The sequence below is a fragment of the Pithys albifrons genome, chromosome Z (genome assembly GCF_047495875.1).
Source record: "Pithys albifrons albifrons isolate INPA30051 chromosome Z, PitAlb_v1, whole genome shotgun sequence".
Classification (NCBI taxonomy): Eukaryota; Metazoa; Chordata; class Aves; order Passeriformes; family Thamnophilidae; genus Pithys; species Pithys albifrons.
The window spans coordinates 79,797,616-79,941,794 of NC_092497.1; the positions used below are offsets into that span (position 1 = coordinate 79,797,616).

Genomic DNA, 144,179 nt, shown 5'->3' on the forward strand with positions numbered 1-144,179 from the left:
CAACTCCTGAAAGGTGACTTTTGGCTTTGGGTTTGCCTGACCAGTAGAGTGTGTAGCCAGCACCATTTTCTTTAAGGCTGCCTTCCTCATGAAGATGAACTTCACTGAGAGCAGCAATGTCAATGTTGAGCCGTGACAGTTCTTGGGAATTAGAGCAGAACAGTGCTCAGTATGTCCACTATCCCCAGTATCAAGCATGGTTCTGATGTTCCAACATGCAAGTGTTAATTTGAACACACCTTTGCAGGCAGGTGTCTGCCTTTGAATTCTGTCTTTGTTTTTGTCTGACCCCATTGGAAGATGTCCGTTGTTCGTGGTTATCCAACCAGGTGAGTGGTGGAGATAAGCTTTGGTTAGGCCACCTTTGCTAGGCCTCTCTCCGTGTGGAGCAAGCAGTGCTGTCCTTAGAAAAGGCTGCTTGGTCATTCAGGATGCTGCCAAACCAGACTCTCTTCTCTGGGGTCACTCTCAAGCAACCAATATCCTTAACCACCTGCATGCAGGGTTGGGGCTGCGGCTTCCAGCTGCTTCCTATCACCTGCTGTTTTCGACCCTCACCTGTCGCTACAGGGCTTTGCAATGTGGGTGAACCCTTCGAGCTTGTGCAATGGATTTTTAGGTGAGGCACAGCATGCACAGTACTGGCCCCACCCTTTACTCCTAAGGTTCATCTGCCACGGCCTAGCGAGCTTGGACAGTGACAGCGAATACCTCAGGATATTGGTTAGAGTATCTTTCTCTTAGATGGATAGCCTTGCAGGGCTAAGCGAGCTCCATCTGCCTGGATTTGGAGCTGTCCTTTTCCTAGAATGGTTGCTGGGGGGGCTAGTGAGCCCATCCTGCCCATGGACACACTTTGTCTGACCCTTCGGCTGAGATCTGTCTGGCATGGGAGACCCTACCAGTGGCACAAACCACTGCCAGCATAGCACACAACCTCATGAGGGCACACAACCTTCTACCCCATGACAAGGGGTTGTCCACAGAAAAGCCTCTCTCAGTACACTTTTCTTATTAATATTGTTGCTGTTACTGATAATTTTCTTTTTGCATTGTGGTTTCCAGTAAATTTTTCTTATGTCAAACTGTAATCTCTGCATTTTCTCTCTCACCAGAGAACGGAGGGGAGCAACTAGTGGTTTTCTTTCTAGTGGTAGTTCTAAATTTGGGAATACCATTCCTAAACCATGACAACCTTTAACTGGTGCCCAATATCAGGCAAAAAGTGTTGAGAGAACAACAGATCTGCCCAGAGGATTGGAAAGATCTTTGATGTAAGCATTTGTGCATTAGGCATCGAGCCCTTGGTTACAGTGGTGTTTGTCTGCTCATGCAGTGTGCTACCTAACCCTGTATATGTTCCCATGTGTGCTCCTCAGGGTGCTCTTTTTCAGAGCAGGGACAGGGATCAGGATTGCTTTGTTGCTGTACTGTGTGCTATCAGCTTATGACATGATAACATGAAGGGCAAGGAGGGTCATTTGGGATGTGTATTCATGTTGCCCACCTGCCCTGGCCTTGGGTGCTGCCTTTGGGAATTAATTAATAATCATACTCTACCTGTGGAAGGAACAGAGGAGTATGATTTTTTCCCAGTTTATCACCCTCTTTTCCTCCTTCAGGCCTGTTACAACAGCTTTTGAGAATTTTTAATTCCCTTTAGGTGTGAAGGAAAGTCTGATCTTGTCGCTTGGTCTGTCAGATTTCCTCAGTGTGGTCCACTCCATGTTTAGAGTTACAAAAGAGATTTTTAGAAAGGTTTTTCAGAAATCTGCCCCAAGACCAGATAGTCAAGAGCAGGTGTGGAGTGTGGGAGAAAATGGACCCTGTCCCCCCAGTTCTGGGGGAAATTATCTGCTCTAATAGTTTGGAAGTTCACCCCTGAACAATTACAGGACTCTGTTGATGTGGTAAAATATGCAAAGAAAAAATGCTGTGGCAGTTCCAGAGACACAAGAAGTTACACAGTGTGCTGGGCCCTAGTTACACTTTGTGGGACACTTCTCACTGCTAAACAGGACCCTCAGCAGGAGACAGAGGAAAGCACTGTGGCCACTCAAACTGGAGCTGAGCCAGAGGAACAACCTGTGCCATTAGGAGTTGTCCCTACACAAAAGAAGAAATCCAAGACCAAATCAGTTCAGTTAGTGAGGAGTGAAGAGAAAGCAGGGCCTTCACAAGAGTAGGAAGAAGTGGGGCCAGGGATAATCACCTTGTGCCTATCATGGATGAGCTACAAGATAGGATAAAACATTTCAGCTACCAGTTGAATGAGCCCCATGTGCCCTGGCTACTCTGATGCTGGGATGTCATGGCCCATAAGATGAAACTAAATGGTAGTGAAGCCAAGCAGCTGGGATCCCTGTCCTGAGGTGTGGGCATTGACAAGAGAATTAGGAAGAGTACAGAAACTGTTGGTCTCTGAAGGTGATTCCTGTTGAGCACGAGGGAAAGGTATTCTCTCAAGGATGATCTAACAGTGCAGCTAAGCAGCTGGAGCTCCATGGAGCAAGGTATCCAGTACCTGAGAGAATTATCTATGCTGGAGGTAATCTATAAAGATTCAAATAACGAGCAGTCCCTTGTACACAGTCCATGTGGCACAAGTTTGTACAGAGCATGCAAAATCACTGGCATTGATGTCAATGAAAGAAGAACAGTTCTTCAGGTGACCAGCTGACTCTGGCAGTATGAAGATCATCTTTTTTCCTCCCTATCAGCCTTGTGCTCAGCTGCAGTAAGACTGTCCAAGATTATGGACAGAATTGAAGGATTCAAGCAAGTTAAGAGGGGAAATGTCCCATGCCCCTCCAGTATCCAGCGGAAACATAGCCCCACTCTTTGCCATGGACTGAATTGGGAAACATGATGAGTGCTTCAAGGGGACTTGATTTTTGTATGAGAACATTCTGCAATGTTGAATTGTATAATATTGATTTCTGAATGACACTGACACTCTATGCCATAACTGCCATGGACAATGAGTATGGACTGCTCCAGATACACCAGTATCTCCTCATGCAGCTGGCAAACACCCAACCAGCCCTCTTGCCTTGGAAGACATCTAGGAAGGATAGAACCCACAGTTATGGACTAAATGAACTCAACAGACATCTTGGAGGGATGGTCATTGACTATGGAAATTGTACCTGTATTTATGTATATTTATATATATATATATATATTTGTGTGTATCTATGTATGTAGTTGGAAGGTGCAGCATCTGAACATGATGTAGATGCTACAGAATAAGGGGAGGATAAAGTCCTCCATTTGGTCAGGATACAGTTAATTTTTCACAATAGCCATGGGGACAGAGCCTGGAGCAGTGTGGTCATGTCCAGGCTGTTATTCTGTACCACCTCGCATGGTCTCTGGGGGTAGAACTAAAGAACTCTTGCTTCTGGCAAAATGGTGGGTATGGCCTGCAGTTGGGAAAAAAGCATGACGACTGGAAGGTCTGTCCACCATTGCTGTCTGTTGTTCAAGCTTTGGTGACCATTTTGCTTGTAAATCACCCTCTCTTTGTATGCTTTTGTTATTAATATTGTTGCTGTTACTGATTTTCTAATTGCTGTTTCCAGTAAATTGTTCTTATCTCAATCTGTAATTTCTGCCCTTTTTCTCTGTCACCAGAGCAGGGAGAGCAGCAGTTCATGGTTTTCTCTCAAGTGGGAGTTCTAAATTTTAGAATATCTTTCCTAAACCATGACACCTAGGACCCTCAGGAGAGTAGCAGAGCTTGCCATGGTTATTCAGCAGATTACAGCCTTTGTATTACCCACTGGCTCTCTTTTTAAGAGCAGATGAGATATAATGGGTGGCAAGGAAGATTTGATTCTCAGGAAGTATTGACTCCTCTGGGGTTCTCCCATCTCCCCTCAAGCAGTCTATGAATTCATTCCGGTGAAATGTCACTGCCTGCACCCTCATCTCATGTCAAGAATGCACATAGATACAAAACAGCAATTTCTCCCACTTTGTTCTATGCTGCAATTATGTTTGTGTATCATCTGCCTGCTTCTCTGACCTTGTGGGTCTGAGTTCAGGGCACAGTCAACAGTAGCAAATCATATTTTATTTCCTACATGACCTTTCTGTAAAACCTATTTTCTTTGTTGGCAGTTAGCAAACAAGATATTGAGGGTCACAGCTTCATCCTGTTTATTCCTTGCTCTGTGTAGCCACAAGCATATTTATCTAGCAAGAGTGTTACTCTTAAACTGTTTCACTCTGGCAGCAAAGTGCTGCCTATGGAGAATGGCTCATTCTATTGTTTCTCTATCAAAAATAATTTGGGGGAGGGGCAAAAAGAAGTGGAACAGTTACCAGATGAAACAGCCACAGTTGTAATTATGTGGTAATTACTGCTGCAATATTTCAAGTAGCTTGCTCTTGCTACCAAACTGGTTGGAAAGCATTACCAAGGAATATATAAACTGCCATTTACACCTCCTGCCTAATAGGATGGATGAATGAAGAAGGGACAAGACTAAGAACACAGTTACAGACAGAGGGAATTTCTTCATATCAACCAAAATATTTATAAAAATTTTAGTTTATACCTCTACTATACTTTTTATGGCTTTATTTCTTTTAAGATTGGATGAGAAATTAAATTAGCAATTGTCCCATATTTATAAAAATGCACGTAAGTGTATTAGTGGTTTGGCATGGTCAAAAATATCTTTCAGCATAATTCTAAAGCAGTTTACCTGTCTTTTTTGTCATGTTAGACTGGATAAGTGTATTGGTAGTAGATTCACAATTTCCCCATGTTGTCACAGTAGAAGTTTTTCCAGATCACTGAAAACCTGCCACAACATGTCCATCTGCCATTAAAGTAGTAGAAGGAGCTGCATACTATGTGCTTATCTTGTTGGACTGGGAAAGGACTGCAAACTATGAAAAATCCCATTTTATCCATGATATGTGATGTTCAAGGAGTCTCAAGAACCTTTGCAAAATATAACCCTGAGACTCAGTGAGGTAACTGTGCATAGAAGCAGGAGAGCAGCCTTTTGTAGAAAGGGTTTTGTGCTCTGCTGGTTTCCCATTTTGTGACTGAGAGAGGGATGGCTTGAGAGTCAACAACTGACAACTGTTCCAAAGTTGAAGCTTAAACTAAAATTAATCATAGAACCACAAACTGTTTCGTAACATCTTTCATAATAACAGCAATTTATTGCCTTGTGATGTTAAGTCCTTCCCTGTTTCTTCACTCTGTAAAACCTCTATTGTACTGGCTTCTTCCTGTTTCATTAAGGGAACAGCTTGTATGAATCAGTGATGAAGCACTCTCTGGAGCTATGAATACCCAGTTATCACTCCCTGTCTTGACTGTTCAGAAAACCAGTGCTGCATCCTCAAATATCTTTCCATTCTGCCACTCTTTTCCCTCTGTGTAAGGGATACATGGCTGAAACCAGGGTATTAGCCAAGCTAGTACACAATGGAGATTCAGGCCTCCTAATGGCATCAGAACCATATAGCTGTCAGTTTGTGTTCTATATTCTGTGAAAAGCCATTTCTGCTTGTAATTTTCTTGCATTCTTTTAAAAGAAAATTTAATTCCTCATTGAAGAAGGGACGTAGTGTGTATTAAATTGAGACACCCTACCTGACCAGGGCGTCTTTCACTGAAAGTTTAAGGATCATCTGAATATACTGTGAAGTCTTACAATACACAAACATCATCTGAACTTAACATCTCAAGAAACAAATGGATAAGCAAGCTGATAACAAAAATTGGTATTACTTATGAGTACTTCTAAGAGATTATTCAGTCTCTTTGAGATTTCCTGGCTCATAAGTACTCAGGAAAATTTTGCCTAGCTTAGTATTGTTCTTAAACTCTTCAGTTCCTTCTTTGGTGGTGCAAAACCTCCTGTTAGCTCTCTTAGGCTCTTCTCATGACCAGCGTTTTCACAACCAAAGAGCTCATGAGTGAATTGTTATAGCTTAGTACAAATATGTGACTTAGAGTACATATATAAAAATGTAAATCATTAATAACTCCACTTTTCCTCCCAAACCAAAATAAAACAATTAATGTTAAAGAGTGGACATGACAAGCTTATCTACAGAGCTTTCATAGTCAGTTACAGCATAATACCAAGAGTAAAGCATTTATTACTTGCAGTGCTGGACACTCGCATTTCATTGTGAATCTGCAAGAGAATAACTGTTCAGGATTTGGATGGAGTATGCAGCCAACTGAGATTACCACAGAAAACATGGGACATGAGAATATTGTTTTCTGACCATGAAAAGACCACACACAGAATCCATGTGGAATGCACACTGGACCATCTTCAAAAACATAGAAGTTGCATTCTCTGTAATGCTCACAGACTGGTTTAATTAAATATAGGCATTAGGCAGTAAATGTGTTGGCAGTTTCACACTGAAATGCTGCTGTTCTACAAGTAACTTCTTGACTGTCGTTTATTATTTTAAAATGCTACCATATTTTTTCATTCTGCTTAAGAATGTAGAGGCTTGCAAGGAAACATCTTTTCATAAATCAGAACCTTGAAAAAGACAACATGAAAAACAATTAATTAATTAAAGTTTCTAAATTAATTAGTTAAAAACATAGGTGTTTACAAGATTTAAGCTTCAAAAAATAGTTACAGATCATATTATAAATTCAAGTGTTTATTGGTTTACATTTCAACATTTAATTTTTCTGAGGGCAGTATTTACTCTTTAATATTATTACTTTTTAATATATTTATATATTTATCTATATATTTACATAAATGCCATCTATAGTTCATTCAGTTTACAGTGTCAAAGCTAGACTGTGGATGAATAACTTAGGTTAAAGTATCTGTGACCACAAATGTAGTTTAATAAACCTTATACTATACGGACTTTATAAATTTTAGGAACATAAACCTGAGCTACTTCATAGTACACGCATGTTTTAGTCTTGAAAATTCAAAATGTTTAAAGATAACATTGATTTACTTCTCTCAAAAACATTTTTCGATGGATAAAAGGAATCATTGCTGAAAGTTTTTTCTTTCTAAGGCTTTTTTTTCTAATTGCAAATTAGATATTTGCCTAGCACACTGCTACAAAATCACAAACTACACAGTTTGCTGACTTCTATGGCTGCAAGCTTACAAGTATGTAATGCCTCTGTTTTGCATAAGCAGGTACAAGAGGATTATGAAGGTCATCTTTTCCACTTTTTCCCCATTAAAAATGGGAGATGCAAAACTTGACTGATAGGTGTGCGCAGATTAAAAGGGTCATACCCACTCGGTGGTTGGACTGTTGAGAGGATGCCTTGCCTTGAAAAACTGTTTATTGAAGCTGCAGTTAAGTATGCACACACACCTTTATTGGCTAAGCTCACAGATTCCAGTAAGACCAATGAAGTTACGTCTGTTTCATGAAATCGGGAAGCAGCAGACTTAGGGCTGGAAAATATACTGATTGTTATTGAAGAAAACCTCTTCTGTTACTGTTTTTACCTGTCAGCAAACTTTCAATGGGCTTTAGACAGTGCTAAAGCAAAATAGGTACCAGGAAAGTGATCACAGACAAGAAAATATTAGATGTCAGCAGGGCTGGAAGAATTGCAAGCCCCAGAACCAACTTATAATTGCTGTAGTGTAGGTAGCTCCTGCTCGACTGCATAGTAGGAGCAATGGCCATTTCTTCTACTCTTTCTTCTATCACTCTCAGCATTTGTAGCCAAGAAGTTTATCTATGGGATGAGATAGTGACAGAAGAGCTCTTCCCAAGTTTTATGTTATTCTGATAGCAAATTGCATTATGTCTTCTCTTTTGATCTTTACATTTGGAGACTTAACCTCTGCATTTGGATTGGGTCTTCCTAACAGTTTGGCCAACAGTTAGCAACACTCAACAAAGCAGCTTTTCCAGGTGTTTTTTCTATCATTAAGCTTGCAAGCACTTTTTAAGGCATATATCTTGGAAGAGCAAGAACATGACACAGTTTGGTTTTGTGTTATTTGTGTTGTCCTGAATTTACTAGCTCTACTATTGTTTTAGAAGTTAGAGTAAAATTCTCCTAAACTCATTCTTTTGAAGCTACTTTTTTGAGACAAATAATTTGAAATCCATATGGTTGTCAAATCACATCCAATGTCCATGTGCCTTCACTTGGGATACTTCTCTAAGACTTCCCACTAGCATTAGTGTACATATGAGGTGCCACTCTGGGGACTGGGAAAGGTTTGCTATACCCTAAACTGACTTACTGTATACCAGATATCTTGAAAGACACCAATGTGCTTAATAACCTACTTCCAGGATACACTGGCATGATAAACATATTGAGCAGTGCAGTTTGTGTGTAAGAGGCTCTGTAGCTAAAGTACCCGTGCTGGTCTGAATGAGACATTCACCTTCCCTGGTAACTATGGATACACATCACTGTGTAAATAAGTGATCCTTAGGAGTCACTGGATTGGTTGCTCCTGCTTTGAGGAAAAAGGTTATTTAAACAGATGGCATAGATGGAGCCAAAATATTTTGCAAAATGGAGTGATTATTCCAATCTTTACTACTGAGGTTGCACCTCTCCTGCAGCTCCCCAGTCCTAGTTTGCATAGTCCATGGGGATTTGTGTCTCCTGATTTTTGTGATGTATAGCGAGAGGGCTGTTGAACAAGCAGCCTCCTTCCCAAACTGACAGCAATATATTTTTCCTTTTTTGAGCCTGCATCCATGTATATCTCAAGTCAGAGTTTATTATGGAAAACATATGTTGTTTTAATCTGTTTTATGTCTCGTATCAGTAATAACAGCAGCAATATAACCCATTTATTTTGCCTGAATGAAAGAAGCCAAAAGCCCCTCTTCTAATGATTTTTCCATTCCTACTGTTTATATTTTTATAGTGCCTATTAATTGGGGACTATTAGTAAAACAATACTGGGTACACTGTTTAGGAGCCATGTTTAAAAAGAGCTCATTAGCTGACAAGTTGTTATAGAGAAATACTTTGGTGTTTAAAAATAAATAAATAAAAAAGCACATGCACTCCAACTCAGTCTTCATTGGTTGGCACTGAAAGGATTTCCCCCCATTTTCTGAAAGCCCTTCCATGGGGGAGAGTGAGCTTACTTCCTAAGGAAATTACTCTAAAGGTGTCTGTAAGAGAAAACCAGGCACCACTTTGCAGCTCTACAGTTGCAATGAGAGTAGTCGTGAATGAATGCTGAGCCAAAAGAGTGATGCATGTTTACATTATGCTTACTATATTAAGCCTGCAAATGCATAAAAATGTAGCTGCCATGAACAACTGCCGTGGGTAGCACTTAGTATTCAGGGAAATATTTTGTTCTGGGTATAGGGTTCTGTGTTGAACTTCTGTTTTAAAAAATGCTCCTTCAGTCAGTTGCAGGCTTGGAGAGGTGAATGCTCTGGAATGCAGCACACCCTGCAGCAAATGAGCAGTGTTTGTGAGTACGTTTTACTTGAAGGACCCCACTGGCCCTTACAATGTTCTGGGAGTTTTGGAACCTCTGGGCAGGGCCAGAGGAGGAGCTGATGGATTGAATGCATATTTCCCTTGGCACTTGCAAAGGCTTCTTCCCCTCCCTCCTACCTGGCACAGGTTATGCCGGTACTACTTTTTGTTGGACTCTGTGAATGAACTGAGTCAACGAATGACGAAAGTTGGAAACTACCCTTAAAGAAAATCCTAAACCCAAACCCAGTATTTTTGACCTGGATATATTCCCTGATTACTTCATCTTGTGGCTTCAGGAGGACTTGTGCTGATAGCACTGAGAAAACAAAAAAATTGAGCAGGTGAAAACTTTTATGTGATGCCAGCATTGAAAAAGCACCATGTGTAAACTGTGCCCAGAGTGCAGAAAAGGCAATCAACCCAGGGATATTTGTTGTGTGACTTCTTTGTGATCAGTTAATGGTATTTTCTTTTTATATTGTGAATTCTCTTATTCCTTCTGGCCAAGAAGTTCCCAGAGTGATATGTTTAGAGGGGCTAAAGGAACTTTAGAAGTTATTTTAGATGATGGCTAAAGAAACAAATACCTCTATAATTCCTTTCAAGGTAACAAATCAGTCTTGTAAGGTTGAAACTCTGTTATCAAGCCTGTAATACAGAGGAATATTAAAGACTATCAGCAGAAGATGAGTTTTGAAGGTGGTTTTTAAAATTTCATTTCTTTTTTGTGTATGTCTCAAAAAAATTAGTGTCTTCACTAAGTTATCATGGACAAAAATTGTTTTCATAATCAATTCTTGAATTCTCTTTTGTGCATTAACTTCATAATTCATGTATTGATGTTTTAACATGGAAAGTATGCTGGCTGAGTGGCTCCCTAAATAGGACCAGAAATTCTTTCAAATCCCTTGACAAGACAGTTAGTATTGTGGAAGTGTGCTGAAATTAGGTGATGCAAGTAGTGCTACATTCACAATCTAATTGCTTGAGCATGAATATTTCCTCAGGACTTACTTTTAAAACCCTTGCATTCCCCATGTAGGCTGATAGAAAACACATTATCCCAAGTCTGAAACAAGCTGACATTCAAGCACACCTGCTAATCCTGGCACAGGTAGTACACCTACTGTGAAATTCTGTGGTCAACAAAATAGGACTCTGCAGGCAAGTTCTGTGCCTAATTTCTGTAGCCATTCTACAACTTGAATAGCCAAGCCTCACAGTGTCCTGTACTACTGCACATGCACAAAGCGCTCCATACCCTGATGGTGTGGTGGTGGAGGGAAGGGGAAAGTAAAGGAAACAGCAGCTTCTGCCTGCCAAAACCTAACTAAATTCCTGGTACATGCAGCTGGGTTATGTTATACCATACTGCCAAGATAATTTTTTGTTCTCAGGTACTCTAAATCTGCATTTGCATCTTGTAGCTAATTGTAGGCTGAGTACATGTATCAAGGGGTTTTAAAGTACTAGTATTTTGCACCTAGCTGGTGTGTATGATTTTAGCAAATCTCACTGATGAACCTCCTCTGTGTAGAAATTGAGAGAAATAATTGCAAACTCTTTGCTGTCAGTTCTCATCTTTTTGAACAATTAGTGCTGAAGAGTTTCTTTGACTGTACATGAAAAGCTCCTTTACCTCATAGTCAGTCTTGCATACATTATTTTATACTGCACTGTCCATGCTGACATATCAGTGAGCATGTTGTGCTTCCAGCAAGCACCACAGAAAGCCTCGTGGCACCAAGCTCTCTGTTCCCTTAGTCATGTTTGGTGTATTTATGTGACAAAGCAATGAGTGAATGGATGACAAGCTGATGTTCTTCACCAGAATCCTTAGGTATCCTTCATTAGAGATGTTTTAGGAGCAGATAATCTTTCCTTTTAAAAGACTCATTTTGATGTGACAGGCAGAAAGAAATTAGTTTCTAGATGTAAAGTTAGAGACAGAAAAGGGTTAGCAAAGGTTTAGACAGCCTCAGGTAGTGAAGTTAGCAGGCTAAATCAATTACAAAAGGTGAGACAGAGAGGGGAGGCTGAAATACATTTTTCTTATATCTATATTCCGCAATGTTCCTTGAAAAGAAGGTAGGTTAGAGATTTTCCTTCCCAACATTCAAAACTGGATAGTTTTACATCCACATGATGTGAAGCATCAAGTCTAGGACTTGAGGTTTTGAGTCGGTGTTCCCTCTCAGCCTTCACTGGGACAGTAGTTTTAGATGACACCAGCTCTGAAGACCAAGCACATGGAAGCAAGGAACACTGACGCAATTTTCAGTTCAGAGTAGGTTAATTCACTTTAATCTAGTCAAAGACTTACACTTGAGAGACTTACTACTGAGGATTTACTTAAAAACCAAATCAGTCCCAATTTGGATTTTCAGTGATGAGTGTATGAGTTTTAACAGAGAGGCAGCTTGGAAGCATTCTAAATATCACTCCTGTGTTATCTTTCTGTTTGGTTAATTTTTTATCCATATCTTCCATATTTACTTCACAACAACAAATTGTCTTGCTCCTGAAGTCTGCCCACAAAATTTTCTATCCCCTAGTTAGATTTTTTTTCAGCTCACATTATGTAGAAAACATCATGGGAAAAAAAAATAAGCTAGCAAGTTGGGGCTATTTTTGGCCCATTCCATTATTTGGATGAGCAGTCATCAACTCAGCCTTAGCTGTCTGGAAGACACTTGGAGGCTTCTGCATTAGGACAGCTTGTAAGGCAGAGAGCCATTTATAAATAGAATTAACCATCATCTGGGAAGACCTGCGCTTGAGAGTTGTTTGTGTGCTTACCTAAAATGTAGTTCTGTCCATTGAACCATTCTTAGACCTGTAATTACCATACAATATATATGCCAGTCTTATTTGCCACCTGTGGCTTGCTACCTGAATACACTGTGGTATTTGGGAAAGTAACTACTCCAAAATCAGGGGATTGAGAAAAAATATCCAGAGGCCTTTGGTACTGACACATAGCAGTTCCAACACCTGCAAAATTGCCATTGGCAGCAGCAGTCACACATAAAATCTTTGACTTTTCAGCATGCATAACTTCTTTTTTTCATCTGGTTGTTATTGACTAAAATACCAGTAGTCTACAGCTCAGGTTCTTGGAAAGGTGGTATCAGTGAGTAACAGTACTTTTGACTGTAGAGATTGATTGCAAAAACAGATATAGGAAGTCTCATGCATTCTCCATGTTGAAAAACATGGAGTTAGGCTCTTGCAGATAAGAGCAAGTCAATGCAACAAGGATAAACACAATTGTGCTCAAAAAATAGATCTACCAATTAGTCTTCCTTGTCAGAGACCAAACTGTGCAAAACTAATACTATACTTGCAGAACATTCTTCAATCCTATGGCTTAGATAACTGCATGATTTTAACTTGGTTTTCTGAGGAAATGGGAAGTGCCGAATTATGTAGTTCAGCTGTCCAATGATTTTAACTAGGCTTGAGGTAAGTTTCACAAAGTGTTGCAAAGGGATGAAAGCATGTCTGGAAAACCAAGAAAGATTCACTAGTGCTTGACTGAATAAAACAGCTCTTTTGCTTGTTTCCCTTTTCAAAGGTACTGTTTTTGTCATCCTAACTGATATGGGTCAGAAATGAGACATGGAGAAGTTTTGCTTCTCAACTGTAGAGAGAGTGAGACACTGAAAACATATAGGGAAGGCAACAGAGCTTTTACGCAGGCTACACTACCCTCTCTGTGGATGGCAAATAAATAGATGGTATCTAATTTCATTTTTTAAAGGGAATAAAAATAAGTATGTAAGTGATTGTTCTGATCAAGGACTCAGAAGCATCTGAAAAGTTTGTTGATTTACTACATTAAGCTGCTTGCATCATTTTTCTCTTCTATCAGCTATGATAGCAACTGTGATTTTTCTGCACTTTTTCTACAGGATGATTCTCCTCACTATGCTCTACCTACTTGCTCTGCTGTCTTCTGGGATCATAGTTGACTTTCACATTCATTGCCTGCTTCTCTTAGCTCATGAAAAAATGCTCTGAGAAGAGCAAGCAGAATGCAAGAGCAGAATAGTGTGTTAACTTTTGGGTGACCTTTGAAATGCAGTAACTGATATGAATGACTAATTCATAAATCTCAGAAAAGGAATTATTCAATTCTGAACTAGAAGTAATATTAGGGCATACCAATATTTTTAAGAATTATTGACCTAAGAATGAATCCTTAGTGAAAAGCAGCAGTTTGTTTATGCAACTCTGATGTTTAAAAGAGCAGAGTATTATGCAGCTCTTTTCCCATTTCTGGAACAGTTCACATGATCAGTTGGTCTACACTGAAAAATAGCAAGAGTATTTTAAGGACAACAGGAATTTGTTTATGGTAGATGATGAAGGCCACATTTCTTTCTCCTCTGTCTTCATATCAGCTTTCCAAATATTTAGGTTCTCATCTGCAGCCGTTCATCACCAAGCAGGCTCCTGGTATGGGCTGTTGTCTATGGGCCATTCTAGACTAGTTTCTTCTTTGCTCTGGACCATTTGTTGTGCCAGCTCTGGTGCCTATATGGCCACATAGTGAAACAGATTAGGAAACTGATCTGGCTGAGAGGTAATCATAACAAAGAACTCATAAGTCCTCAAGAACTTTGCTTTGGCTTTACTATCATCAGTTCTCAGACTGAGTCTGGCTCAAATGCTAAGCAGTTATATCACAAGAACACATTCCTGCTTACTTTGCTTTAAGCATTGCACAGTGGTCAGACAGTGACCTCAGACTGACTTGAATACTATAGGACTGCAAGAGCTGCAATGGTTAGTCACATAAACATTTATTATTTTCCTAACATTTCTTGTTCAGCATTTCCTTTTGAACATAACTGCTTGCACTTGTGATTTTCTTAAGTATACTAGTGAAATGATTTTTCTACCAATGCCTTTTGAAAGGAAGAAGCCAATTGTAGAGATGTGGATACACACTTCATTGCCTCTGCTTAGCTTTATTTTATGAGGGAGAATATTCTCTACAGCACAGGGCTGGTAGGATACAAACCTCTTGTTGTAGCTGTATTGCACCAAACACTGTATGTGTTCAATTTTAGAATTTAGATCTCATACAGGAAAATAAGATGCCCGAGCCACTGTGAGAATATAAAAAGAAATACCATTTTGAAACTATATTAAAACATTCCACTGTAAAATCAGGAAATGGCAAAATTAAGTGTAAATTTTTAACCTTCATTCTTGAATTCAGGTATGATTTAAACTATGATTTAAATCTGCTCTCACTTTTCATGTGATGTTATGAGTTCAGTTAAGCCTAAATTTAAACTTTAGTTTTAGAGTAGGCCTTAGATTATCAGCAGACTCAGTTTGGTCAGACCAGCTGACAGTTGACTTTACTGGCCCATGGTGTTCCATACCATACTCTGATGTCAACTCAAATGTAAATATAGTAGAATAGGAGGAGTTTGGTCTTTCTGATCATGGTTGAAGTAGAGACAGGATGCTGTTGCTGGTCTGCTGAGTTAAGCCCAGCCCCACCTCACTACTGTGTTGTCTGCAGGGAAGTAAATGTTTATTCTTAGTTTTCTGTGTTTGAGTCTGTCCCTCGGGAGATTGAGTTCTCTTGAGTGATTTGTAGTTAGAATGGTGGGATTTGTGTTTGATGAGGAGTGGGGAATTATTATTTGTTATTTCTAACTTTTGTAGGTGTGTGTTATTTTGTACTCTTAATTTTCCCTTTTCTTTTGTGTAAATATATAACTAGTTAAGTTCAAGAGCCCAGCTTTTGGGTGTTTGGTTTTTTTTTTTCTTTTTCTCCCTTCCTCGGTGGGCTGGGAACAGAGCTTTGTTTGTCCTTTGGTTTATACTTGGCATTTTGCCAAAGTATTCAAACCAAAACATTTGATACAGCAAAATATTTCCCAACATTTTCAAGTAAAATTAATGTACTATAACATTATGAATAGTGTTAGAATTGTATTTAGTATACATCACAATCACTACTGTAGTTTTAAGAGGGCAGAGCGTGACAGATACTATTTCACATAGTTCTGAATTATGGTCACTATTGATAAAAGCTTGTCTGAGGTTTCACCCTTAAATGTGCTATCTAAAGCCTTGCAAAGGATAGTCAGCCGTATATTATTAGGGCTTAGGTGGACGACCAGAATAGTCAGAGGCTTTTTGTGGGTCCCAAGGTCTGGCCCACATATTTCTGATGTTTCTATATAGACAAAGCTTTCTTCTTTGAAAGAACATTGTCATAAACTTTAGTAAAGTGCCTGTTTGATTATATAAGAGGAAATCTCAGCAGGAATTAGAAAGATAAAACTGAATGAGCTAGAAATTTCAACATTTAGAATTTTGCATTTTGTTTTAGATTCAGAAGAAATTTGTCAGATTAAATACATTCTGCATGCTGACAGCCTAACTGAATAAGTTCTAATTTAACTTTTTTTTTTCTTAGAGCTATAAAAGATGAACTTGGAGGCCATGTTTTTAGTCAAAGATAAATTAGAGTTAAATATCTGGATTCCTCCATGATTATACATCCCTTTATGTTTAACAGTCTTAGCTGGAAGTGGCCTCCCAGAGTTTAAAAGTGCTAACCACCCGGTGGGTGCTGCCTGCATAAGGTTCAATGATGAGGCAGAAGGAATAGCAGAAAGATCAAATCTATGCAAACACAGAATTTGGTCTAACTGCGTAGATATAGATTTATGTACAAGGACTAAAGACATACCAGTCTGACCTCTACGTAATAGAGAGTCTTAAAAGCACATTTAATAAGTAAAAGACATGTAATGACTTGCTGTGCAATGAAAGACCTTTCCAAAATGGAACTTAGTATCGACTTTTACTAAGACAACAGTTTTTTGTTGTTAAAGAGTTAGAAAACCCATTAATTGCTACACTGTACATCATGCCCACTGTTTCTATATGACTGACTGCAGTTGAAGAACCAGTATTCCTGTACATGAAATGGTTCAATGTACTAAAAAATATTTGTTCCTTTACAAAGACAAGCTTTTTTTAAGAAAAGTCTTAGAGCAATTTAAAAAATGTTCCATGAGTCCTAAATTCTTTGCAAAGAACACTTCCTTCTGCAGTACTTTCTGTTTACTGGTTGCTATTTTAAATGAAGCCTTTCAATCACTAAGCTACAGCTTAGCCATGTGCTAGCCAAATATATCCATTGGTCAGCACTATATGCCTCTTAAATTTAGTATTTAATCCCCAATGTGATGCCTAAGAAGCCTCTATTTTAGCAGGTTTTGCCCTTGAAATCTATTGCCTTCTTCACCAGAGAAAACACGTGATGTTCCTCGCCCAGTCCCTCAGTTTTGTCACGCCCAAAAACTGGAAAACTCCAGCAAAACTGGAGATCAGAACAAACACAAGCTTAAACCAGGCATTGCTAGCAGTTTGAAACACTGTAGTTGCTTTCTTCCACTGTTTTTGTCCTTTCTTTGTTTTGGTTTTGGTTTTGGGGTTTTTTTGGCCTAGTGCTGTATGTTCTGATTCCTGCAGGGACTGTAAGTGGAAATGGAGAAAGAACATAAGAAAACGTGTTTATGGAGGACTGTTTGCCTACTCAGAAGCACTAGAAATCTCATGAGGATCCTGGCATACATGAGTTTTTCAGCCCAATGGTACAAACTGAAGAGCATTGTGAAAGTTTCAGATCAATATCCAGACATCAATTCATTATTATTTTTATTTATTTTTGCCTTGGCAAGATGAAGAGGTCCCATAAAATTAAGTAAATTGTAAAAGAGTTTTTTTCAACCTTCAGATTAGCAATGGACTTCAGTCAAGATGTAAAGTGACATTTCTATTGAAATAGTTTTGAAAAGGTATTAGGCAGGACCATCACCCTTTTAAAGCAGATACAAGAAAAAAGCTTGATTAGAGGTAGAGTAGGAAAGCTATCCCTGAATAGCTTCCAGCTCATTGTCAAGCTGTGTTCTACAACATCTTAATTCATCCTGAAAAGGTGTAAACTAAAAGAGCAAGGTCCAATGAGATTGTGCACAACTGCAATAAGCCAGAAAGATCTGAAATGCCATAAATTTGGACCCTTTCATCTGAATTCACTTTCAAGTGTTATCAAACACCTAAAAGACAATTCCTATCCTACACTTCAATTTAGTACCTAAACACAAAGATGTTTGTTCAAAGTAATCTTCTGAAATACACCAAACCTAAACATTTTTCACTTAACCACCCTTTGCCCATCAGATTACCACAGAAGATGCCACTGTCTTAAATTCCTTCCCCATAGTATAGATCTATATAATGGCCTCTAAAGACTTATATCCACACTGAACTCAGCCTTAGTCAAACCCCATGCAATGTCACTGGCTTTAATGGAACTGAGTTTGTAAGAGACTTCTGTTCTTTATATGATCCAAAAACTTCAATTTATGAAAGTTATTTTTAGCTAATCTAACCTTGTATGTTGATTTAGATGAGGGGATTGAGTCCTTCATCAGCAAATTTGCTGATGACACCAAGTTGGGAAGGAGTGTCAACCTGCTGGAAGGCAGGAGGGCTCTGCAGAGGGATCTGGATAGACTTGAGAGATGGGCTGATTCCAATGGGATGAAGTTCAATAAGGCCAAGTGCAGGTCCTGCCCTTTGGCCACAACAACCCCCTGCAGCGCTCCAGGCTGGGCACAGAGTGGCTGGAGAGCAGCCAGGCAGAGGGACCTTGGAGTACTAATTGACAGGAAGCTCAACATGAGCCAACAGTGTGCCCAGGTGGCCAAGAAGGCCAATGGGATCCTGTCCTGTATCAAAAATAGCGTGGCCAGCAGGCCCAGGGCAGTGACCCTTCCCCTGTACTCTGCGTTGGTGAGGCCACACCTTGAGTGTTGTGTTCAGTTCTGGGCCCCTCAGTTCAGAAAGGATATTGAGGTGCTGGAGCGGGTCCACAGAAGAGCAACAAGGCTGGTGAAGGGACTGGAGCACAAGTCCTATGGGGAGAGGCTGAGGGAGCTGGGGGTGTTTAGCCTGGAGAAGAGGAGGCTCAGAGGTGACCTCATCACTGTCTGGAACTACCTGAAGGGAAGTTCTGGCCAGGTGGGGGCTGGTCTCTTCTCCCAGGCACTCAGCAATAGGACAAGGGGGCACGATGGGCTTAAGCTCTGCCAGGGGAAATTTAAGTTCGATATCAGAAAAAAATTCTTTCCAGAAAGAGTAATCAGGCATTGGAATGGGCTGCCCAGAGAGGTGGTGGATTCACCATCCCTAGAGATTTTTAAATGCAGATTGGACGTGGTGCTGGGTGCCATGATCTGGTAAATGAACTGGAGTTGGACCAAGGGTTGGACTCGACGATCTTGGAGGTCTTTTCCAACCCAATCGATTCTATGATTCTACAATTCTGTGATTCTATGTTCTATTGCAGAAGCTAATTTTCATTAATATCCCTCCTCCTGAGAAATTTCTTCGTGCAAGGAAAATAGATGGGGGTCAGGCTTCAAACTGAAGCTCAGCAAAACTTGAAATAACTAAAATGAGAAACTTCTTTGGAGAGTTTGAGAAGGTTCAGGAATATTACTGGATATTTTTGTAATTCTTCCTCCCTCTCCTCATTTTTTTCCTAGTACCAAACTGAACAAAACATGTCAGGAAGAGGCATAGAAAGAAATGTAAAAAGGAATCACTTGTAAGTTTAGGGGGCCTGGAGGCTACTTGTGATCATTCCATAAGGTGCTGGCTTCAAAGAAAAAAATGTTTTAAAAATTCTTATCTCCTACCTGTGTCTGCCAGTTCAACTCAAAGTATTGTTACCCTGAGCATTCAAGCACAAAACTGCAGCAACCCAAGTAGCCCTTGACTTTTAAATTTCAGTTTTCACTGTGGGCTAAAGAATCACCCTGTTCTGCAAGTTTGTCCTATGAATTCAGTATTTCCGTGGTTTTGTGTGATAAATGATGGCATCCTGTCCTGGACCTGATTATACTTTGCAGAAGAAGGGATGGAGTAACTTCAGCTCTACAGGTTGGGTTACAAGTAGTGATTGCTAAATTTTTCTTCATATGAGTGGATCTACATATTATAATATCCATGTTTCCTGGGTATTGTAGAAGAAAAATAAGGAGTGTCATATATTTGTGGGGCTTTTTTTTTCCTTTATAACCAACTAACATTAGAAAACACAAGTTCAGAACAGCTTCCTTTGGGTGTCATAAAAATATCAGGGTGATTCAACCAGCCAAGTGGGTTTCTACCTACCATAGCAGCTAAAAATTAAATACTAGGAATTCCAGATTTCAATGCATTTTAGCTGCTTATTTCCTACTATTCATAGAAGAAAAGCCTGCCCCAAAAAGACATTTATGACATAGCAAGAGTTAACAATTACTCCCTAGTGATACATATATAACTTCCATGACACCTTTGCTCGGTTTGTAGGTCAACAGCCTATTCTTAATGAAAGAATTAAAAAGCAGAGTTGCTGTTATGACGCTGGTGCTGAAATTTCAGTAACAGTTCCAGAGCAATGTAAAACCCCTGTAAATCATTACTCCTTCACAAGGCAACCAAGGCAAAGAATTTCTCAAACTACTCTTATTTAGCTAAGTGTGTCATCTTGTGGAATTCTTGGAACATTCTTTGGCTCTGATTGGCAGCTGAAGAGGAGGATTAGTTTTCTTCCTGGTGGAGTAATCCATTATAGCTGAAGGTGATTACTTTTAAGAAAGCAATGTGTCAACAAAGCCAAAGAAAATGTGGTTCCCTGACATCTACCACTAATGAGACATCATTCTTTTGTTTGCTCTCCAGTGGTATTTCCTAATGACAAAGTTGGAGATTGGGGGAGAATGGGGGGAATGTTTGGGGGGTTTTAAGCTACAGTAACTCACAGATTTTGATATCAAGTTTTTGTAATCTCAACTCAGAAGACACTTAGCACTCACAGGACTGTATAGGGTTCATTATACCTGATGAGTCTGATTCCCCCATTCCTACTATTGCAGTTATTCTCATCTACAAAGTTCCATAGTGCTGATAGCCTAACCTTAACCCAAGCATATGTTTTCCTCTTAATGGTGCACTGCAAGAGGGGTTTCCTCAGATTATCTAATTTTGTCAACTTTCTCTGATGATCCTCTAATACTCTAGCCCATGGTGCTGTTAAATCAATGGCAGAATTAAAAAAAAAAAAAGGTAAGTCAATTCTGAGAATGAAATTTATTTCCTACTGAAGCTATACTCTGTGGCAGTATGCCAAAAGACATTTACATTTTTCTTTAATTATCTAAAGCAATTCATGTTTTAAAGCATTCTTTTGAAGTAACATGCCAAGAAAATATGGGTTAGAAGCTTTAATGATGTTATGTAAGTCAGCAGACAAGGACAGTTTTCAAAGTAGAGTTCAGCTCAATTCACTCTATAGTGGTTTAAAATTTAACCTGGTGTCATTCAGCCCACACAGCTTTTGTATAGGATATCCAAATTAAAGGGCCAGAATGGCAGCTGGCTGGAGAACTGAAAATATTGCTCTCCTTTATTTGGTATGTGTCATGAATCTTCATTCTAAGCAGATACCTTCCTTTGATAGCATACAGGCATGTTCCTTACAAAAAAATATTTTTATTAAAAAAATCCAAACACACAAAGCCCCACACAAATAAACCAAAAATAAGAAAAATAAGAGGGAAAAAGAGACAATATTTTGGATTGTGACTCTTGTAGGATCCATAAGAAGGTTAAAATGTGCAGCTTTACCACTTTTGAAAACATCAATGAACTCTTTAACTAGCTCATAATACTATGATTCACACAGATGGAAGAGTTCTGTTGAATAACTCAACAGCACTACTTTATTCAAGAGCAATTAATTCTCAGTAAAGTCAGTGCAGCTGGAAATAAGCCCATGATTCTAACAGGCTGTGTTTTTCTAAGCTCTTCCATCCAGTATCATGTAGTCTCAGTTTGCAACTGAATTATTGCACTAAAAAATACCTCCACAGGTATTTTGGAAGCATGAATTCTAGCAGGATATAAATGCTCAATTTTGTTGTGTGAGGTCCCAGGGTTTTAAAGTGGATTCTTTTTTGTTTATTTGCAGAGGGCCTCCTAGCAGCCTGAAGTGGAGAAAATCAAGCACTTCCCAAAATCAAGAGAACTGTATGTGAAAAGAGAATAAAAGTCATAGGTCATCAAAGAACCAGAAAAGCCACTATCCGTACTGCCAGTGCAAGATGGAAATAGCCATTTGCAAAGTGGCAGAAGCTCCAGCCACATGTCCAGAGGAGAAAGTATCTGAGGTTATTTTCAAAGTAAAGCCCAATGGCGTTAGCAGCAATAAAGATGATATACAGAAAGATGAGCAAGCTTTAAACATAGACTCATAAATGTTCATGAGTGTGTCTTTGAGATTTGAATGCTAGGCTGTTTGCCCAAACAATTTTTTACAGATGAGTACAGAATTCTCAATAACATGTCATTGAACATCACTAATACAGATGCTTTCCTAAGTTCCTCACTGAGAAACATTTAGCTAAAATAATAGCCTAGTGAGTGCTAAGACTTCATTTTCTCATTTGCTTTGCAGTAAATTAAATACCATCATTAATAAGGAGAATAAAACTCATAAATATATGAAGTGTGTTGTGATACACAATTTTTGGAGGTAGAAGGAAATAACTGCCCTAGGCATTCCTTCCCTGCTACATCAAATAAAAGGCAAAATTTTGCCATTGTTATTTAAGAGGAAATAATCTACCATGAGAGTGTCTGGGGTTACAATTTATAATGCAATATTTTTACCCAGACTTATTAAATACAGTAGAAAAGACTAACTGGCTGCTCTTCTCCCAGTGGAACATGAAAGTACTTGACTGTTCTAGTTCAGCAGGAGGGACCAGCTAACCCTTTGTGGGGGTGAGCAAAGCTGTGTATTCTACCCCCTCTATTCATTCCCCAAGGTCAATGGGCCATTAGCAGCAGCTGCCCAGGGAGCCATTATCACCTTCACACCCAGCCTGAGGGGGCAGAGCTGCTAATGGGCCATCAACAGTTCAACACCCCCTGGCTCCAGAGTTAATCACCCATTGTGTGAGTCCCCGCCCAGGGGGAGGGACTGGGTGCTCCCTGAGCGTACATAAGTGGTGGGTAAGAAGACCTCAGGAACTTCTTGTCGGATCCAGAGGAGCAGCAGGACCTTGACAGGAGGAGATCCCCGCTCTCTACCAGAGCACAGCCCTTGCCTGCACCAACAGGTTTTTCTTTTCCTTTTGCTCTGGACTTGGGGGAACCACAGGGGTCTCAGCACAAGGGCAAACAAACCCCCTTGGGTTTGTGCCCCAGGACACTGGGTTATACTGCTGGGGTTTTGTGAGTTGAAAGCAATTTCCCTTGTGTGTCAGTGTTGTTATTGTAATATTATTATTAAATTTTAGCTCTGACTTATAATCTCTCTTGTGGTGAGTTCATTTCCCCTGCTGGTTCACCTTTAAACCAGCACATTGACAAAAAGAAAAGGCAAAGAAACCATACAAAACACAGCTTCATCATGATTCTGAGCCACATAGCTGGCATTTTTCTTGGGAGAAAAACTCTAGAGACAACTTAGCTGACATAAAATGCCAAAAGCAGTCTTTCACTTCTTATGCTTTAGGGTCTAAACACATCAGCTAAGCATATGGCAGATTTCTGTTCTGACATCTATAGATGAGCAACTGGAAATCTGAAGAGCAAAAGAAAGTTAGGCTTCCCTAACAACAGTTTGGCATTCAGAAACACCGGACTACCCTGTAGCTGAGAAGTAGTTTGTTAAAATGAGAAGATGCGAAGGCAGAGATAGTATCTTTTATTTGTCCGGCTTGTACAGCTGGAGGAAAAACAACAGCTTTTGGGTGCACAAACCCTTCTGTTATTAAAAACTCCCTTCAAAATATGCACCTGGGAACTGAAATTCATAAACAGGGCAGACACTAGAAATTCTGGATTCTTTAGCAGTTTTAGGGCAAACTTAAGCATGTATATAAGGCACATACAAATAAATATTTCTCCGTTTTCTCTTCCAGCTCCTTCCAAAAACCTCTGGCTGTTCCCTAGGCAATAAATTCCTGTTTCTCAGCTATCTTAGGAGATAACACCTCCTAACTCCTCTCTATTCCAGAGGCTCAAATGCCTTTCCTCCCTTTTCTAATTAAATTCAACATAATTTAATTCACAGGCGCTGTTCCTAACTAGCATATAACTCTGAAGTTCACTGCTTCTCTTTCAGAGCTGAAGAAAGACTATTGTGCCCATGACTTTGTCTAGATTCACAACTATGCCACTTTTTTTCAATTTATTTAAAAAAAAATCAACTTACAAAAGCACCCTTGGGTATATTTTTAGCACAACATCCCAACACTACTATGACAATGTTTTGAAAGCAGAGTCAAGTACAGTTAATAGCAAATGATTGCCAAGGAAATCACCTCAGTCCTGGTCGCTGTCAGTGTACTAGGAAGCACTACGTGGAGAAGGGCAGATTGTTTAGCCCTTCTGTTACAATCCTTCATTTGGCAGATAGGTAGGGATTACCTATCAGCAAAACCCCAGCAGAGTCCCATGACTTACCAAGGCTGTTACTGCTCATGTTCCCAGGGAATTGTTCACCAAATTCCAAGTCTCTCTTGGATGGCATGTCTCTCTCTCTCTCTCTCATGGAGAGGTAGGGATATGGGAAATGCTGCAGTAGGAACAGGATATTTACAGGCAGGTATGTTCTTCAGCACATTCTTCTAACCACGAATCCCAAGTCCTCATTTATCACCATGGTTTCAACAGGTACAAGGTGTGACTGTTTCTTAGATCTAGATAAATTTGCAACAAACAGTTAAATACATAGTGCTGCTTTTGTTATTTTCCTGCACTTCATGAAATCTTTGGTCCCATGGGGATTGTTTGCACCATTTTAGGATGATATGTAGGCTTAAAAAAAGGCCACATACAGTGACACACACATATGAAACTTCAGAGCTCTAGCTTTTGGGAGTGATGGAGAAAAAGAGTTCATATAGGAGATCTGCCTCTCTTTTGCCTTCTGGCTCTTGCATTCGGTCTGTATTTACTGCATAAACACACCAGAAACCTTATATACCATGTTAATTACCTAAATAAATCTCAGAAACCTCTTAGGCCAGGGATGGCCATTAGCCCAGGGGTGACCTAAGAGGTTTCTCAGGTTTATTAAGCTCATACCAAGTCAGGGATGGCCTGAGAGTGCAGCCTAGAGACCACCTGTTTATTTTCTGAAGAGTTTACTTCAGTTCTATATTTCTGTTGCCATGGTGGAAATCCTTGGTATGACATTGAGTCTTCTAAGCTTGATGGGACATTCTGAACTAAACCATCAGTCTTAGTTGGTCAATAAATTAGCCATGTAAATCATATACTGTTGAAGTCTTAGGAAAGATGGGCTAATTTCTGACAGCAGAACTCTATACTTATTAACATTTAAACTACTCTTCATCAAAACCTTTTTGGCAATATCTTTTAATTAAGTCAGTGAATTTTGAGTTGACTTGCAAGATTAACAGGCATACTTTTTTTCCTAAAAAGGCCCAACAGAGGTGTGGTGGAAACATTTAATGTGTTCATTAATGATGACCAAATTTTTACTGGAATGCTTACTGTATTGCACAATGGTACCAAAGAAAAGCAGGTAAGAAAATAACGATATTTCATAAAAGCTGAGTATCATACATAAGGGTGTAATAGAAATGTTTCCCAGTGACATACAGGCGTGCTTAAAGGGAAGATATCAAGTAATGATTATGTAGAAAGGGATCTGGGACGTAGAGTGGATTCTATCCTGAGCACAAGCAAAAAAAAAAAAAGCCACATCTGCAAATAAAGCAAACTCCACACTAGGATATGTTGGGAAAGGTAGTGTGTGAGCCTTGATACCACAACATTTGAAACAGCTGTGGAGCATCACAGAGAGTCAGCTAACACTCATTGGAGATTTAGGAAATATGCCACTGGAGAAAGGTGGAATGAATTGCCTGGAGACTAAATACAAAGGAAATACATGGATAATTTTTTTAAGGTAATGAGAAAGGTATCAAATTTTATATTCTCTGTTGAAAAGGATAAGAAGTAATATGTCTCAACTACAGAAATGGAAATTTGGGTTAGATATTGAGAAAAGCCTTTCCAACAGCCAGAACCAGCAGGTTTGTCTCAAACCTACTGTTTGAGAAGAAAAATCAAGCAACAAGTTTTAAAAGGCCAGACTGGGTAACCACCTTCCAGGAATATCATGTGAACCAATCCTGTCTTCAGAAAGAGAGTGGAGGAAGTGATCTGAGACTTCTGCTAGTGGGGTTTTTTTGAGAACTTTTTTGGCATTTGAATTTCTCTTTTCATAGCGTTTCTTGTATCACCAGCCATCTGCAACATACTCATGATACAAGTAGCAAAGGACTACCAGACTTAGACCCACAGCTGTGCTTGCTCTCTATAACAAAAGCAAAGCAGTCAGTGCCTCTTCCTTTCGCCTCTCTCCTTTCTCCTTTTTCTGCTCCAGAGATGAACACACTCATAGCTGGAAACCACATCACTTTTAAAATTCTGGGTGATGAGGACTTAGCATTCAGTATCTTGACAGTGAGGGTCAGCGTCAGACTCAAACAGTGGTGCAACACAGGGTCATTGGCATGATGGCCTTGTCGCACATTCAGAATGGTTTTCTTGTCAGAACTACCTATAGTTACATTCAAAATAGTTGAGCTGAAGTCCTTCAACAGTGGCTTGAGTAGGAAAACGCAGAAATTGATTGATGTATAGTCTGTATCAGTATAGGACCAAAGCAGAATAAAATAGGATAGAAGTGAAACACTGAAACATAGTGCTACTTAGAGAGAGGATGTCTAGTTTTCAGAAGCCAAGTCAGATTTGTCTTAGTTTTCTGTTTCCCTCCCTCCCATGTTTTTCATAAATTCTTTAAAAATCCTGTAAAATATCTTTTCCTGTGCTCTACCAACACTTTATCATTGACATAAGTCCCTCTGCCATGTAAACATAGTAAGTTTTATAGGTAAAATGTCCTTCTTACTCATTATTTTGATGCCTAGCCTGGTTTTATACAGGTAAAATGTATGGAGTTAGGCTGGCTTAATGCAGTCTGATTGTGAGATGTATCCTAACAGTTTTTCTTATACAATGTTTTTACATTCTTGATAGTGAATATATGACTGAAATATGCACACTATTTTCAATTAGTAGAATTCTTTAACAGGAGCAAAATAGATAAAATATGGCTAAAGAGTATCCAAAAAAGTCATGTGAAATCACAGAACCCAATCATGAAGCACATTTTCTAAACATACCACAAACAGAAATGTCTGGGCAAGTTGGACATAGGGGTACAGCAATATGGGATATATTTTCTTCTCAAAATATGTTGTGGAGATTCCAAATCTAATAGCAAATCAAGTGTAACTGACTAGAGGTAAAGGATCATCCATAAACAATGAGTGACAAGTCTTCCAAGACAGGTAATTTATTCCTTGCAATGTGCCCTAATTCAGGAGCAACACTTGACATGACTTCTCTCCAATCCTGTCATGGTATCAGCCACCACAAGCTTCTAAAAAGGTAGTAATCCATTTCTTCTTTTATATCCTGTTTGTAAATATTCAAGAAAATGGTGCTTTCAAAAAGAAAGCTGTGCTCTTCTCCAGTAACATTCAAGAATCATTCAGTGGAGCTAATTTTCTTGCATTGTGCTGCTTCACCTGAAAGCTGACTTTCTAGTGACTTCTAGCTAAAACAAGCAGGACGGGCACAAACCTTTCAGAACCAAACTGAACCAGGTGCAGCCTGGGGTGCTCAGCAGCTAGAGGAAAGCTCTGCTTCTTTCTCCTCTCTGTACACATCCAACTCTACCTTTCTCTTGACAAGGAAACTGCATTCCACCACCTGGCACCTTGCACACTCTTCCTTCTCTCAGCAGCCAAGGTGAGAGAACGGAGCGAGGATGGAGATTGGAGGAGACCCGTTTGCTCTGGTGTGCTGTGCTCCGGGGGGAGCAGTCAGGCGGGGCCGCGGCAGGGGGGGGAGGTACTCTTCCTTCCTCTCTTCCTTCGCTTTTTTTTCTTAAAGTTTATTGTAAAGGGGCAACGTTCTCGGGTCCGTCACGTGACCCTGACAGGTCCTGCCTATTGAGAGCCAGACCACCCACATAGAGGACGATGGAGCTGCTTAATAGAAACAGGCATGTAATTGTAAGGCTTTCCAGCACTCTGCAGAATGCCTGCAACCTAGGAGGGTTATTTTTTTACATTTTCAGTTCCTTTGGGGTAAAAAAAAAAAGGAGCAGAGAGGAAAGAAAGGAAAGGAGAGGAAGGAAAGAAGGAAGGAATAAAGGAAGGAAGGAAGAAAAGAAAATATGAACTAAAAGAAAGAAAAAAGAAAAAGAGCGAGAAAAAAGAAATATAAACAAGAAAGAAAAGAAAAGAAAAGAAAAGAAAAGAAAAGAAAAGAAAAGAAAAGAAAAGAAAAGAAAAGAAAAGAAAAGAAAAGAAAAGAAAAGAAAAGAAAAGAAAAGAAAAGAAAAGAAAGTGATGTTTCACTTAAGGCGGCAGTACCAGTGAATGAGTGCACATCCAGACCTCCAGCCCAGCTACCCCCGAGCGGCTCCGGCAAGGGCAGTGATGGTAGGTGCCTCCCCGGGGTGCCCCTACCGGGGCGACAGTGTGACGGGGGCCGCGGAACTCGGCGAACAGGGCCTAGGTGAAGGGGCTGCGCGACCCCTCGCCGGGGCCCAGGACTGATGGAGGACATTGGGGTAGCCCCACTACAGCCGACGGGGCCCGGGGCCTCTGCCGTGCCGGGGGACAAGGGACCGGGTGCGGCCCGAGTGGGGACCGCAGCGCGGGCATGGCGAGGTGGGGCGGGGCCTCGGCGTGGGGCAGGGGGCGATGGGCTTTCCCGGGGTGAGGCGCTGCTCTCCCTCGCCCGGCTTGGCGGTGCGGGCGCTCAGAGCTCCGGCAGGGATGCGCGGGTGGCACTTGCCACTGATGGGAACTGGGTCCGCCGTGACTGTGTGCAGTCCCGCTACAGGACTGGAAACGGGTTCCTGGTTTCAGGATCGCGGTATCGGTGTGAGCTCTGGTCCGAACAAGATGCCATTCGGGGAGCAGAAACCTCTCTGAGGCCAGTCTCTGTAGGACAGGGGCCGCCTTAGGTTAAGGTGAACAGTGGCTTCAGCCTCCGGCTTCAGGGTCGGACTCTGCGTGTGGCTGGTACCGGACACTGTCGGGACCGGTACACCACTGCTGTCATCTCGTGTGTTTTACCCCACTGCTTTCAGGGGTTGGAGGTCGGGGGATGTTCAGTGACAGATCTCCTCCTGGCTGCTGCCTTAGCCCCACTATGGGAGGTAGAACTGGGGGAGGCAAAAGATGGGAGGGGATTGAGGGAGACATGCGTAATGTCGTTGGATAGTTTTAAAAGAGGTGTTGGAACGAAGGTAGGTATCTGCCAGCTGCGAACCAGGTAGCATTTACCAGCTTTGGTTAGAGCGTCTCACCTTGTTTCAGCACCATTCTGATAGGTGTATCTAATTTCTGCTTAGGGCTCCTAGGGCCATTTGTGTCTGGATTATAGTATCATACTGTATCTGGGCAGTAGGTAGTATTGTTTAAAAACGTTAGGGCTGAGGAGGGGGTGGGAGGGGAAGGAATCCTTTAAAAATCTATTTGCTTTCAAAATCCCATAGATGTAAAACTGACAGCCCATTCTGAATTAAAATGTCTTGGGCTTCTCTGTTTTTATTTCACACACACATGCACACACATTCACACACCTTTTATTTTGTTCTGCCTTTGCCACAGTGTATAAAGCCCTATTGAGAGATGTAGGCGTGATGTGTAAACCGGATTAGCAGTATGAAAGAAAGACATACAATGAGCCTGAATTGTTTTACTCCCTTTTCATTTCTCACGCCTATATCTCTAATAAATTTGTTGCTCCAGCAGTGGGTCAAAGAGATTGTGTCGCTCAGCTTTTTTTTTTTTTTCAGCAAGGCCCCATGGCAGAGATCATGAAAATGAACGCCCTGCCTTCTGGCACATGCAAGATTCGAGCTCTATCTTTGCACAGACTCAGTGTTGTCCAGACTGTCTAAAAAGGGTTCAGTGTAACTTTCCACTCTCAATGCACATTAATGTCGTGCAAGTGGCAGGGCATTTTGCCAGGAAAATAATCTGTTTTGAAGACGACTTGGGTTTATTGAGCTAAAGCCCCTTGCGGAATATGACAAGGTCTGCTAGGACTGGGATGTCCTCCAGGTTTTGAAGGGATTGGGCTTTGTTCCTGCCACTGTCCTTCACAGCTACCCGTGCGCTCTCGTCCTCTCCTGGGGGAGTCCGCTGCTGCGCGGGAGGAGCACAGGAACTTCGGAGTTTCCTCTGGAGGCACATTTCCCCGCAATCCTCCGCAGAAGAAAATCCCAGCGTTCCTGGGTTGGTGCTGTAGATCCCTCATTTGCTCCTTTGTGGCGTGCAGAGCAGCTTTCCATTAAAGGAGATCAGGGGTAATTAGCCGCATTATTTTGACAAGTTGGCTCGAGCAGTTCCCTTTCTTCTAGGGCTGAGGAGGGGGAGAGGCCGCCCGCCTCCTCGTCCAGGCGCGGGCGCTACGCGGCGGCGCTGCCCTGCGGAGCGGCTCCCCGCCGAGCGCCGCCGCCCCCCGACGGCAACCCCCGCCGGCCCGGTGGCCAGCAGGGCACCGCGAGTGGAAACGGAGACGGAGGCTCAGGCTGCTCTGCAAAACCCAGTGATCTGTGAACTCATGTCAAAGCCAGTGTCAGGTGTGCACGTGGAGTACAGGGGTGAAGCAGACCTGTGCCCTTGTGCAATGCAAACCTGTGTGAGGCAAAAATTTGAGGGAATAGAAAAAATCGAGTTTTCACAAGTCTGTCTTCTCCCATGGTCAGTTATCCTGTAGCCCTAAAAAAAGAAAGCCAAAGTGCCTGCACTTCATTTTTGTGTGGTTTTTTATTAATCAGGTGCTCCCAAAGTGCTAATGCTTTTGGTAGTGTGACTGCAGGTGATAAGCAACATGGAAAATAACGTTAAAGTAGAATCACTGTAAATACCTGTTAGCCACTGTTACCTTCAGTTGTTTTTAATCCCTCACCTGGCTAGAGGAAGTGTGAAGCTCTGCAGTACTGGGGGTTATGAACCAAAGGTGACCTAAAAACCAGAGCATTAAAAATGAAACCACTATGACAAAAGTCAGCACTGAGAGTCTTGTACACCAGCCCAGGCTGCCCAGTCATTGAAAGAAAGAGATCTAAATGGTTAGAGACTACAGCCACTCTGCATAAGGAGACACCTTCCCAGGCCTTCACCACAGAGCAAGTCCTAGTTAAGAAATCTGTGAGTTGCTGAAGATGTAAAAAGCCTTTGGCGTGGAGGAGCAGTTGCACACAGAGGGCATGCATATCACAGCCAGCAGTGCTTACAAATGTAAATAAGGGCAGATTGATTAGGAACATTATTGCCAGGAATGTAGCACGAAGGCATCAGCTATGAGGCAGACTGGGGGCAGTCACTGCTCTGACCACCCAAGTGGAGACTTGTACACTGACACTTCTTCCCTAAGGGAAAAAAACCCAACCCCCCAAAAAACCTACACACACACACACACACACACACACACACACACACACACACACACGTATCCCAGAAACAAGACCAGTTAGATGTCTGCAGTAATTAATCTCTTGTGTATGCTTTAAAAAAAAAAAAAAAGAAAAAAAAACCAAACATCCCTCTAGGCTACAGAGAGAGAAGGGAGATTAAGATACTGCTTGTTAAATTTGAGTGTTCAGATAGAGTTTTGGAGTCAAGAGTGAGAACGGACGCTAGGCTGCTGTCTGAAGCCTAGCGGGCAGGAGGCACACAGGGCAGCTCTGGGGGCTCGAGGCGCTTGAAAGGACACCCTTTCCCGTTTTGGAGCCTGCTAGGAGGCTGAACCAAAATGCTTCTCCACTCATCCCTTCTTTCTCCACCGGCTTTGCTACCCCATCAGACATGGTGAGGTTGAGAGGGTGAAAAAGCAGTGTCACATCACTTAGCGAGATGGTCGCTTTCCTAAGTTGAAACTTAGAGCTGACTGGCTGCACCCTAGGTGCAGGTTTAAGCCTCCCAGAGAAAACCGCTTCCAGCTCCATCCACTTCAGGTTTTCTTCTTCTATCTGTATGCACTCTACGTGTGCGTGCATGACAGCTTGCTGGTCCCAGCAGCGATCCTGGAGACAGTGCTGTGTGGAGCACAAGGCAGCGGCTTAAAGGAGGCAGGTTTCCCAGTGTGGGATAAAGGAAGGTGGGAAACAGTGAAAAGGAAAAGGGACTCCGTAACCGGTGGGTATGACCCTGTAAAAGCCCTGCCCCGTAGGTGCCCCTAGGCGGTCTCATGGAGAGAGCGGTGCCGTATGCACCCCGCTCCCGCCGGCGGCCGCGGCCTCCGGGTCGCTGCCCGCCCCCGTTGCCGGCGCCGGGGAGGCCTCGCAGCTGGCGTACGCCAGCCCCGCCGACAGGAGAGGACGCTAGCAGTGGCCAGGGGCTCAGGGGTTTTGCCCAGGACCGCTGCCCTAAGTACACGTGCGGCGGGGCTGAAAGGAGAGGTGCGCGATGCCGGCGGGTTTGGCGAGCTGGGCACCGCACCGGGCAGCGGCTGCCCGGGCTGTTCCTCGCACCTTGGGTCCTCATGCCCCCTTTTTTCTCTACATTTCTCTCACCCCACCCCCGCTGCTCCGATTTTCCGAACTCCTGAGAGCCGCGCTTCTCCGCGGGCAGGCAGCAGCCGTCTCTGTGCAGAGCAGCCCCGCAGAGCGCCCCCCGGGGCCGGGCCGCCCGCCTGCCCCCCTCCCTGGTGCGCACGGGGGTCCGCCACGGTCCGTAGATGCCTCCGCGGGGAAGCCGCGCTGGGGGCAATGCGCGTAGCTCTAAAAGCAGCAAATTAATGGCTAATTCTCAATGAACCGAGACGAAGAGAAACGGTGCCAAAAAAAGTAAACAATCGCGTGTAGCTCAAGAAATGTTTAGTGCGGCCAGGCAGGCTGCATTTCATGGACTTTTACACTAAAAACATATTAAAATTGGCTTTTCTCAGGTTTCGGTTTAAGAATGAGCCCTAAGTTGAAACAGGCTAGCTACCGCGACTTTAAAATCCCTCAAGTGTTAAGTTTTCATTGTGTTTTTCTAACTGGACGGAGTGGTTTTCTTGCAAGGAACTAAGTCTCCTCTTCAGCTAAAGAGAGAGGGAGAAAAATCTGGCACTTTCTACCGCAGTATCCACCACGCTGTCATTATTCCTGCAAGCCTGGGAATTCAGCTCGGACCTCCCAGTATTTGTTGCAGCTCTAGGCCAAGATGCCTCTAAAAAGATTTTCTTTTAAGGCTCTTAGAAATGGCTTAATGCTGCTTTCCCCCCGTTTCCCTGTCTTTATTTTAAAAAGGGAAAAATGTATTTCTGTATGTCAATCGCGAGAAAATTCCACGCGTGTATTTGTCTGCAAGCATCACGGACGGGGAAAGAAAAAAAAACAAAACCAAACCCCTCAAAACCCCACCAACGTTCTTGAAAAGAAAACGAAAAAGAAAGGGGGAGAAGGCATTCCTTAATGGAAGTATTGCATGCAAAGAAGACTGGATCTCTTTAAGGCTCCCCCTGAAGCTGGAGATGCACACACAAGAGTTGCCGGCCTGGGTGGTCTCTCTACTTTGGTGAGCTGTTGCTAAGCAGCTAATAATAGTCATGTTTGCTGAGTAATTTCTGCCCTCCCCGAGCCAATCGCCTCGCAGAAACCGAAGCCATCTGACAGCCCCGGGGGCGGGCTCTCAGCCCCCTTTTTTTTTTTCCCCTCCCTCTCCCTCTCTCGCTCTCTCTCCACTCACACTCCCCCACCCCCACCCCCCCCTTCCTCCTCTTTATCCAAATGGAGAGAGTCCTTTTTTTCTTCTTCATCTCATCTCTGGAGCAGAGGGGCTGCAGCTTGGTGCTGCCGTGCACACACCGGGGGAGAGCGCCAGGCAGCCACCCGCCCGCCGCCGCGGCGGGGCCGACTGCGGAACCCCGCCGGCCCCGCGGCCCTCGGGAAGCACCCCGGCGCTGAAGCAGGATGGTGCAGCGCGGCGAGGCAGCCCAGCAGCAGCAGCAGCCGCGGCCCGCCGCGCCGCCGCCCCGCCGTCGTCGCTGAGCGCCGCCGCGGACAGCGGCTTCCCGGAGGCAGCGGCGGCCGGCCGGAGAAGGAGATTTCAACGGGAGCGGAGGATAGAGCGGCGGCGGCCGGGGGGGCCCGGGAATCGTGCCCGCCCGTCCGCCCGCCCTCGCCGGGCGCGGGGAGCGGCCGCCTGCAGCTCGGGGTCCGCGCGCGATGTGGCAATGGGAGGCGCGGGGAGCGACTCGGCCGGAGCGGCCGCGGCGGCAGCCGCCGCCCCACGCCCCGCATGAGGCGGCCGCGCCGCAGCAGCCCCAGCAGCAGCCCCGGCGGCGGCGGCGGCGGCAGCAGCCCCCGCAGCAGCAGCAGCAGCCCGCGGCCCGCAGCGCCGCCAGCCCCCCGCGGCCTCTCCGCGCCCCCGGGGCCCCGGGCCCCGCTGCGCCAGCGGCAGCTCTCCCATCCCGCCGGCGGCGGCAACATGGCCTCGGCCGGTAACGCGTCGGAGCCAGAGACCAGCAGCAGCGCGGGCGGCGGAGGCCACCCCGGCCGGGCGGCCAGGAGCGGCGGCGAGAGGCGGCGAAGAACCGGAGGGAATCGGCGCGCCGTGGCGCCCGACCGGGAATATCTGCAGCGGCCAAGCTACTGCGACGCGGCTTTCGCCTTGGAGCAGATTTCAAAGGTGCATTCAATCTCTTTTTTCCAGAGATACAGGCTAGTGCTGATTTTTCGGCGGGGGAGGAGGAGGAGGAGGGTGGTGTGTTTTTTCGCGGGGGTGGAAGGAGGAGATGGAAACGAAACGGCCACCAATAAAATGCTGGGAAAAAGAGAGGGACGTCTGTGACTCTTCAGTGCGGGAGAGAGTGCCCTCCTTCTCTCCCTGCTCGCCTGTGCCTGCCCTGGTGCGTGCCTGCGCTGCGGACCACTCCTACTGTTAAACTTCCCGAACAGCCTCGGCTCGCTCTCGGCCTCCCAATGGCTAGCTCCAGGCTTGCTCTCCTGCTTCCCCTCTCCCTCTGCTTCCTTTCCGCCTCTGCATCTCGTAGCTCGCTGCGACCTCGGCAACGCTCGCTCCCCGCCGGTCGGTTTCTTGGCAGAAGTTGGGCTTTTGTGAAGTTTTCCGCCGAGCGCTGACACGGTGACTGCCTTCGGAGAGGGGGGTCGCCCAAGCAGAGAAGGCAGTGGTTTTCTCCCTTGCCCGGCGGTCAAGGGCGAGCGGGGGCTGTAAACGAATTGCCACCTTACGCCTGCCGCGCCGGTCCGCGCAGAGGGCTGCAGATGCCGGCCCGGGCGGGGCGAGGGGACAGCCTCGTCCGCCAATCTCTAGCGGCCAAAAAATGTTCAAAGTAAACAACCTCCAAAAGCTGCCTTGCTGCAGGGATGGTTTCACTTCAGGGAGCGGATTTCTAGGCTTTGTAAGAAGAAGGGAAGGAGAAAGAAAAAAAGTCCATGTGGCTGCCCTCTTCCGTTCACAAATATTCTCGTAACTTACAGATGGCTGCTCTACTTCCTAATTCAGATCACACAGCGTCTCCAAACTCTATGGAAATGAATTACTGCAGATCTTACAGCGCTGCTTTCCACGTGGGTCCTGCCTCAGCACCGAGTCTCTGCTAGGCATGGGGGAAACGGCCACTGCTACCCAGTAGCATTCTGTCACACAGTTCCCCCCCTCACCCTCCCCCGCAGCCATTGTGGGGTCCAGGGAGAATGGAAAAGGGACTTTTCTTTCTCGTGCCTGTAGAATTTCACTGGAAGTGGTTGCTTCTGCCCTGGAGCCACGGGTCTTGCCAGGGAGAATGCTTAGCAGCCTGAGCTGCTGGCGGTGCCTCGGGCGGGAGAGGAGCGTGGTGGTGGGCAGCACAGGCTAGGGCCCGGGCGTGTGACACAGTGTTGTCACCCCCAAACCCCCATGTTCGTGTGGGGCAAGGATGGCTGCCAGCAGGTACACACCTTTGTCCCCTGTATATGTGGCCGAGGGTGCCGGAGGCAGAGGGCTCTGCTGGAAGGATGCCTGAGCTGTTCCCTATGCTCCATCCTTCCCTGCTGGGGACCGCCCGGAGGGGCACGAGCTGTCCCGCTCGTCGGAGGGCCGGGGGGCTCCCCCAGTTCGGCGGCTGCCGCAGCCCCCCAACTACTGACCTCTTCTTGCCTTGCAGGGGAAGGCGACGGGACGGAAAGCGCCACTGTGGCTGCGAGCAAAGTTTCAGAGACTGTTGTTTAAACTGGGCTGTTACATTCAGAAAAACTGCGGAAAGTTTTTGGTTGTCGGCCTCCTGATATTTGGGGCCTTCGCTGTAGGATTAAGGGCAGCTAATCTCGAGACCAACGTGGAGGAGCTGTGGGTGGAAGGTAAGTCGGAGGGTGCCCCGGGTTGCTGCCGCGTCCCTCCCGGCCGGGCAGAGTCCGTGCCGGCGCTGCGGAGGGCGGGCGGTGGCGGGCGGGAGGCGGCGCTGCGCTGGGCGCGCAGCCCCGGGCGGTCCGTACCACTTCCCTACCCGCGGGGGGTCGCGGCGGCCACGTCGGGCGGGAGGCGGAGGGGCACCGGGACAGCCGGCCTCATCCGACTGTGCCGTCGGTTCTGTCCCGCGTCGCAGTGCGGGAGAGCTGCGGGCGACGGGTCTCCGCGTCCCCACCGGCGGCGGGAAGGGGCCGCCCTGCCGGGAGGCGCCCCCCCTCGCCATTTCGGGAGTGCGCGCGGCCGCGCCGCGGAGGGGGCGGGCGCCTGTGTGTGGTCCTGGTGTTGGACAGCTTTCAGCTGGGGGGAGCGCGGGGCTCGGCGCTGGAAAAAGCAGAAAGGAAAATAAAAAGGAGGAGGGAGAGGACGAGGTAAAAATCCACAAAACCGGAAGACAGGCAGCGGAGGCGAAGCGGAGCCCGGAGCGGGGCAGCCAGCCCGGGCGGGGCGCCCCGCGCTGAGAGCCATGGCTCCAGGCTGCCGGGCTGGGGTTTAGGTGTGTTTTTGGTGCCTTTTCCCTCCTTTCTTCCCCCCTCCCCAGGAGGGGGAAATACTGTTTACTTAGCGTCGCATTCCTCCGTTAGCTGCTGGGTCGACGTGAGAACAGAGTTCCTTGACTGCAACACTTACTGACTGCTCTGGGTTTGTGTCAAAGTCGCTTGCAGCAGAGTTTGGCTTATAAAAGTTAATATGGAAGGCTGTATAAATAATCATTACTAAATAGCTCTCTGTATGTGCATATGTGAAAAGCTGGTGCTGAGTGCGGACACAGTCGGTGATTGTTCAGAAGGTGGTCTGTCCTGCCCCAGGTGAATCACAGCGTGTATGACCAGAGTTCGTCCGCCCTTGCAGATGCAACCGTATTGGAGTCAGGATGATGGTCACGGGTCGTTTAGCGAGTGTTAGCGTTTCTGTTGTGGAAAATAGTGTTTTACCAACTGAACTTCTTTGATCCGTGTACTGTAGTCCAGGAGCTCACAATGTGATCAGATCTGTCTGAGAAACAGCAGGCAGTGCAGGGTCCCGTCTGTAGGCAGAGATATGCAGTCAGAGTTTCTAATGGTCAGTAAGTCCCGTGTACTTTAAATACCAATGAAAATGATTGTGAACCTTGTTCTTCTCCACTTTATTTTTTTTCCTTGCAGAGTTCTTGTAAGGTTGTTGTGGTGAAGCTTTTTCTGCCAGTTCTTGCTCTTAGATGTTTTGTCTCTAGTTTTCTGTGTCGAGTAGATTAATATCTGATTGGAGTTCCATCCAACATGTTTCTCTGTCATTTATTATCCTATTATTACCGGCATTCACTTAGTTGGAATGACGATCCTATCCCATTAATGCCACCTGCTTTTTGTAGACTTATGATGTCAAGAAACTACTTGCTGCTGATGCCTCTATGACTGGCCTGGCAGTAAAAATGCAATTCCAAGGAAAAAAATACGATTTGTGAAACAGTTGCTTGGTTCAGTTGCTGCACTGGTTTCTTCTTGTGTGATTATTGTTTTGGGGAGGGGGTGGGGGAGAAGTCTTTAGGATAAAATCTGGTTTAAATGGGTCTCTGATGTTTTTATGGCCAAGATGAATGGATAATGCAGCTGGTTGGACAGAGCTGACCTGTGTAGTAATTCCACATCTATTGAGTTTAGATTTAATGTAAAAATTAAAATTATATTAAAATGTATTAAAACTCTGCTTTTAGAAACCCTTGTGTTTCTGTACTGGGAAAAAAAAAAACTCAAAAAAAAAAAGACCCAAAACAAAGGGTAGCAGATGAAGGTGAAATAAAATATTCTGGATTTGATTTAAATGAACTTTTAATTTTACCATTCTAGCTCTACATGAGCAACTTTAAAAAAATACCTTGCTAAAAATGGGAGAGATTCTGTGAAAGTTCCTCTCATGAGCCAGGGTGTTACTCAAATAAACCTAACAAGTAGCAATTGCATGTTTATGTTGCTAAAGTACAAACAGCAGTACAGAGTGAGAGTTTGAGATGGAACAGATAGAGAAAGAAATAGTATGGAAAATGCTGTTCTTCCTATGTAGAAATGCAAAGCAGTGGCCAAAGTTGCTTTTCTGCACTTGTGTGCAACTAGTCCTAGCAGCTTTAAAGTAGTCTCCATGGAGGTTATTATACTAAGTGATTCTTTAGATTAAGGTTTCTTAGCATAGAAGCAGTGGCTAAATTGTTCTGTTTATTAAAATATTCTTACTTTAGCATTTACCCTTTGTTTACTGAGAGTTTGAACGAACCAGGCAATGTTGGGCCAGTGCAGAATGACAGAATTGTTTAAGTTGGGTATCATCACCTCTAACTGGTAACCAAGCACCACTGTGTTCACCACTGAACCATGTCCCCAAGTGCCACTCGTACACATCTTTTAGATACCTCTAGGGTGATGATTGGGTCACTTCCCTGGGCAGCCTCTTCCAGTGCTTGGCAGCCTTTTCTGTGAAGAAATTTTTCTTACTATCCAATCAAAACCTCCCCTGGAGCAACTTCAAGCCATTTCTGTCATTTCTGTCATTTGTTGCCCACAAACTCTTTTCAGGCAGCTGTAGAGAGTGATAAGGTTATCCTGAGTCTCCTCCAAGCCTAACAACCCCAGCTCCCTCAACTGCTCCTCTTAAGACCTGTGATTCGTTGCTCTTCTCTGCACACGGTCCAGCACCTCAATGTCCTTCTTGAAGTGAGAGGCCCAAAACTGAGAGCAAGAATTGCAGTGTGGCCTCACCAGTGCCAAGTACAGGGAGACAATCACTGTCCTAGTACTTGTGGCCACACTATTGCTGATACAAGTCAAGATGTCATTGGTCTTTTTGGCCACCTGAGCACGCTGCTGACTCATGTTCAGCCTGCTGTTGACCAGCATCCTGAGGTCCTTTTCTACCAGGCAGCTTTCCAGCCTCTTTTCCAGAACCCTATAGTGCTGTGTGGAGCTGTTGCGATCTGAGGGCAGGATCAGGCGCTTTGCCTTGTTGAACCTTGCATCACTGAACTCACACCGTTGCTCCAGTCTGTCCAGATCCTTATGCAGAGCCCTCCTACCCTCCAGCAAATCAACACTCCCACCCAACTTGGTTTCTTCTGCAAACTGACTGAAGGTGCACTCAATACCCTCGTCCATGTAGTCAGTAAAGATATTAAACAGGACTGGCCCCAACACTGAGCCCTGGAGAACCCTGCTAGTGACTGGCCACCACTTTGATGTAACTCCATTAACCAGCACTCTCTGGGCCCAGTCTCCAGACGGTTTTTAAACCAGTGAGCAATGCCTCCATCAAAGCCATGAGCAGCCACTTTCTCCAGGATGATACTGTAGGAAACGGTGTCAAAGGCATTATTAAAAGTCCAGGGAGACAATATCCACAGCCCTCCTCTCATCCACTAAGTGAGTTGTTCTGTCATAGGGGCAGACTAAGTTAGTTAAGCAGAACCTGCCTTTCATAAGCCTGTACTGGCTGTGCCTGATACCCTGACTGTCCTGTGTAGATTCATAGGTTACTTGAAATACATTTAAAGTAACAGTTCTGATTTGCTAGTGAAGCCTTTCACAGTTACTACTACTGAATAAATTGGCAGCATTTACTTGAAGAGACTGAGTTTATATTGTGTATTTTTTGAATACCATGAAGGATGGAAGGTAATACAGCACTGAAATTTGGTGGAAGTAAGTGCTTTCTTTAAAATAGCACAGTTAATTAACAAATAGTGAAGTCAACTTTGAATGAGTTTTATGATCAAGATAAATGATTAGTAGTCTGGACCTGCAGAGAGAGGGAAAATTCTCCCAGATCTCTACCATCCTTTCAGATTTTCTGTCATTTTCCTCTTTCAGAATTTGTGCCAGCATTCTTGGTCTTCTCTGAGGCTTCTGATAACAAAGTGGCTTTCCTGTCAGCTTGTTTCTTTAGAGTAACTTTTTGGGTTTGGGGGGTGTCTTTTAAACAGTCCTCCTCTGGCTACTGTTCAGAATATCTAAGTTATTATTGTGTGTCCCACAGTATGTTCTTCATCCATGGACCTTTCTTTCAGACTTGCTCTTGGCTGTCTTTGACTGGAACATGTAACTGTTACCCCTCAACACTTGAACAGATCTGTCATCCCCATGTGCATACCTTGCTTGTGGAGGGGATTGCTTTAGTTTCTTGGGTAGACAAATTCTGGACTGGCATTTTAATGGCAGTTCTGTTATTCACAGCCATTCAGCTTTAGTTGAACTGCTGTATGTGGGTGTCCATGCATCCTGGAGTTCTGGAGACTGTTTAGCATCTTTATACATCATACATCCCAGAGAGATAAAAAAACTTTGCATTGATTTCCTCAGTGACTGAATTTTGTTGGACACAGATGTGCTTTTACAGTTATCCATTCATAACTAGAGAGTAGTCTGGGTGGAAAAGAAATCATGCTCCTAACTGGTCATGTTCTTTTGCTGCCACTCTTACTAGGCACTCTAAGACCCAGTGTGTCAACAGCAGCCAGATAGATAAGTCAGATATATAAATTCAAGCCTCTGCTTCTGAAAGAAGGTAGTTCTGCCAATCTAGAAAACGTTCTGTTAAGTGGAGCTTGAAATTTGGCTACTGCAGAGCCTTAAATGATGTTAGTTGGAGCAGCCTATAACAAGAGAAATGGTCTTGTCTCGTTCTGTGATAATTCATTTCATGTTACTACTGTCTTGGGATTTTTGTTTCTCCTAATTTTTTGCATTACTTTTTCTTCTTAAAGAGTTCAAGGATCATGCTGTTCTTTCCTTCTTTCGTGCTTTTTGCATTTTTTGCACTAGCAATAGCTCAGTCAAACCTGCTCTCTATAAGCAGTCCTTTTCACAAAGCTGTGTGAAGCTTGTGAGCTTGAACCAAGCCCTAACATGCAGTTCGAAGGAAGAGGGTGAGTGATGCAAACAGGTGGGGCATCCTGCAGGGAAAAAAATGCCTCAGTAGCTGAATATTCAGTTCAGGTACATGGAATAAAGTGTGTTCTAATTGTAAGTGAATCAGGATTGAGGGCACACCACAGAAACACTTTCTAAGTCATGATTTGAGCTGTGTGTAATATTGTTTCCTTGAAGGAGGCAAAAATCAGGTTACTCTACTGTGGTATTTATGGCTGACCTGTCTTAAAAGATGTTAATCTACCCATGCAACATAAGAATGAGGTGAAAATGAAGAAAGTGTGTGAGTGATGCAGGAACCAGTATTATTTCCATAGATTTTCAGTTTTCTTAACCCAGCAAGATTAAGTGCAGGTGGAGAGGAAAGTTGTTCTTAAGTTCTGCCTAAGGCATCAGTTAACTTTACACTAATATTCTTTGGAGAAACAAAAAGGTAAAGGAGCAGATCTGTGTGAATTTGTTGTTTCAAGGAGACAAATTTATGTGAATGGGCTGAAGTAACACATTTGGTTTGAATACAGTTAGCAGGAATTAACTTAGTCAGGTATCGTTCCATTCTCCCACAAACATGCACTTTTGTGGACAGTGAGGAGTACTACAGCTTTAGATGTGCATGTTCCTGTATCACATCAGTGTGGCATAGGTGGCAGAAGAGCAGAAGTAGCTGCTCTTGCATCTGTGGCAGGCTGCCGGCAGGCTGTGTGGCAGTCAGGAACATTGTCTCAGATCACATCAGCAAATTCATTAGTTTCTCATTAATCAGGTGGCATAAGAGCTTACTTGTCCCTGAATACTGTGTTGCATTCCTCAGTGTGTATTGAAAGTTCATTGAAAGGTGGAAACCTGGAAAATTTCCAAGCTACTGCTTTGTTTGACTTAAGTGTGATTATTTATTATGTGGTTTGGTTTCTTTTCAAATGGGAAAGTAGCAATAGTGTTTCCAAATGATAGCTGAAGGATGGTCATCTGGGAAACATGCTCTTTTTAATCTTTACTGATGAAGGTGTGAAAGTATTTTAAGTTCCCCCAGCTTCAGATTGTAAAAATCCTGGTTTATCTCTAAGATTTTTAATGAAGGTGTTGCCTGTGACCATATTTTGGTCATTGAAAAGGTAGAGAGTGAAATCCTGAACTCACTGAATGTAGTGGCAAAACTCAGAATGAGTTTAGAGTGGCCAGGCCTTATCCGTTTATGAAGTCACAGCAGACTGATGGTGTGCCCATGTGTTACCCCTTCAGGGAAGCGAAAGAGAAGCTCCTTCAGTAGAACTAGCACTGCCCTAAGCTGTGGCATGGTTGCTTCTGCTTTTCAGACTTTAGAGGCATTTAATTTACTCAAGAATGGAGAAAATTAATCTTCATTATTATTTCCAAACTTAACACACTGTTGCCAATATTCCTGACAGAATGTACCCTACAGATCCTTGTTTGGATCTCTCTTTAAATGTGTATTTAAACAGGGTGGGACCTTGGCTGTGCCATTGCGCTCTTCCTCTCTTTTGAGCTTTGGGTGTTGTCTTGCACTTTGAGGGTTTTGCTGCATATGAACAGGGTGCGAAGGCATTTCTGTAGTTCTGAAGAGCTTGCAGATTTTGGTACAGAAGTCCTGGAGTGAAATAAAATAGTTGAAAGCAACATTGCTTTATTGTTGTTCCCCATGCCACTGTTGCTGAGCAGGAACAGGGGAAATGTAGGTAAGCAGAAGAGCAAATTCAGCTGTAGGCCTGACTGCTGCTTAAGTCGTGGTGCTCTGTGGAGGTGGTGGTGACTGGTTTGAGGTCTACTACCAGCTTCTGCCACCTGCTAAGTGGACTGGTTTTTATTTGTTTGTTTTGTAGAGAATGGGCCTTCCTTTCTCATTATGCCTCAGCTACTTCAGCTTGCGTTTAGCATACAATACATTAACAAACACCTGAGCTCTTCTCCCTCACTCCGTTTTCCTGATTCTTTTTTTCTATTGGAAGAGATGGTCCAGACCCTGTAACTAAATAATATTTGTGGTAGTTTCCCAGAAAGTTGTAATACTATGTAGCATGTGCATGTAACAGTTCTTGATCACTGGACAGGTTTAGTGGCTGTTGCATGCACGTGGATGTTTCACTTACACATAACTATGACAGCTTCCAGATGTATGAACCGACCGATCCATTTGTTTAGATTATGTACCACAGCTGACGCCTAGATTAGTGCTGGCTGGACAAAGCTATGGAAGATTTGTCTGGTTTCCACAATGCCATGTTTATATTTCATTTGGATCTTTCCTTAAAAGCTGACCTCCCTATGACCTATCGGAGCTGTGTCCACTAGGATGCTAGTTTTAATGTGTCTGTAACTGCTTTCCTTTTGGTGTCTGATGGAACGTGCTCTCATTTTCACACTCATGGACTTTCATGCACAACCTTTTTAACAGTGAATTGCCTACTTCAGCCTATAAGCACACAGGTAAAACCATGCTTGTAAAGTTTCCTGCCCCACAGCTAGCTTTTAAAGAATATTCTAATTGTTTAAAGCAGCATTTTGATTTTAGATTTTGTGGGGCTGTTACTTGTCAAGTGTCTTCTCCTGTATATAGAATAAAGTTCAGTCTCTGAGCATTTGCACAGTGCTTTTTCTGTCTACAGATGATGGTGTGAGTACACATGGTTCTAGCTGTTCTTTTTTTGAAGTTCAGCAGGATCAGGAGTGTAGGATTTTTCCAAGAAGTTAATTCTTCTTTGTGTCTACTGTACAGTTATATATATTTTCTCAGTCATCCTTATTTATCTTCAGTATGCCTTTGGTTCTTTTAACTTCTCTAACGTTTCCTGCCGTGTAGGATGCAGGAGGTCTTTCCCCATTTACATTTATGAGGTACTCTTCCTAGAAAAACCTGAAGAAATCAGTAAAATTTCTTAAGAGCTAAGTGACAGTTTTACAATAAAAAGTGTAGTCACCTATCAGAGTTCAGAAAGATAAAGATGCACAGCTTTCATTAATACCTAGAGATACCATATAATCTTTTACTGTTTACTGGGGTGTCAGATTCCTGAGATGGTGCCTCATGACAGAAAGCTTCTTGCTTTAAAGTATGATTTCTGTGCTGAGAATGCATGCCATCTTATTATGGCCTCTTCATTTCTGTGCCCATGAACTTAAGAAGAACAGGAAGATACTTTGGTTCTGTTTTGCATAATCTGTGCTATTTTATTATTCACTCAGATTGTGCTGAATATGACCCATGAATACTGTATACCATAAATTATGTTCATCCTTGCTGTTAAGTGACTTCTGACACTTTTAACTTGGAATAATTTTTCATTTTACATTGCACTGGAAATAGATGAAATAGAGTTGTAAGGAGTAGGAGAGCCACAGATATTTCACAGAATATTCCAAGTTGGAAGGGACCCACAAAGATCACCAAGCTCAACCCTTAAGTGAATGGCCTGTATGGGAATCAAACCCATGACCTTGCTGTTATTAATACTGTGTTTTAACCAACTGAGCTTTTAATCCAGAATTTAAAAATACAATATTTTTCTTATTTCATTTCTTGCTGTGTAAACTTAGTTTAATATCTGTAAATAAAATTTACTTTTTCTTGGTTTTGCTCTGTTATTTTCATTCAATATCACCTCAGTTGCTATAAAGATCCTGATTTGGCAGAAGTAGTAGTTCCATGAGGTAAAAAGTCCTTCATGGAAACTGCTGACCATATAGATATTTTGATATATGGAGAATTTTAATTTTGGTTTTTAAAATGAATGTCTTGGCTTTAACTTCTGCTTGGTTTTGGAAAACTTAGTTATTTCATTACTTGAGCAAAATACATAAGAGTCGAGGGAATGAACAGAATCATCACCTGACTCTTTCTACAAAGGTGCTACATCTTCAGAGCATTGTAGAATTGTAGAATTCCAGCTTCAAATATACTAGTAATCATTGTGCATTTGAAACATCTGTATTTTGCTCATGTGCAAGCGCATGTGCAGTGTTGTACACCCACATACCCAAAACTGGAACTGAGCCTTTGAACTGTAGTACAGTCTTCTTTTACTAACAGTTAGATAAATTAAAAGAAACAGTCTTCTCTTGTTTACCAGTATGATGCATTTCTGCTTTTCAGTCAGTAATCAAAAGTTAAGTGCAGCAAACTAGAAATGAGCACTGTTGAGTCAAGTTGTATGATTTTTTTTTCCCTATTAAATCATTGCTTAAGGGCTTCTGGGCCCCAGCTCAGGAATCCTGCCCAAAAATGCCAGATGTATTACACAGTCAAGTATTGCAGTGTAAATAGTGTTCTGTGCCATGACACCAGGGTGGTCCATCTCCTAGTCAAAAAAAAAAAAAAAAAAAAGGGGGGGGGGGAAATCCACACACTCTGAAATAAACAGTAATCGTAGTGTTATTTGTGTTTTTGGCTGCACAACCATAGTTTTGGAGCTGAAAGAACACAGATAAATTAGTGCTCTGGGCCTGGCAGAGAACTGAAACTGAGATGCTAGAAAGCAAGATGTGTCTTGGCTGAGGCTGCATAATTTAGTCAAACAGGCAATGTAATGTAGTGAGTAAAATATTAAAGGCCATTGTTGAGAGGCAAAATCTGTTACTTTACCTTATTATGATTGGCAATCTCATGTACATAGAAGCAGAGTGGACAAAGCATGGGAAGTAGGGAAAGCAAGGGCATGGGGTTCTTCTTGACCTCATGCTGTGACTATGTTACTGCACCTTCTGAGCATAAACATTGCTGAGCTCTTGTTTTTAGTAAAATATTCTTTGCTGTATACTAACAATTATTTACCTTTAAGCGTCCTTATTCAGATGCAGCAGTGAATATAGGAGGTTTATTTGCATATTTTTCCATTTATGTATGAACATATAATTTCATAACACTTAAAACTAATTGAAAGGAGATTTCCACAAATCTGACCTTATAGGAAATTGCCAAGGGTGATGTTGTAATCAGATTTACACTTTGGTTATGTGACAAATCTGTGAATTGCCATAGCTTCCTTTGGTGTGTGCAGAGGGGAAGGGGGCTATAGGAACTTACTTGTATGTGATAAACTGTATTTTAATAGCTACAGGAATGTAATCTCAATGTAGATCTCAGTGTAATCTCAGTGAGATACTCAGGGAAAGGTAATCTGTAGGATCTGCCTTAAATATCTCCTTTCCTGCTGACACTATGATAACATTAAAAAAATCCTTATCTATTACAACTTTTTTTTTCTAAGTTAACTGTTCTGTAATGGTGAATAAAAGCATACAGGTACTTACAGAATATGCTTTCTTGCACCAATTCTCCTGGGAAGTACTTTTCTGTGTTTTTCTTACTTGTCTCTCAACATGGGCCTCATTCTGATTTCATTTATGCCAGTCTTTACTGACTTCTTGAAGGGTTCCCATAGTAGGAAGAGAAGCCCTGTTCAGAAACTGATGCTGTTTAAGCAGTAGATAATAGAAAATATGATGTTCTAGTGCAAATTATTAAAAGCAAGAAACAAAAGCTGAAACGTTTAGTATGACTTCCAACCGTAGATAAAAAAATAGCAACTTGAGAGAATTGTGTTCAGGTGTAAATATCTATTAATGGGCCTTTCTAAAAATTTGGGGAAATTGGATGACTTTTTTTTTTTTTTAAATAGGCTACAGTTTCACATGGCTTGCAAAAGAAATCTTTCTCCCTTTTTGTTTCCCACACCAATTGATTTATCATTTTGCTTGCAAGCAGACTTAGAATGTTAGGGCAGGAACACACTCACTTTTTTCTCGTAACTTTTTTGTTGCGGACCGAAACCAGTTGACTTGAATAAATTTTTCTGTGGTCTGAATGAAGCCAGCAACGTGGAAAAATCTTGCTATTCAGAGCCTTCTGAATGTACATTTCAACCACACAGTAAGCTGTATTGGTAGGCAGTGGACTGCTAAATACAACCATTTTTCGCAGCAGAGAGTTAGACAGGTGATTAGCATAATTAGCACAGAGTAGGCTATAGATATGGTAATGTTAAGTGTGTAAATGCCAGCTGCGGTGTAAAATTTATGTCAGGGGTCGACAGGGCTGTGCGAAAGTATTGTGTTACAGCTGCAGGTCAAAGCCTCCGTTGCTTTACCCCCTTTTCTCTTGTTGGTGAATGCACTAAACAGAAGAGAAAGACAGAAATATAACAGATAAGGCTTTGATTGAACAGCCTGGTTCTGTGCAAGAGGGACTGCTCTTAAAAAAAAAAAAAACAACCAAAAAACCCACAACCAACCAAAACCCCCACAAACTCTCCAAAAACTACACATGAAAAAGTCTCCCCCTTTATTTTGCATAATTCCAGCTACAAAAGTGTTGCAGTCTCCGAGTGATGTCATTACGGTGGGATGAGGGGAACCTTCGGGGTGGGGGGAGGAGGGAGTACAAGGTGGGTAATTATGCTTTAAAGAGCAAAAACAAACACAAAACCTTTAATTCACCTTCTTCTTTCTGCATTGCAACCCATTCCCTCCCCGCCTTCGTCTCTGTTACTTAGGGGTGTAGGGATTAAATAGTCTTGTAGGTGACAGCGTTAAATGTCATAAAATCTCGACAGTGCAACAATCTTGGAGCTATGTGGCTGATTTTAGACTAAGTGGCAGAAGTTCCTTTTTGGTTTGTGTGTGGGTTGCTACCCTTATTCCCCAGGTACCTCCCACCTCCTAAACCACTAAATTCTTTATAAATTAAAATTTACTAATACAAGTTTCTTGTTTTAATGGAGCACAGCGTTGAAGGGTACACATCTTTTTGAGCATTTGAGGGGAAAATCGGTAAATCTCTTTTGTTGCTGTAAACTGTTCATTCATACATTTCACTTGCAATTTCCTCCCCCCCTCCCTTTTGTATTTTTTGTAGCCGGCTATAAGGAGTGGTGGTGTTGACAGAATATAGTTCACACCACACTGACCTTGTGATGAAACTTCCTCACAGCCGCAGGGGGTCCTTATGAATCGGCCCCTAATCCAGCTAATCCCGCTAGCAACAAAATCATGAAAGTGGCTCCCAGCGAAGTGTTTCCCTGCGCAGATGCGTCGGGAAGGAACGGCTCTGGAAACGCCTGAGCGCGGCGCCGTGCCGCGCCTCGGAGCCGGGGGGCACAGCCCTTGTGCCTGGCCTCCCTGCACCGGCAGGGAGGCAGGGAAGGGTGCCCGGGATGGCGGTGCCGGCTTCTGGCGAGGGCGGCCAGGTGAACCCCCCGGGACGGCGGGGCTCCTCGGTCTCCTCCTGCCCAAGAGCCAGAGGGAGCGCAGACCTGTGACGGGCTCAGTGGTGAACTGAAACTCTCAGCACGGTCAGAGTGGCCCAAAGTAAAATATAAAAGCCCTGCCGAGGGCTGTGTTTGGTCATTTGTTCGGCCGTTCCTGCTTCAGCATAAATGCAGCCGTGCGCTCAGAGGGTCTGATGGGAATCTCAGACTGCATCCCGCACAAAGCAAGATGCTCTCTGTCCTGCTCAGTGTGAACGGCAAGGGAGAGATGAAAAATAGGCCTCCTGACAGATGCAGCACGGCCTCGGGAGCTGGTGGCCAGTAAGAAATATCGAGGTAGGGGCAGTTGTGACAGGCAGCAGGTTCGGTGCTGGGGGGAGCGCTGACCTGACCTGATTGTGTCCAACAGTGAGAGCAGTTCTGCTTCAGTGCAAAGCCATTCAGAAGGAAGCTGCTTAGGGAACAACAGATGGTACAGCAAGCAGCTGGTAGGGAGTACTTGAAAGGAGCTGCACCCTGTTTCATAACATGTTCATTCCTTTCATTTTTCTGTATGTTAATTTTGCTGTCTCCTAAAAGAGTTATTTAGAAAATGGTATCCCCTAAAAGATTCTGGATGAAGAGTTTTTTCACTGCTGTTTGCAGCTCCTTTAAAAAAGAAATTGCATTCAAATGTTGTGCTATTCTATATACAGATGAACTCTGTGCTATGCCAGGAGTGCAGATAAAAAGACCTAAAAATGCTGCTTTTAACCACACAGGAAAATAATTACATATTTGAAGAAGGGGCACTGAGAGGTTAAATGAAAAGTTGGGGTGAGAGGAAAGCTGACTATTGTGGAACAACACAGCAAATCGTTTGTAACATATTACCCAGCAGAAGCTCTTATTCAACCTAAAGTAACTTGAAACAATTACATTCAGCTCATTTGAAATCCTTAAGTTTAGACCTTGAAACCCCCTTGCATACCTTTCTTACCAAAACTAGAAAGTTTGCCACTTTCATGTATGGTTGAGGATTTTGGCCTGTTATGAAGCATGCTGAGCTGTTAAATTACCAAAGAATGAAAATTCACTTGCTTCTTAGTGGATGTAAACTGCTACCTAACCAGAAACTGTTGGAGAGTTGCAATAGTCTGTATTAGCAGCCTGTCCTTACTGAAGACAGTTTTCTTAATATCTGGGGAAAAGCAGCGTCTAAGACTTTTATTCTTTTGCTGCTTCAGCCACAGAATTCCATAGCTGAGCTTCTCTGTTGAAAGCCATGGCTTAGTTGTGACTTAAAGGGCCCACATCTTTAGAAGAAAGGATAGTTTGCTCTTCTGTGGCCATTCATTCCTCAGTCTCTTTGTTGCATGATCAACGAGGATGCCAGTTGTGATGGTAGTTTTCTATAATATGGACACCTGCCTACTAGGAAATGTACTGAGATCACCAACTCATTTCACATAAGTTAGCAAACAGCTGTCAGATGGTAAACAACTTGTGGTCACTATTGTTTCTGGCTGGATTAGAAATAGTGACCCAGAGGTGAATAGCTCATATCCTGTTACCAAGGGCATATGTTCCAGCTCAGTAAGCAGTCAGTGCATTTTACATTTAATTGATAAATTTGAATTTTGTGTACGAGGTTGCAATTATCTTATGTTTTAAAGCTGGTTTTGTGTTCATTTTGGGTTTTTTCTTTCTGTTTGTACTGTTTAATTTGTTAGTTTTCATTTGTTGGCTTTTTTACTATATTTTTCCTCGCTCTTAATCCAGATGAACACCAAGAAAGAGATCAAAATGTCCCATTTTCTTAAGTAATCTATTTTACCCAGTGAGAACGAATATGTATCTGCCCATAGGCAATATAGATGCATACATGTAAAACCAGCTTTTGGTTGATTTTTAAAAAGAAAAAGTTTTAGCTCCTGAAGTTACAGGAAAGGTTTCCCACTACAAGCAGTGCCAGCTGTTGAGCTGTCTTCCTGAGCATGCAGACAGCTTTGTGTCCTTGTCACAGCTCTAAACTTTATCATACTGTGACAGGAGTAAAAAACAACTCTGATGTGTGTGGGTTTTTTGCTATTCATAGCCATGTCAGCATTAATGACATTTTTAATGACAACACGGGAGTCATCCCCAGCATGTGAGAGGAATAACTTACATCATATGATGGCCTGGGAGATAAAAATGCAGCTTTTTGAGTTTCTTTTTGTTGGATTTTTTTTGTTAGCTTTTTTGCATTTGTAGGCTGTTATCTTTTTTTCTTTTTTCTTTTTTTTTAAAGAAAAATTAAGAACTTGGTGTTACTGAATTCTCAGTGTGACAGAAATGGTTGAGATGGCCATATGGCTTCTATATTTTCCTAGAAGTCTGTGGTCCTAAAGAGATACTGAAATTGGTTAAATCTTCACACTGGGACATGATGATACTCTAGACAATGTTGTACATTATAACTAGGGAGAAGGATAAGGGTAGAGTGTCTGCCTCTACACTGGTGGACAACACTGGGTGTTGGGAAGGGAGGTGGTAGGTTGCAATCTATTTTGACCTGAGCAGGCACGATGCCTGTTCCCTGTGTGCTACACACATGCAGAAATATGTATCCAGCAGACTAAATGTAATGCAAGAAAACATAAACACAACATGCAATTTCTGATTGCCAGTTGTCTGGTGCTGACACATGGCATGTCTAGTTACATGATAAATATAATGTTTTTATATTGACCTATTGGACAGCCTGCTGGATGACCATGTAATCTCTTTAAGATGCTGATTGCTTATCACTGTATTGTGTCTAGCTCTTGTAAGCTCAGGGTTTGTCAAATTTTTTATTTTTTTTTAAGATCAGTTTCATTTGCTGTCTATGAAGTCTTTATTTTGCATTACCTTTTTATAGTGTAATCCTGGTGGGTTTATGAGAGCCATCCTTAGCATCATTACAGTATCAGATACAACAAATACATGATAATATCTCACAGTCAGTAGTTAATACATTTAGACATCAACCATGTACACCAATAGCAATTCTGACTTTACGAGCAGAAGGCAATTTAAAAGTTTAAAGAAGGGGACATGCTGATAGTCTCATTTCTTGTACTGACTAAACTTGGACTGCTAGAAGGTGTTTTGCACTTCCTCCAAGCAAACAGTTTTGCCTGTCACTCCTAGAGAATGATAATTCTGAGGAAGGTGCTGTCTTCCCTGCTCTTCTGTCAGGATGCTGACTAAAACTGTCTGTGTGCATAAAAAGTATATTCTGTTGCTGACAAAGAGCAGCACAGATAAGCTTAAACATCTGAGAGAATGTGAAGACAGAACTCCCTAGAGAGCAACAGGAAGCTTTAAATCAAAAGGCCATTATTTTTCTGTGCCCAATAATAGGAAGGATAATCTGCCTATCTGCCAGAGAACTCTCATTGTATCAGTTTTTTAATGGGAGGTTTCAGTCCTGTAAGAGTAGTATTCTGTTGCTGTGCTTTGTTTTCGTGAGGTCTGTGTTCCTTTTTCAGTAAAAATGGAAATTGTCATTGGTGCCATTAGGTACTGCTTTCTGCTCTGTGGCAGGTGTGAACTCTTGGAATCCTGGTATCCAGTTAGGATGAGAAGACAGAACTGTGTCTCACTGGTTTGTCTGTGTACTGTTGTCATGGACTGAAACAGGCTTCCATGTGTAGTTTCTGAGTAACGCCTGTACACATGTGTAACAGAGATGCCCATGGGAACAGCATAAGAGAGCTCTTAGCAGCAGTCAAAGTTGAGTGAGACAGGCTATGCAGGATGCCAGGGAGAGAGGTATGAAGACAAAGTCCCCTCCCGGTTCCCATCCTGGCAGAGAAAAGGTGCTGAAGGATGAGAAGGAAAGGTGTAGGATGGAGGGGTGATATCAGTTGTCCTTTTGAGTCTGGTCTGCTCTTGTCTTTCTCTGTACACTGCTGGTTTTTGGATTGGTTGGTGAAGGGTGAGTGCCCTGTGAATGCAGTGGGATGTTAGTCTTTGTTTTTATATGGTCACTGAGTCCTAAAGGCATTTTGGTTGCTATATCTTTTTGGTTCCTGTTGTAGTGATAACAGGTACTGCAAATTGCAGAGATTGCCTGCATTGGTTATTGCAGAGGCAATAAAGTAAGCACTGTAAGGGAGTACTAATCTACATGTCTGATTTATCAAAAAGGTCAGCATCTTTTGGAGAGATGAAATGAAAACATTGTGTGAAGTGTCCATGACTATTAGAGGTATGATTTTATCGCTTTGAGTAGTCACTGCCAAAAGGTTGGGCTGCATTGCCCTAATGCTACACATTTATAGTCTTGAAAAAAGTGAAATAGGTGCTGTTGCTCAAACAGAAGCAGAAGTGTGTCTGCTGCTCAAGTGGAAACACCTTGAGGCCCATAGTCTTCAGAAGGAAGGTTCTCTGGAAAATTTTTCTCCATTCATGTCTCTCAAGCTTGTCCCAGAGGAGGTTCCAAAACCAGGAAGTATTTGTGGAACTTTCCTTTGGTTTCCCGAAATCTGTCTTCCACATTGGTAGGCAAGCATTTTTATCCCAAATGCTCGGCTCTCAGGATTGTTCTTTTTTAAAGAGATCTTGCTCTCTACAGAGCTACTGGTTGCATGGTTGTGCATGAGGTAACTATTCAGTGGTTAATAGAGGTTGTGTTCATGTCCAAGAAAAATAAAATAACCTCGGGCTATGTGATGCAATTCCAATAACGTGGAATGGAACATAAAGATAATCTAAAAAATAGATATTTCCTGCCTCTAGAGCCACTGGACAGTAAAAAAATAAGCAGTGACTTTCTGCTATTGCTCATGGATTGATTTAGCATTGATCTCTGACAGAGGCCAAACTTACTCCTAAAACTACTTTGTGTGGAAGGAACTGCAGTGGTGGATTCCAGACTTCTTTATAAGCATGTTAATGTAATGCCATGTAAATTTTTAATGCTGGTTATGAGAAAGGTGTGTGTAGGACTGACAGGTGCAGTGGAAATGAGCACATGAGCTGAATAACCCAGTAACTGCGAAATTGTTAGTCACTGGAAGGAAATGTGTCAGAAACCGTGTCAGTGAGAATGAATAGTGTCACTCTTATGTCACTGGAGGGTGTATCAGGGTTACTCAAATGTACGCTAGAGACAAGGATTTTTGTTTTTCTGGGTGCTTCTCACCTTAGATGCTCTGAAGTATTTTAATGTGTGATGACTGAAACACTGGGACTGTAACTCCAGTGCTGGGTAATTGGATCTGTAGGTCATGGGTTCAGGTCTGCCTCAGGTTAAGGATGACTTGAACTTGTTACCACCTGACAGCTGTTCATTGCTCTTGGGGCTGGGAGATACAGTGGTCCTTACATGGTTCTTAGCAATCCAGCATCCACAATGACAATTACCACTGCCTTCAAGCCCTTCTGAAGGTCAAAGAATTTAGTACCTTGACCAGCTTCTGTTCCACTTTGTGGGGAGGTTCAGATGTGTTTCATGGTATGTGATGCTGACTTGCTTCAGTGTTCTGGCAAAGGAGCTGAGGGAAGCCTAAGGGTATCAGAGAGGGCAGGGAGGAGGAAGACACTTTTCTCTTGGAAAAGCAGCTTTTTAACAAAAACTATTACTCAGCAACAGAGATTCTGTCAGTGAAACTGTCTGATGGTAAACACTGGCCTTTAAATATATTCTTGAAAATTAGAAACTGATGTACTAAAAGAGAAATACTGCCAGGACACTGCTGTTACTGCTTTGCTGTAATTGGCCTCAGGTTGGTTTTTTTTTTAAATTTGTTAGCTAAGTTGTACAGATGGCATGGTATCTCATTTTTAGTAGGCAGACAGTTAGAGTCTGATGGTTGTGCTGAAAGGATAGTACAAGCTGGTGTATGTCCTGTATACTGACCTGCTAATAAATCAGCACTTTGGCATATGGGAATTTGTGCCACTAACTCAGTCTTCTAGGTACTGAATAATAAGGAATCTTGTAATAAAGGACTCAAATGCCATCAAGTGGCTTTTGATATATCACAAAGGAAAGTGATGTGTGTATTTTGTCATCAGAATACTAAAATGAAATAGTCCGCCTGTCTTTGATATGGAGTAACATTGGAAATATTTATACTATATGCCATATATGCATTTTCAGTCAGTAGCATTTTGAGTGTATTGTCACCAAGTACAAGGAAACAGTCCATAAAGGAAAACCACAAAACATTTTGTTAATTGATCATATTTTTCACTACACCACTTTTCCTATAGTGTTGAAATGCTATTATGACCGATAATGCCTTTTCTTTTTTTATTGTGAGTGTAAGGAATGATTTCATGCAGTGTGTGTGAGTCTTGGGTGTATTATTGTGTCTCTTCAGCGCAATGGGACCAGAGGCTTCAGGTACATTTCAGTGACATTTTTAAGTGGTTTTTTTGCACCATCTGTGGGTAATATGGGAAAAAAACCACAAAGCAACAACAGACCTGATTTTAAAAAAATGCACATTCAACTGATTGTTCTGATTATGTAGGTTTAAGATACCTGAGTGTGGCAGCCTCTAGTGATCTTTGCAAACTTCCAATTGAAATAAATTCAAACATAACTGGTAAAAACTTCCAAATTTTTCTTTAGTTTTTTTTTCCTTCCCTTTTGTTCTCTTTTACTTCTGATATGTTGAATACCCACTCATATATCCACTTGCTTCTGATATGTCCATTTATTTTCACATAATCTGGCTTTGCAGAGAAAAAAAATCTGTCAATCTACAGTTGTTGTTTTTTTGTACCTGACTGCTTTGCTGTATAAAGTACCCACCTTTGCCTGTGGAGGCATTTTCTTTGCTCTCCTTGCCTGAAGAAACGTAAATAATGGACCCACTATAGAAATAATTAAATGATGTAATAATACCTTAAGAACAATATGAAGCAGATCTGCTGCTGTGTTCTGGAACGCATGCCCATCATCTTACATGGTTTTGCTATTTCTGGTTTCAATGTTAGAAGGGGGAAAGCCACCTTCTGTTCTTATGACTAACTTGTGTGATGCAATTTTGATTAGCTAGATCTGCCTCATTCAGTGAAGTTAATGTGGTTTGACAGGACCTTGATTAGGAAGCAATCAACTCTGTTGACAGTAAGCAGTTGGTCACTTTCAGCAGAGATGGGAAAGATGGCCTTTGTCTTGCACGAAGTATGGTTTGGCGGTTCAAGTCCTGGTTAAATTGAAATGGAAGGTATGGGTGGAATGGGAGATAATACAGTACCAGAAGTATAGGTTTGTGGTAGACTACACAGTCCTCATAAAACTGGGGCTTTAGTCTTGGCTGGCGTTGGGACACAAAATGGGGAGAGAGTAATTTTGTCTTTGAAGCAGTTGCAGTGTAAAGTATTGCAAAAGAAAGGTCTGGTTCCAAGGCAGAGAGATTAGAGTAACTCTGCTCTGTCATTCCCTGATTCTTCTAAGGTGAAGCAAATTTCAAGTATCAAGGACTGCGGGTTGGTGGAGAAATACAGCATTGAGCATAACCATGGGGCTGATGAGGGAAAGTATTTTTAAGGTTTAAATCTTTGTAAGAATTAACAATAGCTTTTTGTTACCATCTGTGCAGTCTCTATGATTGTATATCCTGTCACTATAGTTAAGAGTGATGGTAAGAAATTCTGGAGGGTCTCTAGGTAAGGAAGTTGTACTTTGCTTTTTTTGTCTTTTTGTTTGTTTGCTTACTGTGTGCTGGTCTCTGTAACTTGGTATGAACGGTGTTAATACCACATGTGACAGGCTGAAAAAAATAGTGTGTGTTGCAGAAACACTTCTTCAAAGAATTTTTGAAGAAGAAATTAAGCAATGGTTTGTGCCAGAATGTCTGTATGGTTTAATTGTTGAGGGTCTTATTCTGACAGCCTTATGCATGCAGAGGCCCAGCTTCTTGCCTGGTGTTGTTTTAGCCCCAGGGTTGTTACAGGTAGATTAAGGGCCCAAGTGATTAAAAAAGTGTGTCCCTGTTTGGGCTTGGGAATCTCATCTCCAGCACTGCCAACTGGTTACCGGTTGGTCTGCTGATGGAAAGAGAGAGATGTACGTGCTTATTTTCTGTTCACACTGTTGCAGAACTAAACTTTGGCATTAATTCAGTGGCTTGACCAGTGTCAAGCTTACTGGGACTGAGAAAAAGCTGAAAAATTAGACCAGATCTGTAGCTTGAATTTGTATTATCTTCCTCGTCTGGTTGGGGTCCTGACTCTGCTGATGGACTGAATTAATTGCTATCACCTCCCACATGCATTTGCTAGAGAGACCACAGGGGTGGGTCATATAAAGCCTATGAACACTAGCTAAATGTTTGGTTGGGTTTTTTTGTACGAGGGAAGATGATCTTCCACTCTGTGCAGTGTTTTCTGGCGAGGCAAATTGAGTATGGCTCCCTCTAGAGCCTGTCGACTCTTCAGTCTCTCTGCCTTTCCCTCCCGCTCTCCGCCCCATGTTTTATTGTGGATCACACTGTTCAGCTCATGTCGGTTTAGAAACAGGTGTTGCACATGAATGATGTCCTGCATCACAGCATATTAAACCAGGTACTAGGCCATTGCACAATTTAGCTGTAGACAGACTTTTCTCCTATACTCTTGGTATTTTTTCTTTTTTATTTAAGGTTGAAAGAAATACCTCTTCTCACTTACTCTTTCCCTCTTCCCTTTTTTTTTACCAAAGAGAAACATTTGCCTTCTACCTTTGCCAAATTATTTAGTTGAAGAGTGTAAATTAAAGCCATTTATCTTTAAATGTGCTGTTGAAGCAGACTGTTTATACAAGTGTAAGAAATTGTAACATAGTATTTCGTCTGGTCTGCAAGGAAAAGGTTTTTCTTTCTCTTTTTACTTAAATTTTCACACGTGGGATATTGGTTATAATGTAGAAAAAAACTGAGGCTCCGGTTTGCACATCAGTGTTTCACTGCAGTAGCAGTAAAGTTATTTTAATGAGCAATGCGGTTCTTGTTTCAGAGTTACTAAAAGCTGTTACTAGTTTGAGAGTTACAGTGTCATCAGTTTGACAGGTGCACTTGGTCAAGTTTCTCTGGGTGGAGAGTGCACATCAAGGGAATGCAGAGTAAGTAGGTACTGGCTAATACAAAGTGCTCAATATTTCTCCATCAGTTGGTGGACGAGTGAGTCAGGAGTTAAATTACACGCGACAGAAGATTGGAGAAGAAGCCATGTTCAACCCCCAACTCATGATCCAGACTCCACAGGAAGATGGTGCTAATGTACTAACAACAGAAGCACTCCGACAGCACCTTGACTCTGCGCTCCAGGCCAGCAGAGTACATGTCTATATGTACAACAGGTAAGGGGAAAATTAAAAATTGTCTTGATTGTCTGTGACAGCTAAAAAGTAGATACATGCCTTTCTCCATGTATTTTAAAATGGTTAGCAATTTGCAGCCTTTCCTTTAGGGACGTGTTTCGATTTGAATGTCGCTGGTTTCTGATACTTGACATTGTGGCATGACAGCAGTGATAAACTGGCATTTAACAAGTAAAATGGGGTAAGTGGTGTTGGAAGAGATTCTGAGAGAGTCCCCCTATGAGCTGTGGTAGAGCATGAAACATTTGATTTGGTAAAGGAATGATGGCTGTGATCTTAAACATTCAGCCTTATGGATGGGATTCCTAACATTGAAAATCCTTCCATATTAGAGTTGAATACACTTGCTGACACCATCATGAGGCACCTAATGACTGTGAACTGTGGCACAGGTTACTGCCCTTCCAATAGTTTGAATGTAAAGGGCAAACAGATGTCTTAAAATGAGAGTGGGCAGAAGAATAGCTGTTTATTAACACAGACAGCAGAGTTGGCCTTAAAGAGGCCTTAAAGAGGCCAACTGTGTGTGCATACTGAAGGTTGGGAGTGGGTATTGTCCAACAGAAAAGTAATAATGGTGCACCTCAGGGAGGTACCAGCTTTGAACTATGATGTCCCCCTGAAAAATGGCTCATTCAGGGTTACTACTTATACACTGATGTGCCTAGGAGTTCTGTCTGTGACACTTCAGGCATGATGCTCCCTGTCTTTCAGCAGATCTTTTCAGCATATCCAGCTGATGCCTCCGTGAGCTAATGCTGACAATTCAATTATCTTTTATCTAGCATTTTCTAAGGCATTACAAGTCGTGGCAGTGAAAGTTGTAGCTGAAAAGGGAAGGCAGAAATCTTAATGATTTATTTTCTTTCATGTGTGTGTGGGACAGCTGGTTATATTTTGGTTCCTCAGAGCTGGAGTTATTGTCTCTCTTACTTGTGTCACTGAGTGATATCTTAGGTCACAAGTGGTCTTATTTGTACAAAGACGGATTTTTGTCCCATTAACATATGTGGACTAGTCTGTACATGCAAAAACATTTCTCTTGTTTTTAATGGGTTTGACAGAGAATCTGAGAGTAACTGAATCAAATGTCTGCTTAGTAACTACAAAAAGAAAGGCCTTTTTTGAGGGGCGCAGGATGCGAGGGAATTTGGGGACTTTTTTTGTAAGGTCTAGTATATTTATTTTAATAGTACTTGTCTTACTCATTGATTTGTGTTTGAAGCCAATATCACAGAATCAGAGAATATGCTAAGTTTGAGGGGACTCACAAGGTTCACTGAGTCCAGCCCTTACCCCTACACAGGACCATCCCCAAGAGTCACACCATGTCCAGATGCTTCTTGAATGCTTCCAGTCTTGGTGCTATGATCAGTTCCCTGGGGAGCCTGTTCAGTGCCCAGCCACCCTCTGAGTGAAGAACCTTTTTCTAATATCCAACCTCAAACCTCCCCTGTCACAACTTCTGGCCACTGCCCTCTTTGGACACTCTCCATTAGCTTGATGTCTTTCTTAGTATTGTGGTTCCCAAATCTGCACACTTCAAGGTGAGGGTGCCCCAGTGCAGAACAGAGCAGGACAATCCCCTCCTCGACCAGCTCATGATGCTGTGCCTGATGGCCCCCAGGACATGGTTGGCCCTTCTGGCTGCCAGGGCACTGCTGACTCATATCCAGCTTGCCATCAGCCAGAATCCTCACGTCCCTTTCCATGACACTGCTTTCCAGCATCTCATTCCTCAGTCTGTGTTATCCCATCCCAGGTGCAGAATCCGACATTTCCCCTTGTGGAACTTCACATGATTGGTGATTGCTCAACCCTCCAATTTGTTGAGGTCTATCTGCAGCCCTCCCTGCCTTTGAGGGAGTCAACAGCTTCTCCCAGTTTTATGTATATGAGTAGCAATTTTAAATGTCTGTTACATTTTAAAAATAGTTTCTCAGTAATTTTGCAAAAAGAAGATACTTTTCCTTCATATTTCTTGCAGACAGTGGAAACTGGAACATTTGTGTTACAAATCAGGAGAACTCATCACAGAAGCCGGTTACATGGACCAGGTATGTGTAGCAGGCTTTTAGTCAGAAGGTTTGTCTATTTGTGTGATTCAGTTTGTGATGCTTTAATTATATTCTAGTGTGACAGTGTTTTTCCCCATTCTAATTTTGACAGATCATAGAATATCTTTATCCTTGCTTAATTATCACTCCTTTGGACTGCTTCTGGGAGGGAGCGAAGCTACAATCAGGAACTGCCTATCTGTTGTAAGCTTGCTTTTTGGTCTTACTTTTTAATTGTATAACTGTGTACAGCTTTTCAGTTGCACTCCCATTGTTAATTCAGATTCTGCTTTAACAGGAAAATAAAGCGTAGTGTCTCTATGGAAAATACACTTTGATTTTATTTTAATTTAATAGAGATTTTCCTGTTTCTTAGAGATGATTTGTAAGCCTCAATTTTAATTCTGTTATTTTTCCTGTTTTGCTAGCATGCAAAATAAAAAGTAAACTCTGTATTGAAGTTTTAAGAATTTTATGCTTTACTTTCTTTTCCCAGAAGCAAACTTGTTTCTGGTAGATTTTTTTTTCCCCCACAAAACATAAAAAAATTGATTGACTGGAAATTTTAGAGCTAAGAAAAGATCTTGCTTTAATTCTCAGGTCTTCCTAAGGAGTTAAGAACAAATCCTTTGCTTTGAGATCATTAAAGAAACTATGAAGTATCTTTTATGGGTGGTTTCTCACAGTTTACAAGTGTGATATTATATGCCCTGAATCCTTTAAAGAGTTAATTGTTAATCTGTGCAGGCATTTTCTGTTAATTATGCAAGAGTTAGCATTTGAGTTATTGTTTCTGTCCTGGTTTGCATGTCTCTGCAAAAGCAATTTGCAATGGCCATCTCCTAACCTTTAGTGTACAGTTTTAGATGGGGAAATAAGGGGGTTTTTGTTTTCTGGTTGGGAGATTTGGAATAATGACTTAAGCTTGGTTAAGCAGATACAGTGTGGTTTGAACCGCAGAATAAGGCAGTCAAAAGCATTTCTAGTCTGTCAACATCACAAATTCAGAAGTCGGGGGTGGGAGACGTGACAGTGATAGTGGTGACAGCCATGGTTGCAGGAAAGCTTGATGGTTGATAGTCAAGCCGCCAGGGCATTTGAAGGAGCACAGTATTGTTATAGGTAAACAAAGATCAGTTATATTGATTGATTACATTTCCAAGATGATTATTAGACTAGCAAGAAGTAATCTGATGCTATGAGAAAGGCTTTCTTTCCTCAGTCCCCTCTCTTCTGTCCCTCTCCCCTCCCCCCTAATTCCTTGAAGCAGCAGTTGGCTACTTTGTTGTTATTTAGGTGCTTGATGATTTGTTTTGCTTTGTTTGTATATGGAAATATTTTTAACCTGTGAGTATTCTCTTTTATAAGATAACTTTGTAAGAACAGATTATTTTTGTTAAAGTTACAGCTGTGCTACAAGAAAAGTACCTAAATAAATCTCATTAAAACATACCTTACATTTTATGAAACAGCCTTACCAGAGAAAGTTTTAACTTTTATCATAAAATAACTTAGTTATTTGTTCAAATAGTAATTTTAAAAGTGTGCTTATTTCAGTGCTTCTTTTGTCTTTTTTCCTATGTGTCTTTTTCTCCTGATTGCTCTTGCAGAGGGAAGCCTCCTTTGCAGTGGATCAACTTTGACCCCTTAGAATTCTTGGAAGAGTTAAAGAAAATAAACTACCAAGTAGAGAGCTGGGAAGAAATGCTGAATAAAGCAGAGGTTGGTCATGGTTATATGGATCGGCCCTGCCTGAATCCTGCTGATCCCGATTGCCCAATCACAGCTCCCAATAAAAATTCCACCAAAGTAAGTTTGCTTGTCCTTGTGCATATCTTTTCAAAGGAGGCTTAGGGGTGGGGAGAGGTGGCAGGGAAGGTCAGACGGAATAGAAAAAAGTACCATTTTCTTCCAGGCAGTATGTAGTTCTTGTTCTTAAGTGATGTCATTTTTCTGTTCCTGTTACATGCTGTTAGCTCACAGTCATGGACTTTGCCTCATTCTGTGATGCAGTGCTTAATCCTATGTATTTAGAGTGAAGGTACAGTTGTCAGCTACACTCTGGCTGTGGAAATGTGGCATTTCAGCAAACCTGATGCCTCAGACAGACAATAGCCACTGCTGGAATACCTCTGCTGCTCTACACTCACACTACTCAACAAGGCCTTCCTTCAAGGACAGTCAGTTTTGTTGATTTTTATGGCAAAGTTGAAGACAGGCCTTGCATTTATATATCCCTTTAAAAATCAAGTCAGACTTCAGAGAAATTGCCATTTGGTCAACAAGTATCTGGGAGATTTGTTCTACTTGATTTATGGAATGCATTTCTTTAGTAGACTGCCTAGTTTGTGTTTAACATCTATTATTCTTGTTCACTGGGTGCTGAATCAAGGTATGAATTTGTCTAAAGTTATGAAACCAATTAATTGCTTCCTTATAACTTTTTCTAGCCTCTTGATGTAGCCCTTGTTTTGAGTGGCGGATGCTATGGACTGTCAAGAAAATACATGCATTGGCAGGAGGAGCTGATTATAGGTGGTACAGTCAAGAACAGTTCTGGTAAACTTGTGAGGTAAAAAAATGTTTAAAGAAAAAGTCAGTTTTTATTAGAGTCCATTTTTTGGTGGTACTACAGGAGGATCATGCAAAATCTACTGCCCTTCATGTATGTTACAAATCTCACTTTAGAGGGGCATTCACCAAGAGAATAGAACTTAAAAGAGGGCTTAGGCAGTTGTTTCAATTTAAGACAGCATCGTTGCTTCCTACTTCTGACCTCAGAATGAAAGTGCATCTTGCTCAGAAAGATTTTTACTGGCAGTTTTGTTGTTTAGAATGTATGTACAAAGCTTTGAATGGTATTCAAAGCCCTGAACACCTCTGATCATATTTTGAAATATGATCAAAGGAAAAAAGGGAAAAAATAATTTGAGTAATGTCCTCATGCATTTGACTTCTCTCAGAATTCCAGAATCTCCACTGAACTTTTTGTTCAGGATCAGTATAGAGAAAAGTCTATTTTTATTTCCCTATATCATAAATGCAGGCTTGAGTGGTAAAACAAACCCTTTTACTTTAAACTTCTGAATGAAGACATGAAACACTGGACTTTGGGGCGGAGGGGGGAAAACTTAAGAAATTGAATTGTTCCAAAAAATGTAGGCCACAGTAAACTAAATATAGCAGAATTCTTCCAGAGAACTTTTAACATGAACTTTGACCTGACATTCACACTAAACGTTGATAAGTTTTTCAATAAGTAGTCAAAAATTGTGCTTTTAGTGAAAAATAAAATAGTTCCTTAACCTTCCAAAATTGTTTGATACAGTTGCATACTGTGAAAATTCTGAATGGGAAGTTACTGCCCTTGTGTGCTCCACACAGTTTGTCAGGCATGAGAAGTTTAACATTTCTCTCTGAAGGATGAAAAAGACTTAAGGTCTTCGAATTACATTTTGCCAACAGCATTTTCAAGAAGATGTAGAAATAACGGTTCTGATGGAATCCTCACAGTACTCTGCCTTATCAGTCATGATCTTTATAATTTGTAGGGTTCTGATTTGTAGGCTTGCATTATTTGTTTCTGAAACTGCTCCTGTTAAAAAGGATGGCAAAACTCTAATTAACTTCAGTGAAATCAGATTTAGCTTCCATACTTGCATAGAGCAGTAAAGCTGCACCAGATACAAAGGAGAATAATTATATTCTGTTCCATTTTAATACAAGCACTTGCCCTGTGAAATCAGGAACTCAGACAAGCTCCCATTAGAGTTGCATTTATGACTTCATGCCATTAAAATATTTTCTTGAAAATGCTAATTTTATACCTCTTCCTTCTCTTGTTTGTCTCCATGTCACAGTGCCCAGGCTTTGCAAACCATGTTTCAGTTAATGACTCCTAAGCAAATGTATGAACACTTCAAGGGGTATGAATATGTTTCACATATCAACTGGAATGAGGATAAGGCAGCAGCAATTCTGGAAGCCTGGCAGAGGATGTATGTTGAGGTAAATTTGAAAATAAACTAGATATCATGCTAAGTTCTACAAAGATCCGCTGCCTGATTTTTGCAGTATTTCTTGATGGAAGATACCTAAACCAGAACTGAGTCATTGCATCCCCATTTTTAAAGGTTCTTTTTGGGTTTTATTGTTTCTATTGGTTTTGGTTTGTTTTCCAACATAAGAAGCTGCTTGGTTATTCCCATATAAGAACCAATGAAAGTTTTGCTCTTTGCTGTTTGGGACATTTTACTTTGTTGAGGGTGAGAAGAAACTAAAGAGCTAGCCGGAATTTAAAACATTTTGGTTGGCATGGTTATTCCAAAGGTGTCTGGAAAACACTAGCCAGCCATGAGCTGCTCTCGCAGCAGCAGCCCAGGTGGGGAGGCTGTGTGACAATGCTTGGCCTCTGCATCCCAAGCCCTGACCTCTCCTGTGCTGCTTCTGACCTCTGCAAATGGCCAGGCAGGGAGAGGCAAAGACATTGCTGGCCTGGGATTAAAGGCAAAACTGGTACTGCATGGGGGAGCTACGGGAAGGGATTCAAGTTAAATGTTTGTAATGGGCTGGGAATGCAGCAGCGTTTCCTGAAGGGTACAAATTCTTGTCCCATAATCAGTTGCTTGCAAGAAACAATCACAAAACACGCTTGTGATCAGCATAATCTTTGCCTAGGGTATGGGCTTTCACAGGTGTGTTAAGGTAAAAGGAGCTGATTTCAGACACGTGCTGTAGAAGATGCTAATGACTTCTCCTGACTGAGACACCAACATTTAACAAAAATACCATTTTCTTTAATCACACCAAGTTCTTTTTTTTTTTTTCATAGGTTGTTCATCAAAGTGTTGCACAAAACTCTACCCAGAAGGTGCTCTCCTTTACTACGACCACCCTGGATGACATCCTGAAGTCATTTTCTGATGTCAGTGCTATCAGAGTAGCTAGTGGCTACTTACTAATGGTAATAAAATAAATCTGTTTATTTTAATGTGGTAGTAGAGCAGGGCTTAAAAACCTGCTTTATTGTTGCCAGACAGAAGTCAAAAACATTTCAAATATATTTAAAATAAAAACTACAGTTTGTAAACTTTACCTCAGGCATGTCAGCTTTTCCACTTTGTAACCTCTGCATCTGTTCTGATTAAAAAGTAAGAACAAGGATCTCTGTGTTGGGTAGGGAGAGACAGCTGTTAGAGAAGGATCCATTCTAATATTTTGGTTTATTCCCCAAACTCCTCTCCCTGCTCCTCTCTTTAGCTTGCCTATGCCTGTTTAACGATGCTGCGATGGGACTGTGCCAAGTCTCAGGGTGCTGTGGGGCTGGCAGGAGTCTTGTTGGTTGCACTCTCGGTGGCTGCAGGATTGGGCCTGTGCTCATTGATTGGAATTTCCTTTAACGCTGCCACAACTCAGGTATTTAGAAGACACAAGCCTGCTGTTAAATTACAAGTACTCTGTTAATAAATGAACACAAGTGAATCTTTGAGGTGAAAAAAGCTGAAAAAATATTTTGAATTTAGATTTTTACTTGTGCCTTTTTCCTGTGTCATAGCTTATGCTGTGATGAATTAAATTATCATCTTATCAATTGGTATTAAAGAAAAAAGTAGGTATTATGTAGTCTGTGTATTTGCTAGATGCTGAGATGTTTGATTTTCCTGTATCCCAGTACAAGTGGAGGCATCCAGTTGTACGTTAAGGGCTGCAAATTTGTTTTTACATCTGAATATATCAGGATGGTCAAATTCTGAAAATATTTTGGATATAACTCATATTATTGTCATATATTCTTTGCACAAAACTTAAACTACCTGTAAATGGTATGCATTAAGTTCCTCAGCAGTACTCTAAAAACATAGTTAATACCTGTATTGCAGATTTTTTGTATTTCATTTCACCCTTGGATTTGAGTACAGTGTAATGTAGAAGTTGTTTTAAATAGCCACTTAATGGCTAGCTGCATGGCAGATCATAAAAAACCTTCTTGGTTTTTGTTTTGTTTCTCCCCCAAGGTTTTGCCTTTTCTCGCTCTTGGAGTTGGTGTAGATGATGTCTTCCTTCTGGCACATGCATTTAGTGAAACAGGACAGAATAAGAGAATTCCATTTGAGGTAATGACCAAAAGGAGATTGGGGGGAAGATAACAAAAGGCTTCATATAGGAAAAGTATCCAGAATTAGTCAGTAGAGGTTTTTTTTCTCAATAGCTTTTCCTAGGGTCTAGAAATTCTTATTTCTGTAAAAATAGGAAATTATAACAATGCGTGTGATCCTAGGAAGTTTTGGAAGGCTCACATTCTTGAATTATTTTTGTGTATATTTCTCTTTGTTTTATTTTCTGATGTTTATAGTGGACGATGACATTTCATAGCAAAACATACTACTGTTAGGAAGTCTAAGTTGTCATCACTTTTATGATCCTTTACTTTTGTTAATTTTTTTAGTCTCAGTTCAAAGTTTCATATCCAAAGTATGGCCCATTTAAAACTAATGAATATTAGCTGACTCTGTTTTGTACAGGCAATGCCTTCCATTTCTTTGCAACTGGTTTGGCATGTAGACACTACAGCCTCACTGCACTGTACCTCTATACGCTTTGTAATAACTGGTTCAGCTGGAGAAGGGCCGTGTGTTTATCCTGATTTTTCTGTATTTTTTGTGTGTGGTCCACGGTCTTTGGGTTGTTCTTTTTGTTTGTTTTGTTACATCCTTTTTAAGATGTGTAGCCATGTTACACTGCTGTGCTGTTAACATATGCTTGTTTTGTCTGAAAAATGAGAACACCAAGTGATTCCACTGGTAAAAGTTATATCCTGCTTAATTACAGATGTATTTTGATATAATGTCAGTACCAATTTAGTTTTGTGTTTTGAAGCTAGAATTAACTCTGGTAATGTTTTCTACCCTCAAACTACTTAAGCACTTTATGTGTCATCTGTTTTTCTCCTTGAGAATATATTTGGTATGTAATTTATTCTCACACACTCTCAAATGCAAACTTGTATTCAGAATTTAAGTGTAATAATTTTTCACTGCTACTGTATTATATCTGCATAATGACCCCTGCATTTGTAGGACATCACCTTATTCACTTGACTTTTAAGATACATCTTCTGTTTTGCAGGACAGAACAGGTGAATGTTTGAAGCGAACAGGAGCAAGTGTAGCCCTTACATCTATCAGCAATGTTACTGCTTTCTTTATGGCTGCCTTAATCCCTATTCCTGCTTTACGAGCATTTTCACTCCAAGTAAGTTTATATCCTGTTTTTTTAGCTCTTAGGCATGGTCTATCATGGAAGTCTGATGATGGTACTAATAAGTGAAAGCATTAAAGTTTGGGTTTGGTGCTTCTGCAGTTCACTGAACCAGTACATTGTAGTTTACCATAGATCTGGGTAGTAACTGCCTGCCCTTGGTTCTGCTCTACAGTCTGTTCTCATGCATGAAGTCTCTCACATCCTCTTAGCAGGTGAAAGAATACCTTGCCCCATCACAGCTGGCTTGAATGCAAAAGCCAAGATGTATGCAACTAAGCAGAAAAAGTCTCCAGAAAGATTTGCAATCTAAAGTCAAGAGGAGCAGGCTATAGTGTAGTGTGTCTTGTAACATTCCTCAGTAGTAATTTAATCCTTTCATTCATATTTGTCCAATTTGTTGGTCTTAAAAACTACAACTGCAGTGCAATGACAGCAGCTAATATGCATTTGCCATATTAATTATTACTGCAGCATCTTTTACTGCCTTACTCCCAGTGTAATTTTAGCAAACTTGGAGAAAACTTCAAGAATTTTGTATTCCAGCTGCTTAGAGACAAAATGTGAATTTTATGTACTGAACCATGTATCACTTGCTCTTCCTTTCTCTGTTTTCTTGTGTTTGTGTGTGATAATATACCTTCAGGAATAAGAAACATTAAGGATGTTGGAGAAAGAGTTGTTTGGGTTTTTTTTCCAAAAACGAGGATTCTTTGAAGAAAGCTTTGGGAGCTTCTCTGACACAAGCAATTTATAGCACTGTAGAGCAAGCAAAATGTACTTTTTCAGTAGTTATTTTTCTTTTGCTGTAGCATGGTTCTCCAATCATTTTTCATTCTCATTGAGCCCTTGGCTACCCAGAGGAAGCAAAATCTTCTGTTTTTCTTAATATATGTGGCAATTATTGCTGTTTTCAGAGGTTTAAGTATGCCTGCATTAAGCTGTAAAATGGCATCTTGTTTGTGTTTGCAGTTATGTTACCAATAAGCATTAATAATTTGTTTGCATTTCCTTCTCAGTAGGCAATTCAGTAGTGAATAATAGAGAAAGTAAAGGCCTCCTTGGTTTTCTGCATCATTTAGCATGAGTCTATGGCAACCGAAATAAGATATTTAGTCTTCAATGGCTAACAGTATTTAGCTCTGCTGATTTGCCAAAACCTACATGTCTCTTCATGCAGGTCATGTGGTAATGAATTGTTTTATTTTATAGAATCACAGAATGAATAGTTAGAGTCAGAATGGACCTTTTAAAGGTCATCTAGTCCAACCCCCACCTTCCTCACCCCAGTGAGCAGGGATGACTCCAACTAGACTTCTCTGGGCGACCTGTTCCAGTGTTTTACTACCCTAATTAAAAAAAAACAAAAACCAAACACCTTCTTCCTAATATCTAAACATGACCTACCTATTTCAGTTTAAAGCCAGTCCCCTTTGTTCTATCAGTACATGGCCTTGTAAGCCCCCTTTAGGTACTGAAAGGCTGCTATAAACTCTCCCCATAGTCCTCTCTTTTCCAGGCTAAATAATCCAAGTTTTCTTAGCCTTTCTTCACAGGAGAGGTGCTTCATCCCTCTAAATATCTCTGCAACCCTTCTCTGAACTTGCTTCACCAGGTCAATGTCCTTCCTGTATCGAGGATCCCAGAGCTGGAAGCAGCACTCCCAGTGGGATCTCTCGAGAGCAGAGCAGAGGGGCAGAATCACATCCCTCAACCTGCTGGTCATGCATGTTCAGCCCAGGATACAATTGGCTTTCTGGGCTGCAAGTGCACATTGCTGGCTCATGTCCAGCCTCTCATTCAGCAGCACCCACAAGACGTTCTTGGCAGGGTTGCTCTTGATCTGTTCATCTCTCAGCCTGTATTGATACTGCACAATCAGGTAGAAGTGCAGATGTAAGACCTTCCACTTGGCTTTCTTGAACCTCATAAGATTCCCTTGGTAAAGACCAGTCTAGATGTGTGAAGTACTTTTGGAATTATATCATTTCCTCTATTGGAAGAAGTTGTTTCTTTCTCTGCAATCTATGGCCAAATTTCAAACATTTGACGTGTACCTTCAGCAGCTAGCAGGGTGTTGGAGATCATCTGGCTTTTTAGTATCTGTGCTTTACAGTGATTTGGTGAGCCTAAATGCATCTCATAAGAGTTGTTCAACAGAGATGGGCCGTTTTGTTGTGACCACACTGCTGTGCTGTTGAGTGTGAGACATTAAAATTAATTCTTTATTATGTGATCAGATTTTGCTCATTTTTTCTGTTTTCACTCTTCACATCAGAACATGACAGATTGCCTTTGGAACATACATGGACACAATATGTAATTGTTACTGTAATCAGTATGTTAAATATACTCTTTCTAAAGTAATTCCTTTTTGCTTACTGCCATGCTTACACCGAGTCACTGAAAGTTTAAAAATAAAATATGCACAGCAAAATGATAAGCAAGAAGTTCTCAGTGAGATTTTGTATGAATATGGTGATATTCAGAATAAAAGCATCACAATCAAAGTTCTTTTTAAAGCAGTGATTAATACAGAATTTATGTGTAGGAACCAAAATGGGTGTTCAGAAATTAGTATTTGAATTGCTTAGTCTTTTCTCACTTGGTAATGTGTGCTTGCTTGCACATAGTAGCCCCTTATATGTGTATAAGAGGTGAAAAGAACTGTGGGAGATGTGTCATGAGTATTTATAGATGCCAGAAGAACATATATGACTGATAAACACATAAATTAGCAACCACTAAAATGAAATCCTTTGTTGTTAGAAAGGACCATCTATTACTTGCTTTGCCTAACTTCATCAGGTAAAATCAGAATCAGGTGACAATAATCACAGTACTAAGAATCAGAGAACCATGGCAGTTTTGGCAGGTTGTCCACACTCATATATGAATTTCTTTATTTACAGTCTCCTTCCTCCCTTTCCCTCAGACTTGTTTAAACAGAAAGTCCTTGCCATCTTTGATAGTTTCCCAGCAACACTTAAAAAGCAATGAAATACTGCATTTACTTTTCACAGATGCTGCCATCTTCTTATCTCAATAGTGAATTTTTAACAGATGGGCTTAAAAAAAATTGCTCTTGACATTGTTTTTGCTCTTTATTCACTTTTCTTAAGACATTGCAAGGTAACTAAAAATTTCTGTAACTTTTGAGGCTCAGTATTTGTAAAATATCCTGTCTGCTGAGGGAGAATAAATGTTTTTTTGCATCTGCAAGTCCAGCTTCTAGTTAAAAACTCATGTTTTGTATGTCAGTGGTTTCTCCTATCTCAGCTTTTGTCCTCTTCTTCCAGCTAAAGCAGTTCATATCTCTGAGTTGTTAATTTACTTGATGGAACTCAAAACACTGGAAGTCTGATGTTGCTTTAGAGTTTTCTAGGGTTAGCTCTTTCCAAGATTTAAAAAATGGAATCCAGTCCTTTTAAAAGTCAGATTTTCAAAGTTAATTACATTACAAAGGTAAGGACTGTTTACTCTTTTATTTCATGTGTTGATCTTATTAAGCAGTTTTAGGGCTTTGAGATTGCTGAGTATGACCCAAATACTCAGAAGACTCACCTGTAAGAGTCCTCTGGGCTTTGAAGGACTGAGTGCTGGGTTTTCAGATGTGTTTCATTTCTTGAAATTGTGGTGGAGGAAGAGGTTATTAGAGAAATCTATGGAAAGTCTGGAATCTTGCAGTAGGAATGTCTTAAACATAGCCCTTTTTTAAGTATAAATGAAGGAAGGCAAGGCAGAGTGTATTCTGGGCTGGGCTGTATTTTTTCCTAAGACAGTTTAGTCAGACACTGTCACAGTAAATTGTGTCCAGGAAAGACAAGGTTCAAAAATTCATCTAACTCTTCTTGTTTACAACAGAAACTTCCTGTCCTTAACAGCAGAGGAGTGGTGTGGAACTACTAAGAGGAGGGTAGAACTTTTCCCAATCAGTCTTAGCAGTAACTTTTTCCCTCACCATGAGAATGACAATTTTTTTTCCTAAATGTAAAAGTGAGTTAACAGGTGGCAGTGATGGGTTTGTGGAGAGAAAGAATGTACGTTTTTAAGCTCATTTGATTATCTTACTCTGCTGAAGTGGCTTGTCCCCTGTCTTTTACCCACTTTATTTACCTTCCCCTGTCCCTGACATGAGAATTTAACAAGCAAAATTAAAGCCTAAGGGGAAGGGGGGTGGGGAGGGGCAAGGATACGAGTCTGTACCCTGTCAGGAGGGAGTTGCAGATAGAGAGCAGTAGGGTGGAAGTTTCCCTGACAGACCTCCTCCTCCGCTCATCACCTCTGGCTATACAGCACACCCGGTCTCCCTGGGTGGGCTGCCAGGAATGGCACACAGCAGCACATAGCAGCACATACCTTCAGCAGGGCCCCAGCACATACCTACCAGCCTGGCTCCCTGCTCCCTCCCTGCCTCCAGCACAGACTGCCATTCTTCTGTCTCCCTTAACGGTTGCAGGAGCAATAATATTTTTAGGCTGTGCCTTATGAAAAGATGCGAAAACCATAGTATGTTTCTCAGGAAGTGAGCAACGTATTTTTTCTGATTAATGGAATTTTTTTACTGCTCTCTGCTCTCATTTCACTGAATGCCTTCATTTTACACCCTTGAGTAGGCTCCATTTTATCCCTTCTCAGCTAATCTTACCTTTGTTGATTCTCAACTAAAAGGTTTGAGGCCCTTTCCTTTCCCCTTTGACCATCGGTCTATGAGGAGGTGACAGAAGACTCCCTGTCCCCAAAAATCCTAAACTTGCTTTTAGCTTGGTGCTGCCTGTACTATGGAAGCTCTGCTGCCACAGTTTGTTGTTGCTTTTACAGATTGTGGCCATTGCAGTTCTCATACATTCCCATTCCACGACACCAGATGTCTGAATGGCTTTGAGAGGGAAGCAGTGGCAGATGCATCAGGTCAGGGACTGAGTCACTCCTCAACAATTTTTCCTTTCAGCTCCTTAGCAAATCCCAGGGGTTTTTTGATGGTACAACAGACTAGAATTCATAAAAGAACAGAATTTTCTGTATTTAGTTGTGAAAATAGAGAACTGTTACATCCTTATAACTCTGGAGACGTGTGTGTGAGAGGGAGAGAGAGAGTGCATTATATAGAAAGTGTGGTGTTAAGCTCTAGAAATCTTTTTAAGTACCAATCAGACCAGAGATTGCTTTGAAATGCTTTACTTGTGGTGTAGTTAGTACATCAACAGTGGCACAATGGAAAATCTAGTTATTCCAGAAAGAGATTTCCATTTAAGTAGGCAGATTTACTGTGTGTTATTGGAATAGTTTTGATACGTCTTAAAAAAATCTAATGTCATTATAACTACCTTTAATTGCATCTGAACCACACACTTGAGTATTAGTTTTCAGATTTAGTAACATTAGAGATTCAAGGATGTTGGAATCTACAAAAGGAACTGATATGGAATGAAGTATTTGCAGTTTATGCAGCGGAAACAGAGGACTTCTGTTAGTTTTTCAGCCATGCTGGGAGGAGTAAGAGTTATTAAGTCAGACCTCAGCTGTTTTTTCCAAATCCCAATAAATCTTAGCTGATCCTTGATACAGGATCTTGGTTAGGCACAACTAATTATTCATGTAATATGGGTGATTCAATCTTTTTTGGTTTAGCGGCAGTAAAGAAACCAGTTGTATGAACTAAGTCCAACAAACACCTTTCTTGCAACAGCAGCCATTTGTTTTTCTGACAGATTGAATTAATTCTAGAGAGGATCAAAAGCAAATGACTAAATTTTAAAGTCTTGGCTATGACCTTACATGCCTTTCTGTGTGAATATTTATAAATCATTAAATAGTGATTGGATCTTTTCCCACAAAGATGGCTAAATACTACTTAGGCTTTAAGTACCAGGTAAATTCTGTTTCAATAGCTGTGTCTACAGACAACCAGCAGGACTAAAATCTTACTTCAAGCAGGCTAGAGACAAGAAAAAAACACCAATAAGCCCCACTTTTGTATACAATGTATTTATGATTGAAATTCCAACATAATTAGGTGATTCATTTTCAGAACAGTAAAAAAAATCTATGATTTTTATTATACTCAGAAAGCTTCAAAACTGTAAAAGTCATTCAATGTGTTATTACCTTGATTTTCACAGATAAATTTAAGCAATTTATGTCATTTATTTGGTACATAACTCAAGAATTTTTAAAACATGGATTTTGGATATCACATCTTTTATGCTGACAGTTTTGAGGTCTGATTTCTCAAGATCAAGAGAAGCCATTCATTTATTTGGGAAAAAAAGAGGTCACATTTATATCAGGTCTTTTTTATAGCCCAGCTTTTGTTCCTTTCTTTAACTGTTTTAACACAAACAGTCATTATTTCAGAAGTTACGGGTGGAAACGCTTGATAATTTATATATAGATTAACTTAGCATGAAACTGGGCTACTATTGAGGTGGCTACTTCTTATGTAATGGGTAAAAGATCAGGTTTTCAATGTTTTTTTCCCATTGGTTGATGGCTTAACCATTTTTTTCCCAGTGTCTCTCCTATTCTTACAACTATCTTCCAGTTCCATCTGTGCCCAGCTTTCCCTTTGTGATGGCTAGTGCTCCTAACAATTCTGCATTACAAATAAATGCTATCAATAATAATGATGGATGCTGCACCACATATGTTTGTGGAAATTCTCTGGGAATCTCTGTGTGGGAAAGGGTTTGAAGTATGGTTTGAAAAGCGGTGGGTGGGAAGGTTGTTTTCTTCATTATGTTATACTTACTTTACAAATAATCCAAGTATTCTTGTTCTAATTTAAGAATAATTTTGCTAGACTGGCTCATAAATCAAGCTCTGTTAAACACTAGCATATTAATACATAGGTTTACTATGTGGTAGTTTTGATTTTTCTTTAAAAAGAATCCCTGATAAAGTCAAAATGTTGCTCTTCTTTTGGCTAGACTTCTAAGTAAGTATATCAAATGATAGTATTTTACTAAATAGATCAGTTTCATTACAATTTAATTAAACCTTCATTTCTGATTTAATAACATGCTTTAATTTTATTGTGAATAAATTACTTAAATTATTTCAGATCCCTTAAATGTGAGAACTTCAGTTCTAGTTCCAGGTTTGCTTTTGCTTCCATCTTATTTTACCTCGAGACTCTAAATATGTCAGAATTTGATGTAAAAAATATGATTACTGAGTCAGTGGACACTGTTTTGCCACTTTAAAAATAATCACCACATATCCAGGCACAGATGTATTGAAATATTACAAACTTCATTACTAAAATTAATTAATGAACTATGATAGACATACCATACTGAAATGGGAATGTAAAATTACATCTCCTAGTTTCCTCAGGGAAAAGCTTGGAAACATCTCATGGACTGAAGTGGTAAATGGCTGAATAGATAAGAATTGAAAGGAATTTTTATGCATTGTAAAGCTGATGCCTTACATGAAGTTTAGCAGCGTCTCTTCTCCTATGATTGTCTCTAGGCAGCAGTTGTGGTGGTATTCAACTTTGCTATGGTTCTGCTGATTTTCCCTGCTATCCTGAGCATGGATCTTTATCGTCGTGAAGATAGGAGGCTGGATATATTCTGCTGTTTTACAAGGTGAGAATGAGTAATAGATTGATGTATGTCCTTTTTATGGTCACTGATCAGTACTTTGATTCCTTGTCAGTCATGAAAGTTCTTCACTGAAGCAGGGTCAGTATGTTATTGTCATGTTTTCATTGCTAGTGACTGACTTATATTTGCTACCTTGGTTTTTACCTGCCTGAGGGGAAAAGGTAAAATACATCTGCCTCTCTTTCCCTCTTTTCCCCCACTTCTTCCTCCCTCCACCCATGTATGTTCATTTTGACTGTTAGAGAAAAACTTTTTGAAAGCAGATAAAAGCTCCATAGTTTAGGAATATCTTCAAGCGTTTTTAGAATGTTAGAAGACACTGCAAAGTGACCAGTGCCAGTACTGTGTAGTCCTGGGTAACTATACAAAACTCAGGATACTGGTAAGCCTTGCTTACGGTAAATCATTTATGTGTTAATTTTTATACTTTTATGCTTTTAAACCTAAATAAACTATAAAATTACTTCCCCTTAGCTGAGTTTTTCATAGAACAAAGATGGGTATCAATACCATTACAGGATAATACTTGATAAAGTTTCTGTTATAGTTGTGCATTCAGACTGTGTACAACTACCTGGGTACTGACCTGATTAGCATGTGTGATTAATAGAGTGGTGTGTGTAAATGTCAGCGTCTTCAGACAGATGTTGTTTCCTTCTTTTCTGGAACACAAGAAATGTGCACATATTCTCAGAGGCCTTCATTATGAACCATGTCTGAGAAATGTTTCCTAAAGGTGCAGAATAAAATTAACATCTAAGCGTTACACTTCATTCATATAAACCATGTAATAGCAGTAGAAGCAATCTCAGATGAAAGCATGTTATCCCATCTACTCTGATTAATGTCAAGATCTATCTAAATGTAATCAGATGTTTTTCTCTTCTCTTACAGTCCATGTGTCACTAGAGTGATTCAGATTGAGCCCCAAGCATACGCAGAGAGCGACAATACTTGCTACAGTCCTCCACCTCCATACAGCAGCCACAGTTTTGCACATGAAACTCAGATTACAATGCAGTCCACCGTGCAGTTACGCACAGAATATGATCCCCATACGCAGGTGTACTACACCACAGCAGAGCCTCGCTCAGAAATATCTGTGCAGCCAGTGACAGTGACCCAAGACAACCTTAGCTGCCAGAGCCCAGAAAGCACAAGTTCGACGAGGGATTTGCTTTCCCAGTTCTCAGACCCCAGTATGCATTGTCTTGAGCCACCCTGTACAAAGTGGACACTCTCATATTTTGCAGAAAAGCATTATGCTCCCTTCCTCCTAAAGCCAAAAGCTAAGGTAATCAGGGAACTATTTACCTGTTTTTCAAAAATGGTCTTCCACCTTGTCCAGTTATTCTGGCAGTGCTATTAAATATAAGGAATAAATAAAATTCTTGTGGAATAACAGTTCTTAATAATTTTAAAGGTGATTTCTTACTTTAGAAGTTTTATCTTGCAAGTGTTGTAGTGTTTTTGAATGTAGTGAGAGTTTTGGTGACTTTCAGTAATACAAGCTTGTGAATAGTGGAATTAAAGCCACTTTTAAACTTTTCTACAATATAAATTCCTCTTCCATGATGCAAAGCCCCTTCAATGAAGAGAAATAAGCTTAGTCTTATAGTATGTATGTGTTTAGAAAAAGAAAAGATAGAAGAAAGAAAAGCTTGAAAGTAGACTAATGGATATTAATTTTGACCCTGGTTTTTTTAGTCTGACATTATGAATTGCTAGTTCCCTTAGAAACCTAAAATGAAAAACATTTCCATTTTCTGTTGCAGATTGTGGTTATTTTTCTTTTTCTGGGTTTACTCGGGCTCAGCCTTTATGGAACTACCCGGGTGAGAGATGGACTAGATCTCACAGACATTGTACCACGGGAAACACGGGAATATGACTTTATTGCTGCACAGTTCAAGTACTTTTCATTCTACAACATGTATATTGTGACACAGAAAGCAGACTATCCAAATGTCCAGCACTTACTCTATGAACTTCACAGAAGTTTCAGCAATGTCACCTATGTTTTGTTGGAAGAGGACAGGCAGCTTCCCAAAATGTGGTTGCACTACTTTCGAGACTGGCTACAAGGTAAGAAAGCATTACACAAACTTTTCTTAATTCAGCAAAAGTAGCTGTTCCTCACACTGGTGTTGCTTTCTTCAAATATGGTTGCACAGTTAAAGACTGCAAGCAGGAGAGAAAATGCCTAGGTGTGCTCCAAAAATCACCTGTGGACTTGCTGTTTTTCCAGCAGGTCACTTAAACACAAAGAATTTAAGTTTATTCTCCAGTAAGACAATTTTGAAGCTTTAAGTAATTACATCCATGCCAATCATTTCTAAACAGTTAATGAGAATTTCAGCATTGGCCAAATATGACTCACTATCTTGGGTAAATCAATGTTTGCTGAGTGTTTTCAGGAGAGTAAATGAAAAGTCCCTGTCCACTGATGTATTCTGACACAGGCTTAACTTTAAGCTCTTGAGTGATCCTTTTGGCTTCATCTGGGACTGCTGGCATGAAGACAATTCAGTGTGGCTTATGTGTTTTATTGGATTGGAAACTTACTACAAATTCTAAATTTCCAGTCAAGTATCCTCACACTTTCTATGGGGCTGCTTTTTCTGTGCTGAAGGTGGAGAAAGACAAGAGAAGGCATGGCCTTTCAGATACTAGGATGATAATTGTATTGAAGTCAATTAATTAAAGATACTAAAAATACTACAATTACATATGTTAAGACAGATAACTACATTTTTTATTTAAAATAAATAGTTACTGTTACATCGTAGCAAACGTACCAGCAAACGTACCTTCCCAAGGGTTACGTCTGTCCTACCTCTGTCTTTCTATGAGGAAAATCTCTAGAAAGCTCTTGCCAGCAGAAAAATAAATTGTGCTGACCTAGTGAGCCTAAATTTTGTACAGGTGACCAGTGCAGCCAGTGACTCTTGGAAAACTTGTAGGTAACTGTCAGTAACAGGGGTATTTTATTTTTTCTGAAAATAGGTTGTGCAATATTAGGAAATTAGATGGATCTAAATGACAGATTTAGACAAAATGAGCAAGTTTCCTTTATGTTCGATACATTGATAAATAATGCAAAGCAGTATTTCAGATATTAGCTTAGGAGTTTTGTAATGATTTTTAAATATATTGGATTGATCCATCACAGTCTACTTACTGGAAGTTTTATTTGAAATATTTTGCCTGCATAAGCATATTGAGCTGTAAGGGAAAACATTACTGGCAGGAACAAAATTCAGCATACTGAGATGTTTTGCTGGATTGGAACCTTAATGTATTTTCTAGATTTCTAAGCAATGATCTTTCTACATTTTAGATTCTCTTAAATCTCTGCTGTTTATTTTGTTTCTTTTGTGGGTATTTTTAGTTGCTGTTCCAAAACAGTAGGAAAAAATGTATCTTGTGTCCCCTCTTTCACTTTCTCCCCTTCCCCAGGGAGGGAGATGGAAGTCTGAGATCATGTTCAGGAAGCTTTATTAGTACTCAGCCTCAGCACAACCTGCCAGTGATAAAGTCAGGAAGAGGTGTCCTTGAATGTGCTCCAAGTGAAATGCTGGAGGCTGACCCACTTCGTGTTCCTCCCAGGAGTGCTTGCATTCCCAGTGCTTCCTCTCTCAGGTGCACCACATCCTTTCCCAAACCACTTCCACTTTGGGTGTCTCCCTGTCCTCTTCATAATCACCTGCTTGTGCTAAGGACTGTGTGGCCTTGGCCTGGTGCCAAGGGCCTGCATGTCTCCTCTTCTGCACTGTATGTCCATGCTCATATGTGACCTTTCCAGACCTGCTCTTCTCTTAGGGGTATTCCTTTTCTGTGCTTAGTTCAGCACATAGTTACTTTCCCCATTCCAGTCCACATTAGCCTGCCCGTCCTTATTTGTTCTCTTCTTTTCTTCCACTAGAGGAGCTGTGTGTATTCCTGGTACCCTGACTATACTGGTAGGCTGCATGGAGCTAAAATGTTGTAGTGAAATGGTCAGGGAGAATCCAGCAAGCAGTGACTTGCTGTGATCCAAGTGGACATGCCAGCCCTGTGATGGAAGGTACATTGTTTGACCCGTTGATCACCCACAGCTTTAGAATTAATCATTATGATTTTTAAATAGAATTTAGGTCTATATCCATATTCCTTCTACCCACTTTCCCTGATAGAGACACAATTAATACAACCCTGCTGTTTCATGAAGTCACAGGGCTGTCTTCACAGAGTGTAGTTCTCCATTCACAAAGCTATAAAGGAGGATATTGAGTTGTACCAATAGAAAGAAGTTTTGTTTTCAGTGCATTGATGTAAGAGCAGGGAGAAACTGTTACACTAGAAGCTGTTACAGTTGTCATAGCTGGGGATTTGTCTCAAGGTTTAGCCACTAACAGGCTGAATAATACCAGATTGTTATTGTGGCTGGTGTGTGGGAGTCAAGGGAAGGGAAGATGACAATAGTCTTTAAAAACAAGGTGCAGGTTTAGGCTGAATTCAGAGAGGATCTTCTGTGAGGTAGAACACTTCTACTGGTATGTTTTGCATGCTGGAGGGACAGGGTGATCAAACTAGAGACTGCTTTGAACAGCATGGCTAATTCCTGCCAGCTTGACTCTGAATTTAGTGCTAGACATTCATGGCTCAAGATGGCCTTGTGACATGCACACATTTGTCCAGCAGAACGAGGAAAGCAACATGTGAACAAAAGCATTTTTTGTCAAGAAGGTGTCCTTGGTCTTAGCCATATATTTTCTCTCATTAAATAGCAGTGGAATGCTTTCTGACTAATGGACTTCTCTTTTCAGAGGTCCCCTTGTGTTTTTGATTTCTGGTATCCGATTATGTTAGCATACTTTCTGTTACTGAAAATGCAACAGAAGAAAAGTTAATACTAATCATTCATTTAAACTGTAAATGTGAACATTATTTTTGTAACTGTTTGTAAATGAGGTAGCTTGAATTCTCTGGTGGCTTCTAATCAGTATGTTATTGCAAAGGGAAATCTTATCTGGTGTTTCATGGTGGCAGCTGTTCACATGAGTCAGTAGGAATTCCTTCCTCACCCCCATTTCCGCATCCCACATAATTCTGGATCTTGTCACTTCTGAAGCATTAAGCAAAAGTGACTACTGATGTGAGAAAATCCCATACATAAGATTTTTTAAATTCCCTACATTTTTATAACTTTTCTGCAGAAAGAGGTCAACAAGATACTTTTACATTTCTGCCCAGAAGTATTTAGTTAATCTCATTTATAAAAGATTAGATGTCTTTTAAAACAATTGGATCAAACGTGTTTGCTTTGGAAGCAGCAACTCTACTACTGGTTTCAAAGTGTAATAGGAAATTTTCATTATTTAAAGTTTAAAATCCTTTAGAAATGAAGCACAACTGATAGTGGTTTCTTGATATTCTTTCTGCAGACTCTTTTGCAGCCACAAACTGATACATGTCAATGGATTTATTTGTTACTGGGTGTCTGTGGAGCCCCCTGACAAGGGTGGGATGTTTGAAAGTTCTGCCCCAGCACGCTGTCCATCACAGCAGTTTGTGTGCTCCTCTGGCTGAAGGGAGTAATTTTTACTGGCACTTAAGCTGTTCTTAGGTGGTCTTCTTTTCTATGTGCTTTTCTGACAGCCTCCTCTTAATTTCCTGAAATTGTCTTGCATATTATTGTTGCAATAGCACAAATGCTCTCATCTGGCCACTCTCTGAGAGACTGACATGGAGCTGGACTTGACACAGGAGAGATATATTGGTATTTTTGCAAGTCCTAAGCAATGTTTCTCCTCTCCAAGAGTGACAGCAAACAATGTTTTTTTTAAAGGGGACCCCAAATTCCTTTGGTGATGCCATAATAAAACCTGATGGCAAATTCTGTTCCTCTTGGGCCAGTGCTGGAGGGCTGCATGCAGAGAATCTGTCAGCCTTCTGTCATGGTTTGGTTCTCAGACTGCTGGCTTCATGTGATTTGACACGATTTAGCAAGGCAACATGGGAGGCAGTTTGTTAAGGGAAGAGGGGATGAATTTATAAATGGGGAGAGCGGGTGCTTTGTCCAAGAGGCAGTGTCAACTGGGTGCATTTTCTCTTATCTCGGTATAGCATAGTTAACCTATCCAATCTGCAGTGATGGTTTTTGTTATGGCTCCTCAGCCCAGCTGTGAGGTGGGTCGGGGATTTCCTCCACTGCCACGCCCCCAGCCTTTTTCTTCCCTTCCCTGGACATGCGGTTTGTCATCTGCTTGCACAGAGCCTCCTTGTAGGGGGCTGTGGCTTCCTGTACTAAATCTGATCCAAATTTCAGCTGTGAGGTATTGAAGGGTGGCAAGGAGGAAAATAACAGTTGAGAGTGAATAGGTGTTGGCTGTGATCTTTACATGTGCTGGCAGCAGATCCCATGACTTGTATTAGCTGCACAAGTTGAACAGATGGAACAAATTGACAAAATCGTGTTCGCTCATGCTGCGCTTGAGAAGCAGCTGAGTTGCTGTTTGAAGTTAAAAGTTGGAGTGTGGGTTTTTTTCCCCCGGTAGTGGAATTTCTGATTATAGTGTAGAAGCTATTGCCTCAGTGCTCCGCAGTAGCCCAAAACAGTTAAAGAGAGCAGTGTATGTCCTTCTCTGTGGCTCAGTGCACTCAGACAGGGTTTTGGTGAGGCAGACGCGGGCGTAATGAGAGTGTTTCCCTTCTAGGTAGCAGACTAAATGCCTTCTCTGGTGGTGAAGCTGGATGAGGGCTGAGCTAAGCCCTTTTCTGTTCTGACACCATACAGGTCTGGGCAAGACTTCAAGTTTGTTTTGAGTAGTGTGTATGAAAGAGGTGATAAATGCAAATATGCATATGATGTTTTGAATCCGATGATTCTGAAATTGTGATTCATGAGGAAAACCAATTTTTATTCTAGGTAAGATTATCTCTTTCCCATACACTCCTCCAAGCAAAGTGCTCAGAGAACATCTCCAATTTGCCTTGAGGGGAAGCTGTTCACACCTGTGCACAATGCATCTGCAGCTTGCTTGCTCAGCTTTGCTGGTCTGCACAATATGGGAAGACTTCTGTGGCTTCTCCCTTCCATTTTCTTGCTTTCCCTGCTTTTCTTCACATAAAATACTGGACATGCAACTGGTACTTTTGTGTTCCCACATACTGACAGTGAATGAGGAGCCACAAATTTAGGAAGCAGCAAGTGGATAATTTTCGTCCTGATCCACCTATGAAAAAGCAATTAATATTTCTCCTGAATTTGTTTGTACGAATGACTACTTACTTGCTTCTTCTATCTTCCCCTTGCCTTCTTTAACTCTTTAGGACTTCAGGATGCATTTGACAGCGACTGGGAAACTGGGAAGATCACTTACAACAACTATAAAAATGGATCTGATGATGCTGTTTTGGCTTACAAACTCTTGGTACAAACAGGCAACCAAGCAAAGCCCATTGACATCAGCCAGGTATGCTATCAGAGTCCGTCCTTGTTTACATAACAACACACGAATCATCAGGAGTGAGGGGAGGTGCATAAAGCCTGTCCTAGTTTCTTTTTTCAAGCTCAAGGAGCTGAAGGTCGGAGTGACACCTTACTTGCATGGCCTCACTGACTTTGCTGAAGCCACTTGTTAGCTGCAGTCTGGCCTGTGTTGCAAAGTGTTCAAAATCAACATGGGGAATAATGCCAGTCCTTGATTATTACTCATTGGTGTACATTCAGTGTTGCTCCTGTGTCAGACACGCTCAGTTTCCATTGAACTTGTGAAAAATGCTACTCTGCATCTGCAGGTAGATGCACATTTGAAATTATTTGGTTTATTCCTACTGATATATACAAAAAATATCATTTTTAAAAAGATATTGATGAATGGTAGAGGAAGGACACTGAAATCCTTACATGCTCTATTTTTGTACCATTATCACTAAATACATCTGCAACTGTTGTAGAACTAAGAATAGTGATTGTTAGAGCTGCCTAAATAAAATATGCCTGGGGTTACACCACCATATGACTGCATTTGTCATAGCCATTGGTAGGTGGAAATACATTAGGTGTGATTCCTTACACTAACATTAGATTTCAAACTTAGAAGAAGAAATTCTGAAATAACATAACATAACTTCTCTCTGAGAGTCATCATTGACTTGCTGTGTTTTCAGGCAGAAAGAGTCTTTCTAGTGAGCTTCTTGGCCGTTCTACTTATGGTCTTTCTTTTTATTTCCTGGCATTAAAGGTGACAGATTTACAGAGTACATTGTTCAAAGTTACTATGTTGTGTGAAACACAGTGCTGTATAGCAACATGTTGTCAGGCCTGAATGAAGCTTCAGCTGTAAATTAGGCAAAACAAGTGAGTTGAAGAGAAAACCTTCAGTTAGATTTTGTCTAGCAGAGTGTACCAGGTACACTGTGGAATAAATGCAGTTGGACTGCAGCTGCTGATAAAATTTCCTGTGCCTGGAAGGGAGAAAAGTGTGGTGCACCCACAGGAGCTGAGCACTGTACTGTGCAGTTCCAGAGACAGCTTGAAGACATACAGTTGTTGCATATCCTGTGGATTAATTGAATCCAGATCCTTAGAATCCAACTTGGGGGTTTTTTTTGTTCTTTTTTTAAACTGCTGTCACTGTTGTTTTTCATTTCATTAAAAAGACCTGAAACTGGAGCTTAGCCAGAATTTTAAATAAACAAAACAAAAACACTAGTAATATTTTTCACCCACTGAGTCTTCTGTCAGATTTCTAGCTGTGCAGGATTTGGCTAACAGAACCCTTGAAGTGTACCACCGCTGTTTACTCCACAGATGTATCTGCCCACAGTGACCCAAATACCACAGGGCACTCATCTGCTTTCATGATGTGGGGCATTTTCTCAATACATAGGTCATAGGAGGCAAGTGTTAGCAAAATTTATACAGATGTTGTTTTATTTTTATAGCTCTCCTCCATTTACTAGGTGGCATTTCCTTCAGTGTTAACAACAGAGGTTAACTGCACACAGACGTTTATAAGAAGTCTTGCCAGGTTTTCTTTCCATGTCTTTAAATATGTTTCTCCAACTTGGTTATTTTTCACTCTTGGCTGCAGTCTTTTAGAATTTGTATTTAATTGGTTTAGTCTATTCTGGAACCATCTGCTGATTTAGTGGTTATTGTAAATATTATATGAGTACTAATTTATAAATTAGCCACTGTTACTGTATTTTTTTAGATTTTATTTTCATTGTCACAAACAATAGTTTACTGATAAGTCACTTCAAGTGAAGATTCACGTTCTCTTGCTTTTCCCCTCCTATATGTGTTGCATCTCCAGGCCACTTGTTGAAAGCATTATGGCAAGAGCCCCGAGAGCTGAGCTCGTTCTGAAAGGCTTTAATTTTTCTTCCATTTTGCAGTTGACTAAACAGCGTCTGGTGGATGCAGATGGCATCATTAACCCCAATGCTTTCTACATCTACCTGACAGCCTGGGTTAGCAATGACCCTGTGGCCTATGCTGCCTCGCAAGCCAATATCCGCCCTCACCGCCCGGAGTGGGTCCATGATAAAGCAGACTATATGCCAGAAACACGGCTTAGAAGTAAGTAGCATTTCATCTTAATGTCTTACAGTTGATGTCAGTGTTCCCACCACTTCCTTCAAGCACCAGTGGCTCTGCAGTTGGCTAATGCTGGGTTGGGCTCAGAAGCGTAAGCAGGACAATACATTGTGTTACTCTGTAGTCTTAGGGGATCAAAGTACTGTTGTAACTGTGGCACCACAGCCAGGTTTTATCATAATAAAAAATGAGTTTTAGAAGAGTTTAAAGCTCTAAAATTTTATAATAAGCTTGCTTTAGTGTTACCTAATAGTTCTGTCTGAGAGGAACCTGGAGATTAAACTCCTGCCTAAGTAACTATGACATTTTGTCACTAAGATTCCATGATGTTTGTCCTCAATTCTTAATACTTAAGAAATTTTATCAAGATAACCCATATGCTAAGCTCCCAGCACTGATACCATACAAAAGCTACTAAATTAGGGGAGAATTCCCACTTCATGCCATTCACTGTTTTCCTGAGCACCCATATTGGTTCACATTGCTTTGCTTCAACTTTCAATTTGTTGTGAGGGTTACTAGCTGGACACCAGTAGGGAAAGGAAGAGGGCATATAGGGGACAACTGATATACTTGGAAATAGGGTTAGAACCAACTAGCCATGCTTCAGTGTATACAAACCCTAGAACTTTGTGGCAGCCAGCCAAGTCTTGTCTTAATGGGAAGTTATACTTGAGTTTATAATATGACAAATCATGTTAAGCAAGTCAACGGAATGACCCTGCAGAGTCTGGAACACACAATGACAGTAACCAAATGCTTGTTGTAGGAGGGGTTTTTTACTTGTCATAGAGTAGACTCCAGCATTATGCTCAAAAAAAAGCATGGAGATTATTGGTATGTCAAATGATTAAAGGACAAAAAGTTACGTATTTCCTCAGTAAAACGTTGCGGGTTTATATTATGGTTTTTTCCTCAGTGATTTCTGTCAGTAACTGAACATGGATTTCTGAACCTGGCTTTCACAATATTTGATGGAAGTCTTGAAAATGACCTGAATGAGCCTAATTTTTCTCTAGTTTTATGTCAGTAGACCCAAATTAATCTCATTCTTCGATTTCAAAGAAACTGAACTGTCAAAAAAGAAGATAATTTGTATAAAATTTTATATGATGCAATTGTCTACTTTATGGTGCAGTTAAGAGATTTTTGGCCAGGTATTCAGTGAAAACCACTGTAACACTGATGAGGATTAAATACATGTCTCAAAAAATATCTATTAAATTATGTATAACAGTTTGGGGACTTGATGTAGATTGTATTCATCCTATTGCACTGCATGATAAAATACAGTAATCTCTGTTAGTGCTTCTGGTTTCAGTTTATTGGGGAGTTTTAAAAATGCCACTCATTCCAAAGAGGTACAATTTAAATTCACCACCCTTAAGTATTTTGCTGGGAAGAATGAAGGTTTTGTTAACCACGCTTTCTATGTATCATCTTCTTCCCAAATGCACATTTTAACACTGCTATCATTTTCCTAGTTCCAGCAGCTGAGCCCATAGAGTACGCTCAGTTTCCTTTCTACCTCAATGGATTGCGTGAAACTTCTGACTTTGTGGAGGCTATCGAGAAAGTGAGAGCTATCTGTAGCAACTACACCAGCCTGGGGATTGCCAGCTACCCAAATGGGTACCCGTTTCTCTTTTGGGAGCAATACATTGGACTTCGTCACTGGCTCCTCTTATCCATTAGCGTGGTTTTGTCTTGCACGTTTCTGGTGTGTGCCCTCTTCCTTCTAAACCCCTGGACAGCTGGGATCATTGTAAGTTTATTATAAGGGTCTTTGTTGAAGTCAAATTCCTTTCAGCATAGCTCTTGCTGTAGTCGGCAAGGTTTTGTTTATGTCTGGGCCTCTGCTGGAGTATGTATATTGCATCATTCATTATATATTTATTTAACTTGAGGGGGTAGGGTTCATGGTAAAGGTATAAACCTTAATAACCTTAATCTTCTGGCCACCTTTTTGCAACTTGAAACGTTGTTTAGAAAGGTACATAAACTTTTGCCCTTGACCAAATGCATGCTAACATGAGAAATAAAGGCACAGAGGAAAATTAAGAACTTCATTAAAGTAGTTTCTAATTCTATATTCCTTCTCCCTTTTTGTCAGACATAGTTCTTTTTCAGAGTAGTTGCTTCCGACTTACTTGTCCATAAATTTTCCCACTGATTTCTGAATGCAGCCTTTCTGGAAAAAACTGAAATGGTTATGTTGTACAGTACATGCTGTGGAAAGAGTGTAACTGAACTATCAAGGAAGAAAGAGCATAAAACTATAAACTAAAGAGAATACCCCTCTATGCTTTCTGCAAGGCACCATAAGCCTCTCAGTAAATGTTGAAGTTAAATTGAATGATGATGTTCCTATGTTTAAATTCCATAAACTATTGTATGGTTTATAAAACGCCAAAAGTAGAAAAGCATAAAACGGTTACTAGTTTTTGTAATGTACATTTATGTGACAGGTATGTTAAAAGGTAAATGTTTAGTCTAGAATATTTTTCATAGCACTTAATCAAGCAATTTATGTTATTATGCTTGATTCATTAACTTATAAAGTCATTTATTGTAGTGCATACTTTTTTCCCTTGGAAAAGGCACTTATTTTCAGAGTTCACCATTGCTTTAATAAGTATGTCTATCTTTTTTTTGCTGCTTGGCTTTAGCAACTTTTAAAGTTGGTTCTCCAGATTTCCTCCCCTCCCTTTTCCTCAATTTGTTTTTTACAGGGTAATGAAAGAAAAATAAAACCTATCCCTTAGATCTGACTGTTCATTTTGTTCATGTCAATCCCCCCAAATATCTTAAAAGTTCAGATCACCCCTCTGTAACCTGCAACTTGTCAGCTGATTATGGCATTTGCTTTCTTCTGGGCTTTAATATACTGAAAAGCCATTCTCACTTACATTTGCAGTTATGCAAAAAAGAGTTCAAGTCCAGGTAGTTGAAAGTTACTTTTTCTGGAAGGATTGTCTGAGAGACAGGTGGAAAAGAGAAAAATTTATGTTTTTGGAGGTATCCATGATAAGGAGGAAAAAATGTTTTTTCAGATCACTGATAGTTTGTAACCAAGAAAAACTGATGCTTGATCTGTTAACTGGTTCTTAGTAGTGTAATTTAGACTGGCTCTTCTGCAGTTTATTGCCGTTGAGCACAATGAAACAAGTAAAAGCAGCTTATCTTTGGGGATACAGGATGACTTTGAGGATTGTGTCTTATAGTCACGGTATTTTGAAATGTCTTTCTCTTCATTTGTCTGGAGTATAAGAAGTTACTAACAGATGTTTGAAATCATCTAGGTGGTGGTGCTGGCTCTGATGACTGTGGAGCTGTTTGGCATGATGGGTCTGATTGGAATAAAGCTGAGTGCAGTGCCTGTGGTTATCCTGATTGCTTCGGTTGGCATTGGCGTGGAATTCACTGTTCATGTTGCTTTGGTATGTAAAATCAAGAAACATTTTAAAATAAAATGGAAGCAATATTCAGATCACAAATCCTTACTTAGTCTCCTGTCAGTATCGTGATTCTCAGAACCAATATGGTCACAGTTTTGTATACCTTTCTGTTGTCTTCATTGAATGAAGTTGATCTTGATGAAGTAGTTCCTAACTGCTGAGTCAGTCTCCCAGGAAATGAGAGGATACATTACCTGTGATACCTAGTTGTCTGATTAATGTAATTTTTAGACAAAACAGAGATCTTAAATCACCTTACTTCAGTCCAGACTCTCGTGATCCTTGTCTGCAGCCTTACTGTTGTTGCCTCGTGCTATGTAGCTTTTTGTTCCCTTTTGCCTGTAGATTGTATATCTTGTGAAAGAGAAGCCTTTAAAGAAGATTTTCAAAATCAGATATAGTGTCATTTAATACTTCTGCACCACAAGAATGTGAACATATTTGGATTGGTTTTCCCTTTGTAAAATCTGCACCTTCTTTTCAGAAGCCATGGACTTTTAATAGTGGTCACAAACATGCAGTCTGTAGGAAAACAGTTTTCTACTGTTTATCTACTGATATAGATGGTGTGCAGAGTTAGGGCACATAAAATAGCAGGCTGAAAAGAAAAAATTTAAGAAAAATCATAGAGGATGTAATGTAGAGTTAAAGAGAAGGAACCGGATCCCTGAAGTGATGACTTCTTTTTTCCTCTGCTGCTAGATGGTTAAGCTTTTGGAGGTAAATGAGTTTGCTAAGACTTGGAATAGTACGAGAAGCATAAAAAACTAATGGTGTAGAAGAGAAAGAATGAAATACAGCTTCTTAGAATTGAAGACTTAAAAGAGAAAAACTGAAATAAAAAGGACAAAACAGTTTTTTGTAAAGGGGAAGAAACTAATTTAATTTGCAGGGCATTACAAGTTACCTGTGGCTGAAGGTAAAATGCCAAGCAAACTAAAAATAGTGGTTTTCTCATGTTGAAACTGGAGTCAAAAACTTGGAAACAAATAAGCAGTCAAATTAGTGTTGCATTAAAAAAAGGACAATGCTGGAACTGTTGATACAGAATTTAATTGATTTTAAGAATGATTCACAGTCCACATGTGGGTCAGTTCTCTGCTATCGTTTGTGAATTGCGACCCTGGTTCTTTTTCAATTCTGCAAATTCTAGAAAAGAGACACTTAAATTCCAGGACTGAGAGGAAATAACTGCTTCAGCTCATATCTTAATAGACAGTAGAGAATTTGACAAAGAGAGCCCTTAAAAATCACAGGAAGAAGATCAGCCAGGTTCTTGTTTTGTTAAGCCATTGCATCATACACAGAGTAAACAAATTCATAACAAACAACAGATTTTCAGTGTTCTTTATATGGCTTGCTCACTAAGAAGCTGGAGGGATAAAGACACTTCACTGGTCATAGTCTTGCTCAGGCACTACCATGTGCAGCACTGTTCCTAAGATAATTTTGTGTGTGTAGACCTGCTAGACCTGAAGTAGTAGAAGTTGCAAAAAAGCTTAATTTTGAGTGAAATAGAAGTGTTAAAAGAAGTGTGAAAAAAAGTTATGGAAGCTATTGGCTCCATGAGAATGAGAGGAGTAGCCCTGCAATTTTGACGCCTGAAGCGCTTTCACTTTGACATGAATTCTTTGCAGGTGGAAGTATGCAAAGCTGGAGACAAAAGGCTACTCATGCAAGCAGGCATTGCTTCCAAAATTACTACTATGGTCTGACTCTGTCATCAATGCTTACTCTGGTTGTGTGACTCCAGCAGCAGTTATGTGGTATGACTACAGGACCAGGCTTTTCTTCAGCTACAGAGATAACTTTGATAAATTGTAGTTTGGGATAATGAACTCATGGAAAACTGTGCATACTATGAGAGAGGCTTTTGGGAAATTTTATGTATCTAAGAAACAGACTTCTTTGTTTTACAGGCTTTTTTAACTGCCATAGGAGACAGGAACTGTAGGGCTGTCCTAGCATTGGAACACATGTTTGCACCTGTGCTGGATGGGGCTGTGTCCACTCTGCTTGGGGTGTTAATGCTTGCAGGATCAGAGTTTGATTTTATTGTCAGGTAAGGCATTTGTGTGTTTTTCTTTTAAAATAAAAACAAATATGCTTTTAATTTTTAATCACTTTGATGAATGTGTCATTTTATTACTACGCATGGTGTGTCAAACATGCTTACATCATGGTCCTGCTTTCCCTCTGTTTTATTAACTCTTTGTTACATGCTAGACATAGTAGTGTTTCCATTGCTGACATTAAAATCTGTTCCAGGAAAATCTGACACTTGGGATGAAAGAATGCAAAAATGTCCCTCTTTAGAATGTTTGCTAATTCTGGATTGAGTTAGTTCAAAGCATTTAATGTTGTCCAGTATTAGCTGGGTCTGACCTTTAACACTGGGGTGCTCCAGACTTCTTGTATGTATAAGAATTTGCATGCAAAGGACATGTGAACCTACAAACATTCAGCTGTGCTGCAAGTGACTCTCTCAAGGCCTTTCTCTTCTATCATTGTGAACTTCATACTAAAATTTTGTACAGCAAAGCCTGAAGGCCCTTCTGTTTAGAACCATAAGTAGTCTGTTTCTTGTGAATTTAATGAAGAATGTGAATTTGTCAAGTAAAGAGGAAAACAAGTTTTTCTCTGAGGGGGATTTGAGAAGTCAATGAAACAGATCCTATTCCATTCCAAACAACCTGTAGAGCTCTGCAAAATGACTAATCTTAGCAGTAACACAAGCTCTTTGTGGTAAAATACAGCACACACAAAAAAATTAATCCAAGCTCCAAAATGGAGCTGAGGTAGGACTGGGCCAAATAAAAATGCTCTCAAAGATGGCTTAGCTACTTAGGTAGACATAAGCTGGATAGATTGCTAGACTTAACTGACATCCATTTGACAACAAGAACAACAAAATATCAGGGGCAGAAACTGAGAGAATGACTGCTAACTCTCATCAAGGTTTTTGTTTATGTATGAATGAGATTTGAAGAAAACAGGCAGGTTGCAGTTAGAGCTCATAAAACCTACATGAGAATTATTACTTTACAGATACTGCATGCCCTGAAATACATTTTTTGCAAGTCAGTATTTTTTATTGTATTGGTATTGAAGAGGTAGAATTACTCTTTTAGGACCTGATCTTGTAAAGGTTGGAACTTTTTGACATGTAGGTTACTGATAGATTTAACTGAATTTACAGGGGTATATTTGGTGTGCTACTTTCCTACTTAATGGACAAGATTTTGGCAAGCATATTTTTGTGTCATAGCAAATGGAAGATTATAGCAACACTTCACACCAAATTTGGATTGGATGTTCTCTCAGTTTATAAAATGAGCCTTTCAACTTTTCAACTAATGCTATTTTACTTTTTTTGGCCATTGGTTTCTCATTTTGTAGCACAATCTGACTTCAGTTTGCCTTGCTTAAAAAATAAAATAAAATAAACTATGGGGAGCTGAGTATTGTTATAGTGGGCAAAAAAGATCCCAAACTTCCGGAAAACGATAGATTAGTCCAGCAATGTGGAAGATTAAGTAAATTAACAGACATTGTATACACCAAATGGTGAAAGCTATAATCCTCCTGTTTATTCTAACACTAGATGGATGAGATGCAAATGTTTTTAATGTCTGTTGCTGATCTTTATCCCAGTATAAAGTTCTGGTGGTTTATATTAGTAGAGGAGATTGGCTTGCTGGTTTTTGCTAATGCAGATCAGAAATTCCCAAATGTTTACAATAGCAGGATATTTATAGTTTTACAGGAGTCTGATACATTTGATCAGATGTGAAAACAGGGAGGCAGTAAAGTTTGTTGCCAGCTAGACAATGTAATCAGCAGACCCATTAGCAGCAAACTTGCCCTCTGTTCTTCTCCTTTGCCTTCTCCTCCAGGAATTTACCAAGACTGAGTCTTTGAAATCATTAGTTACAATGCATCCTTAAGTTTAGTCTGAGCCCCAGCTGTGCCGAATATGAACTAGCAAGGCTTTCCTTTTAATGACAGGTTTACCTTGGTATTCATGAAGGATCCCAGACCTTAGCCCTCAGTGGTGGGAAAGGACAACTACTTGTGCACTTTTCTCTTCTTCCATAGTATTTCAGCCTTTATGTTTGAATTGGATGACGCAAAACAAGAGTATTCAGAGATGCTAAATTGTTCAACAAAAGATTAGCCTGCAATGCAGCTCTGCCATTGTGGAGCACTCTTACTCAGTACAATGCTGAAGCTTACTATAGAATGGGCATTTTCTTTGCAGAAAGCGGGTTCCTGTGTTGTAAAAGGGTTGCAATTCAAGCTATTTGGTAAAACTGGAACTCACAGGATTCTAGGCCTTAAGTTGTGATTAATGAATGGCAAGGAAAACCCTTACCTGATATACTGTAGATTTAATTAGACAGTCTTCTGTAAGTTGCAGAAGCATTTCACAGTGGATTAACTGCTGGGAGAAGAGGGCTTCTTTTCCTTCTAGACTAAATTGTTTAAATTCTACACCCTTCACTTCATTTGTTTGCTTCTGCTGGGTTTTCACTAATGGGGGCCCCTTTTCATTGTACTTGTGCTTTCAGTCCATTCAGCTATTCCCTGCACATTCCATATTTTTGTGTTTGTGTTACACATTCATAAATAACATTACATGCTTCCAGATTCTGGAAAATTAACAAATGAAATTTTTTTCTTTCCTTTCTCAACTAACACTTTGGGGAATGTAGCCTCTCTAATTCAAAAGGTAAAACCCCCTATATCTGTGTGTGGAAGTGATATAATTATTTACTGCAATGTTCGTAATATGTTAGTTAATGTAGTATATATATTATTTTAATATATGTAGGAATAATTTGTAATCCCTTATTTCTAACAGCATTTGTGGCTATTCTCTTTCTCAACATCTTAAACTGTACTTTAGGTATTTCTTTGCTGTTTTGGCAATCTTAACCATTCTGGGAGTTCTCAATGGATTGGTGCTGCTTCCTGTTCTTCTTTCATTCTTTGGACCATACCCTGAGGTCAGTAAAATTAATGGTGAACAGAAGAAATACTATGTCTGCACCCCTGTCCCACTCAATCATCCCCATTTTTTATAAACTATTTTTTAAATTCTCTTGGATTCAGTGTGTTGCTCTAGGTTTTATTTTGTTGTTCTTTTTTTTTAAATAAAAACGCTGTTTGTTATGTTGATGTATGTTACTCTATATTTCAAGCTTTTTTTAATAACTCTTCTTTTAGGGGCTGCAATCAGCAAACCCAGTGTAGTATTATTAGTTCTTTTAAAAGCATCCGATATGCAAACAAGTTTGTAACATAAAGGTTACCCCCAATCTTTTGCAAAAGACATTTTGTTTTATACACATACCTTCTTATTTCCTACCTCGTTGCCTCTGTTGCATTCTCCCAAATGTTTAACTGAGCAGACCACCAGGGAGGCCTGTGTGGACCAGCATACACAGTGGTGGTCCACAGACCACACCTTAATAACTGTGATTGGTGTGCCAGAAGGCCCCTGCTGTCCAGTCACCACTTCCTGCTGCATTCTCCTGCCTCAAGTAGCATTTTTGAGGAGTGGATTCACTTAGATTTTGATAACTTTACAGTACAAAACCCAAGACCGGATACAAAAATTCAGAAATACCAAATTTATATTTGGTTGTTGATCATTCGTTACCTATTCTGTCATTAATACAATTACTGTGTTACACAGGGATATCTTTATCACATCTTAGTAGAATCCGTGTGCTGTTTCACATTTCTGTATTTCACAGGTATATTTCAGAAGTGTTTGAGTTCTTTTAATGTTATTCAAACACTTTTGACGACAATATGTAATCTGTTAATGTCTAACAGTATATATGACCTGTCCCTTACTCAAACAATGTATCTGTATATGTTATTACCATATATATTGCTAAGATATGTGTAGCCATCTCTCTTTACAAATAGATGGTGAATCATGCTATACCTACACATTTGAGGTCATTTTACAAAATCACTCTTAATGCTTGCTGAAGGGACAGGGTAGCCCACATATTATTTTTATTTTCTTATATATTAAGATCAAGTGCATGCATGCATGCATGCACATAGCTGCATTTCCTGAGACAGTGATGGAAGAATCTGTGTAATCCTGTTTACATGAATGTCCACAGATGGAGATCATACCTTTTTTTCTTTTACTGATTTTTTATTCGATTCAGTACAAACATTCACCAGAAAACTAGTGCTAAGGTTGTTGTGGCATGGGAGAGTGTATTTGACAGAACATTTGTGTTAAGCACTAATGATGAAAAGGGTAATGCTAGCTGAATATTACTAAAGGTGTTGCTGTTACCAGGTTTCTCCAGCCAATGGACATAACAGATTGCCCACACCATCTCCTGAGCCACCCCCCAGTATTGTGAGGTTTGCACTGCCACCTGGGCACACAAATCATGCTTCGGATTCCTCTGACTCAGAGTACAGCTCTCAAACCACAGTGTCCGGCATCAGTGAAGAGCTTCATCAGTATGAGGCCACTTGCAGCCCTGGGGCACCACTCCATCAAGTAATAGTGGAAGCCACTGAGAATCCTCTCTTTGCAAGATCCACTGTAAGTAACTTTCATATGGACTGGGAGGAAGATGAGAAGAGTATTGTTGTTCTGAGTTTTTTTATATATTTAAATATATTTATTTTCATGGAAAACCTTTCATACTTCTCACTGATTGTGGTTTGTGACTTTGTGCCAAAACTCGTAAGCAAGTAGCAAAGGCTTTCCTCATCCTCTCCTGTACCTTCAAGTTGGGGGTAAAGTGGTGGTAGGAAAGCAGAGGTCTTTGGTATGTATAATTGCTGTTACATTGTATTGGTACCAGCCACAAGAGAGAGCTCTCAGTCTGTTTGATGACTGTTTTCAGAGAGAGAGCAGGGAGACATTACAAGATCCTGACCTCTTTCACACAGCTCCTTGTGGATCACTATCTGTGACAGCACATTTTGGGGAGGAAGATTAATAGAGCCAGAAGAAAGCAGTTAAGCTTTGTACCAAATCTTGGGCCTTGTTGCATCTTGCTATTGGGTTGGCATAATTGCGATTTCAAAGGAAAGTTAAAAACCTCTGTCTCCTACCCCTGCTGATGTTGCATGCTGAGCTGCAATGTGGATCTGGTTTTGTTCAGCAGAGGCCTAGAAATAGGTACAAGCATAGCCACATTTGAAGTTGGTCACGGTTTATTGACTGATGTGGCTGCTGCGCTTCACGCTTTTTATGGAAATCAGAAAACAGATTCCAACAGTCTATACAAACTACACTACTAACATCCTATGTATGTTCCCTGCATGGAAGAGACCCTTTTCCAAATGCCAGCAATTCTGCTTGTTGAGCGAGTTAAGATCAAGTGCTTGTCATCCATCCCTTTGAAAAGACGGACCAACATGTAGGAAGCTTACAATAATGTTTTCAGCTGTCATCCTGTGTTTTTCTGAAGATATTCTTTCCTTGTTTTAATAACTTCAGGCAAAAAACGCAGAAAAATCAATTAGCAGACTCCACAGCATTACCTTTGTAGAGTTAGAGCATTATTATATTTATTCTCAGTATAAAATATAAGCAAGTGTAGGATTGGTTTGCTTTGGTTTGTCAGAGACATAAATGTGAATCTCTCTTTCAGGTGGTTCAGCCAGAAGCAAGGCACGAGTCAAGTCCCAGATCGCAGTTGCATCCAGAGTCCAGCACACAGCAGGCATGGCGCCAGGGCAGAGAACCCAAATCTGAAGCAAGGGAAGGGCTGCGACCCCCTCCTTACCGCCCACGCAGGGATGCTTTTGAAATTTCTACTGAAGGGCATTCAGGACCAAGCAATAGGGATCGCTTGGGCCACAAGGCTCGTTCTCACAACCTGAGAACCCCGGCGTTCGGGGCCGCGGGCGCTGCAGGACCAGCCTACTGCCAGCCTATCACTACTGTGACTGCCTCAGCTTCAGTGACTGTTGCTGTCCACCCCACTGTGCACGGCCACAGCTCTCGGGGAGGGAGCTTCCCGTCCTATGAGGGACACCATGAAGCTGACCATGGGCCATTTGAGGACCCCCACGTGCCTTTTAATGTGCGGTGTGAAAGAAGAAATTCTAAAGTAGAAGTTATAGAACTACAAGATGTTGAATGTGAGGAAAGGATACCTGGCAACAGCTCACAGTAAGGTAGGTCTATCACATGTAAGTGCAAATTTTGCCTGTGTCAGGCAATAGTATGGTCAAAAGAAAGAGGAAAAGTAAAAGTCTCTGAGGTAGCTTTCCTTTAGGTAGCACTACTTAATAGGTCGCTGATCATCTTAAATCTGCTGACCATAAATATAGTACATTTTGCACTAGACATGAGGTTGGCTAAGATAGTACTCTCCAACACTGAGAAGTTACAATGGGTTTAGACATGAACTACTTCCTAGAGCCTTGCAAAGTGGATAAGTACATCGTATAGTCCAAGTTTATCAGGTGAGGAAAGTGAAGCAGAGGTGTTGTGCAACATCTTCAGAGCTCTGTGACTGCATTTACCGTTGATAGGTCCTGTCTTCTGAACCCTGAATCAGGAATGCTCTAACATACCGTGCAGAATGACATTGCCTAGGAGAATGTAAATTGCTAACTACTTCAAGAGTTGTCCTGTCTTCAATAATATGGTCTGTTAAAGAACCTGAAGCACATGATGAGGACTGAATCCCTCTGGAAGATGAGCTGAGTGCGAAGTGGGAAGTCCTACCATGCCTACTGCAGTGCTGTACAGCAGGGTGTCTGCTGCTCTTTGGGGGGTCTTCAGAGACCCATCCACACTGTAGGTGTCTATGGGCCAACCTCTGCCTCGCTGTGGCAGCTGCAGTGGATATTTCAAATATGCATGGGTTAAAGCTGACCTAACAGGGCATTTAATGTATTCTAATGGAACAATAGATACCCAAATCATTGTCTGCCTTTAGGCTGGCAGGAGAAGCAGGTATTTTTTAGTTTTCCATTACTTTTATAGGAAGTACTTTGAAGCTGAGAAGAGCACTGAGTTTTTACCCTGAAAGCTTTTTGAGGCTTTTGCTTGAAAAACTATTTCTCACTATTTTTACACTGTTTTTCTCTTGCGTGGGAAAAAGAAACTGTTAGAACAGTTACTTAGCTGTAGATCCCTGCTTTTTCTCTTTGCTTGTCCGAGGTTTTCAGTGACAGACATAGTCTGAGCAGAGGAACTAATTTTATTTTGGTTGTAGATCTATTTTCACATGTGTGCATATGTGTGCACACCCACACACAAAGAGTTTTGATGGAAATTTTTATGATAACTCATCATAAAATCACCTTCTGATTTATGAAACATCTCTCCAAACATTCCAAAGTCCTAATAGACATGAATGTCTCTAACTCTGTGATCTAAAAATAGTATCTACAGAATAAGGAAATACTTGGCCTCAGCTTTTTCAAGCTGAAGTGTGTGATGAGATTCTAAAATGTGTGCAGCATTCAATGTAGCATATTTCTGCTTCAAGTGTTCATTCATTTTGACTGAATTTGTTACAGGTGATAAAACTGTGAACTTAAAAATAAAAGTGTCTGCATTTTTTTAATTGGCATCAGTATTTCTTTACCAGGAAATTAATGACTGAGATGCAAGCAGAGCCAGTGTTTCCTGACTGCTACCTGTAACCACAAGAGTCATGCGATGAGTTGGGTTAGCTTGATTTGTTTGTTTTTCTTGAACTCTAATGAATGTTTGTTTTTATTTCTCTCTTTATTTGTACAGGGTAATAACTGAAGCAAAGAAGAGGCCAAAGATGGAAAACTGTATTTCTAGAACTGCTTGAAGAGAAAAACTGCTTGAAGTTGTAGAGAAGGACATGCTGCATCAGGACAACAATTCACTGTTACTGTAACCTATTGTATTATTTTGTTATATATTTCTTTTAAGTATTTAAAAGATGTACACTTATGTAATATACAAAAGAACAATGTAAAGTAGTATAATCTGGAGTACTTTGCCTCTGGGCAATAGAATGGGGACAATATTGTGTGCGCTTTGTACTTTTTGTACATTGATGTCTGTGCCACAACTAAGCTTGATCTAGTTCTAAATTTTCAGCGTAAGTTGCTGCTGCTTAAATATTTTATAATTTACTTGTATAATTCTATGCAAATATTGCTTATGTAATAGGATTTTTTTAAAGGTACATGCCTGGTTAAAATATTTTAAATTTGCTTATCACAACCCTGTGGTAGTATGGAATTACTGTTAACTTTCTAACACGCTATGCGTGATAATTTTTAAGATAAGCAGATATGAAGAAAAGCAAGTTAATCTGGGAGGCTTAAATAGGGTTAGGTATGTGCAGTTTTTGTTTTGCTGTATGTATCCATGTGTGCATCTGGAAATATGCATGCTTTTGTGTGTATGTTCCTGATGTACTGTAGTTTCTCTTTTACTGTATTTTAACACTTACTGGGCTTACAAACCCACTGATGCTGATGTGAGTCCGGCTTTCCCTGTAAGTAGGCTCTAGTGAAAACTGTGTTGGTGTTTACCAACATATACACCGTAGACTGCCATCATCAAAGGCCCAACTGAAATAAAAGAGAAGACAGGGGATTGAGGTTTGGGGTTGTGTTTCAGTCTCCGAGGCTCTAATGACTTGGTTCATATGACTTTGGTCAAGTCACTTCCCATGCCTCAGTTTCTCATTCTGTAAAATGGTTATAATTACACTTACCTACCTCCCAGGAATGTTGTGGGGCTTAATTACTGTTTGTATAGTGCTTTGATGGTTTTCGTTTTTTGTTTATTTTTTTGGTTTTGGTTGCTTTTTTTTGGTTCTTGCAAAAGGTGCCAGGTAAGTGCAAGACTATAACCATAATTTTTTTACTTCCAAAGGTGCTGGATATTGAGAGGTGCTGGTGGTTATAGAAATAAAACCAGGATCTGCCTTACTTAGATACTGTTAACCATGAGTGGCATTAGAAGCTGGATAATGAGTTGTTTGATGGCAACCCACAACTCAGCTATGTTGTTACAGCATCAAAAGCAGGATCTTTGGTCACCTTATTTTCATGGCAGGAAGGAGTTAATACTAAGTGATAAAAATCAAATGGAAGGATTAAAAGAAAAGTATATTCACTTTTTCAATATAAATGGCTTTCTGGTAGGTCCAGGATGGTAATGACACATAACTCCTGGGATGTTCATTTCTCTGTTGTTTGTGTTTTCCCATGCTGCATTGGCACTTTTAATTAACACAGCTAAACTGGGATCTCTTTGCGGAACTAATTTAGCTTTTTGTACTATATTTTTAAACTAAAAGGGGATTGCTGAAGGTGAAGGGTCTGGAAAAACACTACAGTCTGTGTTCCAATTGTAAACAAACCTTGAGAACAGAGAACCTTAATGTAAAATAATGAAACAGAAGTTTTCATTATCTCTATCCTATTTTTCATCTTTTTTCCTGCCCTTCTCCAAGCTGTTTTTTAGAGCAGGTGGATGTTCAGTTGTGTATACAGAGCCAAACACAACCAATATTCAGTTTCTAAACACAGCAGTGGTGAGGCTTTTCTTCATCTAAACAGCAGTGGCCAATTCTTTGATGGGAAAGTGTTTTTCTCCAGTGGCTTCAGGGAGTCTGTCTTGCCAGCATAATGAATGGGGATAATTAGAATGCACAAATTTCCATGCCTTTTTTTCTCACTTGAAAACACTTTGATATGAGGCACTTGTTTACAGATCTCCAATGTGAACACTCGAAGAGCAGGTGGTGAGAGCCTGGTGTCATTCCTGTAATACATAAGCTACTGTTTCAGTGCACACCAAGGGTTAATGTCACAACTGCCTACTGGTCCAGTTCACTGTCTAACGTGAAAACTCTTGATGACAAAAAGACAAGGGGCTCCAACTTAGCACTAGCAGCATAGTAACCTTAGATCATACAAACTCCGCAACAAAACTCTGTGATATTAATTGGAAGCTGCCTTCAACCACCACGTGTGTGCGCTCCCGTGTCAGAGGTTGGCAGGGCTCCCACTGACACTGCTGCCCCCTCCATGCCACAGGCTGCCTTGCTTCCTTCTCTTTCTTGGAAGGGAAGGGGCTCAGGGTGAGCTGTGGGATCTCTCACCTGCCCCTGCCCAAGTCTCCCACATGTTTGTGTGTGGGTGAGCTTGTCTGCTGCTTCATGCACAATGTAGACCTTCTTCTTCGATAGTCACATTGGCAAGAGAACTCAGTGGCTGGCAACATTTATTTTGTTTTGGTTTTGTTTTTTAACTTTTTTAATCATGGGTGATATTTATATTTTTGTATAATAAGAATGTTTTTCTTACAGTATTTGTCATGCCAGTTTATAACAAACAAGATGCAGGGATTTTATTTCTATTGGAAACACTATTACAGTTATGTTTTTACTGTTTAATGGATTTTTATTTGTATAGAGTGCTTACTAATGTTAAATAGGAAAGAGTATATAACATTTACATTAAGGACTTGTTGTAGCTTTTAGTGTAAGGAGTTAAAAGGAAAAAATATTCAAACTGGGTCTCATTTCCTGCCTGTTTTGGTAGGAGTGGGTTTGTGTCATTTCAGTTACAAAGATAAAATTATGCCATATAATTTATTTATATGAAAATTTATTTTTGTAGTGTACATACTAGTCATCAAGTCTTTTGACAGAAGTATATTTTTAAAGAGTTTATATGTAATGATGATACCATTATGTTTTGGAACACTGCTGAGATACAATTACAGTGCACACTTTTCCTTGTAAACCCCCTGGAGAAAAGAAAGTGTTTAACAGTGTTAAGAGACAGAGAGTGTGAATATTCATGCAATTCTGAACTGTGTTTTAGCTACCATTTGTGATCTAGTGTGGTTCTGATTTTACACTTTGAATGGAAATTGTACAAACTCTCTAAATATTAATGTTCAAACACTGATAGAAATTCTAACATGAATAAAAAAATATAACTGACTGGTTATGCATTTGGTTGTTTATGGAATGCTTCTTTATGTACTGTTGGTCAGCTGTGAAACTACGATCATGCAATCATTCTTATCTGGAGGATGAATTTGGGATGTTTGGGAGATTCAGATTTGCCCATTTTGCAGCAGGAGCCATTTCTGACACTCTGGCTAAACTGTAACATGCTAGCCCTTGTCACTTGAGTCTATTACCTCTGTTATATGTTGGGGCATAGATTTAGGGCTGGATTATACATTTCAGTCTCACTCTGAACAGGACAATTTGTGTAAACTTCAAACTCTTGGCTAAAACGCTGTGTACAGGTGGTTTCTGGTTAAATGTGGGAGGAAATTCTTTGTCTTTTTCCCATCTCTCTGCTTGCTCCCTAAATTGGATTAGAGAAGTAGTCTGGTATTTCCACTTTGTGGAAGAAAAAAATAAATAAATGTGAAGTTCTGAGTACTACAGCCCTCCATAAGAAGGGAATCCTCTTGACAAACTCCTTCTAGGAAACATGCTAGCAATTGCAAGCCATTGTGCAGGTTCCTGTGCCCTGCTTGGCAAAGAGGAGAGGCTACTGCAGGCAGCAGAGTGAATGTTGTAAGTAGCAACATGTCTGAAATAATTTGTATCATAAACCTCAGTGTGATTTGTCCTGTGCAAAGATACTCTTCTGAGTGTCCATCAAAGCACCACAAAGCCAGCCAGCTTATCTCGATCCTATTGTAGCCAGCTTTTACTTTTTCCTATAAACCCTTGGGTGATTTCCTTATATAAATCTAAATTTCTCATAAACAAAAAGCCCAAACATGTATTGAGATAACTTAACTTACAATTCAGCCTCTACGTTTCATGATGAGAAGAAAAGCAAATACAATTTTTTATGTTTTCTGGAAGTTTAACCACGAAAAATAGAGGTAAAGGACTTGAACTGCAAAACTCCTACATGTGTTTTTTGCTACACAAAATTCTCTCTTTCACACCCAGAATGAGTCATGTTGCAGATTCGGCTTTACTGGGTTACAGCCTGTGAGAATAGTGCCCACTAAGGCCTTGCTTTAGCTCAACTCACTGACTTTGTCTTCTGTGTCCCAGCCATGGAACAGCTCCATTCACAGGGCTGGAAACTGTATAAATAAATCAATACATTCCCTGTCAGAACAGAGGCTTTTTCTTTAAAAATTCTGTTTTGCATCAACAATAGCTATTCACATGACATTATTTGTCATGTTTAGGTTTTGTATCATTTTGCTGTCAGTCTTACCTCGGGTAAAAACTTGATCAGATTTTTGTCAGAGATTAGCCATATTTATTCAGGCCTTAGGTAAACATGCAGCCAAATTTTTGTTGGCATAATACATGTATTTAACAGCTTCAGGAATGCTGCATGCTGCTAAATTGTAGCAGCATTTATGTATGAACAGGTGTTTCATTTTCGTTAACTTTTACTCCCAATGAGCATTTGAGACACTGACTGTTTATATCTGAAAAGCACCATTGCCAAATTGTAATTACTTTTAATGTTTACTTCAAGAGATGAGAACAATTACTACTTTCCAATTCTATTTAATCATTCTTATTAATAGGCATGTTGAACCTTATTGCTAGAACAGGATGCATGGTGGGGAACTGCACTACCTAGCCTGAGTAGCTTAAAAAAATACATACCCAGTTGAAGCTACCCTGGTTAATTGCAGCAAAAATTAAGTGGTACTGCTGCTTTAACCAAAAAAGCCCCAATCCACCCCCACCCTCACCCCCATTTAACTTATAAGTTATCATATTTGATACTGATTGAAACAATTTTACACCTGGGGATAATATTTAAGCAAAAGAAATCTCTGTCTAATAAACTTGGTTGTCTGCAGGAGCATCAGGCCACTTACCACCCTACCACAGCTTTCCTTCTGAACATTTCCACCTTCATTTTAACAGCTGTAACTACATGTCACTAGTGTTTCTGCTGCCATGGCAGCTGTACCTTCTTGCTTCTGATGCAAGGTAGGGCTGCAATGGAGAAGATCACATCTTGGTTTAGTGATGCACAGAACACAAGGCAGTGTGTTTTAGTCTGTTTTGCTAATCAGAGCATCCTCACAGGTTTAACCCAAGCTGCCAGTTAAGAGTTGCTGGATCTATGAGTCAGTGTAAATTAGGACCTCATGTGCACATGGTGGATATAAAATTTTGCACAACAGAGCACAAAAAAATCTGGCTTTTCAGTGTGGTATTTCCATCCCTTGAGCTAAAACCTTTGCAGTGGGACTGACTTTGCAGGGTGCTAGCTGCCTAAAAGACACCACAGCCTTGTGAAACCTGCTGGGAAGCATGGTTGTAAGCCACAGCAGCTGGGAAAGGGGAAGATAGAAAGCTGGAGGTTGGAAACTGCTTCCCAGGCAAAGGAGGGCTCTGCTTCAGCTGAAGAGGAAGGGGTGGGAACCAAGAGCCAGGCTTCACTCACAGGTATGTGAGTGAAATGGGTTTCCCATTTTGTTGAGGGGAAAAGACCACTGAAGTATTTGAAAAGTGATTTATGGCAGAAATGAGAGACCCTGGGTGCTCTGAAAGAGGGAGAGCTACACCATCCCATTTAGGGGACCCAAAATGGTATTGCAGATATATTTCAGTGCCTAGGTAAAACTGAGTTTTTGTTAGTTTCAGGCTGTGGCAAGTTTAGTACCCCTGGATTTTATCTAAACTTTACATTGGAGAACAGATTTGTAGGGAGGAATGTCTGCCCAGCCTTATGAAAGAGAGGGGAAGGGAAAGGAATTAAACAGGAATTACAAGAAAAACCCAAAGGAAAACATTCTTATGCTTCTTTTTTTTTCCAGCTTTTGTTTCTTTGACAAAGGGAAATCTTTCCTCTTTCTCTACCTTGTGACAGATGTGTGGCTTGCCCAGAAGACAAGAAGTTGCACCTCTCTGGTCTTAACAAGGTTTATAAGTGGGTAGCTTCCTTTAGGAGAGCCTGTCACCACGGTGCTGCTCCTGCACTAAGGTGGTTTTACTGAAAGTGTCTCTGACTCTGTAAGTCAACAAATATTGGTGACAAATGGCCTTTGAGATGTCTAGATTTAAACTAATAATCCTGAATTTAAAATGCCAATCAACCCTTTTCTGGTAACCAAATATTAATCATCTGTAACAGTAGTTTAAGCCTGAGCCAAACAGGTTATCACTTCTGGTTAGAAAAAGGACCAGATTTTTTTTAGTTATTAAGACTAACAAAGGTAAAAGACTTGAGTACCTTATTTCAGTGTTACTGGAGTCAATAGAAAACTCACAACTTTCATCCCAAATAACTAGTATTTTTGTAAAAGAATTCAAACCCTCTTTCACTATTATGTAGTAGGCTATTTTAAGCAGGCTGTTTGTTTTAACTTAAGACCATTTATTTTGCTAGCCAATATAATATGCTTCTGTACCATTTTGCAACATTTTAGAAGACTAACAGGTAAAACTTTAAATGGTTAGGTTAGGAAGGGTATTACTGTACAGTCTCGCACAGCTTAGTGTAGCATTTAGGAATATTTTGAGATGACATTGGAAAGACAGCTAAAACTTTTAGTTTTTGAGATAGTAGTGTAGAGTTTTCTACCTGGCAAAAGGGCAGGGTGAGGCTTTTCTTGTTCACTTATAAGTTATCAAAATTTGAAAAAAAGTCAACAAAGTTTTTTTGAAACTAAATGAATGGAACAGAAGATTTCATGGCTTGAGCTCTGTGAATGCTGTGCATTGATAGTTTCCTTCAATCTGACCCACTCTGAGTCAAGTATGGAAACAGAACTCTAAATTGGGTTATTTTTAGCCCTAAAAAGATCTGCATCTGAATATAATTACAAAGGTTAAAATACTAAACAAAACATAAGCTGGGGTGTCCAAATCCACTGCTGTTGTCAGAACATTGCAGTATAATTTGAGGAAAAGTGTGTGTCTGGGGGCAAAAAAGAGCTTTAAAGCACATTGTCTGTAAAAGCTTTATTTTCATTCAGAAGGTGTTAAAGAAATGAGCGGATGTGGCACTTAGTGCCATGGTTTAGTTGACAAGGTGCTGATCAGTGAAAGATTGGACTGGGTGATATCAGAAGTCTTTTTCAATCTAAAATGATTCTGTGAGTCTGACTTTGATCAGCTCCACAGTGCCCCTCACCAACACCCCACCACTCTCCCCATCACATGCTCTCTGCAGGACACCCACCTGTGAACCTCACAGAAAAATGCATCTCCTTCATGCTCCCCAGGGCTCCTCCTCTTCCTCTCACACAGGACCCCTTCTGCGGCCAAGCTGGTCATGCAAGAAGAATGGAGGGACTGAGGGTAGATTCTGGGTTTGTCTCCCAGAGCTGCTGCCAAGCCACGAATGCCAAGGGCAGAGGTGGCCCAGCATGCTCCAGGCACTCAGTGGAATGGAGGGGGGGAGAAACAGAACAGGATGAGGCTCTGCAGGCAAGCAGAAAGCAGCCAGGCAGGGCAGGCTCCACTGCTCTGGGACTGCACAGAGGGCAGAAGTCTGCCCTGGGAGGAGACAATGACCTTCAGAATGGCCTTCAATTTTCTGATCAACCCTGGTTAGGCAGTGAGACTAGATGATGACTGTGTGTCCCTACCAACTGAAATAGTCTGTTCTATGCCATGCTATAGTATACTGAACATTTAAATGCTTGGTAGTGAAATAAACATACGTGAACACGGAAATTCCTGGAAAATCTGATGGGAATAAGCCATGAGTCAGCAAGGGCATGTAAGAGGCTTACTGCTATTAAATTGTCTTCAGTGGAATTACCCATAGCTAAACCTTCATTTGTTTTATTCTTTCTGTGGTTTGGTCCATAGAGTGTACAGAGAAAGGTGTGGTCCTATTCATTCTCCTCCTTTAATCCCCAGTATGTAACTTGGGCACAATGAGTCATCCCTGTGGGGGTGTCCCTCTGCTACTGTTGACTACAAAAGGTACATAAAATTCTCACTGTAGAGGTTGCAGCTCATTCTTGAGCTAGTTGCCTGTAACTAAGTTTGAGAATCAAGTACAAAAAATTCAGCAGTTTTTTTCCCTTCAGGCTGTAAATTGTAATTTAGTCAGTGGTACTCTGGGACCTCATGAATGGATTTGTATACTTCAGGAGCCTTTTTGAGTTGCATCTGAAGCAAGGAAAAACAACAAGCAGAAGACTTTTTTTTTGCCAAAGTGACCTGTCTTGTACCCATCTGAGATGTGCAGAAAAGCTATTTTGGAATAGTCTTGTGAACATTAAACTGCCATAAAAACTGCCATAAAACCCAGTCTTTCTCTTTTCATAATGTGTTCTGGTTTAGCCATTCTGTATTAAATGATTACTTCTAGTTTCCTTTTTTAAAAAATCTTAGAAAACCTTTTAAAGTTGAAAAAATTATTGCACTCATTACTTCTGTGGAACTGGACCACTGCAGGGAATTTTTTTCTTTTAGTTTAACCATGATTTTACCCACAACTACAACACCTCTTTCTCTCTTTGCCCTTGCTGTTCCTTCCTTTCCCCCATGTACATCCTCATGGGGATGTCAGTGTGGAATCCAGCATGGCTCATGGTTAGCTGGTGAATGGAGCTGTGCTGAGAGATACAATATGCAGCTTGAGTGGAGTTGTTCTACAAAGCCAATGAAAAGGACCAGTGCAAAAGTACAAGATCTCTTGTGCACTAGTAAGATTTACAAATTTGTTTTGTGGCTGGGCAGGCCTGCAGAATACCCCCTAAAAAATCTCTGTAAGAAACCTTCAGAACATGTTCCCTGGGAAATTAGTACCTGTGTTTCTTCTGTTTTGTTTTCTTTCTGTTTTGTGCACATTTTTTGATGAATTTTTTGCATGTGTCTAATGGAGACTATTACATTTTTGAAAACCATTTTTATCAGACTTGCTTAGCAAAGAAAATGCTATTAGAGAAAACTCTGGATTCTCCTAACAAAAATAATATGGGGTCTGATCCTTTCAACATTCACATCCTTTGTTTCACAAAGATGGTGAGTAGCTAGGACTATTCAAACTGGCAAAATAAAAATAAATACTAAAGTAGTTTCAGACATGGGATGTGAATACTGCAGTTGAAAAAAGTACATACAAGAAAGTTTGTGTTTTACTACTAATGAGATTTAGTTCAGCTTGGCAACATGGGACTTGGATATTTTTCAAACGCTGGTACACACACATGTGCTGTGGTGCTGCTTTGTTTGCTTTTGTAGACTCAGGATGAAGGGATGCCGAGACACAGAGAAACAGAAAAGTCAGTAGGCTGTATAGTAGAAAGTGAAAGGAAACAGCAGAAAGAGAAACAGAGAGAACTACACCTGAGCCCATGTGGGAGGACTGTCAGAAGTTTCTTTAAAAGGTGCATTTGAAGTTGGTGCAAAATGGCTCGGGGGTGTCATTCTGATGAACAAGGGAGGTTTGGCTGTGCCTGCATGCTGAACATAAGAGCCCAGTGTTCCTACTCATAGGTGAGGTGATAACTTGCTTTGGGGGATATTTTTTGTAATGTTGATGCTGGCTTTTTGAGTGTTTTTCTATGCAACGTATGTGTGTCTATGTGTGTGTGAGTGTGCATGATGGGAAACATACGAATGTGTAGTAAGAACTGTAGTTTCAGTGTATGGAATTTGCTACTGGCAAGTTATTTTAGCTTTGAGTCCAAGATAAATACTAGGTAGGCTTATATTTTTGCATGGGATTTTTTTGTCCTGAAATGCATTAAAAATCTTCCGAAATGCAGGAAGTTGCACCGTGGATTTCATAGTTTCCTTGGGGCTGACATTCCCGGTCCACATTGCTTCAACTTTCTGATTCTGCTTTCATTTTCGTTGTTCAGCAAACTCCTGAAGTGAACCTAAGAAAAAGAGGCTTCAGACAACTGTTCTCCCTTGGTCTTGGGGTTGGTTTCCCTGAATTTTCCTAAGGAATTTTCTTCCACACTATCCTACATACTATAAGAGTCTCTAGACCTCCTTTCCACATTCCTGTTGTTCTGATTAATTTCTTTGGAGTACAAATAAGATTAAGCAGAATGGAAGGGCACTGACTTACTGGAAGTGGTCTTGTTAGCTTCCTTAATGTACATGTAATAGAAGAAAAAGGCTTTAAATTGAAGACACTCCACTGTGTCACTTAAAATTATTTTCCCTGGCATCAGAGTATCTTTCCCTTTAAGGTCTTCTTTGCATGGATGCTTGGAATAACACTTAAATTTTTTCCCATTGAAACTGTGTGTCAGACCCAGAAGTGGGCTGTGACCCAGCAGATGCTTTGTTCCAGTTCCAGAGAACACACATCACCTTAATAACCACCATATTATTTCTCACATGCCATCTAACAGACTAAGTATGTAAAAAAGCAAAGGCTCTGGAAGCCCTCATAAAGAAGCATTGCAGTAGGAGTGTATGGAAAGCCATTGCTTATGTGTCATCTGGGAGTCTGGCTGTTGCACTGGATTTTCTAGGCTTTTCTGTGTGAATTTGTGATACATGCATCTTGGTGGGTGTTTTGTAATCCCTGAAGTCTGGTCATAGATTTATACAATCATTAAGGTTAGACAGGACCTCTAAGATTGAGTCCAACTGTTAACCCATGAAAGAGAAAAGAGACCAAAACCCCTAGTTTTGTGAAATTTCTAATTCTGCTTTGCAAATGTTGTTTGCATAGCAAGGCTGCTTAACTCATGAACAGCATGAAGTGATGGAGTCACTTTGTTCTGGTATGCACTGTCTAGCAATTATAGAGACCAGTGTACCAGGTATTAGAAGTCATAAATTAAGACAAGCTAGACACTTCAATAAGATGAAAAAAGATACAAAATTTTGTAGTGTTAAAGCCAAGATTTTACAAGTCTGACAGGTCATGTCATTGAACAAAGAAAAGGCAGAAGTCCAGCAGTGATGAAGATGCTTCAAGACCACCCGAGGTATGAAGTCAAGAGACCACTATCCAAATTTCAAACCAAAAGGAAAGCTCTGCCCAAGATTTCACCCAGTCCTAAATATGAAAATTAGAAGGTGTAACTATAAACTCAACACTGTATAAATGGCTTATTTTACACAAACAAGTTAGGAAAGTTTTTGCCCAGTATGAACTGGCTTGCCTCCAATGTTGTTAATAAATACCTTTGCTGCTAAAAAGATAAAAAGTGTCTTAGCAGTTACTTATTTCAAGGCATTTTTCCCTATCAACCACCACGTAAACTCCTAAACCATGTCACCAAGTGTCACCTTTTCAACACTTTGAGAAGTGGTGGTGCAGCCACCAATAGGGCAACCTATTCCAATGTCTGACCACCCTTTCAATGAAGAAATTTTTCATAATATCCAGTCTGAACCTCTCCTGGTGCAACTTGAGGCCCTTTTCTCTCCTTGTTACTAGTTACCTAGAACAGACCACCTCCCTACTCTGTTACAACCTTTAAGGTAGTTGTAGACAGTGGTAAGGTCTCCCCTCGGAACCACTCTTCTCCAGGCTAAGCAATCCCAGGTCCCTCAGCTGCTCCTTGTAAGATTTGTGCTCCACAGCTTTCACCAGCTCTGTTGCCCTTCCCTGGACATGCTTCAGCACCACAATGTCCTTCTTGTCATGAGGGGCCCAAAGCCAAACACAGGATTTGAGGTGTGGCCTCACCAGTGCAAAGTACAGGAGGACAATCCCTTCCCTGGTCCAGCTGGCCACACTATTTCTAACACAAGCCAGGATGCTGCTGGCCTTCTTTGCTATCTGGGCACACTGGTGGCTTATGTTGACCAGTACCCCAGGTCCTTTTCTGCCAGGCACCTTTTCCACTTCTCTTCCCCAAGCCTGTAGTGCTGCATGGGGTTGTTTTGGCTGAAGTGAAGGACCTGGCTCATGACTCCAGCCTGTTCACAGCTCTCTGCAGAGCCTTCCTACCTTCCAGCAGGTCAACTCTCCCATTCAGCTTGGTGTAATCTGTGAACTGAGTGAGAAGACACTTAATGATCCCTGGCTTACTCACTCACAAGCTGTGTCAGGAAGCTCTCTGCCACACACTCCAGGAACCTCCCACAAACTAAGATGTTGTTGAAAGGTATGACCATTACAGGAATAAGTATAGCACTTGCAGTTCACAGGACTGAGAGAAGAAGTCTTGTTTTGTCAAGCCAGGGTCTATATTCTCTTATAAATGTTCTGCAGTTGACATTTTGCCCATTTTGCTGTAATTTTTGTGATAATATTCAGTGACACAAAAACCCCAGAGAGGCTAGTGTTGTCCTAGATCCTTTTCTTTTGAAATTCTGCTATACTGAACTCACCAAGAGAGAAGAATGCATTGTATATTTTTTCCTGTTTGGCTACAAGTTCTTTTTTTTCAAGATCAAATCTTTAATTTTTAGTGATTTTTTCTTATAAAGATGGACTTAAAAGGCAAATGGTATTTTGTGATTCCCTGTCAATAAGACCATAACCTTGTTAAGAATAAAGACATTATTTAACTTCAGAAATTCTGCTTCCAAAATCATAGATGCAAATCTACAATCAAAGAGCACTTCTCACCAAGATAGGATCTCAAGCATTTGTTTCTCTGAAGTTTTGAGAAAGGAACACTGATACAAATAAGCAGCAAAGAGCCACAATAGAAGAGACCAACACTGCAGAACTGTGACAAGTGGATAGAGAATTCTTCCCTTCTACAAATCCCTTCTGGCTTTGGTTTGTCCTATGGCTGTCTCTGGGATCATACAATTTTATTTAGGCATTGTGAGATGATGGATAGAGTTAAACCTAGAGTGGATTCAGGATTTTAGGGTAAAAGCAGCTGCAACTCTGTGGGCAGACTGAGGTCAACATGCTCCCCAGTACAATGATAAACATCTGCTCAGAGAAACAGAACAGAGTGTGAAACAAAGTGGACACTACGTGACCCCCCCTCCATTCTAATCTCAGCAGAATGGGAGAACATTGTGATTTTGAGACCCTACAATGGAGATGCAAGATGTTGTGCTGCTAAAGCCAACAAGCATATTGAACCCCCTTCTCAGGTGCTAAGCCACAACCACCCCCTGCTCCCATTATGTACACCAATCAGAAATAAAATGTTACTAAAGCCACTCAAACTCCACCCAAATATAAATCAAATACTATAAAAGTAAGCTGGAAACGGGAAAAGTGGGAGAAGATCTCCACCAAACCTGCTGGGATTGGTCAATGGGCTGAGTCCATCTTCTCCCCCCACTGAGGAACATTTTGGCTGAGAAATACACTCTGCACATTACATACTGTTTTTATGACTAGAGCTTTTGCTTGTGCTTACAGTATAGCATACTAGTAGATTGCTTCATATCAGAGCTTGTGCTTGCTTAATATATGTATCAGTAGATTGCTTTAAAACTTATTTTTGCAGTAGACACTATCACCGACAACCTCCATACCTTCCTTTTCTGTTACAATTTGTATTAATAAAAAGCATTATTTGGTGAACTGTTAAAGTGAGTAAAGTGAGTCCTTGCAGTTGCTGGCAGTGAGAACATCTTGGCAGGATCTGCTGAGGGGTATTCACTCCGTTGAGTCCCCTCTAATAAGGGTGGTCAAGGTGATCTCTGACCTTGTGAATCTGTTGCTGAAGGGTCTCCTTACAAGACACTGATAGACTATCAGACACCTGGGTCTCAACTTTCCCAGGGCCACTGGACTAAGTAAAAATCTAAACTCCCACTTTTGATGTGACAGGAACCAAAACAGGTTACTAGATTTCCAGGAGTGCTGAGAACTCAGCCACGATTTCGCTATTGGATGGATATCAGCCCCTTTGTTCCTCCCTACAGAGGTAGCTTTTTTCTCTATTTTTTTTCTTGCTATACTTGGCTCCAAAAGAAGAGGTGGGATCTGAAAACATTCACCATTGTAAATCATGGCTTAAATTCGATACTTGGTCATCCCTTTAACTGTGGCTCTTTTTTCCGACTCACAGTCAGTGCTGCATTGTCAGGAGGACAGAGGTAGCTGTACTGTCGTGAAAATATATGAAAATACTGAAAATATTAAAAAATCATAATGGATAGTAGTAATGCACAGTAAACATTATGATAGTACAGTATCAGTAAAATATTGACATTGAAGAGATCTTTATGTTTTAGAATTAAAAGTGGCTACACATCTTATTTCTTGTGTTCCATGAATAATTTCCCATTCTTCTATGATTACATCTTACAATAGCTGATAAAGTCTAAGCCTTTCGTCCACCACAGATGCTTCATATCCCAGTGGGCTTTTGATCCAATATGCTCTTCTTGAACGGCATGATAAGGTCAGAGCATTTTCTTGAGAGAGTTTTGAGCTGCTGCATATTTCATAATGGGGCCCTTTGAATAAGATTTCTTCCGCCACTCTAATGTAAAACATAGATTTGTGATCAGTCCCTTACAGGTTATTAAACAAAAACTATACTATCAATATTGGATTAATTACCTCAGTGTTTTCAGAGATTAACTTGCTAACATTACATTTTTCTAAGTGGTTTTTTGCTTGTTTAATGTGAATGGATTTCAAGTGATCTTGACATAGAAAATTGATAAAGGGATGAGAAGGGCAATCTTTCAAACTAAGAAAAAATGTATGACTCCCAGCTTCATACAATTAAACTTGATTTAAACTGTCTCCCATACTTTATCAGAATTTAAATCCTCTTGTGCATTTCCATGGAAGGAAAGTTCCATGTTTAGTAGATCAGGAGGAGGCACTGAAGAAAGACTTTTCTCTAACTAGTTGAGTTGAGCTGAAGTTAATCTGGAAGCATGATAGCAGAATTTATGCTAATGCAGGGTCTCTAGATTATGTGGTCTGGCCATGTGTTTACTTCCTGATCTTCAGTTGTGTCTCAAAACATGCTGAAAACAGATGTCCACTGGGTCAGCAGAAATGTAGTCACAATACTGGTCCTCCTTCACACACCGTCTGAAAAAAATGGCACGTCTAGGTACATGCCTATTTAAAGAGTTTATTTTCATAGCCAAGGAACAATGATGTACAGCACTCCAGAGCATCCAAATTTGAAACTGCATGTTGTTTGCAAGCTGCTGAAAGAAGACATTGCCTCTGTGAAATGTGCAATTTTGTATGCCACTATGTATAATAATTTACACACATTCAAGGAATCTATGCAGAAGCATCTCTTTTAGGTTTTCCCTAACGTCTTTACAGTACATGAGATCAAATACAGATAGATCTGAGGAAGACCCCATGAATTAAAAAAAGGAGACCTGGAATCCTGTTAAAGAGGATGCATTGATTTCCCCATAAAATGCTGATTCCAAGATGTGTATATTACCTTCACTAAGTCATCTATCTAAAGAATAAATTACGTCCAAATTGTTATTCTGGGCATCATTCTTAGTGGTTCTGGCATAGCAGTAAAACACTGGAACTTTGGACATAGATTAGTTTATTCTTCGTGGAATCTCTTAACATTATCGTGTGAACATCTACCATTTCAATCGCCTTGACTTTAGAACTGTATTCAGTGGATGTTGTTTATTAGGGTGCCTCAGTTTAAAAGAAACAAAGATGTCTATCTGGACTAGGAAGGGGGCCTTCCCAAAATGCACCACAACCTTTGAAATGAAGAGATTTTAATCAGAAAATGTACAGAAGGATAACAGTTCTTTACTATATATATATAGAGAGAGAGAGAGAGAGAGATTTATTTATTTATACACACACACACACACACACACACACACACACACACATATATATTATTTATTTATACACACACACACACACACACATATATATATTATTTATTTATATACACACACACACATATATATTATTTATACACACACACACACACACACACACACACATATATATATACACACACACATACATATATATATTATATATATATAAAACCAAATCAACTGTAACCAAAACTTTCAAACAAATCCAGTCCTACCCCTGACCCCTGGGGGCAGCTGTATTTACAGACAGAGGGAGGTGATGTCCTGTCTCGGAAGGCAGCGAATGTCACTCACCTGTTCCAGCAAGGTAAAGATGGGGGCAGGGAAAGGTGCTGGTTCTGAAAAAAACTCATGTGGCAATGGCAGTCACAAGGACATGATGAAACCTTTACTGTGGGCAGTGTGAATATTGCCTCCCTATTGGTTGTCTGAAAGTGCTGGGGTGTGGGGGGTTAGCAACTCCTCTGCAGGCAGCAAATCCAGGTAGCAGTGACTGCTACCTCTCTCTGAAGAATGGCCCCAAGCATGCCGAGCTGGGGAGCTGAACCCCAGTAGCTCCCTCCAAGTGCTTTCACCCACCCAGCAAACAGTGGTTGGCACGCACACAGCAGCTGGTGGCAAAAACCCAGAAAACCCTCTCTCCCCTCGTCCCACTGCCCCCAGTCCTCCCCAGCCAATAAGTTGGAATGCAAAGTTATCAGCCATCCTTTTGTTAGCTGGTTCTAGAAGCAGGTAGTGGGGGACTGGGCTTCAGCTCCCAAATATCTGTGTTGGTAAGGGAGAGAAAAAATTCCATGAAAGATGGAAGCTATAACATAGGGCCTGTGCCTTCTGAATATTGCTGCAGTGGTTGTATCTCTTCTACTGAAATACCAAAATTTGTGTTTGCTTTTGGTTCTCAACATTCTGGTTTGGATCTCCATATATATTCACTTATGTTTTTCACTTGGGTATTTACTTGTATTTGCCCCAATTTCTCCCCTCTGTCCACAGAAGAAAACTGAGGCACTTGAGTCTGGCCTTCCGAACAGACGTCAGGTAATGCAGAAACAAAAAAAGCTAAGGTGTAGTGCCACAAGAAGGCTTCCTTTTCTTTTGATGCAACCTATTCAGTTCAAGAAAAATAAATTATCTACCCAACTAAACGACATCTAGCTATCCTTACAAGGAGAGAAGTCTGTGAATTCTTGCAACATTCCCATGAAAACAAAAATATATTCAAAGATTTAGTTTTCTTTTGTTTGCTTGTTTGTTTGTTTGTGGGGTTTTTAGGGGGGATGTTGTTTGTTTTTCGGGGAGGTTTTTGTTTGGTTGGTTGGTTTGGTTTTTATTCTCCAAGTATTTGTCCACAAGGTGATAAGCTGCAGTTTGAAACCTGAGGCATTTAAACCTTTTCCCAGTACACATCCTGAGCATCTCATGGATTTCAGGATTGAAGCAATTCGTGAGGGGATAAATTTTTTTCAGGGCAATGTGCAACATGTTGTACAATCAGATACTGCTAAGTTTGGGTATATATCTGGGGTGCTAAACTGTGTTTTGGAATAGTGGTCTTATTATTAATTATCTAGTTGAGAGACTTAAACCATTTGGTGCTTGGACAAATTGGAATCCTTTAAGTAAATAGTTTAGTCTTGGCATCCTTTCATTGTAACTGCTGCAACTTCTCCAGTTAATGTTGAAGGGGTGGATGTTTCATCTCGAACTGCATTTAGAAGGACAAAATTTGGTTTAATATACTCTGTCTCTTACACTAAAAGCACAGATTTTCAAACACTATATAAAAGTCCATAATTCATGCCCAGCCACAGGCAGGATCTGCAGCTATTTTAGCCCAAACCAGGAAAGCACCTCATTTTGTTGGAGCAACCTGCATTTCTTAGACTACCTTGAGTTCAGGTTGGGAGTCTGACATCATGGATTGCATTTGAATATTGCTGTCAGAAGTTGGTGGCTGAGAGGGAGAACTTACATGAGAACAGATAGTATAGTCCTGGGATATAACCATATTCCTACATGAAAAAGAACATATTACAATAAAGATATTTAAGTTTCAATCCTCCAAATGTCTACTTTGTGCTTAACTCTCAAAGGTCTCCTAAGTCTGTAAAATTAAGCAGATGTGTAACTATTTGCAGGATTTGTGCCTTAGGACTTGCTCTGTGTCTGACCAAGCTCCATGAAAGTCAAGTTTGGGATATTTAAAGGCCTTTAAGCAACATTGTTGTGGTGTCAAAACATTTTTGAAAAGAAAATAGAAGATACCAGTGGGCCAGTGGAAATAATCTTAAAATAGGATGGAACAGCTATCAGGATCTGTATGTGTATATATGTGTATGGAAAGCAAGCAAATAGCTAAAGGTGTATTTCAGTAGAAGAAACATAAGATTTGTACAACAGGACATTGGCAGGATTCCTGGAATTATCTTCTGCTCTACAGCTCTGAGTACCTTAAGAAAACAATTAAGTTTCACTGCTGCAACATTGTTTGCCCAGGAAAACTTCCCCATTTACTGATAGTGACCCAACAGTGGCTGAGATGTGTGTTGATACTTACTTTCATCTTACAAAAGTGATAAAATCAAATCCTAAAGGCCTCCTGCCTCCTCATAAATATGTATCACCCAGAGAGTTAAAGTTTGGTGAAAACACATCTGTCATTTGACAAGAGCAAAACTGGTTTTATGTACCAATCTGGCTCAGAAACTTCATTTAAGTCATCTGACTTTTAGTCTAGAAATCAGTAGTGAGGTAAAAAATTCAAATATTATAGAATTGGCAGTAATAGAGGCTTCTGCTTTATCAGTACCTGGGCTTATTTGTGTTATCACAGTACAAACACACTAAACAGTAAAAAACATTATGTTTTACTAAATATACAGAATTTTTTTTTACCCCAACAGCAATAGCAATTTTTCAATACCAGGGGTCTTTTTCACTTTGTTTCTAGAAATCTGAATATTACAAAAACATAAAACTGTGTGTGGATGGCTGTTTTGAAAGATAACTGACTAATTAGACACAAAAGTTTCATTATTTCTTCAGTAGTTTGTAGAGCATAAATCAACCCATGGTTTATTGCTAACTGTGCCCATCCCCACTTCTGAGCAGGATCAGTTCCACTGAATGCTCCTCTTCTGTTTCAGCGAATCAATTCCAAATGTATTTTCTTGAATCCATCTTTTGCTACTACACTGTCTCACCAGAAGATGTTTTAAATTGAACTATTTATTATTTATAGCCTCTTTTTAAAGCCTATAAACCCCTGCCAGTGTTAAATTTTCATTCGGGCCTGCTGGCCAGCTGGTATTCTGAATGATCCTGTCTTCATGAAAACACACTGGATAGTTAGGAGGAGATGGAGTACTTACTTCTTGGTGAATAAAATAGTCACATCAGGATTTTTGTTTCATTGGTAGGCAAAAAAGATGCCATTTATGCCAGCAGATCTGAAACGATAATCAGATAAACTGATCTGAAAGTCAGAGTGGTACAAGTCCCCTTTTCATAGTAAGTATAGTTAAAACTGTATGACTGTAATGCTGACAGGTGACTCAAATAATTGACCATTTATTGTTAAGAAGGTGTAAATTCTCCAGAAAAGCCCTGTGCATACCAATTGAAAATGCAATCCAGGAAATAAATCCATCTGCCTACATTTTCTTTGACAGTAATACTGACCTTTGAGAAAGGTCTTTACAAAGGATTTTTAATGACCAGATGGAGTTAATAGACTCTGGCTTTAAACTCTGCCTAGTGAGCCATTAATTCCTAGGAAATGCTCTGTTCCTTCATTGTTACTGCTTAACAGCATGACAACCAAGACTGTAAATAGGTCTTAGCAGAAAACATTATTCTTAAATGCACAGAGTACCTTCTTTCAGAAAAGACTCAAAGATATTCACAAGCTGAGGGTTCTGGGAAAAAAAGTAAGCAGAGATGATTATTTTGCTGGGAAAACAGTCTTTCATAATGGAGAAAACTAAGAAGATGCATATTCTTGGTATGTTTCTGGGAAATTAGATACCCTTAGGGCTTTCTTATTACCTGCTGGTGGTGTTTCTGGCTAAAGACTAGAGAAGTAGCCAGAAACGGGCTGGTGTTTCTGGCTAAAGGTCAGAGAAATATTAGCATCACCCTCTTCTAGCCCTGGATATTGCCCAACAGGATCTGAATTTTGTGGACATTTACCAGTCTTTGGGGGTAACATGTCAAAAGTCTGCAAATGTCTGTCACCAGGGCACCAAAATGGTGGTGGTGAAGTTATAGTGGTTAGGTCTTTTTGTACAAGTACGACATCTAAGGCAGTATAGCCTTACCTGAAGTGGTTGCATGCTTCAGGGGAGGAGAATATTTGGTTATTGAAAAATAAGTCTTGATTTCTGCCATGTCTTCAAGAACACCCACAAAGACATTTGAAACCAGAAATACCAAGAGACAGACCCAGTGACTGATAAACCAGAGGAATCACATGGCTGAAATCCAGATTTTCTAGCTTACTCTGTGCCACTAATGTGATCAGAGTGGCACATTCAGGCCACCACTCCCCATTCAAGTACAAGCATATTGACGTGCTGAGGGATTTAGTCCAGATGTTGAGAAACTGTGTAAGTTGTCCTGTCACTTGCCACTATACTCTCTCTAACCTTAAGTGCAGGACATAAGGCTTTGCCAGACTATGAGCAAAGGCTGTGCAGAACCTTTCCTAGGCATGCAGTGGCACTACACAGAAATGCAGAGCTTCTTGAGCCTGAAATTAATTCATAACAAGGTACCATTAAACTTGCTGGTTTCAAAATTGTGCACAAGAGGAGACTGATACTACAGATTTGTAACAATGCTAAATATGATATGATAACTAACTTTTGTCACATTTTGATTAAGGAAATTTATCATGTATGTATGAATGAAAATTGGAGATGAGCATAAAGCTATTAGAGAAATCAACCCCAAATCCACAGCTGGCAGAAAAAAATGGTGTGTTTCTGATAGAAAATATTTCACAGAAGTGATCTTAATTTTATCATTGTTTGGAACTGGCCCACTATGACTTTTCTAGATCCAACATGGTTACAAGTCCTCTGAACAAGCACTAACAGATTTTACTACCATTTTAAATAGAGTGTTGCTGAAGCTAGCAAAATGACAGTTTGAAACCTGTTTTTCATTGGTTACAGACTTTCTGAAAAGAACAGACCTCTTGTGTTTTCTCCATGCTGTTCCATAATTAGGCTTTCTATTCCATGACAAATAGGTATCTCATCATCACCCAGCTACACATGACTCTTCACACATCTTTCCTGTTCCTGTAATACACTGGCATAACTCAGAGCAGCACTTAACGATGTTCCGCTCTTGATTCCTCTTAGCACTACAGCCATCACTGAACTAAGAGTGAATCACCAGGAGGCCAACTGCACCACAAGGGCAGCTCTGACAAAAGATGTCTGAGGTCTTGCTCATGGAGTTTTTGCTCCATCCTTGATACAAACCTGAGAAAAAAATCCAGATGGGGTTCCCAGTCTCCCCATCATTTTGGCCATCTGTTCTTAGAAACAGCTCAACGCTCACCCTGTAGGCCAGAGAAGTATTTATGAGAGGTGCCAAGTAATGTTGCAGTACCCACAGAAGTTGTGAATATTGAGAAAGTTGAAACCACTAAAGAAGGATAATGTCTCCCTAATTAATTTAGTTACTTGTTCGTGGCATTTCATATGCTGCAATGTATAGCTACCTATGATCATGTTTAGAACATTTCACTGATGTATCCCATGTCATAGAACTATAGAACATACTGAGTTGGAAGGGACCCATCAGGATCATCGAATCCACCTCCTGGCCCTGCACATGACACCCTGAGTCACACCATGTGCCTGAGAGCATTGTCCAAGTGCTTCTTGAACTCCATCAGGCTTGGTGCTTTGACCACTTCCCTGGGGATCAGTACCTGCCCCTTCCCCTGGTGAGGATGTTCAGGACCACAGTGAGGTCTCCCCTCAGTCTCCTCTTCTCCAGGCTGAACAGACCAAGTGACCTCAGACCCTTAACCATCCTCATAGCCTCCTTTGGATGCTGTCTAACAGCTTAATGTCTTTTAGTATTGTGGACCCTAAAACCAGAAGTAGAGGAAGAAACCACACAGTAACCTTTTTGCATTCTAGATACTTTCCTAGTGACACTTTAAGTTTCCTTCTCAGTTACTAAAGTTATTGATGCTTTAATTTTTTAGCTTTTCATTATGGCCTGATAGTATTTAGTTACTGCAAGGAAAAGGCTAGGGTTAATGACTTCCTAGAAACCACAAAGCCAATTAATGAAGATTCAGAGGAACCAGGCTTCTTCAGTCATATCATTTGAGTGTATTTTTGTCTTTATAATAATTATTATATTTACTTTTTACATCCTGTTCCTTAGTCCACATTTCTAGAGCATTTCACAATGGCAGTATCATTTTGCTCATTTACCAGAAGAGAAAAAATTGGGGGAAGGAAATAGAATGCTTTCAGCCACTCAGAAAACACATGGTTCATTCAGGACACTATCCACAAAATTCATTGCCCACTAGGTGCATTTTGAATATAATTTTACTGCTTATGATATACTTGTTCACAAGGCATTGCAACTTAAGGAAAAAGAATAACATTTCTAAGCAGGGTAAAAATGAATACTTGAGTCCTTAGTCTTTTGGTAAGGTCAGGGTGAACATATCTTACATTCAGACATAAGTAGAGCTCATAGATGAACGAGTTGTAACCTCTGTTCTCTTATAGTCAAATATCACCTGTTTCTTGAATTTTCCCAAATGTTGTTGGTGATTTGGTCAATTTGTACTATCTGATCACCTGAAGTAACAGCCCAGTTGCTGAGAAATTTTTAGGATTCTTGATATTCAGGGAATAGAGAATGGCTAGTGTTTGTAAATGTTTAAATTTTAAGATGGGATATACTAATGATTCTTTGGTTGTAATTTGTATGAACTGCATTTTACGAGCAACAAAACTTCCCTAGTGTCTCAGGCCACCAGTACAGCAAACTGGGTTATCCATCTGCAGCAGCAGTCTATGGATAAGCATCTCTGAGCTGTTACCCATGGATACAGAATTTCTTACAATAGCTTTATTGCTCACTGCAAATTCTGTGGTTTTATGTCAGCTCAGGTATCAGTAACTGAAAAGCTCTATTGTGTGGTCCTGCCCTCACAGCTGGGCAGACTGACACATGAGAACCAAGGAGCAACTAAGGATAGAGGAAAAGAAAAAGGAAAAGGAAAACAAAAGAGAAAAGAGAAAGAAAAGAAAGGAAAGTAGGGACACATCAGAGCTTAACATATTTGATCCTTTGTCCAGAACAGTGAGTTTCAGGTAAGAGTTTAATTGGCAAAAATGTTGGTTGCACTTATTTTCAAGTCACAGTGGTAGTACTTAGTTGGGATATGTTTGAGATCGTATTATTTCATGCTAAAAATATTTTATGAGACCAAATGTGAAAGAGCCTCTAATGGGCTGCCAGAGTTTTTTAATGTCCTATGAAGTGAAAGAAATAAGTAAATGTTAAAGAAATACTGTTAAGTTCCAGGTTTGAGCTACAGTTCTTAGGCAAAGTCTAAGGGACACCTCTGAGGAAAAACAAGGAAAACAAGCGTTGTGACATTGTGGGTAGAAGAGAAACAGGGGGGAGGCAACTGTTTCCAAAATTATTAAAATCTAAGGAGCAACGAACTCTATGCCTTAAATTTGTGATTATTGCATGAATAGCCTTATCAGTTTTGGGGCTGTTTTGTGTTTCTTAATACATTCAGATTTATTTTACATGTGACAAATAATAAGTTGACATATTGATGTTCAAATTTGGGTTAATTCAACAGAATTTTCGTTGAATTTATTTATTTGTAATTTATAGATACAAACTCTCAATCCTCATCATAATACAATATTTGTCTTTGCTATTTTATTTACATGTATTTGCATATATCTTTCATTTTCAGAGATATCTGAAACCATGCCTTCAAACCAGGCTTTATATGGTCTGTACAAAGTTGTATAAAACTCTTTAAACAGTATGAATTATATGCATGCAAGTGATTGTGAGTTGTGAATCAGATTCACCATATTAAATTATAGACCATTTAAAGATGATTCAATGTAAATATTCAGTTAATGAAGCAAGAAATAAAGGAAACTAAGGAACACTGTTTTAATTAGAGAATGATAGAAGACAAATTGATATTTTGTCTGAGATACTATGAGAAGGGACTAAATCTGAAGACAGACAAGGTTAAAGAAAGGTTAATACCAATAAAGGAAGAAGGATTGCTAAAACAACTGAAAAGATTTATGAAAGAGTGCATTCCACAGATTTGCAACTACGAATATTGCAGGCAAAGGAGTGTGGATGACAAACTGTTTAAAAAAGCAGTGAAGGCAATGGAATACTGGAGTTAGATTTCCTTTGGGAGGTCAAAGAAGCATGATATTACAGTGTTCAATAAGCTAAACAAAGGAATGAGAAATACAAGGTCTACAGTTCATGTATAGAGACTGTGGTGGACAAGCTGGCAATCCATGAACTGCTGTTCTTATTTCTACCAGAGCTGTTTCAGTCTCTTTTTCACTAACACTGGAATGATTCTACAAACTTGCTATAGACTATCTTGGTGAATACTTTACATAGCCTACTTAGGAAACAGAGATTTTTTTTTTCCATTTTGAAGAGATCCCTATTTACGGATTTTTTTTTGTGAGGCACTGGTCTGCAACACCAAAAACATTCACAATTTGTAAAACCATGAAAGCTACACAGGAGCCTGGCCTATGTTACTGTGAACAACGCATTGTACAAACCATTCAGCAAACATGGAAAAATGCAGACTATGAAGACAATTTTTCAAATTGATTAGATAAAGAGGCCTGCATGAGATTGGGCCAAAACCAAAAAGTCAGCATATTCTCATCTGGGTTGCCAAATGATGCCTTAGGAATTTTATAGTTGTAGATTTTAATACAGCTGTATAGTTTCTGACCCTTGAGGTAGCAGCTAACAGTTTCTAACTTCGTGCCACATTCCTGAATTTCTGTCTCAAGGGTGAGATAGCAGCCAGAACATCAGGTTTGGGACATGTGTGCCAGGACTAGAATAATAAGACATACTGTAGTCAAATTAAGACAGAAGACCCAGAACTCTTGCAGGTGCTCCAACAGGGCAGTTCTGGGAGTGGCATCAGGGTGGTAAGAGGAATAAGGGGTTCTTGGGTTGGATGTAATGATCAGTTATGGTAATTAAGTAGTGCTACGAATTTGTTAAGACCCCTATACTGGATGCACACCTGTATACTTTGTACACTTGAAAGCTTTCAGTAAAAGAACTATTCTCTGCTTAACCCAGACTGATATTGTCTGGAAAGCTTTTCCTCAATTTTAGGCAGCAGTATGGCATTTTTTTTACCCTCTGGATTTGTTTGGTTTTGAAGCAGACATAGGGTTGGCAAAGCTTATAGACGAGAGGGCAGTTTCAAATTTCAAACAAAACTGTGTCAGTTTGGAAAACGCTTCCCCTTTTAATAAAAGCATGTCACTCAGATGATGAAAGACAATTATAGAGAAATTTATCCACTTAAATGCTTTTATTTTCTCCTTGTATTCTTACGATTGTCATACACTGTGTGACATGCACTGCTCACAAAGTTAGTCAGCCAGATTTGTGGAGACTGGTTCCTCCAAGCAGCAATCCCATTTCTCCTTCTGAAGTTCTTAGTTGCTTTCATAGAACAACAAGTTCTTATATGCTTTCATATAAAGCATAAGCAATGGTAAATCATGAAATCATAATGCAAAGCAAATGGTGAGAGAAAATGATCTCTTGGAACTTAAGGATGTTGTCTAACTACTGTGCTAACAGTTGCCCAAAATACAGTATATATTTTCAAATATATAATTACCATCTAGAAATGCCACATTTGCATATTCAGAAATCCCCTACTGTAGCTAGCAAACAGCAATATGCTGGTATCTACTGGTGACTTGTTACACATTGTCTTCTCTTTGTCTTCTCTGGGAATCTCTTAAATATGACTGACGCTTTGCTTGACACTCCAATACTCAGGCAGTTCCAATTCCACCTGAAAAGGACAAAAATATGTACGCAGCAGCTACATTAGCTCTGTTATCTTTTACCAGCCATTCTGAACTAGCCACAGATCTATACAAAGGTATATATCATGTTCACCTCAGCTAAAGGGTCTGAGGGTCTTTTGCTTGGTACTCTTGTGTTGCTTAAAGCAGTTTGTGCTCTTTAGCTAATCACTATAATGTGCATAAAATAAATTACATATGTGGTGGTCATGTGCATTGATAATTATACTCACCATGAACCTTTGTGTCCACCACCTGCAGTTTGTCCCATCAATCTACTCCAGTATTTGTTGCAATATACCAAACCTCTTAGCAGGCTCAAACAACTGGGACTTTTTTTTTGATTTTTCTTTTTTCCCCCAAACTTGAAGATATATTTCCTTCTTTTCCCCCCACAGAGAATTTTTTCCTACCAAATTAATACTGGTGAAAAGACAAAGTCATGACATTTTGCCCTGAACTCAACTGTGCTGTATCTCAACGAAGTGCAAAGCTTAACAAGGGGCTTTTGCAACATACCTTAGAAAGATTGCTTGGGGTCTCAGGGAGCAGCCAGCAATTCTTCAGTATTTGGAAGATCCTTTCCTAAATATTCATGGTTTAAAGTCATGGCATTCTTATCTATATCAGTACTACATCTGATGAATTTTAACAGTTTCAAACATTATTTGGAAGTGTCAAAAACTTAATAGTAATTCTCTCAGACTAGGTAGCTGGATTAGCTCAATATGTAGTAGTATCTGCTAATAAAAACCAAGGCTAAAATATAATCCCCATAATATTTTTTTAACACTCAAATGTTTTGCATTTATTAAACGCAGGAGTGTCAAACTCCATATAGAATGTGTAAAGTAATAAAACATTATTAATTATTCATATAATAGCCACTTATTTTGTGACTATTTAAAATGAGGATCAGTTGAAGGTAGTATTACCAAATATTCCTTCCACCCACTGGAGTTCATGCATATCAGTAATTTACTTTCATCTTTGCTTTTTATTGGTTCCCACTTTTTATATATCTGTCTGCTACATTCTTAAATGCCTTGGTTTGTTTACTTTTTATTCCTGAGTTTATTTTTCACAACTTTTGCTAGATTACACTGATCTTTGGCCGTATGTTCAGGTGTGCATGAGACCTTGTGCTGCAGCCTTGTTGGCTTGCTGTGCAGCAAGAAGAAAAATGGCTAAATTGATGGTATAAACATCAAGCTAACTAACAAGAGCAGCTTTTTGCTATTCTGACTATGGGATAGAAGTACACATTAGACAACACAATCAGAAACATCAAAAAGATGTTACCAAAATTTTTCCACCCAGGCTTCTCCCACAGAAACAGAACAGTAAAAAGTTTCAGGAATGAAATAGTTAATAATGTTGACATTTAAGGAAATGTTAACACAATTGATGGTAGAAAACAAACACAAATTCTCCCATGCTTTCACGTGGTAAGAAGTAGGAGCAGAATGATTAAAGAGTTGCGTGAGTCATGAACTGGACTCAAAGTACAAATATGGGCATTATACCCAGTGATCCAAATTGTTCTCTATGTATGTTGGATATGTGAGAAACATCCTGGACAGTTTGTCTTGATGGGTTGACTGATGATCGGTTGCTGTTTCCCAAGGAATAACTTTGCAACTTTCACAAAAAGCCTTTAATTCATCAGGTGATCATGATTTAATAGGCTGAAATATAAAAAAGCAAGTTAAATATTCATGCATGAGGATTTCACTATATGAGTAGGTTGAATTCGCCTTTGTACTGAAAGGGATGCCTTATTTTACAAAAAATTGAAACCAGTTGTGACTTGTAAAGATGACACACTGCAAAAAAATCTGAGCAGAAGAACATGAAAGCTGAATGAGAGGAAGGAGTTTGGACATTGGCTTGTCTGGTTAAATTATAAAAACAGCAACTTCAGCTTTAGCACCAGCTGTTGTCATATGTTCAAGCAGAATATAAATTTTAAATATAAATCTAATACAAACTAGTCTGTTAACTCAGACTAATGATGTCATGGCAATTTAATTTAAAATTCATCTGAAAAACAACATGCCAACCTAAATTCAAGATAGTGTTTTCCATTACTGATTTTTTCAAAATAATTTGTTTTGTTTTTCTATGAGTACGATTGCAATGAGTGCCTCACTGTACACAGTTTCTTCAAGGAGGAAACAAGGACAAAGTGGTATAACGTACATATTTGGACCAGCACAAATTCAGTTAATTGTTTTTTTTCTCACCCTAAGTTTATTCAAAACAAAGTTTCTTACCTCCTGTATGCCTGCACTCATACTGATAGCATTTTATTCACAGCAGTACACGGGCCTGCTGACGTTTACAAAATTGAAAACAAGCGAAGGTTTGATGGTTTTGGACTAGCCTTACTAGAAGGGGGAAACTGAGGAGTTTCATTCATTCATTCTGTCCCGGCTCTGGATCACGCAGAGGTCCCGTGTTTGGGGCGGCTGGGCTGGGGCAGGCTGACCCCAGGTGCTGTCACAGAGCCAAGAACATGCTGGGCTGGAAAGGACCCACAGGAATCATCGAGTTCAGCCCTTAGCTCTGCACAGAACCATCCCAAGAGTCTCACCCTGTGCCTGAGAGCATTGTCCAGAGGCTTGGTGCTGAAACCACTTCCCAGGGGAACCTGGCGCAGCGCCCAGCCACCCTCTGGGTGTAGACCCTTTCCCAGTATGCAGCCTACCCCGCCCGGACACGTCCCGAGGCCCTTCCCTGTCGCTGTCCCTCGCCCCGCCGCGCCAGCTCTCCCCGCAGGGCGGGACCGGCGGCTCCCGCCCCGCCCCTGCGCAGGCGCGTCCCGCGGGAGCAGACGCCGCGCGCGAAAATCCAAAGGGGCGGCGCGCGCCGGGCCGCGGGTAAGGCGCGGGGCGGGACAGGAGGGGATGGAGCGGGACGGGATGGTGCGGGACGGGATGGTGCGGGACGGGATTGTGCGGGACGGCGGCGGTGGCGGGGGGCGAGGGGACAGCCTCGGCGACAGCTGCCGGCACTGGCGGGGGAGCGGCGGCTGCGGTGGCCGCGGGCCGGGGCCAGCCGTGGCGGGAGCGGGCTGGGGGCCAGTGCTGGGCATCCACCGCCTCCGCACCCTCCGCGGGGCACCCGCCGGCTCCGGACACTCTGCGGGGCGGGCGGGACGAGCCGGCGGGGAAAGAGCGCCATGGACAGCGGGGGCCGGCCCGGCCCGGCCTGCTCTCGGCGGGGCTGTGAGGTGTCAGGGAACATGCGGCTGTGGCGGCCGGGCCGGGCCTGCCCTACTCCCTGTGAGCTGCTGCCCCGAACGCCGCCTCCCGCCTCGGCGGGGCCTGCTGCCACACCGCGCTGCCTCTGCCCCATCTAGCCTGACCTTGGGCGGTCCCACGGATGGGGCACCCAGTTCCCTGGGCAGCCTGTCCCAGCGCCTCACCACCCTCACGACAAGGAGTTTCCTCTTACTGCTCCTTATCCTGTCGCTACCGGGCCCCTGTTAAAAGCCCGCCTCCAGCCTTCTTGTATCCCCCATGTAGGTACAATCGGGTACTGAAAACATCTGGAAAGACAGAGGGCTTCCACATTTGTGCTGTCTGCACCTTGCTATTCCCATTCCTTCTAGGGATTTTGGAAACAGAGCAATAAAATGCCATTTTTTGATACATGTTGCCAGATCAGTGCAATCATAATACAGAGGTACTTTCCTAAATGGTTAATGGCTATAGTGGGAGTAAAACGTTTACAGTTTTGTTTCTGATTCAGCAGACCTGCCTGTCAGCTTTCTGTGGTGCAGTCCGCAGGCACCTTCTGTAGATGCAGTAGTGGAGGAGCTACAGTACTGTATGCTTTTAAAGAGTTCTCTCAGATAATGTAGCTGATCTTTTATTTAATCTGAACATTAGGGAAGATAAATGCCCCCTAAGTGCTGGGACAATATGACAATTTTAGTTCTGATTTTGGTTCACAAATGTAGGTAAATTAAACTTAGAATTCCCTCAAAAAATTTCTGTATCACCATCTCTTATGTGGAAGAATAACTAAAATAACTAAAACAGGATAATGCTCTATATCAGAGAGAAGAATCCTCTAGGTAAAATTTCTGTGATATAACAGTGTAGTAATGGGCCTTTGAAAACTAAAGATGTTCAGAATTTGGGAATTTTCTCTGATACATAATTATAAGAAACTGAAGCTGCATATGGGCCAGCTGGATGGTGTGCACATGAAATTAACCACAGGATGTCATGGGTGAAAGTGTCATAAGGAGCACTGGTGGGAGCAGGAGTGGTGTTATGAAGAGCTAAAGCAACAAAGGATACCCATTTGAAGGCAGTGGACCCAGTTCTATCAATGGAGCAGTCTTGGGCATTCAGTGTGCTTTTAAACCATAATTTCTTTTCTTTCTTTTCCTCTAAGACATAGGTTTGTATGCTATATACTGTATTCTGCCCTACACTTGTGAAGGTGCTGTTATTGACAAAGATGAATTTCAAAAGATGGGTGAAGTATCTAGTGAAGATGTATATATTGCGTGAGATTATTTCCAAATAAAGATCTCCAGTCTTCAATTTATCAAATTATTTTTTAAAACTTATTTTTAACAAATACAACATATTTTGTGCCAACTCTATTGACACAATGCACAAAAGTATGACAGTATGGAATTAAAAAATCCTTTGTGTCTTAAAACTTGGTGGCACATCCCACCTTCCTCTGGGACCCCTTTAGGACCGCATAGTTAGAACAATTTGTAAGTTATAGGAAGGTAGAATATGTTAAATAGTCGGTCCTTGGTGAGGGACAATAACTTTACCAGTATTGCAAAAGTACTTAAAAATTAGTAAGACCTAGTTATGTGTTTTATGTAGAAATAATATTGATTTTAGATGGCTATGACAAATGGCATGTGCGAAAAACTCTTAATTAGTATTATATTTATCAAACTAATTAAACAAACATAAATTCGTGAAGAAATCAATATTATTGATATTAACAATTACAATTTATTATTCTGAATTTGGGAACTTATTGTTACAGCTTCTTTAACTTCTCTTCAAAAGTGCTTTTACTGTATGTAGTGGTAAAGGGTGGACTCATGTCAGATCCTGTTTGTGGGAGATTTCTGTTATTTTTTTAACTGCCAGCCTTGTCCGTGGTTGCAGGGTTCTGACATAGTACTTGTGCGTGCATTTTTAACTTTTAATAGAAATTATGTATCTAAGCAATGCCCTGAGCTATAATTTCATAATCTTACTAGTGGTGAATTAGAGAGGTGTTATTGGATACAATCTAAAGACAGATGGCTTGCTCAAGTGTAATCTGCACAGCATCAGTTATGTGAGCTTGCAAAGTAAAGCCCAGGAGGCTACTGCAGCAGGAGGAGCTTTGTAATTCCTTGAGAGGAATTAAAATAAAAAAGGTAAATGGAGCAAATCTGACAATACAAGACATTTATTTTTAGTTTGATTTAAAAAAGAACTTAGTAAAGCATACTCCCCCATTCTTTAAAATCAGGTTGGTACTGATCAGGCTTCTGACCAGGTAGAATAGAACAGAGCTCGAAAACTTACATGACTTCTTTCATGTCTTGTGATAGATGTGTCAGAAGTGAAAACTGGATTCTTGGGCTGCTGACTCCTAGAGTCAAATTGCAAGGCTGCCCTTCCTCTTAATAAGAGATTCACTGCACATGTTGATTTTATAAATCTTGATTAACTCTGTGACAGTATTGAAATATTCCAAACATTGATTGCAATGAAGTATCACAATGCACAACTGAATTGGCATATATGAGAATACAATGAGAAAAGGCCAGGGACATACAATTAATACTTTATTTCTATGTTGTTCTCATCTATCGTCAACTAACCCACATTCATAAGGAGCTCCCATCCTATTAGCAGAAAACAGCTTCAGTTTCATGCTGGGGTGAAATATTGAGCTTTTCATGAACTGATGTGACAGAAACATTACTGACACCTCAGAGGATTCACTATTAGCACATTAAAAAATAAATGCTTATAAAATATTCAGGAGTAATTGACTGGGAATTCCCCAAATCAATGCCTCATTGATTTGAATGCCAGTTTCCTGTCTTCAGTCTAAATGCCCACAGAGCTAGTTGTTGCTGCAGTATGAGTTTAACTGAGTGAATAACTCAAAGTCTGTGCTATAGATGTTTCTGAGGAAACTTATTTCTTCTTGTTTGCAAAGAATGAATAGCCTGATTTAATGCCTGTGAATAGCATGAAACCTTGTCAATGGACTCCAGGGACAAGTGTCTGTGGGAGTGTGTTAAGATAATGTACAACAAAAAGGTGTAAATGTTGATTTGGATGTCATGAAGTTATTTTTATTCTTCTGAGGAATGCATTTTTTCCTTTTTTTCTGTCACATGAACTTAGTGCCATAAATACATCTTTATTACAAAAATTTTATTCCGTGGCTATTTCTGGGTGTGAGTAATCATGGGGAGAGGAGAGAAAAAGTACAAAACTCTTTGGCAAGTATTTTTTTATGCCAGAGAAGTGCAAAGTGCATTCTTTCATTTGCAAGCTTTTTTTTCATTGTGTACTGTGAATACTTTCAATAGATATTTTAGTTACTCTTACTAAGCTGCCACTAGAGTTCATACAAAGGTAAGTATGTATAATATAAACTGGGAAGAAAATACTTTTCTGTGATGGTTGTGTGTGGTCATTTTCCTTTTGGTGGAATATTGACTTTGACCATTGCATAAACTGTCATGCATGCTTTAGAAGGTTGGGTTGAATAATAGATTATCGTTGAGGAAATCCTTGAAAAACAGTGATGCCTAATGGGTTAGAACATACAAGATTTGTGTGCTTTATCTCTTTGTGTCATTTGTTTCCTCAGTGACTTTGGACGAATCATCTTCTGTTGGTGCCTCTCTTTCCTTATGCAGAAATGCTTTAACTCTGTAGATCTAAAGTATTTCAATGAAAGGTATGTACTTCATAACTATAATAAATATTAGGGGTTCTTAAAAAATGGGGGACCAGAATTTATTTAGTCTAAGTACAACCCTACATTGTATGAGTAGCTCTGGATATAAATACTATTGTCAGTATTTTACCTGGTGTTCAAATACTTGGCATAAAGAGTTTGGAACATGTATCTTCTTTTCCTATACTTGTGTAAGCCAGGGGGAAAGCTTGAATTTAACAGTTGCATGGGTATTAAAGAAGCATTGTTGGAAATATGAAGAGCTTTGTTCCTAATTTAAGTGAAGAAAAAGGCTGGTCATTCTTCTCTGTATCTTCCCGCTTTCCCTCCTGACCCCCTCAGCTTAGTTGGATTATGTTCTGGCAGGAAGTTTTTTAGGCTTTCTCCCTGCCTCCTTGCAATTTCAGTATGTGCACGGAGAAGTGATTGCTGGTCCTTGATATACAAAGTGACATGTTTTTCTTCTGTATCAGTGGTCATATGTGACTCCTCTGAAGAGAGGATTAATGTTCTAACTTGCTGTGTACAGTTTAATGTATGTGCTTCTGCTTCTGTTTGGAAATGAGGGAATTACTGCATATTTGTTAATTGCAGAACTTAAATTTCTAAAAAATAAAAACAAAGTGCTGTTGGTGTATATGCAGCATCCCCCTCAAGGATGGCTCAAAGTACTGTAAGTGACACAGAAGAAATACTGTTTATTTTATAGTGAAACTTTGAATTATTGTCTAGCTAGGGTGGTTTTTTCCAGAGGAACTGAATTTTAGGGAAATAACTTTCTCTGTATTCCACTCAAGCAATATACAAATACAGATTGATAGAGGAGGAGATTCTGTGATGAGGGAAACTTGGATGATTGTTTTGGTTTATGTTCAGATCAGAATAGAATAGAACAGAGTATTTTATTAGATGGGACCTGCAAAAATCATGTAGTCCAACTGCCTGATCACAGATGACCAAATGTTAAAGTATGATATTAAGTACATTGTTCAAATGCCTCTTTTTAAAGCACTGGCAGGCAGGGAGCAAAAACCACCTCTGTAGGAAACCTATTCCAGTGTTTGACCACACTCTTGGTAAAGAAAGGTTTCCTAATGTCCAGTCTGAACCTGCACTGATGCAGCTTTGAACTGTTCTCTGTCTCCTGGTCACTAGAACCCAGGGAAAAGAGATCAGCACCTCTCTCTCCACATCCCTCCTCAGGACTTTGTACAGAGCAATGAGGCCACCTCTCAGCCCTCCCTTAAAACTAGAAAGACCCAGGATCCTCAGCTGCTCCTCACAGGACATGCCTTCCAGCCCTTCCACCAGTGGTGTTGCCCTCCTGTGGACCATTCAAGGACCTTCACGTCCTTCTCAAACTGTGGGGCCCAGCTCTGCACACAGGACTCAGGGTGAGGTTGCACCATGGCTGAGTACAGCAGGAAGATCCCCTCTTTTGGCAGCTGGTGATGCCTGTCTGATATTCTCTAGGATGGGGTTTGCCCTCCTGGCTGCCCGGGCTCTCTGCTGCCTCACACTGAGCTGCTGCCGACCAGCACCCCTAGATTAGTTTTTTTCTGAAGTGTTGTTCTGTTGAGAAGTTGACATGTGAGTTGGCAGTAAAAAAATCGCTAATAGTGTTTCTAAGCTGTAGGAAATGGCATAACCACATGTAAAAGTTTAACTGAAAAAGTAGAATTTATTTTTGCTAAAAAAATTACTCATTATCTAAGGTAACTAATTCATTCACTTTGCTTTGGCTTACATGAAGCTATGGAAGAGCATAATAATTGCTAGAATTGGGTACTGAAAACTGTATAGTAACAGTTCATGTTAGATAACTCATGAGATACTAAGTGAAGCATTAGCTGGCAGATTTGGTATAGAAGAATGGCTACAAGCACTAAATTTAATCTAACAACAGTTTATGATTATTGCTAAAATATCTAACTTTTCTGGTGTAGTGACTTAGTAAGCTCTTATGTGGTTGAGTTTCTCAGTGTCATGAAAGCTTGATGTGAAATTTAGACTCCATTGAGACTAGCAAAATTTTGCCACTGATGTGAAGACAACCAGCATTTCATTCCTTTTCATGTAACCAGCAAAAGAAGATCTAATTTATGAAGTGCTTAACTATTGATATGAGAGACCCATGCACAACTGATCTGTGATGTTACTGTAACTGTTAGTGAAGCTAAACTACTGTTAGCAAAGATTAGACTTTTTGCTAAGTGGTGTAAAAATATCCTACTTTTATTTTTATGTTGCCAGATACTGGAGACAGTTCTGCCCTCTGCAGTTCAGAGGCTGAATCATACCTAATGCCTCTTTCCAGAGTTGCATTTATTTTTTGTTTGCAGTTTTTTTTAGCTGCAATTTCCCTTGTGTCGTCTTTATTTCAGCGGTTGTCAGAGAAGTCAGCTGAAAATGAGCTGGGCTGAGTGAAAAGGTGTGACGTTCAGATCTGTGTAATTTTGATGCAGATTGAACTACAAGTTTGAATCATTCTCTTGAGCAAAATTAAAACTCAAACAAGTTATCTGTAAATACTAAAAACTGATTTTTATTAATTGATTGCTAGAGAGATGTGAAAGGAAAAGAGGAAAAATAAGAAAAGTTAGGAAAAATGCTTAAAATTATTTATAGAAGCAGAGAAAAGATACCACCATGAAAAAACTACTTGAGTGCCTGTGCTGGTTTAAAGGCGAACCAGCAGGGGAAATGAACCCACCACGAGAGAGATTATAAGTCAAAGCTAAAATTTAATAATAATATTACAATAACAACACTGACACACAAGGGAAATTGCTTTCAACTCACAAAACCCCAGCAGTATAACCCAGTGTCCTGGGGCACAAACCCAAGGGGGTTTGTTTGCCCTTGTGCTGAGACCCCTGTGGTTCCCCCAAGTCCAGAGCAAAAGGAAAAGAAAAACCTGTTGGTGCAGGCGAGGGCTGTGGTCTGGACGAGAGCGGGGATCTCCTCCTGTCAAGGTCCTGCTGCTCCTCTGGATCCAACGAGAGGTTCCCGAGGTCTTCTTACCCACCACTTATGTACCCTCAGGGAGCACCCAGTCCCTCCCCCTGGGCGGGGACTCACACAATGGGTGATTAACTCTGGGAGCCAGGGGGTGTTGAACTGTTGATGGCCCATTAGCAGCTCCGCCCCCTCAGGCTGGGTGTGAAGGTGATAATGGCTCCCTGGGCAGCTGCTGCTAATGGCCCATTGACCTTGGGGAATGAATAGAGGGGGTAGAATTCACAGCTTTGGTCACCCCCACACAGGGTTAGCTGGTCCCTCCTGCTGAACTAGGACAGTGCCTTATTGAGGAAGGTGGGGGGGAGGGTCTCCTTCAGTATCTGTTGACTGCAGGAAGATGGTGAGTCTTTGAAATGCAAAATGCAGTTATTTCCCCTCACAACCAGACCAGCTGGCTTCTGGTGTAGCTGCAAAAGAGGGTGCTTTATTTTAGCCGGTAAGAGAAAAATTCAGAGAAATGATATACCTCCACAGACAGTCACAGACTATTCAGGCTGCCAGGCAGTCTCACTCTAGGCCGATGCTCTCTCCAGGCTGACAAGCAGTCTCTCTCTCTCGAGGCAGATGATGGCTGGTGGTGTTGGAAGGAAGGTAAGACGAGCTGAGAGGAGAGATCAGAGAAAACCAAGCAAGGTTTCCTAATTTCTCGTCTCTTGTTCCTCTAACTTCTGAATTCATCTTCAGGTTTTTATAATGCTTTTCCAACTTCTACACATGTTCTTTGGCACATAGTCAAGTCCAGATGTGGGAAACGGATCACAAAGGCAGGATCTTCTGGCAGGAAATATTTCCTTGAGAAAGCTTTTCCACAAAAGTTGACATAGCAGTGTTAGCAGAATGTATTGAGAGGCAGAAAACAATGGAGAAACATATTTTTGACTTGTTTGCATGCTACAAAAGGCTCTGTCCATCAAACTAAATCCAAGGATATTTTAACATTAATTTTCATTAGAGCTTAAGAAAACTTTATTTCTCAAGCACTAGCAGAGGTTGCCACTTTGCATTGACCTGAGTGTTACCAAAATAGTCTTGTAAGGTTTGCTATTCAGATTGTGCAAGACAAAATATGCAAACCTACTGAGGAAATTTATTGAAAGAAGATGTACTTCACACCTCCCATCCTGTTTCTAGGAGGTTACGAAGTTGGGTACTTTTTGTGCTTCTGTTCACCATGCCCAGGATGCAAATTCTGGCTTCTGCTGTGTTTTGTCATACATTGTTGTTATGTTTTTGTGGTAGATAACTGTATATGGATAAGAGGTAAACAATTTAGATATGGAAGAGCAAGCAAGGAGTTAAAGGGTGAGCTTGCAGCCCACTGTTTCTTTCAAGTCTGGCTTTTGTTTTGGAAGGCCACGTTGATCTGCTTAATGTCACTGTGCACTGGTCAAATCTGGCATTTGCTTTATTGCCTTGAAAAAAATTTCTGTTTTGCACATCCATCTGATTCTCTGTCTACTGGTATGGACGGCTTTATGTGGGCCTTGCTGGATTTTATTCTAGCTACTGCTCGTATTGAAATTGTTTGAAATTAGTACATTGTACATTTTGGAACTTTGCTGAATTTGCTGAAGTTACTATATAAAAGATCAACACTAATTAATGCTGATTGTAAGCACAGCAGTCCAAAGTGAAGATGGAAATTATTCTCTTGATTTTTCTTGACTGCTAGACTGCCAGTGTGTGTAGATTAGTCTTAATACCAAGCCAGCCTGTGAAGCTGATTTCTCTTTATTTGAAGAGACTGAAAAAAATGATGACAGGAATAAATGATACATGTTTTAATTTCCACATAATCTTTACCACTCTTTGGCCTTTCTGAAATTTCATGGGGAAAAAAAGAATTTATGCTTTTCCTAATAAACTTAGTTTGAGGTGGCTAGTGATAGTTTTTCTTTAAAGTAGCAAGTAAATCATGTTTGCTCTTACTGCCTAACTATGTATTACATTTTCTTTTTGTTCTTTACAAGTTAAAGGAGACTTGTCACGATGAAGATGAAAAATATACTTGTTGGGAAGAGGCTGAAAGAATCTAGTAGATATTTTATGTAGAGAAATAGTAAATGAGAATATAGTAATAATGTTCAGGATAACTGCTAGTTTGGTTTTTTCTTGACATAACCTCAAAATACCATCCATTAGATAGTAAATTTGTGACATGATTATCATAGTCTTTAAACATCAAAGCAGTAAGCTAATAGTCTTCTCTATTACTGTATCAACTGTGCTGTGTAATAATTGCATTAAGGGTGGTTAGGGGAATAGAAACCATGGTATCTTTTGATTATATAATATACTGAAATGCTTACCTAATATCTAGTCTTCAAATTCCTAGTATTAGTCTCCTAATATATATTGGAGTAATAAACATGCTCAAAAGGACTGTTCTACTGCTTTTGTAAGTGTTAGCAACCCTTAAAATTAGTTTGGAATGTTATGTTTATGTGTTTTGTTAGCTGAATGGTGTCCTGCTCTGCTCAGGGCCTTTGGACCCTAATGACATATGAATACTTTTAACTGCTTTCTTGTCTGGGTTTTTTTTTCCTCATGAGCTGAGGTTGCTGGTAGGCAGGATTTAAGAAAGGAGAAGGAGTAATGAAAGTAAAGTGTTCATTTGGAGCATGGAGCTTCTTATCACTGGTTCAAGGAAAAGTGCACAAGTGAGACCTTTATACCTTGAATGCAAGTTTTGGTCTCATTTATTTGGAATGCTGTGATATGAGGCAATATTATACCTTAAAGGTATCTCAAAGGTCCTTCTACTTAAAAAGCTTTATTTGAATATAGCAGCTGAATTTGCAGGATTAAAGAGAAATTAGGTAATAAAAATTCAATAGTAATTATTGGCAGGCTACTAAAGCTACATTTGGGGACACTTAAAGCTGTCAAATTTTGTTACTGAATTTTCTATGCTTGATAGAAATTCTTTCTGAGGAGCTGTAATTTTTAACACTGCATATTACCTTTTTCTTGTATCTCAGTCCTGAAATACTCAGTGTATTCCAGAGTCTCTAGTGGTGAAGAAGCTATTTGTCTTCTGCTCAATTTTTCTCTTTTAATGGTTTTACTTAAAAAGACTTTATATTTACAGTTTTAGAGAAAAATAATCATTATTCTTTTACTGCCTTACATGCTGAATGCAAAAATATTTCATTTTTGGACTTTATAGTCTGAAAGGACTAAGCAGATAGTTGGGAGAGGTTTTCTGAAGACTGTGTCAGTGTCTCTTCTACTCTTGCAAGTAGTTCACTGTCCATCAGAGAGGAATAGTGTTCAGATATGTCTCAGTGTGGCAGACTGGGACAGTGCAGTGCCTGTGTGCGTGTGCTGAGGAGGATGTAGCAGTAACAGTGGAGGGCCCTTGTGCACTGTAGGGCTTTGCCACAAGACTGGATAACAAGTTACTGACTGAAGTGATGTGTTTCAGACATTAATCCAGATAGGTCACTTGACAAAATAAAACAAATCCATTCCTTGTTAGAAATGCTGCCCTTAACTTCTGAAAGATGTAACAAGTACCCTCCTGCCTGAACTTCACAAGATTACCTGTGCTTGAAAATACGAGGCCAAGAATGTTGAAGGAGGATTCTCAGGGAGAATTAAAGACTATACCCCTTAACCTTCTTTCTTGAACTAAAGGATATTGTAAGGCATTTCACAGTACATCTAACTTCCGAGTTTCTCATACTGTGAACGACACAGTCATAAATAAGAAGCAGTTTTTTACTTTTGGCAGCTGAAATAAAAGGAGTCCCAGCATACTGAAAAGAATGGAAAAGAACCTGAAAGCAACTTGAGGAATATACTTGTCAGTATTGTCAAATTGTTACTCAAGTATTTATTATCTATAGTTTCTGTGGCTGTTCAGATATGTTCTATCTCTTACTGGCATCTGAATTTTTAAATGACTCATAGTTACCTAACAGTTTTCTATTCCTCTTGCTAATAAACTTTGTATCTTAGAATGGTTTTTGAGATTAAATCTGTGCGTCTGGTATATTTTCTTTTAATTATCGGGTTATTTATGCATTCACTAATTTTACTGTATGTTTTCTAGTAATGTTGAGGTGAAGACAAGAGTAAGCTATATTAATCAAATTGCTTTTTTCAGGTCTAGATGCTATAATTAAATTAAATAATAAATAACTATTTCATTGGAGACTTCAAATGAAAGCAAACAACTACAGCTCAAAAGTCGTGCTATTGCAAATAGAGCAGGTGCTTGTTATAATTATATTTTTTTCTAGATTTCTTTTAGTGTGGAATAAGTAATGTTGTGATGCAGAAGATACTTATGCATATTAAATTAATCACATTTTTGATCAAGGATGAATTGAAGCAAATCCTAAATGCTAAACAAGGCCCAATGACCTATGTCAATAATGCAGCAATTCCTAGAAATGTCACTTTAATTTACTCTTCAGCTGATTTCAGGATTGTTTTATAAAAAATTTGTAAGAATTATCTTATAATGGATGGTATTCCAAAAAAGTTAATAGTAATGCCTTTAGCATTTAAAGAATTCTTGTAATTATAATTTTTGAAAGTCTACATTCACTTTCTGGTAGTTGCTGTAAGAGATTCTCCTACCACTGAATTAATGAAACTAGTTCTTGTGTAAGACTTTACACAAGTGCACAACCTTGCCTTCTCCCCCACAAAGGTGCAAACAAGGATTTTTACACATATTACTGTAAATGGTTTATTTCCTTACCCGCCCCCCCCCACTGTATATACCACAGTTCATTCCAAATATGCACTGCAAATTACCTGCTCTCTTAATCATAGGGATCAATTGTTCCTTATTGCTGATATATTAGAATTTTGAGCAATCAGAAAATTAATTGCACACAAAAATAAATTTATTTGTCCTCTTTAGAAATTGACATAAAACTAACTGCTCCATTTTTGCCCATAATTGTGTCCATGAATGGAGCACTGGACAGCAGCTAAAATTTCTGAACTCTGTTTTAGAAACAGAATTGTGTTTCACTTTCATCAGAAAATTATGGGAAGAGAAGAAGTCCAGGATTGCTCCTTCTGAGCATAGGTTCTGAGCTTTAGAAGGTGTAGTTGGACTTTTTTTGGTGCAAATCCTTTGCTTGTGCTTTCATACAAAAAGTCAGCTGTGGAAAATGCTCTGCATTTCAGGTGTGGATGTTGAATAGCACTAAATACAGAACTTCTTTGTTTCCTGTGGGACTAGTGCAAGTGTGTTAGTGGGAGAGTACTTTGCATATATCCAAGATACTCAGGACAGATATCTTAAGGGAATTAGCTCTCAGAAGAAGTAAAAAATGTAAACTTGAAGTCAGCAGTGTATAGAGTAGATACATTTATAAGATTTTCTTTCACTTATGATTTGTGCTGATGTTCTAATTTTTTACTTCTTTTTTAAGTAGTAGTAGTTAAAGAAGAGTAACGTGTAACTCGGTCTTTTTTATACAGCAGTGGCTCTGGACAAGCTAAGGAATTGATAAGGAGTCTAACTGGATCAGCAATCCAGATTATTTATCTCTAATTAAGAAGGCAGATAATTAAGAAGGGATATAAAGACTGGAATTTCAGACTTCTGGAAAAAACCCACATTAATATGTATGTGCTATTCTGCATACTGGAAAGTAGCAATGGGTACTTAGTATATGAGCTTAACCTTGATTTGTTTACCTCAGATCTTCTATTAATACATAAATCAACTCATGTGACTGGCCCCAAAATACTGGAGTGTTTGTGGTTCCTCGTTTTGTTTTTCTTTCTTTCTTTTCTCCTTTTCTAAAAGTTTTAGGAGCCATTTTGTTAGGGGACTGATTTTTCAGTTATTTGGGAGGATTAATCTTATCAGGGAACATCAAGTAGGCTCATTAATTTACTGAAATGTGTAAGTTCAATTCCCAGCTTTAATTTGTTCTAAAATTCTTTCTTATATCCCTGTGATGATTAGTGTGTTTGATGGCTAGTTGCTGCTGGGACTTGTGTCACTTCAGCCAGCTATTGTCATGAAGCCTCTTGTAGTCCGTTTTGATACTCACAGAAGACCAGTAACATCTTGGCACTGCACAGATCCCTTAAGAGCTCTGCTGACAACAACAGTTGCAGATAGGAGTGGGAGTGTAATAAAGAACAGAAAAGCAGTGGCTTTGCTTTCTTGGCTTTGAACACATTTAGGGCAAATCTGCATTGTACTCAAGCAATCCAACAGCTTTACTTCAGTTTTTTGGTAAGGGGGTTTTTTGTTGTTGGTTTTTTTTTTTCTGTACAGGATTCAAACTCAAATAATAGTTGTAATTCACTAAGGGAGTGTTTATTTATGTATTACTCATAGAAGTTAATCAAGTTTATTAATGATCTGTGATTTTTATCTGGCTCAGATGTGCATGCTCTTCAAATGCTGTGACTGGGGGCTAGCTGTGTAAAGGCAAACTTGGTTTGCGGGGCTGCTGTGGAGACTCTGTTGTTTTTTTGCTTTGTAGCTTACAAAGATACATATTCACTGATATCTGTGGCATCTATGAGCATCTGAATTTGTCAACAAGTGGACATGAGTCAACAGTGTGCCCAGGTGGCCAAGAAGGCCAATGGGATCCTGTCCTGTATCAAAAATAGCGTGGCCAGCAGGCCCAGGGCAGTGACCCTTCCCCTGTACTCTGCGTTGGTGAGGCCACACCTTGAGTGTTGTGTTCAGTTCTGGGCCCCTCAGTTCAGAAAGGATATTGAGGTGCTGGAGTGGGTCCAGAGAAGAGCAACAAGGCTGGTGAAGGGACTGGAGCACAAGCCCTATGGGGAGAGGCTGAGGGAGCTGGGGGTGTTTAGCCTGGAGAAGAGGAGGCTCAGAGGTGACCTCATCACTGTCTGGAACTGCCTGAAGGGAAGTTCTGGCCAGGTGGGGGCTGGTCTCTTCTCCCAGGCACTCAGCAATAGGACAAGGGGGCACAGGCTTAAGCTCTGCCAGGGGAAATTTAAGTTGGATATCAGAAAACAATTCTTTCCAGAGAGAGTAATCAGGCATTGGAATGGGCTGCCCAGAGAGGGGGTGGATTCACCATCCCTAGAGATTTTTAAACACAGATTGGCCGTGGCACTGAGTGCCATGATCTGGTAAATGGACTGGAGTTGGACCAAGGGTTGGACTCGATGATCTTGGAGGTCTTTTCCAACCCAATTGATTCTATGATTCTACAGCTGTTCATGTCTAAAACTTGCCACAACATTCGTGTTAGTTGACAGTTATCTACAGTAGAAACAATGACAGAAAGAACAATGATGGAAGAGCTCATTTGCTCTTGATTTGAAGAGCTCATTTGCTCTCTCAGACTAAGAGGTGTTTCTTTCAGAGAGATTTAAAGGTTGTTGTAGTGCCTGCTGTGCTGTTTTCTGTTCTTCTCTCAATGAAAAATATACAGCAGGAAAAAATATTAGTTGTTTTCTTTTTTTGATGTCTTTTACTGGGGCAGTTTGGTTAGATTTTAACATTCTGGCTTGGTGATAGTGCTTACCTCCTAAAGACCCATTCTTTACAGTGAAGTGTGCCACTGCATATAGATCATATATCATAAAGCTTTCATTTAGAACTGAGTTATATATAAAGCTGCATGTGGTTATATTTTTCCTTTGTCCTTTTTATGGTAGTGCAAAGAACAAGAGAGCTGAATATTACATCTATTAGTTTCCTTTAAGAAGAATATTCTTTTGCACCTAAAGCTAGTGATCAATTAGAAATACAGAAATTACAGTGAGTGAAGGCATCCTTGCCTCTTTTCTTTCGATTGAGCCTTATCTTAACGCTTTCATTTATCTTGGAATAGATATTTTGAGTTTATCATCATGCATAGCATTCTAAACAAATGCCATTTACATTATTCTAATATTCTCTGTGTGAAATATCAGTGATGATAAATTGAGATAAGAAAAGCCTGAGACACATCTGGGTGGTACATTCTAAGATAATTTACTGGTTGCTGTGCTACTTTGTCATAGTGGGATTATTAGTTTAGCCTTTAATACTGCCAATAAAATTGCCAGCCTTATGAGATGTAAACACAGGTATCCTGTACACCCACTTTCACATGTGAATACAAAAAAAGGTGGAAGAAATCCTTCATCATATTTTCATTCTTTGTTTGAAGCCAATGTTTATTGCTGACTGATAGGGAGTTATTTAATGTCTCTTTCAGGATTGTGTCATGGCCCAGTACACAACTGTGCCCAAACTGAACTTTGAATATTGGTTGGATAAAGCTATTGAATGGGGTCAAGCCACTACACTGGAATCTCAGAAAGATGTGTGCCTTCACTTGCCCCAGCTCCAGGAGTTTCTATGTCAGCTTTATGAAACTTTAAAAGATTTGGTAAGTAACCTTAGAAGGAAGAGTGACCTGTTTTGTAGACACCCTCTGAAACAATCTGCACCAGGTTTTGATAAAACCAGAAGCTAACAGTAGCAAAGAAGTTTGTTTTGTTGACCTAATGTATTGCTGGATCAGAGGGGCAAACTGGAGGAACAGTCATAGGTAATGCCAACAGGAGTGTGCTACCTGTTTCCCTGATTTATTGTGAAGGGGCTTTTTCTTCTTGATTGGTTGATGTCACGTGAAATTTCCCAGCAAATGCTCTAGCCTCTTAACAAAATACTTTAAATAAACAAGAATTTGATTCTGGTTGACAGGTCATAAATTGGATGATTTAAAGGCATTGACATGCAAAACTGTAACTGATCCTTTAAACCTTAGAGAGTGTGGTGGCACATTAACCCCAGTGTTATGGTACACATAGTGAATTCTAGCAGCATGATCAGATCATTGACATAAGCTGCTGCCTGTTCTGTTTATAATTTAATTATTGTCTGCACTCACTCAAATGCTTTTATGAAAGAACATTTACTTGTTTGCATGTTTAGTTGTTTCTGTTTTTCTGAGAGTGGCTTTTTCAGTGCATATACTCAGTGTAATCAGCTAGCTTCTTATGGAAGTACTAATTTTTAAATATTCTTACCTGAAGACCTCAGAGTTGGGTTTATTTCTGAAGTGACTTTAAATAAAGGATTTTTGGGAGTGGTGTTTCTTCCCATATCTATGTATCTTTTTTCTTTAGAGGATAAAAAAAAGAATGTTGCTACTTCAAGTAATCTGAGGCTTGGCCTGAAATGGACCTTGTGAATATGGCCCCAGAAAGTCTAGGTCTAGCCCCAAATGTGAGACAAATGTAAGGAATTTATTGCAGTAGCAGGAGATGGTTATCGTCCCTGCTACTTGCATGTTATCTCAGCACAGCACTATTTTTCAAAGTCTTCGTTTATTAGATAGTAAAGCTACAAAAATAGGAAAGTAAAACTGATTACAGAGGATTGTATATAAACTGCCTTGTTTATTACTTTTATAGTAAAGCTGCTTTCTATTTGGTTAGAAGTTAAATGTCAGTTTGTTACTGACTAGTCATTACATAAGTTAATGTAAAGAAAGCAACCAAAACATACTTAGTTTTATGCCATAGTAAGTATTAATTTCTTCTGAAACTGTGAGACTATGTTAGAGCAGTGAGGATCAACAAAAATGTAAGTTGATTGGGCTTTTAATACAATGGAATCTTGGTTACTAATGCTGTTCTGTTTGCTGGATGTGAGGCAAATGAAAAGATTTTCCACCACAGCTAAGTATTAGGTGAGGAAATTACTTAGTAAGTTTCAGCTTACTTGAATTATGACATTATAACAAATTTCAGGATGTTCTGTTTTTATTACATACCTGCAGGTGTTTTGCTTCCAGACCATTTCACAGTAAAACCATTTGGATTGTAATTTACGACAATCTGTATCATTAACAGTTCTCCTAACCTACTTTTGATGTGCTGTATATTTACTGTCTCTTTGCTTGTTTTTATGTTTTAGCAGGGTTCAGTTGTAGCAATCCAGCAGTTCCCTTTAATTGGACAGCTACTGGGAAGGCTCTGTTGGAATCCTTTTGTTATAGGATATGGTAAGAACGTGTAATGGTATTTCTGCAGCAGTTCCATAAAGTTTATTCTACAGAAATTAGCAACATACAACTAATATGGACTATAATTTTTTCCATAAAAGCACAAAATTCTTTTTTGCTGAAGTGAAATTTTGTGATTAAAAGGCTAGCCATGTTATTTAAAGTATGTGACTTTGCTTTTGGGTCTAGTTAATTTCATGGATTAGTTACAGAATCTTGACTTGGGACCAGTAGGTTTTAAACCCAGTATTTAGGTGCATCATGATTTCCATTCTTATTTTCTTGTTGTATGGATTCCATTTTGCTAGAGTCTCAAAATGTACAAAATTCAGTGATTCAAATCACTTTCAACACAAGTTTCTTTCAGTTATGTATCAGAATATATGCTAATATAAAAGATTTAACTTTTCTGATACTTGTGTTTTTCTAATAAATGTTAAGTTCTACTAATTTGTGATTGTGTTTGTTTTCATTGAATTTATTCTGAACATATGTTTTCCACATCTCTCCATCCTCAACTTGTGAAAATGTAGATAGAATCAAAATTTAAACATTAAAGTGGGGACATAGGAAAGAAGACATATGAAAAACCCAAAATGCTCTTACTGGTAGTGAATATGTGTGTGGGTGAGAATATAGAGGAGAAAATAAATTTGGCACAGGAAAGCTGTTGGAATGGAGGAGGCCTTTCTTTTGCTACCTCACCAGCAGTTCTGGTACATTTTTCAGGAACTGAGGTGTTGATATTTTGATAAATTACTTGGGATCTACTTTTAAGCAGAGAACTAATTCTGAGCTTCTCTGTGAACCCCTTAAAATAATCTTTAGTCAGTCTGTTGCTCTTATTAAAAAAAAAGTCACGTTTGGTCTCTTCTGCTTTATCCTTCCTTTTGGAAGTAAGGAAGGATAAAGTAAGGACAATTTTGTGTTCACCTGGAAGGGCTTATTAAGTCAAG

General features: G+C 40.4%; 2 protein-coding genes across 4 annotated transcripts in view; both read left to right on the plus strand.

Moving 5' to 3' along the window:
* The first annotated feature begins 27,712 nt into the window (after nucleotides 1–27,712).
* Nucleotides 27,713–100,445, plus strand: PTCH1 (patched 1). Of its 3 annotated transcripts, none has more exons than XM_071580670.1 (24): nucleotides 27,713–28,110; nucleotides 35,780–35,972; nucleotides 57,302–57,491; nucleotides 59,500–59,569; nucleotides 59,682–59,773; nucleotides 61,180–61,378; nucleotides 62,020–62,141; nucleotides 63,430–63,577; nucleotides 64,401–64,532; nucleotides 64,829–64,984; nucleotides 65,584–65,682; nucleotides 66,695–66,820; nucleotides 74,303–74,421; nucleotides 75,334–75,733; nucleotides 76,215–76,524; nucleotides 81,754–81,896; nucleotides 83,827–84,010; nucleotides 85,513–85,793; nucleotides 87,331–87,468; nucleotides 89,406–89,548; nucleotides 92,396–92,495; nucleotides 93,818–94,072; nucleotides 95,133–95,661; nucleotides 97,241–100,445. In XM_071580670.1, exons 1-23 carry the CDS (start codon nucleotides 28,048–28,050, stop codon nucleotides 95,658–95,660), a joined length of 4,191 nt encoding a protein of 1,396 aa, XP_071436771.1. In that variant the 5' UTR covers nucleotides 27,713–28,047; the 3' UTR covers nucleotide 95,661; nucleotides 97,241–100,445. The 3 variants fall into 3 exon arrangements, with proteins under 3 accessions (XP_071436771.1, XP_071436773.1, XP_071436772.1); XM_071580672.1 differs by lacking the exon at nucleotides 27,713–28,110 and adding an exon at nucleotides 33,822–34,302; XM_071580671.1 differs by lacking the exons at nucleotides 27,713–28,110; nucleotides 35,780–35,972 and adding an exon at nucleotides 36,358–36,449.
* Nucleotides 100,446–126,128: 25,683 nt separating this feature from the next.
* The window catches only part of FANCC (FA complementation group C), a 90,783-nt gene continuing 72,732 nt past the window's right edge, over nucleotides 126,129–144,179 (plus strand). Inside the window, exons 1-4 of the mRNA XM_071580434.1 lie at nucleotides 126,129–126,156; nucleotides 130,145–130,234; nucleotides 141,427–141,600; nucleotides 143,136–143,223. Coding sequence (XP_071436535.1) covers nucleotides 141,436–141,600; nucleotides 143,136–143,223 — 253 coding nt within the window. The 5' untranslated portion in view covers nucleotides 126,129–126,156; nucleotides 130,145–130,234; nucleotides 141,427–141,435. The remainder of the gene's footprint in view (nucleotides 126,157–130,144; nucleotides 130,235–141,426; nucleotides 141,601–143,135; nucleotides 143,224–144,179) is intronic.

Excerpts from the sequence above, each read along its gene's own strand:
- PTCH1 (XM_071580672.1), top strand. The coding sequence starts at position 33,913 with ATGAGGCGGCCGCGCCGCAGCAGCCCCAGCAGCAGCCCCGGCGGCGGC. Across the intron at positions 81,897-83,826 it reads AGCCCATTGACATCAGCCAG|TTGACTAAACAGCGTCTGGT; the intron begins GTATGCTATCAG and ends TCCATTTTGCAG. Across the intron at positions 84,011-85,512 it reads GCCAGAAACACGGCTTAGAA|TTCCAGCAGCTGAGCCCATA; the intron begins GTAAGTAGCATT and ends TCATTTTCCTAG.